This window comes from Chiloscyllium plagiosum, chromosome 21 (genome assembly GCF_004010195.1).
Source record: "Chiloscyllium plagiosum isolate BGI_BamShark_2017 chromosome 21, ASM401019v2, whole genome shotgun sequence".
NCBI classification, from domain to species: Eukaryota; Metazoa; Chordata; class Chondrichthyes; order Orectolobiformes; family Hemiscylliidae; genus Chiloscyllium; species Chiloscyllium plagiosum.
Window position 1 is genome coordinate 8,008,450 of NC_057730.1, and position 133,799 is coordinate 8,142,248.

The window sequence follows — 133,799 nt, forward strand, 5'->3', positions numbered from 1 at the left end:
TTCAGTAAGGTCACCTCTCATTCTTCTAAACAACAGATACAGGTCCAACTTTCTTCACAAGGTAACCCATTCAACCCTAACATCAGTTCAGTGAACTTTTCTTTGAACTGTTTTTCATATAATTGCACCCTTCTTGACTTGATTTGATTTGATTTATTATTGTCACATGTACCAAGATAAAGTGAAAAGTGTTGTTTTGCGTGCTCTACAGGCAGATCGTACCTTAGAAACTAATTCAGGATCTGGATATAGGTTTGCTTGCTGATCCAAGGTTCATTTTCAGACGTTCCGTCACTATACTAGGTAACATCTTCAGTGAGCCTCTGGACGAAGCACTGCCGATGATTCCTGCTTTCTATTTATATATTTGGGTATCTTTTGGTTGGCGATGTAATTTCCTATGGTGATGTCATTTCCTATGGTGATGTCATTTCCTGTTCTTTTTCTCAGGAGGTGGTAAATGGGGTTCAAGTCAATGTGTTTATTGATAGAGTTCCGGTTGGAATTTAATGCTTCTAGGAATTCTTGTGCGTGTCTCTGTTTGGCTTGTCCTAGGATGGATGTGTTGTCCAATCGAAGTGGTGTCCTTCCTTATCTGTATGTAAGGATACTGGTGAGAGAGGGTTATGTCGTTTTGTGGCTAATTCATATAGCCTGGTGGCTAGTTTTCTGCCTGTTTGTCCAGTAGTGTTTGTTACAGTTCTTGCACGACATTTTGTAAATGACATTAGTTTTGCTTGTTGTCTGTATAGGGTGTTTCAAGTGCATTAGCTGCTGTTTTAGTGTGTTGGTGGATTTGTGGGCTACCATGATGCCAAGAGACCTGAGTAGTCTGGCAATCATTTTTGAGATGTCTTTGTTGTAGGTGAGAGTGGCTAGGGTTTCTGGACACGTTTTGTCTGCTTGTTTGGGTTTGTTGCTGAGAAATTGGCAGACTGTGTTCATTGGGTACTCATTCTTTTTGAATACACTGTACAGGTAATTTTCCACTGCTCTGCGTAGTTCTTCTGTGCTGCAGTGTGTGGTGGCTTGTTGAAATGATGTTCTGATGCAGCTTCTTTTCTGAATGTTGGGGTGATTGTTTCTGTAGTTCAATATTTGGTCCATATGTGTTGCTTTCCTTTAGATACTGGTTTGAAGTTCCCCATTGGCTGTTCACTCTACTGTGACATCTAAGAATGGCAGCTTGTTTTTTGCCTCCTCTTTAGTGAATTTTATGCCAGTAAGGGTATTATTGATGGTCTTGAAGGTTTCCTCTAATTTGTTTCGTTTAGTGATGACAAAGGTGTCATCCACATAGCGGACCCAAAGTTTGGTTTGGATGGTTGGCAGAACTAACCAATTCAGGATAATAGGACAGTATGCAGAATACAATGTTACAGCCGTAGGGAAAGTGTAGAGAAAGATCAACATTAATATTTCAGAGGTCCATTCAGAAGTCTGGTAACAGCAGGGAAGAAGCCATTCCTGAACACATTAGTACGTGTATCTGTTTGTTTATTCTGCCTTACGGAAGACGGTGGAAGAGAGTATAACTGGATGGGAGGGGTCTTTGATTATGTTGGCTGCTTTCCCAAGGCAGCGGGAAGTATAAATGGAGCAATGGATGGGAGGCTGGTTTGTGTGATGGTCTGGGCTGTGTTCATGACTTTCTGCAGCTTCTTGCAGTCTCAAGCAGAACGGATGCCATATCACGCTGTGAAGCATCCAGATAGGTTGCTTTTTATGGTTTTCTTTAAGTAGGGAGACCAAAATTGCACACAGTATTCTATTGTGGTCTCATTAAGGCCCTGTAGACATTTACTAAAATTTACTTACTTTCAATTTCAATTCCCCTTGTAATAAATGGCAATATTCCATTTGTTTTCCTTATCAGTTGCTGTATCTGCGTACTGATCTTTTATGATTCAGGGTATTGAAGGAGATGGCTAGAGTGATGATGAATGTATCAGGTGTTACCTTTTGAAAACTTCATAGATTCTAGCAAAGTTCCTGCAAACTGGAAATAGTAAATGTAAGAAGAAAGAGGGAGAAAGACTTGTTGGTTTGACATTAGCAGTAGAAAATATGTTAGAATTTAATATAAAATATGGACTGGTTAGGCTAAAGGGTCTGTTTTTGTGCTGTATGATTCCATGACTATGATTCTATATAACATTTGAATAGAATAGTAAAATTGAGTAGAGTCAATATGAATTTGTAAAGAGGAAATCATGTTTAACAAACCTCTTGGAAGTTTTTGAGGGTATTACTTATAGCACAGAAAACAGAAAGCCAGTAGGTGTGGTGCACTTGGATTTTCGGAAGGCCTTTGATAAAGTGGTCAGGAAATTAGAGTGCGTGGGTTTTGGGGTTAATATACTAGTGTGGTTGATAATTGGTTAACAGACAGAAAGCAGGGAGAAGGAATAAACAGACCATTCTCAGGATGGCAGACTGTTACTAGGTGGGGTACTACAAGGATCAGAACAAGGTCGATAGCTGTTCACATTCTGTATAAGTAATTCAGATGTTGCAACCAATTGTAATATCTCTAACTCTGCTAATGACATCAACCTAGGTCAGAAAGTGAGTTGTGATGAGGATAAAAGGAGGCTTCAAGAAGTTTAGTCAGGCAAAGTGAGTGGGCTGGAATATGATAGATGGAATAGAGAATGAATACATTTAAGGTATTTCACTTTGGAAGATATAGAAAGACAGAATATTTCTTAAATAGAGAGGTAGGGAAGGTCCTGTGTCCAAAGAGACCTGGCTGTCCTTGTCGATGACGAACTTTAGGTTAGCAGGTGAGTAAACAATTCGAAAAATGCATTCATACTGGTATTTGTTTGAAGGGGATTTGAGTCCAGAAGTAAAGGTGCCTTGCTGCAGACCCGCTGGAGTGTGTGTGCAACTTTGGTCTCTTATCTAAGGAGGAACATACTTACCAGAGATAAAGTGCAATGGAGGTTCAGCAGATTAATCCCTGGGATGAAGGGATTGTCTTATGAGAAGAGATTGAGGAAACTGAAATATTCCTGAAAGTTTTGAAGAATAAGAGGTGACTTTATTGAAACTTAGAAAATTCCTCCAGAATGGACAAAGATAGGATCCTTCCCATGGCTGCTGAGTCAAAATCCAAGGGACAGATCTCAGGATAAGAGTTTGATCCATTTAAGACTGAGGTGAAGAGGAATTTATTCACTCAGCGGATAGTGAATCTTTGGAATTATTAATAGAATTAATAGAGGCCTTTAAGAAACAACATAGACAAAGGAGAAGATGTGCTGTACCTGGATTTCCTGAAACTGACCTATTTATGTCTATTCTCTGCTTCCTGTTGGCTAACCAGTCTCTAGACATCCAAATATGTTATCCCAAGACCATGAGCTTCTATTTTGTAATATAACCATTGATGCGTTACCTTATCAAGTCTTTTGGAAATCCAGGTAAAGTATATCTATAGTGTTCCCCTTTGTCAATATTGCTTTTTTACTTTCTTAAAGGTTTCTATTAAATTTGTCAAATGCACTTATCCTTTCACCAAACCACATTGACTCTGCTTGACTATATTGAGATTTGCAAAGGGCCTAACCTCCTTAATAATATCAATGCTTCTAGCATTTTCCCTATAACAGATGTCAAGCCAAAAATCTCTGCTTTCTATCTCACTATTTTCTTCAATAGAAGTCATATTTACTGTTTCTAAGCTGATGGGATCTTTCCAGAACTGAGGAAAGTTTGGAAAATTACAAACAATGTGTCCATTTTTTCAGTGATCACTTCATGTAGTTTTTGCAGTAGTCTTCCCCTGGTGATTATAATTCCTTCTGTCAGTTCACCTCTTGACTTATTAATATTTCTAGGATGCCATTTATATCTTCTACAGTGCAGACATACACAAATATCTATTCAATCCATCTACTATTTCCCTATTTTCCATTTTCATTCCATAAACTCACTTTCTGGAGGACTGATGTTCCCAAAATTGTTCTTTTTATTTTCAAATAAATATAGAAACACTTACTCTCAGTTTTTATATCGCTAGCCAGCTTTTTCTCATACTCTAATTACTCCTTTTGTTTCTTAAAGTCACTCCATGATGGTTTTAAATTCTGTTCCATGATCTGTTCTACCCATATCTTTACAGAATTCTTCCAATTTGATATTGTCCTTAACTTATTTAGTGAACTGAAAATGGTGCCTCCTTCTCCCGGAATCTTTCTTTCTAACTAGAATGAATCATTGTTGAGTGTAATGAAATATCTCCTACTGCATCTCCACTGATCTACCCTTTAGTCTAATTACACAGTTCATCTTAAGCAGATCTGTCTCAATATCTTTGTACTTGTCTTTATTTATGTTTAAAGTACTCATCTTAGATCTCCTCTTCGCTCCCTCACATTGAATGCAAAGTCAGTCATGTTAAGATCATTGGTACTTAGAGGCTCCTTCACTATAAGGTCATTTATCAATTGTCTCATTGTGTATTACCAAGTATAGGATAACCTATTTTCAAATTAGGTCTACAATGTGCTGCTGTAAGAAAGTGTCTCAAAAACACGATGAATTAATCTTCCAGGCTATCTTTACCACTCTGTTTCATCTCATTTCAATGCATGTTTAAATCATTCATGGAAGCACGGTGGCTCAGTGATTAGCACTGCTACCTTACAGCGCCAGGGACCCAGGTTCGATTCCAGTCTCGGGCTGGATCCAAACTCTGTGTGGAGTTTGCACATTTTCCCCATGTCTGCATGGATTTCCTCTGGGTGCTCCAGTTTCATGCTACAGTCCAAAGATGTGCAAGCCAGGTGGATTGGCCATGCTAAATTGCTCATAGTGTCCAGGCATGTGCAGGCTAGGTGGATTAGCCATGTGAAATGCAGGGTTATAGGGATAGAGTAACGGGTGGGTCTGGGTGAGATGCTCTTCAGAGGGTTTGTGTGGATTTGATGGGCTGAATGGCCTGCTTCAATACTGTTGGAATTCTATGATAATTCCAACACTTTTCTCACAAGTATCCATTAGCTTTTCCTATATAACCTATGCTAAAATGGAACAAATGCTAGGAAACCTCGAAACTACTTTGAAAGTGACCTCTTACTGTTTCTATTTTTATCTCTTTACGAACTAATTCTACCACCTCAACCTTTGGAATTAAGATCATTACTCACTATTGTGCTAATTACTTCCTTACCTTAAATAGAGCGACTCCATCGCCTTTCCCTGGCATGTGGTATTTCCAAAATGTCAAGAAATCTAGAACATGAGGTGCGTACCTCAGTAACCTTGCAGTCACATTTCTATCATAGCTACTTATTTATATTTATGCTAATGACTCATCCAATGCTCTTCCATTCAGAAGCAAAAGAAAGCCTTCAATTCTGCTGTTTGTCTCAGTTTGTAAACCCTGAGCAATATCTGTTGAAACACTAGCTCTCCGGAACTTGCCCAGGATGTGTCAGCACAGTGACAGCGCAAGTCGACAATAAGAACCATGTTACTACATCAAACGTCATTGAGTCATAAGATGTACAGCATGGAAAAAGACCCTTCAGTCCAACTCATCCATGCCGACCAGATATCCTAAATTAATCTAGTCCCATTTGCCAGCATTTGGCCCATAACCCTCTCAACCCTTCCTATTCATGTACCTATCCAGATGTCTTTTAAATGTTGTAATTGTACCAGCCTCCACCACATCCTCTGGCAGCTCATTCCATACATGCACCACCCTCTGCATGAAAAGGTTGCTCCTTAGGTCCCTTTTATACTTTTCCCCTCTCACCTTTAACCTATGCCCTCTAGTTGTAGACTCCCCCACCTCAGGGAAAAGATCTTGTCTATTCACCCTGTCCATAAGGTCACCCCTCAGCCTCTGACACTCCAGGGAAAACAGTATTCAGCCTATTCAACCTCTACCTAAAGCTCAAACCCTCGAATCCTAGCAACATCCTTGTTAGTCTTTTCTTCATCCTTTTCAACATCCTTCCTATAGCAGAGAAACCAGAATTGAACGGAAAAGTGGCCTCACCAATGTCCTGTACAGCATGATTGAACAATTTGCATGTTTAAGTAATATCTCCACCATTTGGCCTACTTAGGATGAACTTTGCTGTGCGAGTCTGACTGGATATCTGGCTTTGTCATCCTTTCCTGCAACTATAACAACATTGTCATCATGAAGGATCATCTCTGATCGCCACCTACACCATGAGATTTGCAGCCAACAGGAGCTGCATTATAAACCATGGCAACGAGAGTAACTGATTAAAGAGGACTTCATCAAAGCAATCCTCTTCTATCCCTAACATCCCAACAATACTGTGCTATTTTTGGGTAGAAGAAAGGAGCCATCAGTCAGTAGCTCTTATGATGGTAATACAAAACTGGAGTGGGTGGGTTGGTAATTTAATATGACTGTAAAAGTCAGCTTCTTTCTTCAAAAAGAATTTGACCACCTGGACCCCATACTTAACTTCCCCATTTGATGTGGCTATCTTGACGAACTTGTTACATGTTCACATCCAGAACTGGCTGCAAACTAGCTGGAAGACTCATGACCAAACTATGGCCCATTGTTTGACACTGCTGCATCAATGAACAGACGTGTAGCAAACATTTTTTGCAAGATCCTTACAACAGCTTCTCTGGTTGTGTTTAAAACCTTCCCCTCAACAATTGTGTGTGGCCAATCGTCAAACATAAATAGGTCTGTTTAATTTAAGAGCTACTCACACAGTAAGTACTTAGGCAATCAGCAGGAACTTGTGAAAAGAGAAACAAGGGAGAAATAGCACATGAGGCTAAAGCCTCCACTTCTGACCTGGCAAAATGTTGTGGGAGAGGCTGTATGGGTGAAAGAGAGTTTCGAGGGTAGTCCCACCTATTATGATCCCAGCTGACAATTTGACAAGTCAGATCCCAGAATGCAATCTGGCTTGATGGAATTTTTCATGTTTCGTTTTGTGTTTTTCATGTGGTTGGTGTTGGCAGGTGGGCAGAAGTAGGCAACCATTTTATATAAAGTTTTCAAAACAATGGGAAGGAAAGGGGTGCTATCTTTGGAGCAAAATTTTTGTCTATTGATGTACCTACTTCTCTCGAGAAATTGTACCCCTCTTCCATCTTACTCCACCCTATGTATGTTAAAATTCACCCTCCAATGCACTCCCCCCCCCCCCCACCTCCACAATGTGGCAAAATCCTCTGTGCACAATATTTCCATCGCACCTACATCCATTTGATGTGTCTTCAGTCCTGGCAATGCCCACTGTGGGGATCTTGCACTACCAGGACATTTGGAGTTGCCAGTCAATTAGAAGGTGGCGCCCCCTGTCACTGAGGGGTTGACTGCACCCTGCACATTCAAAACACAAACTTAAACCTCAACAGAGCAAATAAAAAACTCAAATTCAATTTTATAATAAATCTGAACTTTAAAAAAGTTAGATTTAATAATGGTAAGAATAAACTTACTGAATTGTTATAAAAACTCAGCAGGTCTGGCAGCGTCAGTTAACGTTTTGGGTCCAGTGACCCTTCTACAGAACGAACTCGAAACGTTAACTTTGATTTGTCACTTCACAATTGCCTCCAGACCTGCTGAGCTTTTCCGGAAATTTCTGTTTTTGTTTCTAATTTACACCATCCGCTGTTTTTTCAATTGTTATAAAAACTCATTTGGTTCACTAATGTCTTTTAGGGAAGGAAATCTGCCATCTTCACTCTGCTGTACCTACAGACTCTGGATGCACAACTATATGGTTGACATTTCATATTTTTATTTGTCCTTGGGATCTAAGTGTTGCTAACAAGGTCAATATCTGTTATCCATCCCTAATTACTTTTGAAAAGGTGGTGATGAGCCATCATAACTGCCCTCTGAAATGGGTGTTGTATTAAGCTGCTGAAGTAAAGTCAATAACCAATAAATAGTGAGTCCAAATGGACTCCCAAAATGCAAGGATACATCCAGCTGTGTTGACCTTTCAAATTCTAACTCATCAACATCTGTGGGCTTATGTCATGGGAAATCAGGATCGTTATCCCACAGAGCATTCAAGCAGCTTATTATAGTCATATCCACCAAATCAGACCTTACATCCAATGCTTATCTACAATCATCCCTGATTATGGATTATCTCAATGGTCAGTCAGTCAGGCTACCTTCTATGTTCTTGAATGCAAATTTCTGGTTGTAGTTTTCAATCTTATTACAAAGTTGGTAATAGACTCGTCTAACTCCTGACTGAAGCCTTGAAATGACTACTGGAATTTCCAATGACTTGAATTTGACTGGAGAGTTGATTCAAAGGGTCTGTTTCAGTCTGTATGACTCTATGTGACCTCAATCCTTTATCTACTCTTTCTTGCGGTCCTCTTCTGCAAGCTCCCTCTGCTGAATAAATTTGATTCTTCCTTTCCTACCCTCTGAGTAATTAGCTCTTGAGATAACACTGCAAAATATCTTACCTGTTTTGAAATGGAGTTTCAAGTGAAACCATTTACAACCTAACGTTTTCCACTGTTTTCTGGCATATCGGAGCCTCACAGTTAGCACATAGCCTGTTGTCATTGTCTCTGAGTCTAAACATCTGCACTATATTCCCACTGAAACAATCAAATCTAATAATCAAAGCAGCCAAGCTTCCAGTCAGGCAGACCTCAGTACAGGTCACACAATCCCCTTCTTTTTAACCTTATACTCAAGAAACAATCAGAAGAGAATGTTATAAACCTCATAGTTCTAACATGTTCAATTTCACCTGCCAAATCTATGACCTTTACCAACTCGAAGGACAAGGCAACAGATGTAGGGGAACAACATCGCCTGAATCCTATTAAAAGCTCAGCTTCACACAGAGAAACTAACAGTTATGGTGCCTGAATAACCCGAATGCCATAAATACATGAGAGAATAATCCTTGATAAAAGCAGAAATTGCTGGAGAAACTCAGCAGGTCTGGCAGCATCCTTGGAGAGAAAGCAGAGTCAGTGTTTTGTGTCCAGTGACTCTTCGGCGGAACACCACTTCTTCACTGGACCTGAAATGTTAACTCTGCTTTCTCTCCAAAGATGCTACTGGGCCTGCTGAGTTTCTCCACCAATTTCTGTTTATGTTTCAGATTTCTGTAGTTCTTTGTTTTATTTTCGAGGATGATCCTTGTTGCATAGCAGCAAAGTAGTCTTTTACATGCAGTGCCATTTGGAACACACAGAGAACTGGTTAGCTGTTTCCACATTTTCCAGGAGGGTTCTGCCAATCTCCTGTATGAGTTATATTTGTAAGTCAGAGAAACATCAATTGAACCACTGCCAAAAATGTTAGTCTTCCTGGAAACCTGATTTAAAACATTAAATTGCCATTGACAGGTTCATCTCAATATGGCATAAACATTGACGTAAAGCTGGGAAAGTTTACAGGAAAATAATATTTCAAAGTTAGGAAGAAACAGTTCATGTGGAAACAGATAGACAAATTTGCTATAAATTGCTGTTCTCTATGTAAAGTTGAAGAGAATGCTAAGATGAAACTTTAATGTGCTGAACTACTCAGTATGTATTCTGAGATAAACATAAATTGTGTTGCATTGCAATCTTCTTCAACGCAGTACTACAAAAAGAAATCTTGGCTCCTGAAGGATAGTAACATCCTGAAAGTTCAATGAAAGCAGCATGTGCCAATAATAAAATAATCTGGCTACGTGGCACTTCTATTATGGATCTACTTTCTTTACAAAAAAGGCAATAAGCATTCTTCCGTTTATGATTCACATGACTGTACTTAAGAGAGGTTTCAAGTTAAACCAAGTATGATTTATTGCATAAAAACATTTGTACATTTTACTTGAATTAGTTAACTTTATGTACAGAAGACATCCCTGACCTTTCCCTCTGCAGTCTCAATAATTTACACAGACTACTCTCCTCTTCCAAACTGTTTGTGCACGACAAGCCAGTCCCTGATAATTCCACTTCAATAAATATTTTTATTTTGACCATATTATAAGTATTAACATTCCTGCAGTAATAATCAATGGAAGAAGATATTTTGCAGCACTAAAAATTAATCCAAGTAATCTCTTAGCAGCATTACCAGCCCATGACAATACTGAAGAAGGGTTACACTCAAAACATTGACTTCTCCACCTCCTGATGTTGCCTGACTTGCTGTGTTCTTCCAGCCTCTTGCTTGTCTACCATGTGAATACTGAACCTAAATTGCCCATTGTGTCCAGGGATGTGCAGGCTAAATGGATTAGCCATGGGAAATGCAGGGTTACAGGGAGAGGGTAGGAGGGGGATCTGAGTGGGATCTTCGGAGGGTCGGTGGGCTCAATGGTCTGCAACACTGTAGGGAGTCTGTGATTCTGTGATTTGATGACTGTAATCATGTCTAGATCCTGGAATGAGATGTGAGGGAGTTGTCTCATTATCGTTCAACCAATTTGGAATCTTGTTAGCTTCCTTTAGTCTAGCTTCAGTAAAGAGTCTGTTTGATTGCTTTATATTTTGTTTAGGCTTCATCAATCTAATTTCTCATTCTTCAATGGACTAATTATGGTGGCTATTTTTGTCAATCTCAAACTAATGTTTGTTTCACTTGGAATCTGAGTTCTACTGGCTGGTGCGATTTCAAATTGTGTAAAATTGGCCAGATCACATTGTAACTGTTCTTTTGAAATCACTATCCAATTTCCCATAGCAATATAACAAGAGTTGTCTTCTTCAAATGTGGTAAATAGAGTCCATTTCTCACTGAAGTTCTGTTAGCTATGGCTTTCTTGAATACATCGCTCTTAATCTTATGAGACAAAAACAGAAACTGTTGGAAAAGCTCAGCAGGTCTGGCAGCATCAGTGGAGAGAAATCAGAGTAAATGTTTGTGTCGGGTGACCCTCAGAATTTCTGAGGAAGGGTCACTGGACACAAAACATTAACTCTGATTTCTCTCCACAGATGCTGCCAGACCTGCTGAGCTTTTCCAACAGTTTCTGTTTTGTCTGATTTACAGCATCCGAAATCCTTTCAGTTCCTTTTAGTCTTAATTATTTTAGCTTTTAATGTGAAAGGAGTGTCATGATATTTAATTGTATTTTCTTGGCATTTTTTTATGTATCAATAACTTTAGCTCATTTTGTTGTCTACCATTTCCGGGTTAATAGGTTTTAATTATACTTTTACTGTTACTGAGTGTTTAAACCTGCTTCTATTCCAAAGGCAAATGGCTCAAAGGATGAATTTACACTTCATTATTTCGGCTGTTACATCAATGACCTTCCGTTGATCAGAAGTAGAACTGTTCCCTGAAGACTGCACAATATTCAGCATCAATCATGACTCCTCAGATAATGAAGCAGTCTGCGTTCAAATGCAGCAAGACCTGGGCAATATTGAGATTTGACTGACAAGTGGCAGGTAACATTCTTGCCACACAAGTGCCAGACAATGAGAATTTAATCATTACCTCTAACTTTAATCCTATCATTACCATCACTGAATTCCCAACTCTCAAAGTCCTGGGGGTTACTATTGACCAGAAAGAACTGGCCTTGCAGCATAAATATTGTAGTTACAAGAGCTGACTCCCCAAAGTCTGTCCACCGTCAATAAGGCACTAGTGACGAGTGAGATGGAATACCCCTAACTTGCCTGGATGAGTGTGGCTTTAACAACACTCAAGAGGCTTGACGCCATCCAGGACAAAGCAGCCCGCTTGATTGGCATCACATTCATAAACACCCCCTCTCTCTATCACTGACACTCATTAGCAGAGGTGCGGACCATCTACAAGATGGACTGCAGAAATTCACCAGATACTCCTTAGGCAGCACCTTCGAAACACGCGAACACTTCCATCTAGAAGGCCTTGGTGGGTGCAGTAGCAAGATAGAGAGAGTGCGAAGTAACTCACCCTGTCCACCGAAACCTCCGCATCCCCATCTGAATGACAGTGCACTACTTTCCCGTTGCCTGCCACATCCAGTGCAAATGTCATGAACCATGCATGGGCACCTCCACAGCGCCATATCATGACAGGCTTTTAAAAATAATACCGGTGCCAGGGATCACAGAATATCCCAGCAATAGTAAATACTTCCATCTACAGCGAATGGAAGAATCAGGCTAGCATCAGATGGGTGGGACATTCATGAAAGTTTAGGACAATTTGGCAAGAAGACCCACTACACTTTGTGGACAGAAACCCTCCATGATGATAAAAAGTTCATGTATATTTATGAACACAATAACGTAATTGCATTGAAGCATCACCAATGGCAGCCACTTGTCCTCAGTTGGCCTTTTTTTCCCTTTCCTTCCCACTGTGTCTCAGTTCAATGCCACTGTCCGGAATGGCAATGCCTGTTGGCCTTAGAGTTTTGAGACCCTGGAGCACTTGTGGCTAGAGTGTCAAGGAGCTTTCATTTATCTTATATTTAACCATTTCAATGACCAAACTATCTTAGAAACCTAAACAAAAGCTTTCTAAAACAGATGAATCATGAAAGTACATGCTTGTAATAATATTCAGGGAGGCAATGGGACCTGATAATCCAATCTTCTGAGAGGTGAGGGAGTTACAGGTTTAGTGCCGCTGGGTCTGCAACAAAACCAACAAATGGAGCAGATTTTAAAGAGAGAGGGGAGACGATGAGGAAGGAGACCCTGCATGGAAGGCACTAACCATCATCGGTCTGTTATGTGGACTCCTCTTAGCTCCATCTAACCCAGGAGCAATTCCTGTGGGAGCTCAGGTTCATTAAGGAGCTGGCCACAAATTTCGTAGAATCAAAGAACACTGCTTCTCCCAAACATTTTCCCCCATGTGACCCATTCCATGGCTTGAACATTTTCACAGCAACTGGGTGAGAACTGAGAATATAGAACAAGAGCAATTAAAACTCAGTCAGAGCTCCATGGCAACGCTTGATGTTTTGAAGCTCACAATATCAAAAGGTCAGTTCGTGACCTGACTTGGAATCCTTGGGAAACTCTGTCATGAAATGATTCTAGCTCAGGAGAGGCCATTTGGCTGTCATTTTAATTTCCAGGGTGTGTATGCTTTATATTATGTTCTTTCCCATTCTTCTCTATTCTTTTTGCTTCTGACTACACATTTACAATCTTCTTTCTTTGTTCTAAACATTCTGACTGAGTGAATGGGCTTTGCACAAGTTCTGTAATTCAATCAATCTGTGGGACATTTTTGGCTGTTATGAAATTGTGTGATCATCCATTGTGACCCAAAACCATTAGGATGTGCTCAGCCTGGGCAGGAGGGAAATAAATTATTTCCCAGCTTTGGCCAGACTCTTAGTACCATGGAGGAATGGTATCTTGGAAAGGGGATGGGTGCACCGAGGATGACCTTTCTAATCTCAGTGGGTGCCATGACCCCTGCCATGTGATCCCATTGGCTGAAGCCAGAGTTCACTCCAGAAGGGCTCAGAAAGGGGGGATAAGAGGGGACACCTAATGGCCATTCCCTCAGTGAAGACTCAGCCAGCAAAGACTCTGTGTAAGACGTACTGTGGTACCAAGAAGATCCTGAAAGCACCCATTGACACAGCTCAGTGAATTGAATCCAGCAGCCCAATCGCATTCACCAGAGTGAATAGTATATGCATTTTTCGGGCAGTCAGCCTAGTTTGGTGAAAGGTTAACTGAATTTGTTGTGTAGGAATTGTTTCTTTAACTCCTGTGTTTCATAAAAGTTTGAACCACATTCCTTTGTTTGTCTCACATAATAAGAGCACCTGGGTAAACATGTTTTAAGAGTAATAACTTGGTCAAAACCTCTGTATAGACTAGTTCACAGGCTACAGATTTTCATCTATCTAATCCAGCATTAATTCTGTTGATAATATTTGAGATATATTCAAATACCTGCTGCCAAAATGTTGTGAATTGTCAGCAATGTTTAGAATAAATCACACATATGGATACAATCACTGAAGATGTCAAATTTATTTCTCAGCCCTCCCTGTATGCTGCAGAATAATACATCATCATTCAGGACTGTAGTGATGCAGAATTCTGGGTTTACATGTGCACATGAACATATCAATGTAGTTATTAAATCTATTCAGATACCACAAAACACATCATTCTATAATTTCTCCTCATGTTATCACCACTACAGTAAGGTGACTTTTCATCATTTGTCTATACTTAGGTCCTTGTAAAAGTCCTCTTTCAGTATAGACTCCACCCTCTACACTGGATCCAATTCTCTCTCCTTCCTTCCACTTGTTGAAACTTCTCTAGATTAGCCATGGGAAATGCAGGGTTAGAGGGGCTGGGGCTCTGTGAGATGCTCTTTGATGGGCCAAAGGATCTGCTCCCACACTGTGGGCACTCTATGATTCTCCAGATCTAGATGCTGGACAGTGGGCACACCTAGATCTCGGCACTTGTGCACACAGCTGGACCTAGATGTTCACATATCCAGCCCAGTACATTCAGACACTTAGAATGGAACATTCTAAGCCAGCTTTGAGGCTGAATCTAAAATCCTTGCTTTCAAAGGCAAGGTGGGTGTAGCAATATACAGAAAACTGACATCATTTAGTAATTTCAACCTTATACCTGTCTAACCAAAACATTGTACAGTCAAGGATGGGCATCTGCAAATTTTCTTTCATGTTTCTGGGTCAGTGTTATGGATATGAACTATCAATCCCTGGAGATTTGTATCAAAACAACGAAACCTAACTTTTAATTCATATAATGAGACCTTTGTTGTTTTGTACATCACATCACATAGAATGGCTTTTTGGATTTTGCAGAGGAACAAACTGAACAGGAACGGTGGCTCAATGGTTAGCACTGCTGCTTCATAACGCTAGGCACTCAGGTTCGATTCTCACCCTCAGGTGACTGTCCCTGTGGAGTTTGTACATTTTCTACGTGAGTTGCCTCTCCCAAAGATGGTGCAGGGTTAACTGGATCGACCATGGAAAATGCGGGGTTAACGAGGTAGGGGTGTGGGTCTGGCTGGGACGCTCTTCGGAGGGCCGGTGTGGATTTGATGCGCCGAACAGCTCTGCTTCCACACGGTGAGGATTAAATACCAATTTAGGGTGGCACACTAGTTCATTGGTTAGCACTGCTGCCTCGCAGTGCCAGGGACCTGAGTGTGATTCCAGCCTTGGATGACCGTCTGCATGGAGTTTGCACATTCTCCCTGCCTCTGAATGTACAGGGCTGGATATATGAACATCCAGGTCCAGCTGTGTGCATGAGTGCCAAGATCTGGGTGTACCCACTGTCCAGCATCTAGGTCTGGTGAATCATAGTGTCTGGTCCAGTTTCCTCCCACAGTCCAAAGATGTGCAATTCAGGTGAATTGGCCATGCTAAATTGCCCATAGTTGGGAGTAGGGGAATGGGTCTGGGTGGGTTACTCCTTGGAGGGTCGGTGTGGACTTGTTGAGATGATTAACCTGTTTCTGCACTGGAGGGAATCTAATCTAATCAATTTAATGAAATCTTCAACATGAGTAAAAATCCTGAATCTCTTAAAGAAATTTAATACCTTAATGAAGTAGTAGAAATTTATTGTTGATTTGTCGTTTAGATAACTTTCTGTTTTGATTCGGTCATCATTTCATAAATTTTAAACGATCCATTCATTGTTCTGCAGACAATAAACTTTCAGTTTCTAATTATAAGTGTGTGTGTGTTTTACTGAAAATGTTGGGAAAATATACAGAGACTGCGCCAGTAGTAAAGATGGCGCCCAGCATTCAAATTATCGGAAAAGCGGAGAATCAACAGTGCCAACAAGAAAGATGGCGGCCGCACCGTTTCACTCACCATGGTAACCGGTGCGGTATTTCCGGTTCTACCTTCATTTCCGTTTGGTTTCCATGATCACCGAGGTACTGGTTCCGAGCCGCTGCTTTTGCTGGAGAGCTGATGGGATTTTACAGGAAATTTATCTTTACCCTTTTTTATTCCGGACGCCGCTGATTCTGGGCTCTGTCTCATCCAAATGGCGCTGGTGCAGATAAAGGACGGGGAATACACAACGACCATCTATAGACTGGTCAGTTTAACACCAGAGTCTCACTCTGTACCCGGGGGGCAATGGTCAGTCTGTACCCAGTGGGCAGGGGGCAATGGTCAGTCTGTACCCAGGGGCAATGGTCAGTCTGTACCCAGGGGCAGGGGGCAATGGTCAGTCTGTATCCAGGGGCAGGGGACAATGGTCAGTCTGTATCCAGGGGCAATGGTCAGTCTGTACCCAGGGGCAATGGTCAGTCTGTACCCAGTGGGCAGGGGGCAATGGTCAGTCTGTACCCAGGGGCAGGGGACAATGGTCAGTCTGTATCCAGGGGCAATGGTCAGTCTGTACCCAGGGGCAATGGTCAGTCTGTACCCAGGGGCAATGGTCAGTCTGTACCCAGGGGCAATGGTCAGTCTGTACCCAGGGGCAATGGTCAGTCTGTACCCAGGGGCAATGGTCAGTCTGTACCCAGGGGCAATGGTCAGTCTGTACCCAGGGGCAATGGTCAGTCTGTACCCAGGGGCAATGGTCAGTCTGTACCCAGGGGCAATGGTCAGTCTGTACCCAGGGGCAATGGTCAGTCTGTACCCAGGGGCAATGGTCAGTCTGTACCCAGGGGCAATGGTCAGTCTGTACCCAGGGGCAATGGTCAGTCTGTACCCAGGGGCAATGGTCAGTCTGTACCCAGGGGCAATGGTCAGTCTGTACCCAGGGGCAATGGTCAGTCTGTACCCAGGGGCAATGGTCAGTCTGTACCCAGGGGCAATGGTCAGTCTGTACCCAGGGGCAATGGTCAGTCTGTACCCAGGGGCAATGGTCAGTCTGTACCCAGGGGCAATGGTCAGTCTGTACCCAGGGGCAATGGTCAGTCTGTACCCAGGGGCAATGGTCAGTCTGTACCCAGGGGCAATGGTCAGTCTGTACCCAGGGGCAATGGTCAGTCTGTACCCAGGGGCAATGGTCAGTCTGTACCCAGGGGCAATGGTCAGTCTGTACCCAGGGGCAATGGTCAGTCTGTACCCAGGGGCAATGGTCAGTCTGTACCCAGGGGCAATGGTCAGTCTGTACCCAGGGGCAATGGTCAGTCTGTACCCAGGGGCAATGGTCAGTCTGTACCCAGGGGCAATGGTCAGTCTGTACCCAGGGGCAATGGTCAGTCTGTACCCAGGGGCAATGGTCAGTCTGTACCCAGGGGCAATGGTCAGTCTGTACCCAGGGGCAATGGTCAGTCTGTACCCAGGGGCAATGGTCAGTCTGTACCCAGGGGCAATGGTCAGTCTGTACCCAGGGGCAATGGTCAGTCTGTACCCAGGGGCAATGGTCAGTCTGTACCCAGGGGCAATGGTCAGTCTGTACCCAGGGGCAATGGTCAGTCTGTACCCAGGGGCAATGGTCAGTCTGTACCCAGGGGCAATGGTCAGTCTGTACCCAGGGGCAATGGTCAGTCTGTACCCAGGGGCAATGGTCAGTCTGTACCCAGGGGCAATGGTCAGTCTGTACCCAGGGGCAATGGTCAGTCTGTACCCAGGGGCAATGGTCAGTCTGTACCCAGGGGCAATGGTCAGTCTGTACCCAGGGGCAATGGTCAGTCTGTACCCAGGGGCAATGGTCAGTCTGTACCCAGGGGCAATGGTCAGTCTGTACCCAGGGGCAATGGTCAGTCTGTACCCAGGGGCAATGGTCAGTCTGTACCCAGGGGCAATGGTCAGTCTGTACCCAGGGGCAATGGTCAGTCTGTACCCAGGGGCAATGGTCAGTCTGTACCCAGGGGCAATGGTCAGTCTGTACCCAGGGGCAATGGTCAGTCTGTACCCAGGGGCAATGGTCAGTCTGTACCCAGGGGCAATGGTCAGTCTGTACCCAGGGGCAATGGTCAGTCTGTACCCAGGGGCAATGGTCAGTCTGTACCCAGGGGCAATGGTCAGTCTGTACCCAGGGGCAATGGTCAGTCTGTACCCAGGGGCAATGGTCAGTCTGTACCCAGGGGCAATGGTCAGTCTGTACCCAGGGGCAATGGTCAGTCTGTACCCAGGGGCAATGGTCAGTCTGTACCCAGGGGCAATGGTCAGTCTGTACCCAGGGGCAATGGTCAGTCTGTACCCAGGGGCAATGGTCAGTCTGTACCCAGGGGCAATGGTCAGTCTGTACCCAGGGGCAATGGTCAGTCTGTACCCAGGGGCAATGGTCAGTCTGTACCCAGGGGCAATGGTCAGTCTGTACCCAGGGGCAATGGTCAGTCTGTACCCAGGGGCAATGGTCAGTCTGTACCCAGGGGCAATGGTCAGTCTGTACCCAGGGGCAATGGTCAGTCTGTACCCAGGGGCAATGGTCAGTCTGTACCCAGGGGCAATGGTCAGTCTGTACCCAGGGGCAATGGTCAGTCTGTACCCAGGGGCAATGGTCAGTCTGTACCCAGGGGCAATGGTCAGTCTGTACCCAGGGGCAATGGTCAGTCTGTACCCAGGGGCAATGGTCAGTCTGTACCCAGGGGCAATGGTCAGTCTGTACCCAGGGGCAATGGTCAGTCTGTACCCAGGGGCAATGGTCAGTCTGTACCCAGGGGCAATGGTCAGTCTGTACCCAGGGGCAATGGTCAGTCTGTACCCAGGGGCAATGGTCAGTCTGTACCCAGGGGCAATGGTCAGTCTGTACCCAGGGGCAATGGTCAGTCTGTACCCAGGGGCAATGGTCAGTCTGTACCCAGGGGCAATGGTCAGTCTGTACCCAGGGGCAATGGTCAGTCTGTACCCAGGGGCAATGGTCAGTCTGTACCCAGGGGCAATGGTCAGTCTGTACCCAGGGGCAATGGTCAGTCTGTACCCAGGGGCAATGGTCAGTCTGTACCCAGGGGCAATGGTCAGTCTGTACCCAGGGGCAATGGTCAGTCTGTACCCAGGGGCAATGGTCAGTCTGTACCCAGGGGCAATGGTCAGTCTGTACCCAGGGGCAATGGTCAGTCTGTACCCAGGGGCAATGGTCAGTCTGTACCCAGGGGCAATGGTCAGTCTGTACCCAGGGGCAATGGTCAGTCTGTACCCAGGGGCAATGGTCAGTCTGTACCCAGGGGCAATGGTCAGTCTGTACCCAGGGGCAATGGTCAGTCTGTACCCAGGGGCAATGGTCAGTCTGTACCCAGGGGCAATGGTCAGTCTGTACCCAGGGGCAATGGTCAGTCTGTACCCAGGGGCAATGGTCAGTCTGTACCCAGGGGCAATGGTCAGTCTGTACCCAGGGGCAATGGTCAGTCTGTACCCAGGGGCAATGGTCAGTCTGTACCCAGGGGCAATGGTCAGTCTGTACCCAGGGGCAATGGTCAGTCTGTACCCAGGGGCAATGGTCAGTCTGTACCCAGGGGCAATGGTCAGTCTGTACCCAGGGGCAATGGTCAGTCTGTACCCAGGGGCAATGGTCAGTCTGTACCCAGGGGCAATGGTCAGTCTGTACCCAGGGGCAATGGTCAGTCTGTACCCAGGGGCAATGGTCAGTCTGTACCCAGGGGCAATGGTCAGTCTGTACCCAGGGGCAATGGTCAGTCTGTACCCAGGGGCAATGGTCAGTCTGTACCCAGGGGCAATGGTCAGTCTGTACCCAGGGGCAATGGTCAGTCTGTACCCAGGGGCAATGGTCAGTCTGTACCCAGGGGCAATGGTCAGTCTGTACCCAGGGGCAATGGTCAGTCTGTACCCAGGGGCAATGGTCAGTCTGTACCCAGGGGCAATGGTCAGTCTGTACCCAGGGGCAATGGTCAGTCTGTACCCAGGGGCAATGGTCAGTCTGTACCCAGGGGCAATGGTCAGTCTGTACCCAGGGGCAATGGTCAGTCTGTACCCAGGGGCAATGGTCAGTCTGTACCCAGGGGCAATGGTCAGTCTGTACCCAGGGGCAATGGTCAGTCTGTACCCAGGGGCAATGGTCAGTCTGTACCCAGGGGCAATGGTCAGTCTGTACCCAGGGGCAATGGTCAGTCTGTACCCAGGGGCAATGGTCAGTCTGTACCCAGGGGCAATGGTCAGTCTGTACCCAGGGGCAATGGTCAGTCTGTACCCAGGGGCAATGGTCAGTCTGTACCCAGGGGCAATGGTCAGTCTGTACCCAGGGGCAATGGTCAGTCTGTACCCAGGGGCAATGGTCAGTCTGTACCCAGGGGCAATGGTCAGTCTGTACCCAGGGGCAATGGTCAGTCTGTACCCAGGGGCAATGGTCAGTCTGTACCCAGGGGCAATGGTCAGTCTGTACCCAGGGGCAATGGTCAGTCTGTACCCATCTGTACCCGGGGACACTGGTCAGTCTGTATCCAGTGGGTAGGGGGCATTGATCAGGCAGTACCAAGGGGATAGGGGGCAATGGTCAGTCTGTATCTGGGGGTATGGGGCTAATGGTTAAAGAGTCATAGAATCCCTACAGTGAGGAAGCAGGCCCTTTTGCCCAACATGGGATAGGTACATGCCACAGGGCAAGAGTTATAGATGGGGGAAGGGCAATTATAATGCGATTAGGCAAGACTTAGGATACATAGAAAGGGATAGCAAAATGCAGGGAATGGGGACAATTGAAATGTGGAGCAAGTTTATGGAACAGATATTCCTTGACAGGTATGTCCCTGTTATGCAGGGAGGATGTGATAAGGTAAGAGAACATGGTTTACTAAAGAAATTGCATCTAGTTAAGCGGAAAAAGGAGGCTTATGTGAAGTTGAGACGAGTTGGTTCAGATGAGGCGATGGAGAGTTACAGAATAGCTAGGAAGGATTTAAAGAGAGCATTAAGAGGAGCAAGAAAAGGACATGAGCAGTCTTTAGCAGGTAGAATGAAGGAGAACCCTAAAGCTTTTTATAGGTACGTGAGGAATAAAAGGATGACTAAGGTAGGAATGGGACCAGTCAAAGACAGAAGTGGGAAGTTGTGTGTGGACCCTGTGGAGATTGGAGAGGTGCTAAACGAACATTTCTCATCATTTTTCACTCAGGAAAAGAATATTGTAGAGAAGAATGCAAAATGGGATAGTAGACTTGAAAGGATCGAGGTTATTAAGGAAGAGGTGTTATCAATTCTAGAAGGAGTTAAAGTAGACAAGTCCTCTGCGTCAGATGGTATTTATCAGGGGATTCTCTGGGAAGCTAGAGAAGAGACATTGGAGCCTTTGACTTGATATTTGAGTCGTCATTGTCTACAGGTTTAGTACCAGAGGACTGGAGGATTGCAGATGTTGTGCCCTTGTTCAAGAAGGGCAGTAGAGATGACCCAGGTAATTATAGGCCAGTGAGCCTTACGTCTATTGTAGGAAAAGCTTTGGAAAGGATTAAGAGATAGGATTTATAATCATCTAGAAAGCAACAATTTGATTGCAGATGGTCAACATGATTTTGTCAAGAGTAGGTCATGTCTCACAAACTTCATTGAGTTTTTTGAGAAGGATGTGGATGAGGACTTAGTGAGCAGAGAGCGTCAATCAGTCTATTCCCAGTGGATGGGGGGCATTGGGCAATCTGTTCCCAATGGATGGGGACATTGGACACTCTGTATGCACTAGGCAGAAGATGTTGATCATCCATGCCTAAAAGGTATAGCATCAGGCTGTTTGTTTCCAGTGGACAGAAAACCTCAAGCATCTCACACCTAGTGGATACAGAGGCAATAACCTGATAAGGGCCAGTCACAGTCAGAAACAAAAATTGCTGGACAAACTCAGCAGATCTGGCAGCATCTGTGGAGAGAAAACAGTTAACATTTCACGTCCAGTTGAGCTTTCCTCAGAAAGGACAAAAGGAGGATTATAGAAGTCAAAATGTTAATTCGGTTTTCTCTGCACAGATGCTGCCAGATTGGCTGAGATTATCCAGCAATTTCTGTTTCAGGTTTCCAGCATCTGCAGTTTCTTTGTGCTCATTTAGATCTGGTGTCGGTTCAGAATCAGAGAGTGCTGTCTTGTATATAAGCAATACTATCCAAGTGTTGTCAATTTAGAGATGTTTCTGAAATGCAATACTTCAGAAGACTCAGCAGTAATTCTGTGAAACTAAGCAACTTGACTGATTAATTTCTAATTTGATGATAATGCATTCAAAGTCTAATGTAGCTAATCCTTTGCTACTCAATACCTGTTTGTTCCCTGCAGTGGTATTGCTGACCTGTTGAGTGATTTCAAAATTTCTGATTTGGTTCTTGATTTGTATGGCTGTGTAACGCACAACTTTGATTTTAAAAAAACCTAGAAGGCCGTTACCAGCAGAATTCACCAATTCCTTGCTTTTTGTGATTTGTAGTCTTGGACTCAAATATAAGGATGTGATAAAGTCTGGAGATGGTGCAATCATTGGCCATATTGCTGATGGTGACAAGGAAAGCTGCAGGATAGTAATGACGGTCTGGTCAGTTGGTCAGAAAACTGGATAATGGAATTCATTTCAGCAAAATATTGAATAAGATATTTGCAAAAAGGAAGGGAAACTGAGGATACTGCATAGTGTGGAGGAACAAAGGAATCTTAGATTGCATGTCTATAGAGCTTAACATTAGCAAATCAGACCGATAAGCCGGTCAAGTGGCATTTTACATGTTTTCTGAGGTCAAAGTCAGGAGGTGTGGTGCTGGAAAGCACAGCCGGTCAGGCAACATCCAAGAAGCAGGAGAGTCGACGTTTCGAGCATAAGCTCTTCATCAGGAAGAGCTCACCATTCCTGATGAAGAGCTTATGCTCAAAATGTCAACTCTCCTGCTCCTTGGATGCTGCCTGACCAGCTATGCTTTTCCAGCACTCTGATCTCCAGCACTCTGATCTCCAGCATCTTCAGTGCTCACTTCCTCCAGGTTTTCTGAGGTATTGACTATATGTGCAGGAAGTTATGCTTGAGCTGAATCCAATGCTAATGAGACCACATTTTGAATATTGTGTGCAGTTCTAGTCACCACTAGAATTGGATTGGATTGGATTGGAGAGGGTGCAGAGAAAATTAATGAGAATATTGCAAAGATTTTTAACCATTTGGAAAGACTGGATAAATTGAGGTTACCTCTCTTGAAACAAGAGGCTGAGGAGTATATAAAGTATACTCCTTATTGAGTATATAAAGTAATGAAGTGTCCAGATGGAGTGATAACCTGTTTATCTTGGGGGAAGATGGTGTCAAAGAGCAGGGGACATAGATTTAAAGTCATTGGTTGAAGAAATATTGGGAAGATGAGAAAATGGTTTTAATCCAGGAAGTAGTAATGACCTCGGAATCTCTGTGGTTCAGGCAGAATCTCTTCCCCACATTTGAAAAGAACTCAGAATTCCATTTAATGTGCAGGAATATCGACCTAGTGCAGGATTGGTCTGGGTACCGCTCCATCAACCAGCATGGATTATGATTGGTCAAATTGCCTTTTTTAGTTTCATGAAATTTCCTCTAATTTCAATAGTTGTGGATTTTTAAAGCCAAATTGTGCCTAAATCAATTTGAGTTCTTCACTTGAATAACGAAAGGGACTGATGGAAGTGGTGCCGTTGGTGTGGTGCTTTCAAAAGGTATTTGCTAAAGAGCCAAGAAATAGCAAAATTAAACCCTTTGCATTTAAAGGACAAAGGCAACATAACTGAAATTGGCTGAGACAAAAAAAAGTGCAAAGTATTGAAAAAAAACATACTTTTCAGATTGGAAGAGAGCATACAATGGCATTCCCCTAATTTTAAGATCACTGTTCATTTAATGTGGACTTGAGGATGTGGGTAACAAATTCAAAGTTTGCAAGGAGGCAGGGGTAATGTCATTGAGCTACTACTCCAGAATCACAGGCGAATGTTCTAATGGCATGGGTTCATATCCCAACATGGCAGATAGTGAAATCCAAATTCAATAAAAATCTAGAATAAAAAAAAACTAGCTTAACAGCAATCGCTGTCAAAGCCTATCTAGTTCATTGATGTCTTTAAGGGAAGGAAATCTGTCACCATTACCTTGTCTGGTCTGTGACTCCAGTTGAACAACAACTTGGATGACTCTTAACTACTCTCTAGTAATTAGAGACGGGCAAGAAGTACAGGTCTATCAAGCAATGCCCACATCCCTTGAATTGTTTTTTTTTTAAAAACACAGTAGCAGACTTCAGAATTGAATGGTGAAGGGAACAAACACATGGCAGGCAAGATTTCGAGTTTAAAAAAAAAGATGAATAAGACATTTTGGAAGGAAAGATGATGAGAGGCAACTTAGAGTAAATTATATAACTTAAACAGGATTCAGGCATGGAGATCCAGGTGTTACAAAGAGAAATCCTTGGAGAGCACAACAGACTCAGAAGCTGTTAAAAAGGTGTATGGTTTCAGACTTCAGGATTGAATGGTGAAGGGAACAAACACATGGCAGGCAAGATTTCGAGTTTAAAAAAAAAGCATGAATTAAGACATTTTGGAAGGAAAGATGATGAGAGGCAACTTAGAGTAAATTATATAACTTAAACAGGATTCAGGCATGGAGATCCAGGTGTTACAAAGAGAAATCCTTGGAGAGCACAACAGACTCAGAAGCTGTTAAAAAGGTGTATGGTTTTGTGCACTGAGTAGAAAAATTGCATGTACAATCTAACTTAAGATATTATGCCCAATCTACCATGTTAGAAAGAATATAGCAATGTTGTTTCCCCCTCCCCATTCAAAGCAAAACACAGTGCAGTTTTACCTCTTTCATCTTTCCTGGAGGGGAAGGAGGGGGAGAGGGAGAATGATCACCCACGTGTACAAACATATGAGTTCTCAGTCTTCTCTGGAATAACAGTTTCTTAATCAATTATATAGTCATTTTACAGGGCGTATCATCCAAATAAGGCAACATACATATTGATTGGGTGACCATTACAATCAGTGAACCTCAATAGTAAAGATTAAGCCATCTGCTGTTACACAGAAATTTTCTTAACCTTGTTAACTGGCTTCACCTGATGAATACTTTTCACATTGTTAACTGACATTACATACTGATTGCTACCTCATCTTGTTAAATGGCTCTACGTAATAAATGCTTTTCCACCTTGTTAACCCATTACCTTTGCCTTCATCACCCCATTGTTAATTCTAAATTCTAAGTTCTTATCTGATCTGAGTCATGCTCAGCTGAATCTCTTGTATCACAAAACTCAGAACTTAACTCTTTCCCTACCTGCTTGTACTCTATACACATTCTCAGCAAGACTTTGGGTTAAGTGCTGAAGCTATTTGAGATGGTACCTGGGATGAACGTTTTCAGTTATTTGGAGAAGCTGGAAAACTGAATTGTTCACCTTAGAACAGAGAAATTATGTAGATATTCAAAGTGATTATTTTGAGAGAGTAGCTGGAAATATATTTTCACCAGCAGAAAGCTCGGTAAGCAGAGAAACAAATAATATAATTAACAAAAAGACCAAGGAGGAGATGAGGAAATTTATTTCTCTGTAATGCACTGCCTGTAAGTATGCTGGGAGCAGATTGAATGGTAACTTTTAGAAAGGAATTGGATTTGTAATTAGAAAATAATATTTAAAAGGACCAGGGCAAGCGAGAAAGGAAGTTTGACCAATTGGCACTTTTGCCAATAGATAGCCCGCTGCAGAATGGGGTGAATGGTTCCTTCTATGCACTATGATTTTTTGATAATGAAATAGTATTTGTATGTGTTTTTAAATGCTTATTCCATGTTCTCTCCAGTTATACTGTGATTTTATTTTTATTTGTCTCTCTTTTTCTTTTTCTACTCTGAAATTCTACTTTGCAAACATTTTTCTGAAGTAATTTGCCTTTCTAACTTCCTTTCTTAGTGCTCATTTTACAGTTATCAGTAACATTTTATTTGAAACATGTATTCATTAGCTGGAACTAATTTTGAAATGATGCTTATGTTGTCTAGACTCAGGTCTCCTGTGGGTGAAGTATTGAGATGAAAATGCTTTTATGGAAGAAAATAGAAGTTTTGTTTTCTATTTGTTTGTTAAAAAGCACTAAATTGTTCTCCAGTTGTTGCAGAAAATCATTGCGAACAAAAAATCTTTTTTAGTTAATAATTGATATGTCATCTGAAATGCTCTTAGGCAGTGGCTTGTTCTGTATCTGCTTAAAATAACAAGTATTTCCACTGCTGATATCTCTAATAATACCTTTTAATTTTTCAGATTCGAGATGGGAGATATGGAGAAGCCATTCATATACTCAATAATGAACTTCAGAAACATTCAAAAGTAAGTTGCAGTTTGTATTTTTGTTTTAGTTCATGATGGTTATATTTATTTGCAAATAATAACAATGTGCATCTAATTTGAAGAAAATCGAACATTACAAATATTGAAAATAAATTTCTGATAATGCAATAACCTTGGTGAGACTCTTTGCTATCCACTTGCAATGATGCAGAACATCTGAGTTCAATATTGTGGCTGAAAGATCCAGAAGCTTTGTCGTTAGTTGTCAATAGTTTGTAATTTTATTAACCTGTTTGTTATGCAAATGTATATAAAGGCAAAAGTCCTAAGGAAGTTTACCAGAACTTGTAGTGGGGTGAAAAACTAAGACTGTTCTCTTCATAACAGTTAAGGTTAAGAAGTTATAGTCATGGAGATGTACAGCATGGAAACAGACCCTTCGGTCCAACCCATCCATACCGACCAGATATCCCAACCCAATCTAGTCCCACCTACCAGCACCCAGCCCATATCCCTCCAAACCCTTCCTATTCATATACCCATCCAAATGCCTAAAGTTGCCCCTTAGGTCTCTCTTATATCTTTCCCCTCTCACCCTAAACCTATGCCCTCTAGTTCTGGACTCCCCAACCCCAGGGAAAAGACTTTGCCTATTTAAACTATCCATGTCCCTCATAATCTTATAAACCTCTATAAGGTCACCCCTCAGCCTCCGACGCTCCAGGGAAAACAGCCCCAGCTTGTTCAGCCTCTCCCTATAGCTCAAATCCTCCAACCCTGGCAACATCCTTGTAAATCCTTTCTGAACCCTTTCAAGTTCCACAACATCTTTCCGATAGGAAGGAGACCAGAATTGCACGCAATATTCCAACAGTGGCCTGGTCTCTTTGTTCAGCAACACTCTCTAGGACCTTACCATTAAGTGTATAAGTCCTGCTAAGATTTGCTTTCCTAAAATGCAGCACCTCGCATTTATCTGAATTAAACTCCATCTGCCACTTCTCAGCCCATTGGCCTATCTGGTCAAGATCCTATTGTAATCTGAAGTAACCCTCTTCACTATCCAGTACACCTCCAATTTTGGTGTCATCTGCAAACTTACTAACTGTCCCTCTTATGCTCGCATCCAAATCATTTATGTAAATGACAAAAAGTAGAGGACCCAGCACCGATCCTTATGGCACTCCACTGGTCACAGGCCTCCAGTCTGAAAAACAACCTTCCACCTTCACCCTCTGTCTTCTAGCTTTGAGCCAGTTCTGTATCCAAATGGCTAGTTCTACCTGTATTCTGTGAGATCTAACCTTGCTAATCAGTCTCCCATGGGGAACCTTGTCGAGCGCCTTACTGAAGTTACCTAATAAAGTTTTTCCAGTTGTTCATATATTTTGGTAGGATAGATGGGTAAAGGAATTTTCTGTGGTGAGTAGGTCAATTGCTACTAGCATTACTTTGAAATCATTGTCAAAAGATCCAGAGGGGAGTCTAGAATTTATTGTACTCAGTTGTCGGAATCTAAAATCTTCTAAGTGAGAAGGCAGCAAAAGCTGACGTCGCAAATAATTTTGAAGTGGAGCTGGATAGCTACTGAGAGATGTCAAACTTAAGATAGTATGAATAAAAAAAACAGGGTTGTGAGATTAGGCATGATTGCTGTTTCAAATAGCCTGCAGGGACATGACAGGCCAAATGGCTTTTTTCTGGGCTGGAAGATTTTACAAAAGTCTGATATATTGCAATATTTGAATTCTGTCTGTATCAGCTGTTTTTGCAGAGAAATTACATTTTTTTTTGCATAGGTTGTTGCTTGGTCTTTAACTTGTGTAACCATGGTACAAAAACACAGCACAAGCTTGTTTTACTAAATCAGTCAATGATAGATCAGTGAATAAGAACAAAATGCTGGAAATAAAAACGGAATGTGCTGGAGAAATGCAGCAGGTCTTACAGTCCCTGTGGAGAGTGAAGTAGAATTATTGTTTCGAGTCTAATAGGACTGTTCTTCAGAATCAGTATCTTGATGCTCAGTTCATTGAGCTTATATTACAACTAATTGCTTATGTATTGGCCGTCAGTGTTTGAAAATATATTGTTCAAATAAAATAGTTTGCTTGTACAAACTTATTGTTATTATTGTTAAATATTGGTATGCTCTTTTGTTTATATTAAAAAAAATTACATATGAATTGTTTTCAGTCCCGGGCAGCACTCTCTCTACTGGGCTATTGCTACTTTCAGATGCAAGATTTTTCCAATGCTGCAGACTGCTATGAACAATTGGTACAGATTCATCCAGAAGTGGATGACTACAAACTTTATCATGCACAATCCCTTTACAAGGCATGCTTGTATACAGAGGCTATGAAAGCAACATTTCTCATAGATAATCCAGCTTATCAAACGAAGGTAAGATTAGACATACATCATGCTATATGTTTAGACCTTGCACTCTTAAGAAAGTCATTATTTTATTGGGATATTCAAATCTGTATTTTGCCTGATTCAAAGGGAAATTTGTGAAATAGTATTATCAGACCTTGTAGTTATCTGTTTTGGAGTAGTTAACTATATATTAAAAATATATCATCATCATAAGTTACGCTCCTCTGAAGAACGACTTTGTTCTATAATTCTCTATCTTATGCTTTTACCAATTGATGAGGTAAAACTTAACTATTTGATTCTCACAGTTCTGAGAGAAGAATCCTTGACAAAAAAGGCTAGAAGAATGGTCATTCTAATTGTTTGAGACGATTCCTTGATCTAATTTTTGGAGCAATAACATGGAGTTAATGTAACTCCAGTTGAATTTGATTTTGTTTTTCTTTCCAATATTGGTGTATGCATACTCCAGAATGATTCCACGCGGATTTGCAGAATATATTTACTTTTTATTTTAAGGAAGCTCTCTTGTACAGTTTAATATCCAGTGCAAACATGCTGTGGGTTCTTGAAGAAATACATTTATTTGAAGAATATTTACATGTACTTCAGTGCCTGTAATGCAGCAATAGCTCTATTGATTTTTGATTTTGATATTATTTTAACTAAGAATTTTCTATTCTTTAATATCCTGCTCACCACTACTGTTGCCTGCTTATTTAGTGTTTCTATTTTTGGTACCACAATATTGTTATGAATTATTTTTAATCACCTATTCCTAAATGTTATGAAATACCTCTGAGACAGAGAGGACTTGAATCATCTCTCCCAGAAGTAAGGACACTGCCACTGCACCACAACAGCCCCAGAATGATTGTTATATGTTTGCATATTTTAATGTAATTACTTTGTCTAAGTAGGAAATTTTTAAAGTAACTCACATTGTCATTCAGTCTTTGGGCTGAAAAAGTGATTTTTTTCAAAATAAAAAGTTAACCAAAGCAGAAGCCTGGAAATTTAATTGAAGGTTTAGAAATTGCAATGCATAAAAAAAAAAGGCTATTGCTTTTCTTTGCACCTTCATCGCCTTTTTCCTCAAATAATTTCACTACTCTCAAACTAAGCAAAAATTATCCATTAGAAGTAAGCTGCAGAATCTTTAAGATCAGTGGTGGAACGTATCCATTTTGGGTTCAATTGACAATTGAGGTGCAAAACAATTTGCAAAATATTTTGTTTTCTCTTCAGTTTCCCCTCAAACTCAATCGCATATCACCTGTCACACATTCTACCAGGAACCAATAAAATGGGGCTCTGCTACTTAAAAAAAAAAGTAGGTTATTGTGGCAGAGTAGTAGTGTCCCTACCTCTGAGCTAGGAGGCCTGGGTTCAAGTCCCATCTTATCTAGAGCTTCATAATAACATCCCTGAATAGGTTGATTTAAAATCTGAAATTAGGCAAAATTTCATGGTACGGTGGCTCAGTGAGTAGCACTGCTGCTTCACAGCGCCAGGGACCTGGATTCAATTCCAGCCTCTGGCGACTGTCTGTGTGGAGTTTGCACATTCTCCCTGTTTCTGCGTGGGTTACCTCTGTGTGCTCCAGTTTCCTCCCACAATCCAAAGATGTGCAAGTTAGGTGAATTGGACATGCTAACTTGCCCGTAGTTGCAGGGATGTGTATGTTGGGTGGGTTAGGAGTAAATGTAGAGTAATAGGGTAGGGGAATGGGTCTGGCTGAGTTACTCTTCGGAGAGTTGATGTGGACTTATTGGGCCAAAGAGCCTGTTTCCACACTATAGGGATTCTATGATCCTGAAATGTAGTTTTGCTTTAAAATATATTCCTTTGTGCATTTGATTATTATAGCTTATAAGTCATCAATCGCAAAAATAAGCTGATGCCACTCCAGCTGTTGGCAGTAACTTGGTTTTAGCTTCTTGAAAATTGCTTTTAAAATTTGCTAGGTATAGTAGTACCAGTTTCTCTAGTTAAAGAAAAATATATACTAAGCTTGCACAAAAGAACCAAATTAATTATTAGACCCTCCTCAGAAACATGCAAGAAAGTGAATGAAGAAGATGACTTGATTTGTGCCTGAAATATGCATCTTTATGCCCGGTCTTGAGATTTCAGGAGAAGTACTCGAAAAATACAGCTCAACCGAGTGTAAACTGCATGCCGAACTATTTTTAGTATCATTAATCATTAAAATTTTACAATGCAAAGCTGATTTTCTGAAGAAAAGTACGGTGATAAATAAAGTAATTCTGATTTCTTAACCAGATGTTGAAATTACAAGCTGCAATTAAATATGGAGAAGAAGATCTTTCAGGAGCAAAAGTAAGGATAGATTCATTCCACTTTACTTTCAAAATGCTCACTGTTTAAAACAAATCTAGAAATTTAACTTGATCATGTATCTAAACTGTAAATTGTAAATTTATCTTACACACTGATTGTGTTAGAAGTTTATGTATTGCCCACATTAAACCGCAAGAAATCTACAATAATCAACAAGCAATTAATCTGCATTCTCAGGTACTTCATTAGAAGACGATTACATTTTTATGTCCTAGTCAGTTTCTACAGTCTTCCTCTGTTCTGTTTTCCTTCCCAAAATATCCTTTTTCCTGATTATATCTTGCTGGGAGAGCTCCTGCTTCTGCACCTCTCTCTGTTCACCTTGAAAATCTTCTCAAAACCTTCCTCTTTGATTTAGTTATTGGTCAACCCTCCTCCCCTCTTGCTGATTCAGAATCTTATCTCATTATATCTGTTCATAACATGTCATGGGCTTTTCTTTTACATATTAAAGACACAGGGCTAGAGTTGCCATTCAAGTGCTAGTAATATAGGTGGAATCTGCCAAATCAGTGTTTACCTTATAGAATGTTTAGTTCTGCCTTGCAAGGTATAACTTATGTTGTGTTTGATTTGATGTTTCACATTGACTTAAGATTTCATTTGAATGGCTCAGGCTATATCTGCAAAGCTGGCCACTTAGCTACTAACAACTGGAATATTTGGACAAATTTTCTTAGGCACACAGGTACTGGAAGGCCTACGTTAAAAGTGCTTTCACATAAAAAGAAGACATTTGCAAAGGAGTTGACAAACATGGACTAATTAAACTATTAAATAGGTAAATCCAGCTGTTTCCAACAATGTTTATATAGTGTGACTCGTGTGATTAAATAGCCCAAAATGCTTCATAAAGGCACTTATAAAACCAGCCATGTCTGCATAAGTTGTCACTGTGACTCTTGGGGGAGCACTTCCTACACTTATTTCCCCTACTGCCTTGCTATAAAAAACACTCAAGCAAAACACAAGTGCATTATATATCCTTGTAATGAAACAAGGAATACCTTTCAGGCAGACAAATCCCTCTTGAAATTCCAGTTTTCAACTCCAGAGTTCTCACTTACACAGATGCCTGGCTGTCTCAGAATATCCAGTTTCATTAGAAGCTTTCAATGTCCCATTGTGATAGACTGACTTGATTTATAGTGACAAATAACATTCTGGTTTTTAGTTCGTACTGTTTTTGTCATTTGTTTGGGATTATGCGATTTTGTTTGGTATCATTTAGTGAATGAGGATTTCAAATGGGGTTAGCAGTTACAGAGTAAGGTGATTTGAGGTCAGATGGTGAAAAGTTTTAGAGAAGGAGAGTAAGGTCAAGAGGCATAAGGACTTGCTGTCAGAGTTAGAAAACAGGTCCATTTGAGGCTCAAACAGTACAGCTCCAGAGTTGATTGAGAGCAGATGACATTTGTGTACTGGTAGCAAAGTGGTAATTCCACTATAGGGTTCCTGTGGTGCAGTGGTAGTGTCACTACCTCTGGGCCAAGATACTTGGGTTCAAGTCCGATTTGCTTCAAATGTGTAATAACAACTATGAATGGTTCAAACAGAAAATAGGTGCATAACAAGTAGTAATGTAACTGCACGAGTAATCCAAAGCCCAGACTAATGTTAAAAAGACACTTGTAGCGCCATAGCATTGTCCTTACCTCTGAGCCAGGATACCTGGCTTGCCATCTCACTAAAGATGGGTAAAAACATCTCTGAACAAGTCGATTAACAATATCTTATAAGAGCTTAGTTCTGATGCAAAACAAGAGAGCTGAGTTCTTTACTAATTAAACAAACCAGTTACAAGCATTGCTCATCAGGGGCAGACTCTGTGATTGGTGGGAGTCTATTTAGACAAAGAATTGAGTTCTTATTCTGTAATGCTGTGGAGTCCATAGACCATGTATAGAGAGGTGTCCACTATGGGATGCATTATTTCCCCCATAAATTCCATTTTGATTTAGTCCCCTCCCCTATCCCCCAGTGGGCAGTATTTGTTATTTGATAGTTAGTTATCTGGTGATTTGGTGTTGGGTGTTTCAATGTAGGAAAATGAGCTGAGTTTTTGTAATTTGGTTAATTTAACAAAAAACTGAGTTCTTGGCTCTTACCTACAGTTATGTCCATGCCTGGAAATCCTTAAAGAAGGAACATGGGGTGTCCACCAGTACCCTCAGAAACTATGTAGGGAGGTGAGCAGCATGGGGCTGAGTGCATTTTTCTCCATTGACTCTATTTTGATTCACACATTTTGGTATTTTTGTTATTGTAGGCTGTGTTGTTTGTTGCTCGGATAGTTTGGTGGTGAGTTTCTGTATTTTAAAAAATAACAAAAAATAAACATCATTACTGTTTCTCTCACCCGAGTTTCTGACTATTTCTAACATTTTCTGTATTTGCACTTGCAGCATCTGCAATGTTTTGCTTTTGTATTCAGAATGGATTAGGTGGTTGAAGTAAGAAATCATGGAAATGGGTGAATACATTGTCCTGAATCATTTGCTCAAGTGGAGGACAAGCTCTTCATCTCCTAACTGCCCAATCAAACAGACTGTTTCTCTTTTAGTGCTTTGTAACTTTTGGTTGACGCTATATTAAAAGAGTAAAGTTCAATTCTGTTGAGGAAACAGATTATTCCTTATTTTGATGAGAAAGAAGTTGCAGTTTACACAATTATTCATAATTCCTGAATTGTCATTTCTAAAACACATTTTCCTTTATATTTGTTGAATGTGCTGTAACTAAATATATTTTTATAGAGTCTTGTGGAGCAGCAGACTACTGATGATCCAGACACTGAGATTAATCTAGGATGTCTGCTCTACAAGGAAGGACACTATGAAGACGCCTGCAAGAAATTTACCACAGCTATGCAGATTGTGGGCTACAAACCAGGTAAACTGTTCGAAGCGCAAAAGTTGATGGTTGACTGAGTATTTGTAAAGCTTTTCTTTTGTGAATTGTTTTGAAGTCCTTCCAACGCTTCTGTTTTCAGTCTCATAGAATGATACAGCACAGAAGATTGGCATTCAGTCTAAAGTAAGGTTATTCAGTTAATCCCTAACCTCTTTCCTCTTGATCTTGTGTCGTTTCCCTTTGAGTATTTACCCAATTCCTTTTCAGATATTTTGGTGAATCTCTTCCATAACTTTTCAGGCAGTACATTCTAAATGCAACAACTTACAGCTTTAAAGAATAATATTTCCTCATGTCACCTCTGCCTTTCTTCAGTCACCTTAATTCTGTGACTTATGGTGACTGACTCTTTTCTCGATTTTTCTTTTTTCTATTTCTTCCAATGTTATGAATTCTGGTAATTGAGCAGCTTTGGGTTAGATACTTTCTGTTTACTCTTTAAAGGAAATTAGTTTTGATTTACTTTATTTAAAAAAAGTACTACTTATAAAATGCAAACATTCTTATTCATATTCTCAAGTGGCTGAACTTCACAGCATGTTAGGGTATAATATTCACTCTGTTGGTTTGAATCTTTTAAGCGTTGATTTTAATACAGAATTTTTATGTGATCTTTCCTTATGAAAATAAGAAGCCGCTGGTCATACGGCTCCTTGGGCCGCCTCCATTATTCAATAAGGTCTGTTTTGTACTTTGAAGTCCACATTCCCACCTGCCCCCAGTTGCTTTTGATTCCAATTCCTAACAAAGCTGAGAGAAACTTTAGTTTTTCAATTTAGCCTAAGGAGATTGAAATCCTAAAAATGGGCCAAAGATATGTAGATTAGGTGGATTGTTCATGCTAAAGTATCCTGTAGTATCGAGGGAAATGTTCAGGCTAGGTGGGTTAGCCATTGTTGAAATAGAAAATGTGTAGGGTTATGGAGATGGGGTGTGTCTGGGTGGGATGTGCTTCAGATGGTCAGTACAGATTTGACGGACTGAATGGCCTTCTTCTGCACTGTGTGGTTTCTATACTTAAAAAATTCTGTCTCTATATAGATTTATATACGATATATAGAAAGCTTTTGAAAGAAATTGCTGTTAAAGAGAGATTTAATCCTTAAAAAAGATTAAACTTTTAAATTGCCACACTAATCAAACTCAATGGATGAAGAGCTTATGCCGAAAACGTCGACTCTCTTGCTCCTCGGATACTGCCTGACCAGCTGTGCTTTCCAGCGCCACGTTTTTTGACTCTGACTCTCCAGTATCTGGAGTCCTCACTTTCTCCTACACCAAGCAAACTCCCAAGCACTTTGCTCTGTTAATTTTGGTTGTATTGGATTTATTGATAGCTACAGTGTTTAAAGCAGGCCACAGCTTGCAACTTTGAGATGTATTCTGATTTTGTTTAAATATGTCACTGTGCTTTCTTTCAGATTTGACCTACAATATTGCCCTCTGTTATTACAGCATGAAACAGTATGCACCTGCTTTGAAATACATTGCAGAAATAATAGAGCGTGGGATTAGGGAACATCCAGGCAAGATGCTTTATCCAAATTACCTTTTGTTTGTTGTGATCACTAAAACTTATAAATTAAAATATCTGGAATCTCAGTCCAGCATATCTCTGTTCTGTCAAACCATCATGCCAGGGAATCAACCCTGGTTCAGTGAAGGAAGTGATGCTCAGTTCAAGTTGTTCGGGCCACTCAAATTCTGATCTACAGCTTTGGTTCAAGAATTGGCAAGAAGTGAGGAAGACTGTTAAACACAGGGCTCAAAATACACACAAGGTAGGGGAGGGGGTGGTAATGAAGGATAAATTTGCCCTGAAAGCCTCTCAAACAACTGGGAAGATCCAAACGTGGGGACAACCAAATTGAAAAAGGTTGTTCCCATATATAGAATGAGGACAACCTCCACTCACCAGTGGTTCACTCCCATCCTTGCTGCACAAACATGAGAAACAACCTTTGATTGGACAAGCAGCAACAAGCAATTAGAAAACACAAATGCAAGATGTTCCTGAACTGGAAGTTCCACCATCTGACTCAGTTTGGTATCAAGGTGTCCTTATAAAACTGGGGCAACAGCTTCTGTTGATTGCAGCACAAAGGAATGTGCTTGTGTTTGTTGGAGACTAATTAATTCAGCCCCTAGAGAACTGTGAGAGTTCCTTGAGCTAGCATCCCCAGATCCAACCAAATTCTGCTGCTTGGTCAGTGACCTTCCCTCCAAAATAAGGTAAGAAATGGAATGTTTATTGATGTTTGCATAATTTTCAGTACCTTTGCAACTCCAGAGATACAGAAACAGCCTTTGTCCATCTGCAACAATTCCTGGAAATGTTGAGGCTTTGCGTGAAAGTAACATTTACACCACTCAAATGCCAGGTAATAGTCATCTCCAAGAAGAGAGAACCTAACCATCTTCCCTCATCATTCAAAGGCTTAACCATAGAATTCCCCCACTACTATAATCTCAAGGGTTACCATTAACCAGAAAATGAACTGGACCAGCCATGTAAGTACTGTGGTTACAAGACCAGATCAGAGGCTGGAAATTCTAGTTTGAGTGATTCCACCCCCAACTCCCACTATCTGCAAGGTACAACTCAGGAGGTTGATGGAATACACTCCACTGGCTTGGGCAAGTGCATTTCAACAAGGATTCAGAAGGCTGAAAGCATCAAGCACTCTATCTGATCTACATGTGACTCCAGATGCACAGCAATGTGATTGACTGACTGTCCACTGGCCTCTGGACAATTGAGCATGGACAATGAATATTGATCAGGCTAGCAATGTCCACGTTCCATGAATGAATACATTAAAAAAATGCCCACTAGATGGGCACATCCTGCACCATTCTGCACATTCACTACCTCTACCACCATGGGAGCAGTGTGTTCCATCTACAAGATAAATTGCAGCAACTAACCAAGGCTCCTACTTCAGCACTCTCCAAGTGTACAACCGTTACCCCCTAGAAGGACAAAGGAAGCAGATTCAGGGAAGTGCCATCGCCTGCAATTTTCCTCCAAATCACACACTCTCTTGATTTGGAACAATATCACTGTTTCCTCATTGTCAATAGTTCAAAATCTTGTAACTCCATCTCTAACAGCACTGAACCCTCTTAAATACAGGGGTTCATAAAGCTGGCTCACCACCACCTTCTGCGGGACAATTACGGAGGGGCATAAATGATCGACTTGCCAATGATGCCCACATACTGTGAAAGAATAAAGCAATTTAATTTTCACCTGTCTGTTATAGTACCAGCTTTTAAAACAATGTTTGTTTTCCAGTCTTAATACCATGGGTTAAACTGCTTTATGATTCTTCTGTAGGTTTAGAAAGATTTGTTCAAACAATCATGCTTTTGCAATGCTGAATTTTAATTGCTTGGGTTTAGACATACATAGCATTTTCAGCACAGAAACAGGCTTTTGACCCAAAGGCTCATGTTGGTGATTGGATTCTGAGTCTCCTTGCAACCTTTTCCATTAAAATTTCCATCAACTTCTTTCTTTATGTTAATGTAGTTTCTCACTTAACGCTTCTATATTACGTGCCTTCATTGTGCTTTTGGTAGGAAGCTCTATGTTCTAAGCAGGCTGGGCCAAAAATATGTCCTTAAACTCCTATTGAATTTTTTAAAAATAACTCTCTAATATTCGTCGCCCCAGTCCTGGTTTCACTCAAGTGGAAGTAACTGTCTGAATTCAATCCAAACCTGATATATCTTAACATTAAATAAACTTAAATATTTCTTTCAAGTCATCCATTTTTTATGTTTAGCGAAGAATCCTAAACTCTGTCTTTCCTGGTAGATATAACCTTTCAGTTCCCACATCATTCTAGTAAATCTTGTTTTACACCCTCTCCAGTTGCTCTGTATTCGATTTTGAAATATAGAAACCATAAACCAGCATCCCAAGCATGACCTAAAGAAAGTTTGACATAACACTTCTAGTTTTCCATTTTATGCCTCAGAAGCGAATGCCCCTGCTTTCTTTAATTTTTTAAAAATATAACTTTATTAAACTACACCACTACTTTCATGATTTGTTATCGTGTTTCTTTTCAGAACTTAGTGTTGGTATGACAACTGAAGGGATTGATGTGAGAAGTGTTGGGAACACATTAGTGCTCCATGAAACTGCATTGATTGAAGCTTTTAATCTTAAAGCAGCCATTGAATACCAACTGAAGAACTGTGAGTGTTTAAGTCAAAAATAATTGGAACTGTTTTATAACTTGTGTCGAACTTTTAGTGAGGCCGAATGAATTTTTGAATGTTTCAAAAAGTTTGCAAAGTAAATTGGAAAAAAAACTACATTGTCCTCTAAATAATATTGAGACAGGTCAAGTTCCTTGATGCAAACAGATCATAAGGAATAGCTTAAGACCTTGAAATGAAAACCATACATGGGATGCAATTCGTGAGGAGCGAAATTTAAACGTAGATTTATTAGATAGAATCTTATTAAATCTGCTTGGAGTTTTGAATAAGGTCCTGGTCTCTCTTGGAAGTATAATAGTGATTTACAAAAATGACAATAGACAGAGGGTTATTACTCTCAAGGAAACAAAGACTTTTCTCTTTTTTTCTGTTTTATCAGTTGTTTGTTTTACATAGCTTTGTTAAAATATGCTTTCAAGAATTTGTAAGATTGTGATTTATGCTTACTTCATGTTGACTAACTTATCTTGTGTCCCTGGCCTGAAAGTTCCTCAGAATTGTTCTTGCTTCATGTGCTTCACCCTCTCAAATTGGCAGAATCTCTGTTAACAAGGTTTGTGACTCACTCCTGTCTAAATTACAGGAGGAAATGAGCACAGTTGTAAGGAAATTCTGGTTCTGATTCATTGGTTCATCCAATATTAGGGAGAAATCCTATCCATAATGTTACATATGAAGATACTTTGGCAGACCATATCAAATGCCATGCTCCATTGCAGATTCGCAGCAGACAACATGCCAATCATGTTCAATCAGCCCATATTTGCAAGTCTCAGAAAAATATATCCTCCATTAGATTCTTCTTTTGGAAATCATTTAACTAATCCAGACTGTGCTAAGAGTTACAACAGAAATCAATTTCAGATCATCAGGCTCACATTCTGATGCATTTCTGCATGCCACAAGATATATATGCAAACACACAGGACTCTGTTTTATGTAGGCGAAGTGAATTTGTACCTACATTGTACATTTTTTATGAGAGGGGTTTATGGAGACAGCCAGTCACTGCTGCGTCCACACACTGACCAATCAGAATCTACCTGCTTGAATCTAAGAATGAAGGTTGACAGTTAACTGTTCCAGGCCAATTAGTCCGACCAGTTGGCACCCTCTTCATTTGCTGCATAAATTGGTGGGGTTTCTTTCCTAAGTATGTTTCTTCTATTCTAGTTCTGATGGTTACAAGATGTAAAGCTTTGACTCCCTGTGTCTTTTTAGCAATGTTTAAGTTTTGTGCTACCAAGCAATTATTTCTGATGATCTTCTGTATTGTATATTTATTTGTAATCTGGCTTCAAAGGGTTATGGTTGTAGAATATTGCTACAGTGGCAATCCATACTTTCCATCCCTTGTCATCAAACAGATGAAGCAGCTCAAGAAGCATTGACAGACATGCCACCACGATCCGAAGAGGTAAGCTGATTTATAAAAGACTTTTTTAAAAAATCCACAGTTAAACATACCATAACTTGATGTGTTCTCAAGTAATTAGAATGCCTACATAATCCACTTGTATTCTAATATGGATGAAATTGTGGGTACAATGTTCCTTTTTGTATTGCTGAATGAACCTGCCAGCTCTTGAACCATGCAGTATTTTCTACTTGAATCTTTGTTGTAGAGGTTTGTGAATTAAAATCAAAGGATAAAATTATGCAAATGCTTTGCCTTCCAGATCTAGTTAGTAAGATCTTTCTGATTTTGCTTGAGTTACAATCATTCAGAGGTTGTAACTTGTTTGTTTAATCGCACTACCCTTTAATTTCTATTGAGATTTTTAGAACCTAGGATAAAACCAATGATTTTGAAAGCCACTGGAGTTTGCAAAGAAGGGGCCTAACGCCAGTTAGGGATAAGGAATCTCTGCAGTTTGGTGGAATTCTGCCACTATAATCTTGGAATTCCACCCATTCAATTTGCTTTCCTGCCCCAGGGAACCATCACTCCTCTAATTCTGATCTGACCTTTCCTCCCTTTCTGTGCGTGAGAGATGGAGAGGTCATGCTTCCAGAAGCTGCTGTTCCCATATCCACCCTGTAGGGGGCCTTCCTGCACTGGGCAATCTGCATGACTGAATCGGGCAACCAAAGCTGTGCCATAGGGCAGTTTGAGTCAGAGTGGATCAATGGATCAATTTCACATGGATTAATAGACCAATGTTTCAGTAACAAGGGGAATAAAAGTGATATTTCAGAGGCTGAACTATTGGAATGAATAATGGAGGTGTTGAGGCAATCAACATCTATTGAACCCTTCCAAGAAAACCACAGCATCTTTTCTTAATTCCAGGAGATGGCAGAAAATGTGAAGGCATTGTACCTGCAAAACAGCAACTGCAAACGTTAAATGTAGCAAGCAGTGTTAATGCTGCAGTCAGCTCACACAAAGCTAGTGTGGCACTGTGTCGTAAATGCAGTCTGCCGCATCCAATAGAAACTTGTCCTACATTCCAGGATCTGCTCAAGCTAAAAGGATAAAAGCATATTGGGTTGACCAGTGCAAAAATTATGGCTGCAAAGATGCAACCTGAAGTTATAACAGGTCACAAGCAAACAGAAGACAGCTGCAACCATAGGGCCACAGCAACGGAGAGTGCACAAGAGACCAGCATAAACTTAAGGCAATGTCTGAAGTTCACAGTAAGGCAGACATATATCAAGTGGAACAACCTCCAACCAGAAGCTTTCCACCTTGTGAATGTAAACACATTGTCGGGAAAAAGCCAAACCTGTGCCACAATCAACATAATTTGCTTAAGTAAAACTGTCTCTCTAAGCGTCTTAAATATCTGAATTCTCAATTAAGTGCGTACAATTGGTTGGCAATCCCTTGTATTAGTGCACTAACAAAACAATGTATACAGTTATGTAGATGTACAGCACAGAAGCAAACCCTTCGGGCAAACTCATTCATGTTGACCAGATATCCTAAATTAATCTAGTCCCGTTTGCCAGCTCTTGGCCTGTATCCCTCTAAACTTTTCCTATTCATGTATCCATCTATTTTAAATGTTTTAATTGTACCAGCCTCCACCACTTTCCCGAACAGCTCATTCCATACATTGATCACCCTTTATGTTGAAAAGTTGCCCTTAGGTCCCTTTTAAATCTTTCCCCTCTCACCCTAAACCTATGCCCTCTAGTTCTGGACTCACTCACCCCAGGGAAAAGACCTTGTCTATTTACCCCATGCATACCCCTAAGATCACCCCTCAGCCTCTGACACTCCAGGGAAAACAGCCCCAGCCTATTCAGCCTCTCCCTACAGCTCAAACCCTCTAACCCTGGTAACATCCTTGTAATTGTTTTCTGAACCCTTTCAAATGTCACAACGTCCTTCTGATAGGAGGGAGACTGGAATTGCACACAATATTCCAAAAGTGGCCTAACCGATGTCCTGCACAGCTGCAACATGATCTCTCAACTCCTGTACTCGATACTCTGACCAATAAAGGCAAGCATACCAAACACCATCTCCACTTTCAAAGAACTATGAACCTGCACTCCAAGGTCTCTTTATTCAACAACACTCCCCAGAACCTTACCATTAAGTGTATAAGTCCAGCTCTGATTTATTTTTCCAAAATGCAGCACCTCACATTTATCTAAATTAAACCCCATCTGCCACTCCTCAGCCCATTGGCCCATCTGATCAAGATCCTTTTGTACTCTGAAGTAACCGTCTTTACTATCCAATACAACTCCAATTCTGGTGTCATCTGCAAACTTACTAACTATACCTCTTATGCTCACATCCAAATCATTTATATACATGACAAAAAGCAGTGGACCGAGCACCAATCCTTGTGGCACACCACTGGGCACAGATCTCCAGTTTCAAAAGCAGCCATCCACTACCACCCTCTGTCTTCTACCTTTGAGCTAGTTCTCTATCAAAATGGCTAGTTTCCCCTGTATTCTAACTTTGATAATCTACCTTGAGGAACCTTGTCAAATGCCTTACTGAGGTTGGTATAGATCACGACTTATACAATTCGGCAAAGTTATTACAAAATATTACCTTAGAGACACAAGTGGACTAGTAATGGCAGGACTAGCAACATGTATAGCTCTCAACATCACAAATGTCTACAAGATCTTCAAGATACCCCTGGTTGCAGAAGAGACGCAGTGTACTCACATTGAATCAATCCACGGTGGCTCAGTGGTTAGCACTGCAGCCTCAGAGCACCAGGGTCCCAGGTTCGATTCCAGCCTCACGTGACTGTCTGTGTGGAGTTTGCACATTCTTCTCGTATCTGCGTGGGTTTCCTCCGGGTGCTCTGGTTTCCTCCCACAGTCCAAAGATGTGCAGGTTAGGTGAATTGGCCATGCTAAATTGTCCATAGTGTTAGGTGCATTAGTCAGATGGAAGTGGGTCTGGGCGGGTTACTCTTCGGCGGGTCGGTGTGGACTGGTTGGGCCGAAGGGCCTGTTTCCACACTGTAGGGAGTCTAAAAAAAAATCCAGCAGGTCTGGCAGTATCTGTAGAAAGAGAAACAGAGTTGGCATTTCAAGTCCTTTAGCTTATGGATAGAAATTAATTAGATGATCTTTCAAAATATTCTAACTTATTTTAAGACTGAGGCAAAATCTAATGTCTTTGGGAAAGCTTGTATTGTTCACAGTTTGTCATTTATTTGAATAAGGATAATCAAGCATGGGTTCATCCACTGTATTTTCTTTCTAGGAACTTGACCCAGTTACTCTACACAACCAAGCTCTAATGAACATGGATTCCAAGCCTACTGAGGGATTTGAAAAGCTCCAATTCTTACTTCAGCAGAACCCATTCCCACCAGAAACCTTTGGCAATTTGCTTCTGCTGTATTGCAAATATGAAGTGTGTTTACTGCTATTATTTTTTCTTGTTTGTATGTGGCATAATGTACTTACTGCTGGATTACTTATATTTATGCATACTGTTTCTTTTAAAGTTATTTCCATTTTGCATCATGTCTGGCTTTTCTTGGCGCTGTTATCACTCTGTCTTCAATTTGTCTTCAATCTGAAGCAATGTTAAAGTGAGTCATAATTAGAGACTGAATATTATTCCCCTCAGTTGAGCTAGTTATAGTTTTGTTTCAAAAAGAAAATTAAAATTAATGGTTTATGCTGACATACGTAATCTTTGTAGATTTTGATTTAATTTTTAAAAAATGTTTACATTTTTAAAAATTTCTTAAAAATTCCAAAATTGTGCCTATCTTTCTACATGTCAAAGTCAAAAGCAACCTCTTCTTTTTTGGATAAGTCTTCATCTCTGCCATGCTAACTTATATGTAGTATGCAGAATGTCAAATATGCGTTCTTAATAAACAGAAGACCAATGGACAAACAAGTTTCCTTATACATAGGCAAAGTTTTCAGCTAGCAAATTGAATTCTACAGATTTTCTGACTGCACTGCTCTAGGTTAGAAGTTCTGTTTATTTGTACTTCTGTTTTTTTTTATTAATTTAAAGAATGTGAGCACCATTGGCTAGGTCAGCATTTATTTCCCATCTTTAATTGACCTTAAGCAGTTGGTGATGAGCTGTCTGTTGAACTGTTGCCATCCTTGAAGTATCAGTGCACCCACAATGCTGTTAGGCATTCCAGGATTTTGACACAAAGAGTGAATAATCAGTGACATAGTTTCAAGAGAGTAGGTTGTAGTTTGGAGGAGAGCTTGCAGATAGTGGTGTTCACATGTACCCTTGAAGGTGAAAGAGGTCATGGATTTAGAAGGAGCCTTGGTAAGTTGCAGCAGTGTAACTCAGTGCAGCTGAACAGGTTGTTGCTGAACTTGATAGCTCTGCCATCAATTTGCTGATAACTGACAGTAAACTGATAGGGTTGTAATTGGCCAAGTTGGATTTGTGTACCTGGACACTTTTCCCCATTGCCTGATAAGTGCCAGTATTCTTGCTGTATTGGAACAGCCTGGCTAGAGGCATAGCTAGCTCTGGAGCACAGGACTTCAGTACTATTTCTGGAATGTTGCCAGTGTCCCTCACCTTTATGATAAACAGTGCTTTCAGTAATTTCTTGGTAACATGTGGAGTGAATCAAATTGGCTGAAAAATAGAATCTATGATGCTGGGGACTTCACGAGAAGAACGAGATAGATAATCGATTTGGCTCCTCTGGCTGAAGATGGACGCAAATACTTCAACCATGTTGCATTGATGTGCTGGGCTCCTTCATCATTGAGATAGGGCTATTTGTGCAGACTCTTCCTGTTAATCGTTTAATTGTACACCACCATTGATATGAACTTGGTTCCTGTCCATTGGCTTTGAGATTGATTTATATGACTTGACATGAAAGGTGAAACTGATCTGCGTTTCAATCCTTTACAAATATTTTAAAGTCTAAGTATTAATAAACAGTCTTCAATTTCATTTATGGGCATATACAGACAAATTTGCTGATTAACCTTTATTTAATAATGTGTAATTGAAAATACAGGTAGAGTAATTAAGTATCAAAATTTCATAATTTTCATATATGTGTGATATTTATTTGGGATGAAGAAGAACCAGTAAAATTCCACTTTGAATGTTTAGTGTATAGGTCACAAATTTCAAACAATAATTTAGTGGTGCAATTTAAAAAAAAACTAATTTTAAAAAATTTACTTTTTCAGTATTTTGACCTGGCTGCTGATGTCTTGGCAGAAAATGCTCATCTAACTTACAAGTTCCTCACACCGGTAAGTTAGACAGAGGCAATTGCTATTAAGGTAGCTTTATCGTGCTAAAATGTTAGAAAAATTGGTTGATAGTGGGACATAAATCAGTAGGTCATAAAAAGATAGGAATGGACTGGTCAGGTGATAGATAAATAGAAACATAAAAGATAGGTGCAGGAGTAGGCCATTCAGCCCTTTGAGTCTGCACTGTCATTCAATATGATCATGTAATCTCAGTATCCCATTCCCGTCCTCTCCCCATACCCCTTGATCCCTTTAACCACAAGGGCCATGTCCAGCTCCCTCTTGAATTTTTTTAATGAACTGGCCCCAACAGCTTCCCATGGGAGAGAATTCCACAGGTTCACAATTCTCTGAGTGAAGACATTCTTCCTCATCTCAGTCCTGAATGGCTTATGTCATATTCTTAGACTGTGACCCATAGTTCTGAACTTCCCCAACATCAGGAACATGCTTCCGCACGGTGGGCGGCACGGTGGCATAGTGGTTAGCACTGCTCCCTCACAGCGCCAGAGACCCGGGTTCAATTCCTGCCTCAGGCGAGTGACTGTGTGGAGTTTGCATGTTCTCCCCGTGTCTGCGTGGGTTTCCTCCGGGTGCTCCGGTTTCCTCCCACAATCCAAAAGATGTGCAGGTCAGGTGAATTGGCCATGCTAAATTGCCTGTAGTGTTAGGTAAGGGGTAAATGTAGGGGTATGGGTGGGTTGCGCTTCGGCGGGGCGGTGTGGACTTGTTGGGCCGAAGGGCCTGTTTCCACATTGTAAGTAATCTAATCTAATCTAATCTAATATAACTACTCTAGTCTCATCAGAGTTTTATATGCTTCTATGAGACACTCCCTCATTCTTCTAACTTCCAGTGAATACAAGCCCAGCTGATCCAGTCTTTTCTCATTGTCAGTCCTGCTATCCCGGGAATCAGTCTGGTGAACCTTCGCTGGATTCCCTCAATAGTAAGAATGTCCTTCCTCAGACTAGGAGACCAAAACTGTACACAGTGTTCAAGGTGTGGCATTACTTAAGGCCCTGTATAACAGCAGCAAGACATTCTTACTCCGATACTCCAATCCTCTCGCTATGAAGGCCAGCATGCCATTAGCTTTCCTCACCACCTGCTTCATGCCAACCTTCACAAAATGTTCCACCATGACACCCAGGTCTCATTGCACCTCGCCTTTTCCTACACTGCACGAAAGTGAGGACTGTAGATGCTGGAGATCAGAGTCAAGATTAGAGTGGTGCTGGAAAAGCACAGCAGGTCAGGCAGCATCCGAGGAGGAGGAAAGTCGACGTTTCAGGCAAAAGCCCTTCATCTTTTCCTAAACTGCCACCATTCAGACAACAATTTGCCTACCTTTGAGACCAAAGTGGATAACCTCACGTTTATCCACATTTTATTGCATTTGCCTGCTCAGCCAGTCTGTCCAAGTCACCCTGTAGCCGCCTCATAGCACTCTCTGCCACCCAGCTTAGTGTCATCTGCAAATTCAAAGATATTGCATTCAAATTCCTTTGTCCAAATCGTCAATGTATATTGTGAACAATGGTAAACAAAATTCAACCCAAGTGCAAGGGTAACATATTTGGAGGGGACAAACAAGACATTATTCGTTTATGGTATAATTAAAAGATAGGATGCTGAGAAGTCCAGAGGGACTGAAGAACTTTACGTTTTGCATCTAAGGATCCCAGGAATTAGTAGGTTAGTTCAACAAGGTGGTTAAAAAAGCATACAATGAGTTATTAGTTGAAGCACACAATGAAGGAGCAGGGAGATTATGCTAGAATAATGTAAAACTTTAATTAAACCACAGAACTGCACACCATTCTGGTCATCACATTACAGGAAGGTGCAATTGCTCTGGAAAGAGTGTTGCCAGGATTGGAGAATCAACAGAAGTGTTTTAGCACCAGCTAAACCACTCCCTTAGAATCCAATAGTTGCAATATCTGAACCTAAAAATAACCCATTTATCTCTACTGTCTGCTTCCTGTAAGCTGACAAGTCCTCTTTGCATGATAATATGTTTCCTGTACACCAATTGCTCCTAGTTTGTGTAGTAATCTTTGATGTAAACCCTTGTCAAATGCCATTTAGAAATCCAAGTGCAGATTCTCTTTTACTCACATTGTTTGTAACTTTTCCAAAGACTCTGAAAAATTAGTCGCGAGTGACTTCCCTTTTACAAAACCATGTTGACTTTGATTTTATTAAGAGTTTCCAAGTGTCCTACGTACAACCTTCTTGAGAATATCTATGTAATCATATATGGAAAACATGTATTCACTATGCGGCAGCAGCGTCGACTGCTGTAATCAATTCTAGCATTTTACCAATGATGGATTTTAAGATGATTAAGTTTCCTGCCTTCTGTCCTGCTGTTACCATAGGGACTGTAAGGGGTCTTGAGAATGGGTGTGAGTTGTCATGTATGAGAATGAAGTGATGATAGGGAGCAGGGAGCGTGATGAAGTGTGAGGAGTGACAGCTAGATGGCCTAATAGCTCAGAAAATAATGGGACAAACCTCCAGAGAATCAACATAGACCTTTTAAACCGCTCCAACTCCGTCTCATGCTTAGGGGTACTGATTCCCAAGACAGGTGTGGCAAACTGGAAAATGTCTCAGTCTGCTATGCAATTTGTGAGTGAAAAACAAGCCTAAGCCTTTTGTTGGCCTTGAGAGGTTTTCATTGTCAAAGATGTGTTAACATAGTTTTTAGAAGGCTGTACAGGCACAGCTTATCCAGTGTTGGATCTCCTCATTGGCCTGTTAACAGAAGTTAATATTTTACACAAACGTTCCCCAAATCAATTAGTTAAACTTTAGATTTATACTCTGTTTAAAAAAACGTCAACATTGTCATAACAGACATAGATTCCAAAAATAAGTTAATATTTGTTTCAATGATTCTCTCTCTGGATTTTTTTTGTGCAGTACTTATATGAGTTCTTGGATGCCATGATAACATGTCAGACAGCACCAGAAGAGGTGAGAACTCCAAGGTTTCTCCTTTCTTGTTCTGAAACTGTTATACCTCACCAAATACAATTGCATTGTCATGTATTAAAAACACTGTAAACATTGTGAATTAAAAATAAGTTCTGCATTGAACACTTTAGGGCAATATAGCTGAATGCTTAATTTGTTCAGTTCCAATATTTTAACGTTGTTACATGAGATGCTAAACATTATAAAATAATAGGGTTCAGCTTCTTTAAAAGCAATGAGAGTGTAATTGAGCAGAATATGATGGGAAAAGAAGTTTATAATAACAGCAGATTTGGCCAACAAGAACTAATGGCTGTTCTAGAAATTGTCATGTAGTTCATGTTGCTAAGATCTAGCTTGTATGTGCTTAATGAGTAATTTGATCAGAACATATTGCTTTGTTATTAAGACTTGGATGCGGAACCTCTAATAAGATAGAGCAAAAGATTTCCCCACCCAGAGGTGGGGAACCTTTTCATGTTGGAAGGCCGCATTATGTTAGTTGTAATCTAATAAGGCTGCATCCAAGAAACTTCAATTATATATTCTTCAAAATTCACTTTTTTTTTAATTGTGGCGGTCAGTCTGTAAGGATTATTTTGTTGAATTTTCTTTTACTCTCTGGTATTTTAAAAACATTCACTTTAAGATTAAAATAAAAATAATAAAGGATGAAACAATCATATTAATAAAAAATAAAAGACTTGTTCTGCAAAATTTGGATTCATTCAAAAGGCCACAGACAATGGCCTAGAAGGCCGCAGGTTCCACACCCCTGCCCTAATCCATGAGGAACGCAATGCACAATGAACATGAGAGGGAATTACAAAAGGCTTACCAATCTGAAGACCTAAAAATATACATTTGGAGGGCAAGAAGATTCCTTTCTGGAAGAATATTTGCTTTTTCGAAGAACTTCCTTGAAGGCATTTACTTCAATCACCAGAAGACTTCATTTCTTCGAAAATTCATGCACTCTGTTTTCAAAATAAGATCTTTTCCAAACCATGCTCTAGTCAATTGTTTCCATTTTGTCCCATTCAGTAAAGCCAGATCAGCCGAAAGTTATAGTTATTATGATACAAGTCGGTATAGAAGGTTGCATGAGGGCTTTTGTGATACAGTGCTAGGTCTCTGCCCATGTGCTGGAAGGCCTAGGTTCTAGTTCCATCACATCTGAACACCATTAATTAAAAATATCTACAAGGTTGGTCTTCTGAACTTTTCTCTGACCAGTATTGCCATCAGAGGGAATAGTTCTCTCACAAAGTTCATGAACTCTGTGCTGCTGCACAGTATTAAAGGTAAAGAGGTCCTGAATTAAAGATTTGTTTAGCATTTTGATAGATCAAAGTGAATTCTCAGGAAGTTGTTGATGGTCAGACAGCATGGGGTAGGATGGGGCCTTTTTCTCCTCCCTGGGTGGCACTATCACCCCACCTCTGAGCTCTACAACTTCCACCCCCATAACCGCAGTGCCCTAACTGGTACTGGTCCAGCTACAAAAGGTGGGTAAATTGGCCAGTGTCCAAAGCTACATGGCTTCATTGCCATTTAAATTTGGCAGGGTGGTCAAACATGAATGACATCATGCTTGTTCGGGAAAAGTATGCTATTGTGGCTCTTTTATCTCATGGACTTCTCATTTGTATTCCCTGCTGTCACTGCATGACCTGCCTTTGCTGGAAAATGCAGGCCTTGTTATTTCTTCTCATTTTATTTTCATTTCTTCTCTGTTGTGTGAGATGAGAATCATGAATGACTTAGAACTGTCAGAGATGTGAGAAAGTATCTTAAAGAATGTTGCCCTCAATAGTTATCCAATGAGTTGATTTGACACAAAGAATGAAATGCTCATATATAATTATAATTATGGCATTTCAGACAATGTTCTAGTAGTTTTTTCAAACATTAAAATTCATCAGTAATTTTCTACATTTTTCTAGGCATTCAGAAAGTTTGATGAAATGGCAGGTAAACTTACTGAGCAGTTACGGAAATTGACCAAACAGGTAATTAACTAATTTCAGAAACGGTAGATCATGATTTAGATTGGATTCTCAACAGCATTTGTGTCATTTGTTGTTACTCAAGGCCTATTTAGTTTATCAGTATCACTAAATTTCGGAACAATTAGAATTGTGCTTTAACATAACAATGCACTTCTGTCTCGTGACTGTCAAACTATTGCCACACCTATTACAAATCTATAATTATTTCTCTCAAGTGTCACAGGGCTTTCTATTCAAAGCCCAAGTTTTGGAAGGAGAAACATGTAATAACTATTGGCTACTTTTCACTGTTCAACAAAACAGTAGCAACAATTATAATATGCGTAACTGAAATTTTATTAATAACACTGTCCTTTTATCTGTGATGTGCCCAGTTTAACTTTAAACCTATCGGGCTGTCTTATACCAAAAACCAACCAAGTGTCAATTTCAGGGAGTTTCATGGAGAGTTTTTTCTGTCTCACTGAGCTTTGGTGAGTTATCTCACACATTGTGATGCTGCTTACCTCAAACTTGCACTATTGTGCACTCACTAATGGTGGGTGTTCTCAGGATTCATTACACAGGTTCCGTATTTAAAGCCAGCTGTGCACCAGGTCAGTCACTGCTAGTCACAAAAACCCCTTTCACAGTACACACAGTGGAGTCAAATGGAAAAGAGTAGCTTTGTTTGGCATATAGGTGGCACAGGTGACAGTTCATCGGAAACAGACGCTCATGAGAATAAATGTGTTGCTATTTATTATTATCAACTGTCTGATCAACTATAATTGTAACTGCAGCTAAAAGAATCATTCTACACAGGCTACCTGTCCTTCGTGCCGTACCACCTTAGAACAATGTCGAAGGGACAGCTGTTCACACACCCAGCATAGCATAGCAGCTTATTTTAGCATAGCATTGTGTTGTTGCTCAATGTGGGACCATCGCAAACTGGAAAGATTCAAACAGTTAAAAATGTCCAGTGGTTAGCACTGCTGCCTCAGTGCCAGAGACCCAGGTTCGATTCTAGCTTCGGGAGACTGTGTGGAGTTTGCACATTCTCCCTGGGTTTGTATGGGTTTCCTCCGGCTGCTCCAGTTTTCTCCCACAGTCCAAAAATGTGCAAGTCAGGTGAATTGGCCATGATAAATTGCCCATAAAGTGTTAGGTGCATTAGTCAGAGGGAAATCGGTCTGCATGGGTTACTCTTCGCGAGGTCGGTGTGGACTTGCTGGGCCGAAGGGCCTGTTTCCACACTGTAGGAAATCTAATTTAAATCTAATCTAAATTACTGAACAGCAGGAAAAACAAAGAAATAGCAAACAGAAAAAAAGCTGTATTTGCTCTGAAAACAGTCAGAGGCTCCCAGTATTTTGAGCAACAACAAATTTACAGTCAATGAATAATCGCTTCACCTTATTGGAATTGAGTGTTAACTAAGTCTTGTCTGGCTTGTTATGTTTGACGGTGCATTGCTGTATCATGCAGAAGGCAATGTTCCTCTTGCTCATTGTCCTCATCTTCCTCCTCAGAAGACACAGCTGCAACTGTCCGAGCTCTTCCGCGTCCCTCACATCGCCTCTTTCCTGCACCAGTTGTGCACTGTCCAAACTGTACTACAGACCAATCCAAGCAATGGAATCTCATTTTCAGTTGGCCTATCATCTAGAGGCATACAGAACAGAAACAGATTCTTCGGTCCAACTTGTCTGTGCTGACTAGGTTTCCCAAACTTAACTAGTTCCACTTGCCTGCTCATATCCCTCTAAACCTTTCTTTTTCTTGAATGTGCCTATTCAAGTGCCTTTTACATGGTGTAACTGTACCTGCATCTACCACTTCTTCTGGTAGTTCATTCCACATACAAACCATCTACTGTGTGAAAAGGTTGCCCCTCAGGTCCCTCTTAAACCTTTCTTCACTCACTTTAAACATATGCCCCCTAGTTTTGAACTCCCCCATTGTAGAGAAAAGACCTTTGCTGTTCACCTTATCAATGCCCCTCATAATTTTATAAACCTCAATAAGGTGACCCCTCAATCTCCCACGCTCCAGTGAAAAAAGTTGCAACCTATCCAGCCTATTTTCATAATTCATACCAGATGGGATATATCCCAGGATGCTGAGGGAGGCGAGAGAGGCAATAACTGGGGCCCTGACAGATATCTTTATAGCATCCTTAAACACAGGTGAGGTGCCGGAGGACTGGAGGGTTGCTCATGTTGTCCCTCTGTACAAGAAGGGTAGTAGGGATATTCTGGGTAACTACAGGCCAGTGAGCCTGACATCAGTAGTGGGAAAGTTGCTGGAGAAGGTACTGAGGGATAAAATCTATTTATATTTGGAAAAGAATCAGCTTATTAGTGATAGGCAACATGGTTTTGTGTGAGGTAGATTGTGTCTTACCAACCTAATAGAGTTCTTTAGGAAGTGACCAAGTTGATAGATGAAGGAAGGGCTGTAGGTGTCTATACATAGACTTTAGTAAGTCGTTTGATAAGGTTCCCCCAGTAAACTAATGGAGGAAGTGAAGTCACATGCTGTGCAGGGTGTTCTAGCAGGTGGATAAGGAACTGGTTGAGCAACAGGAGACAGACAGTAGTAGTTGAAGGGAGTTTCTCAAAATGGAGAAAGGTGACCAGTGGTGTTCCACGGGAATCAGTGCTGGGGTCACTGTTGTTTGTGATATACATAAATGATCTGGAAGAGGGCACTGTTGGTATGATCAGCAAGTTTGCAGATGACACGAAGATTGGTGGAGTAGCAGAAAGCATAGAGGACTGTCAAAGAATACAGGAAAATATAGATAGACTGGCGAGTTGGGCAGAGAAGTGGCAGATGGAGTTCAATCCAGTAAAATGTGAGATAATGCATTTTGGGAAGTCTAATTCTAGAGTGAATTATACAGTAAATGGAAGAGCCTTGGGAAGAGTTGATGAGCAGAGAAATCTGGGAGTTCAGGTCCATTGTACCCTGAAGGTTGCTGCACAGGTGGATAAAGTGGTCAAGAAGGCATATGGTATGCTTGCCTTCATCGGACGGCGTATTGAGTGTAAGTGCTGGCAGGTCATGTACAAGACATTGGTTCGACCACATTTAGAATACTGCGTACAATTCTGATTGCGACATTATAAAAAGAATGTGGATGCTTTGGAGAGGGTGCAGAGAAGGTTTACGAGGATGTTGCCTGGTATGGAAGGTGCTAGCTATGAAAAGAGGTTGAGTAGGTTAGGATTGTTTTCATTAGAAAAAATGAGATTGAGGGGGGACCTGTTTGAGGTCTACAAAATCATGAAGGGTATAGACAGGGTAGATAGCGATAAGCTTTTTCCCAGGGTGAAGGATTCAGTGACAAAAGGTCACGCTTTCAAGGTGAAAGGTGAAAATTTTAAGGGGGATACACTTACACAGAGGGTGGTAGGTGCCTGGAATACGTTGCCAGCAGAGGAAGTAGAGGCAGGCATGGTAGATTCATTTAAGATGCTTCTGGAAAAATGCATGAATAGGTGGGGAGCAGAGGGATACAGATGCTTAGGAATTGGGCGATAGGTTTTCTGAACCCCCTCCAACTTAATATATCCTTCCTATAACAGAGGACCAGAACTGTGTACACTACTTCAAAAATGGCCTCACCAACATCCAGTACAATCTCAACATGATGTCCAAACTCCTATACTCCAGTGGTCTGAGCAAGGCTAACGTGCTAAATTCCTTCTTAACCACCCTGTGAAGCAAGTTTCAAAGAACTATGTACCTGAACCCTAGTGTCTCTGTTTGACAATGCTACCCAGGGACCTACCATTAACTGTTTAAGTCCTGCACTCATTTCTGTTACCAAAATGCAATACCTTGCATTTATACAAATTAAGCTAGACCTGGTCAAAATATAAATTCCGGGTGTTTTTGTATTCCCAGGAGACTAAACCCATTCATTTTTTTGAGATTAAAGTTGTCTCCTAAATGTTTGTGAACTTGGTTATGTATTTTCGTCAAAGATTTTTTTTAAACACAGTTGAGTATTTAGTTGAGCAAAGTTTGGTCCTGATTAAAACTTTGGACACTAATCTTGTTGTGAGAAAGGGTTATCAATCAATATACTGATAACTTTGTAAAATCTGGCACTTGAAAATGGTAGGTGAGTCTTTGATATTCAAATCAACTTTCTAATGAGTGTCATAAATACAAAATAACAAATTTTCAATTTAGGTACAAGAAGCAAGACATAATCGAGATGATGATGCTGTGAAAAAAGCAGTAAATGAGTACGATGAGGCACTTGAGAGGTGAGTTGGATTCTGTAAAATCCTTCAATTATTTACTTCAGTAATTGCTGGGGAAAAAAACTGCAAAAAGGCTTCAGAGCAGATAATTTCCACACACTCTCTATATCCTTCAAGTTATTTGTGGTCATTCCTTTATCTGCTAAAGATGCGTGTTCTGGATTTTCTTCTGTATGCCCCTCCAACTTCCTTCACATCCAATTCTTCAGGCAAGCTTTTGATCATTCTTTCCAATAGAGTATATCTTTTTCAGATTTGGATCCTTTTTTTTGTAAAAAATATGTTTCTGCAATATATCTGTGCATCTTTCTACATTGAGAGAAGAATGCAACAATGGGCTGGATTCTCCAAAGTTTGGCAATCCTGTACAAGTTTTCCAGATATATGGACAGTTCTTTTGTAGTGCAGAACTGAGAGGGAGGCAAAGCATGCTCACTTCTCACAGCAGTCAGCTGCCATATTCTCGAATTTAAAGATTGTGACAGACCACTTTGACAGCTGCTATCAAACAAAATATATGTAAGATAAATGTAGTATTAGGGTGCTGGGAGGATAAAGTATCGGATGTGTAGGGTGCCAGATAGGGGCGGGGATAGTGTGGCAGCTGGGTAGGGGTCCCAGGGGATGTCAGGTCGGGCCTAGATGTGAGTAAGTGGGAAGGGTATTTGGGAGCTTGGAGTTAGACTCTATTAAATAATCTTAACTTTTCCTGAGTAACTTCCCACCTAATTTCATCGAAATCAGTCAAAGTCTCCTATTTCAGTGTAGACTTTCAGAGGATTCCAAGTGTAGCAGACTTGCCCAGATAATTTCTTTGGAGTCTGCTGCGATGGGGCTTGCACAGCTCCCAGCTAAACTGGAATAACAACTGTTTGGCCAACGTGACCATAGTTTGAATGTTTGAATATAAATGCCATAAGGGGACCAAAATGATATCCAATGCAGTGCACGCAATTCTGAAAATTGTATAGGATGTCACCTTTGGTGTGATCATTAGAATACATGGAGCTACTGACCTAAATGCCCTGAGCAGGCAGATCGTGACGTTAATTAAGACATAACATTGATTTGACACCAATGGTGCTATCTTGGACCTGATTGCTGATTTATTCTCTTAATCTCATCCTGCTGAACACTTCATGAGCAACAAGGAAAACTGTCTACCAGCACTATTTAAAAGGCTCATCAACTATAGCAAGTTTAAAATTTTGAACTGTTCCTTCAAGATCTAATCCACATACTTTGTGCGTTCCCATCTTGGCTATGGAAAGTCACACCTGAATGGAAGCAGCTCCAGTGAACTTGTGCCTCTGTAAATGATAAATTTACAATTTGTAACCTTCCCCATTCCCCAAGCTCACTGCCTATGAAAATGGTGGGGTTTGTATTTCTGGATTTCATCTTTTATGTCATTCTTGAAATAATTGAGAGGCTGTGCGAAAATTCAGGGAATAGAAAATAAAAGTGTATTTGATGAAATCTAAACCTCCAGCTAGGTGTAATTTCTCTTAGCAGTAAGCCCAACTTCTCCCTCCACTTTTAGCATTCTAAAGTGACCATTCCCTCTGTTACACTTTTGTCCAGACTACCATTGCAATATCTGATCCACTTCCCCTTGTATCTCCCCATGCAAGAACAGGGGATGTAATGCTGCCCTTCACCTCCTCCATTTTCTATTTACAGGACTCCCAACTCTTCTAAATGTCTACTTCCATAGCTCTGATTTACCATTTCTGTTATCTCCTAAAACAATTTGCTTGTACTTTCTTAATTTGAGTATAGCATATATAGAAGATGCAGTCTCCTTTACACTTATCATGGTTATGAATAAATCTGTAGTGTACTCCGTAGGAAGCCAAAGTATCCTGAATTGTAAGTTTTTTTAAATCATCTCTTTACTGTTTTAGAGAATCACCTGGAGACTTCAACCTCTTTTACAACAATTGCCTTCATTAATGCAACAGGTTTGATTAGCTTCTTTCACACAGGGCTAGCAACTTCATGCAGACTCTGCAATGTCCTATGATTCTGTCATCCCAAACCTTTCATAGTTGCACATTTATTTCCATTCACAGCTTACTGACAGTTTCTTTCCACCTATCAAGTTTTAGGCTTATCATGCTGCCTATCAATATCCCTTCATAGCTTCCTTTCACCTTCTGAAGATGCATCATCTGAAACATTTGACATCTCTGTCTTAGAGTTTAAATGAAAATCATTGACACCGTTGAAAGAATGGGCTACAGAATGAACCCTGTGGAAATGTCGCTGACAATTAAATTATTGATTTTAACTTGCTGTCTTACATTCCATCTGTACAACAGCTACTTGCACAGCTCTGATCAGCCACATCTGTTATCTCCTAAAATAATTCTATTTATCAAGTGCTATCAAACATGAGGAAAGGCAGGAGGGAAAGTTCCTAAAATCCAGACCTCATTCAATAAAACATGGCAACAAGGATCCCTAGCAAAACTGGAATCAGTGTGTATCAAGGGGCAAATTCTCTGCTGGTTGGAGTCATATCTAGTTCATAGGAAGGTGGCTATGGCTGTTGGAGGTCAGTCATCTCATCTCCAGGACATCTCTGCAGGGTAGTGTCCAATCACCTTCAGCAGCTTCTTCAGTGAGTTACCCTCCATTACATGGTTAGAAGTGGGGGTGTTTGCCGATGATTGCACAATGCTCAGCGCTATTTGCGATTCCTCAGATCCTGAAGCAATTCAAGTGCAAATGCAAAATGATCTGGACATTTCTAAGCTTGGACTGACTAATGACTGACCATACAAATGCTAGACAATGACCATCTCCAATAAGTGATGATCTAACCTGTGCCCCTTGATATTTAGTGAAGTTACCATCACTGAATTCCCCAATATCAGCATCCTTTGAATTACTATCGACGAGAAACTCAACTCGACACAGCATATAAACACAATGGCTACAAGAGCAGGTCAGAGGCTAGGAATAGTGTGGCGAATAACTCACCACCCGACGCCACAAAGTCTGTCCACAAGGCACAAGTCAGGAGAGTGATTGAATTCTCTTCACTTACCTGGGTCGGTGCAGCTCCAACAACACTCAAGGAGCTTGACATCATCCAGGACAAATCAACCCACTTGATTGGCAACGCATCCACAAGCATCCACTTCCACCATCATTGACGCTCAGTGACAGCATGCAGAAATTCACCAGAAATCCTTACATGGCACTTCCAAACCCCTGACCACTTCCAACTCGAAGGACAAGGGCAGCAGATGCATGGGAACACAACTATCTGCAAGTTCCCCTCCAAGCCACTCAGCCACTCACCATCCTGACTTGGAAATATATTGCCATTCCTTCACTGCCATTAGGTAAAAATCTTGAAAACCCCTCCCTAAGGGCACTGTGGGTCAACCTACAGCATGTGGACTGCAGCAGGTTAAGAAGGCAGCTCACCACCACCTTGAGTAACTAGCAATGGGCAATAAATGCTGGCCCAGTCAGCAGCAGCACACATACCACAAGTGAATAAAAGGAAGGGGAGAAATTCAGAAGGACGGTCCTTCGTGGTAACCTCAGCTTGGTGTGGGAATTGAACCTACACTGTTGGTGTTAATCTCCACTGCAAGCCTGCCATCCAGTCAATTGAGCGAACCAACTCAAGGCTGTAAAGTGCATTTGAAATTAGAGATCAGCCACAATATAACTGAATGAGAGTTCAGACTCTGCTAGCCCTGCTCATGTTCCTTACATTCTTTCATTCCTATTTTTCAGGTATATTCCAGTGCTTATGGCTCAGGCCAGAATCTACTGGAACTTGGAAAACTACCAAATGGTTGAGAAGATCTTCCGAAAGTCAGTGGAGTTCTGCAATGAGCATGATGTTTGGAAATTGAATGTTGCCCATGTTCTCTTTATGCAAGAAAACAAGTATAAAGAGGCAATAGGCTTTTATGAACCAATTGTGAAAAAGCATTATGACAATGTAAGGCACCAACATTCACATGCCGCTTCTTTTTTTAGAAACAGTAGTGAATTATCGTTTTAAAGTGATTATTGTTTTGTTCCTTTCCTTATCCCCAGTATTTTAACACCCTGTCCCTGAAGATTTTATCACTTGTTATTTATACTTTAATAGGCATCAAACTACTATAAGTGAAACAAGAACAGAAATTGCTGGAAAAGTTCAATTTGTGGAGGGAACTGAGTTCTGAGGAGGAGTCACTGACCCAAAACGTTTCTCTCCACAGGTGCTGGCCAGACTTGCTGAGCTTTTCCAGCAAAGTCTGTTTTTGTTTCTGATTTACAGCATCCACAGTTCTTTCCTTTTTTTTATAAATGAAAGTTTAATAATTTAGATAATCAGTAATATTTACATTTTCAACTGGTAGTTATAATCATAATTCATATTTGTTGGATACTGCATTGACATATCCTGAGATGCATTTTCAAATAAGTGGTCAGGCCTGTGCCCTTAACCTGAGCTCTTCTATAATTTTGCAGCCATAGTCAAAATCCTGTGGTTTACTTTGAATTTGTAAAGTATAACATAGTTCAGACAAAACTGAAACTTCAGCAGTGTCAGGCAACTGAGTGATCACTAGCTGCTCTTTTCCGTGATGTTATTAGGTTTTTGCAAGTTTTCCCTTTGTATGAAAACTAAATTTAGCACATTCCATGATGGAACAAAAAATACTTCCTTACTGAGCATAGAACTAAACTTAAATTTACAGACTAATTAGTGCTGAAGTACTTTTATTTGGTGATTTTTGTCTGTCTATTCAGTTACAACAGAACACGTACCATTTTTTGGGGGGCAGACAATATGTAATTTTTAGAGATATCAAATTGGAAAATGCCCTATCTCTAACAGTTTACCTTGGATTTATTCCAAAGACAAATAAGGCTGCCCATTTCTTTGATTAACAGATTTTTATGCTGAAAATCTGTTATTCTACAAAGTTAGAAAGAATGTTGAATTTTAGATCAATCACCAAAAGCTGTATGAGCTTCTCCAATATCCCAGAATTTCCTAGATTCAACAGAACAAAAGCACCCAATGAAGAACTTAATTTAAAACCCATTTAAGGAGATATTACACAATCTTGTTTAGCAGCTTGAATCATACAAGAAATTAGATTAGTTTTCTATGAACATAATCTACCAAAAAGCTTCACATAATATTTTTAAAGTATTTTTTACTTTATCTGTATATTTTTAAATAACAGACAAATGCTCTAAAGGGAAAGTTTTAAAAAAAATCTCAAGTTAAATTAGACCTATTGAATTCATGTTAATTAAGCTAAAATAACTAAAATTGCCAATATGTCCAAATCTATACTATGTAGCAAGGGCTAAGAATTATTGATGTGATCCACCGAAAAGGAGTTGAGTTGTGAATGTTAATCCAGCTATAAAATATTTCAGCATGCATTTTCTGGCCCCAGGTGAGCAAGCTCTCTAGCATTTACATATACGCAATAACACAAAAATAGAAGCATATTAATGTGCAAAATAATAAATTAAGATGGCAATCAAAATATGATATAAAATTATTGATTTTCAATGTTCTTGATGAACATTATGGACTAATGCGTGGAATTAATTAAAATTAATACAGAAACAGGCTGAAATTTAGAGTGGTGCCGGAAAAGCACAGTAGGTCAGGCAGCATCCGAGGAGCAGGAAAATTGATGTTTCATATTATTTGCCCACCCAATCCTTGTGAATGTCTATTCTGTGTGGTCCTGATCCCTTATGCTTGTCCTGCTGTCATGTTTCATTTATTTTCCTTTCAGCAAACCTATTCTTAAATATTAGTATGGTCCCTGCTTCAGTGCACTAACTGATAGCACTTTTCAATATCTCATTGCCTATTGTGTAAAACCATTTCTCCTGCTGTTTACTCTTTTTTATTATATCTAAATTTGTTTTTGTACCTTTACAATCTCTGCCTCTCAATCACTGGGAACAGGCTGTTTCAGCATTATCATTCCTTTTGTTAACAGTTTTGAATATCTCTGTCTAATTATTCCATAACCTCTCATGTTTTAACCAAAACAAGAGCAATTTTCCAAGTCTTTATTCACATTTGATTCTACTCAAATAAGGTAAAATCTTCACAAATCTTCATTGAACTCTTTGATTGTTCAAACATCTTTCCTGTAGTATGAAACTCAGACTAATTTCTATATTGACTGCTTCTAAATATTTCCTTTTCAACCCATTTAAGAATTTAATTTTTCAATACAGGCACCAAACCTTTCCTGACCACAGATAGAGTCATAGAGCATGGAAACGGACTCTTCCATCCAACCAGTCCATGCCGAATATAATCCCTAACCAAACTAGTCCCACCTGCCTGCACCTGGCCCTTATCCTTCCAAATCTTTCCCATTTTTGTACTTATCCAAATGTCATTTAAATGTTGTACTCACATGCACCACTTTCTCAGGAAATGCATTCCACACATGAACCACCCTCTATGTAAAGGAAAAATTGCCCCTCACGTCTTTTTTAAACCTCTCTCCACTCACCTTTAAAACTGTCACCTAGTCTTGAACCTCCCCCCCGCCCCGCCAATCCTAGGTAAAAGACAACTACCATTAATCCTATCTATACCTCTCGTTATTTTATAAATTTCTATAAGGTAGCCTCTCAATCTCCTATGCTCCAATGAAAAAAATCCCAGCTTATCAAGCCTTTCTTTATAACTCAAAGCTTCCATACCCAGCAACATCATGGTAAATCTCTTTTGAGCCCTCTCCAACTTAATAATATCCTGAGCCTGTCATTACTCAGGTTGGTTCTGTCTTTTTTTTATAGCATGAACCTGTCTTCAGTTTTCCTGTGCACAAGCACCAACTGTAGAACACTGAAATATATTTCCGAGACTTCCCCTGCCCCAACCTCCCAATTTTTCTCAACCTCCTCAATTTCTGGTAATCAAACATAGAATGGGTGTCCTTTACAGCAGAGGCAGAAGAGATCTATCAGAAAGGTACCTCGGAGGAGGGACTAAAATTAGTAAAACTGTAATAGTTGACTTGAGAACAGAGATGTTTAAGGTCCATAGAGGTATTCAAAACCATAAAGGATTTTGGCCAAGTATATTAAAATAAACTACTGCCACTCACCAAGGGATCAAGTAATCTGAGGTGATGGATAAAAGAGCCAGAGGTGAGGTGAAAATTTATTTTAAGCAGAGAGTTATAATCTGTGATGCACCACCTGAAAGGGAAGTAGATTCACTGATAACTTACCCATGATAGTAGAATAAATACCTTGAAGGGAACAAAATTGCAGGATTATAAGGATACAACAGGAAGAAGAACTCTTTCAAACAGCCCACGGAGCAACGATGGGCAATTACATAATATCTCAGTTTATAGGCAATAGAGACAGCTTTTCTCCAACATTGTTCCAGTATTGACAAATAAGAAGAAAGTAATTAGGTATTGCTGCTAATTTCCATTCATCATCAATTGACTTACTACGTTCTTGGATCCCATTTCCCATTTGAGAATCCACTCTTTGTTAATATATTTGAAAAGTACTTTATTGTTATTTTTAAATTCTCTTTATATCCTTCATTATTTTCCTATGCTTTTCTTAATCTTCCGTCATTTTCTTATTTTTTTTCAATGTTAACAGATCTATAAGCCTGATGACCTTTTCTCCTCTCCTAGTTTGTTTTAACCTCTTTTTGTGGAAGCATTATTCCAAAGCGATACTTTTAATAGTGTATATTTAGAGTCATAGAGATGTACAGCATGGATACAGGCCCTTCGGTCCAATTCAGCCACGCCGGCTAAATTAATCTAGTCCCATTTGCTAGCACTTGGTCCACACCCCCTCAACCCTTCCTATTCACATACACATCCAGATGCCTTTTAAATGTTGTAATTGTACCAGCCTCCACCACTTCCTCTGGCAGCACGTCCCATACACACCCCACCCTTTGTGTGAAAAAGCTGCCCTTTAGCTCCCTTTCAAATCTTTCCCCTCTCTCCTTACACTGTCCTTCCGATAGGAGGGAGACCAGAATTGAACACAATATTTTAAAAGTGGCCTAACCAATGTCCTCTACAGCCACAACATGACCTCCCAACTCCAATGCTCAATGCTTTGAACAGTAAAGGAAAGCATACCAACTGCCTCTTCATTATCCTATCTGCCTGCGACTCCACTTTCAAGGAACTATGAACCTACACTCCAAGGTCTCTTTGTTCAGCAACACTCCCCAGGACCTTACCATTAGATATATAAGTCCTGCCCTGATTTGCCTTTGTAAAATGCAGCACCTCACATTTATCTAAATTAAACTGTAACTGCCACTCCTTGGCCTATTGGCCCATCTGATCAAGATCCCGTTGTACTCTGAGGTAACCTTCTTCATTGTCTACTACAGCTCCAATATTGTTACTAACCATATTTCCTGTATTCACATCAAAGTTATTTCTATGAATGACTAAAAGCAGTGGACCCAGCACCGATCCTTGTGGCACACCATTGGTCACAGGCCTCCAGTCTGAAAAGCAACCCTCCTCCACCACCCCCTGTCTCCAATCTATGAGCCAGTTCTGTACCCAAATGGCTAGTTCTCCCTGGGTTTCACGTGATCTAACCTTGCTAACCGGTCTAACATGAGAAATCTTGTCAAATGCCTTACTGAAGTCCATTTAGATCACATCCACCACTCTGCCCCCATCAATCCTCTTCATTGCTTCCTCAAAACACTCAATCAAATTATTGAGACATGATTTCCCATGCACAGAGCCATGCTGACTATCCCTAATCAGTCCTTGCCTTTCCAAATACGTGTAAATCCTCTCCCTCCAACAACTTGCCCTCCACTGATGTCGGGGTCACTGATCTATAGTTCCCTGGCTTTTCCTACCACTTTTCTTAAATACTGGTTAGCCAATCTCCAGTCTTCAGCACCTCATCTGTGAATATCTTAGCAAGGGGCCCAACAATTGCTTCACACGGAGTTCTAGGGTACACCTGATCAGATCCTGGGCATAATGGGTTTTAAGACATCCAGCACCACCACCTGTGTATTATGGGCATTTTTTCAAGATGTCACCATCTATTTCCCTACATTCTATATCTTCCATGTCCTTCTCCACACTTGTTTAGTACCTTCCCCATTCCTGTGGTTCCACACCTACGTGGCCTTGCTGATCATTGAGAGGCCCTATTCTCTCCCTAGTTATCCTTTTGCCCTTAATGTATTTATAAAATCCCTTTGGATTCTCCTTTACCCTATTTGTCAAAGCTATCTCATGTCTGTCTTTTGCCCTCCTAATTTCCCTGTTAAATATACTCTTTTACTGCTTTTATATTCTTCTATGGATTCAGTCGATCTCTACTATCAATACCTGACATATGTTTCCTTTTTCTTGACTAAAATCTCAATTTCTCTAGTCATCCGGCATTCCCTACACCTACCAGCCTTGCCTTTCACACCAACAGGAACACACTGTCTCTGGACTTCCATTATACCATTTTGAAGGCTTCCCATTTTCCAGCCGTCCCTTTACTTCCGAACATCCACCCTCAATCAACTTGTGAAAGTACTTGCTTAATACCGTCAAAATTGGCCTTCCTCCAATTTAGGACTTTAACTTTTAGATCCGTCTGTCCTTTCCATCACTATTTTAAAACTAATAGAATTATGTTCGCATGCCCAAAAGTGCTCCCCCATCTCAGTCACTTGCCTTGCCTTCCCAAGAATAATCTTTGCACCTTCTTTAGTAGGTACATCCACATACTGAATCAGAAAATTTTCTTGTACGCACTTAACAAATCCCTCTCCATCTAACACTGTTTATTCTGCAACTTTGCAATTTCCTTTTTAAAAGTGTATGGTTGTCAATGTACAATTCTGAGCATCATTATTTCCTTCTACCTCTCCTGACTCATTTCCAGTTCAAACTTTTAAAAATTAATTTGTTTTCATTTTCTATTGACTATGGGCTGTCCTTGACAGAGAAATTAAATAAGAGGAGGTTTAATCCAAGCAAATAGATTATGATGGGAAGAGAACATATGTTTCCCATGATCTTATGGAACAAGGTCTATGGGATAAGAGTTTAGGAAAGAGATATGTAGGGAGTCTTTTCACACTGTGAATGATAATGGTCTAGAACCCATTACCTACAAAGATGGTGGGAGCAGAGATGATGTATGATCTTGGAATAAAATTGGACTGCACATAAATGGCATTAAATTTAAAAGATAGAGCAAGGGAATGGGACTGATTGGATTGCTCTACGGAGAGTCAACATGGACTTCATGGGCTAAATGACCTCCTTTTGTACCATGATGACTCTATGACCTGCACATCTTTCCACCAATTATCTGAACAAAAATGGCAATTTTAAAGGCCCTGTGTACTAACAACCATATGATGATGCTAGGCAAGTGAATGCATCAAAATGCTCTTGTATATGTGACCCATTACAACTTTATTCATTTTAATACCGTTCCAATGCTAGTAACTCATAGAGTAGATTCTACAACCATATTATTTATATGCTTTATTAGAAAAAGTCCATTAGGTATTATAGCAAAGGGGAAAATTGGAACTAACGCTGTGAAAAAGATTGCTTAAGAAGATAAAATTGTTGTAGTACATTGTTCCAAAACAGAAAATATAAATGTTGCTTTAAATAATGTAAAAATAATTTTTGTAAAATATCATTTCTAGTTGTTCCATTTTAAGGGCGATTGTTCTTAAAATATTGCATCTATATTTCATCAGGATTTGTACTTGAACATGGCAAAATTGCAGGTAATTTAGCGTCCATTCTAATCAGAATTTTTTCGAACTGTGCCAAAATTAAAATGTTATTAAGTGACACTAGGCAGATGATAGATGTAATTCTGTGAGTTACCATTAACACTAATAAATAAAGAGGATAATGTATCAATTGCTGCTTAATTTATGCAAGCATTTGAACATCTACCTGTGTTTACTACATTTAGGAAAATATAACATCACTTCTCACCTCTGTCAGCTGTAGTTGGGCTAGCCTGACATGAGTTTTCCCCACCTTTCACTGCCATTGGGCCAATATTAGATAATGTTTCCCTTGATATATCCACATTTGGGCCAGGGTATCATGTAAGATGTTCCTGCAGAAGAAGACTCTCAGTAAAAACAAAATCTGACTGTAGATGTTTTTTAACTGTTGAGCTGATTTAACAGAGCAGTATCTAAATGTGAGAAGTGTTGTTTAGTATTATGGTCATACGCTTTCATTGTAATGTAACAGTAAAGCTTGCAAGATCTTATCTCAAGGTTATGTCAAGACATCTGTATTGAATCGCCATATCAAATCAATTCTAATTGTAAAGCGAGTTACTACATTTCTCCAAAATTATATAATTTTAAGGAATTGTTTTAAAGCTGGCAGGAAGATCTATTTTTAGTGTCTGCTAGGGACCAATAATAATGAAAATTAATTATGGAAATGATGAATTAAATGAGCTAATTAAATAAAGTATCTTGAAAACTGATTTTGTAGTAAGTGGTAGTACCACTTGTGTTGCACAGGTAAACTTTTTTTTGCCTTTAAATTGCTGCTTTTACTTTAAATTTTGCCAAGTTTCAGAATGAGGTGACTGATTTGGTTGGTTTAGCTCAGTTGGTTGGATGGCAGATTTATGATGCAGAATGATGTCAACAGTGGGGCTTCAGTTCCTGCACCAACTGAGGTTACCGTGAAGGGTTCTCTTTCACAACCTCTCCCTTTGCCTGTGGCATGGTTACCCTCCGGTTAAACTACCACCGGAGTGGTAGTTTATGTAATGAGAGAGCAGCACTATGGTCTGGTAAGACAATAGTGACTTGACCTTTACACTGGTTCCATGACCTTAGTACAAAGTTCAGGAGCAAACGAGCAGTCCCTGAAGAAAGCCTTTAAACTTGCTATCTTGATGGCAGAATAGGAGCTAAGCCATTTATGCCCTCTGACGTTTTGCTGGTTCTCACTTAATCCCAATGAAAGAGCCAGTGTCATGCAGTGGAGATGCTTGCCATCACATAATGGGAGGCATTTTTCAGTGGTGAAACCCACTGTTAGCTGATGATATGATGATATAAGACCCTCCTGCCCAAGATGGGAGGAACCCCATCACAGCCATAGCTTTCCTATCCAACTCCAACTTGCTATGAACATAAGATTTATTGTGAACACAAGGTGGCACAGGTATTTTTCAAGTGAAAATTTCATTTGTAAATATCCTTGGCTTCATTTTATTCATCTGTATGATTGTCATTTGTTGAGACTAGTTTAGGGTGAAATGTAGTGACGCGACACGTGGTTTGCACACATGGATGGTTATGAGGGCTAGGGATAGTTCTTTATTGTGTTTTTTGCGTTCAGTTCTTTATTGAATGTGCTGTGGGACAAGGGTGAGCTTGCAAGTTCAGCGGGCCTTTTCAACGCATTGTAAAGAAAATTTTCTGTGGGGTAAATTAAAAGCCCTTTGAAGACTCTGCTTGTCAATACTCTTGCAACAAATCCACCTGTAGGCAATTCTGACACTATCCTTTGTCCTTCGAGGTGGTAGACATCACAGGTTTGGAAGGTAGTGTCGAAAGAGCCGTTGTGTTTTAACTAATAGTATAACTATCAGTTTACTGTGGCAAATTGAATAGTTTCTTGTGTAGTTCTTAAGGAACTGTATGTCCTTCATGCAACATAATGGAAGTTACTGTCAACAGTTGTAAGGCATTGAATGTTTTTTTTAATTCATCCCAATTCAGCTGCAGGAGTAAATGTTTCAGTGTGATCTTTTAGTTGGAATCCACTTATCTGTTCTACATATCTGTACTCTTTCCATTTTTTTTCTTAAAAATGGAATCCAAAAATTAACTGGTTATTGGAACTGAAATTTGTTATTTTTGTTTGATTAGACTGTTCATAATATTCTATTCACTAGTTCCAAATAGAAAAATACTCAGAGGCCATTTAACTCATTGGCATTACACCATGACTAACTCCAAAATGGGAGCTATCTAAATCTAATCCCACTTTCTTGCCTTTCCTTTACACCTTTTTGGATTCATTTCAAATACCCTGTTAAAACTATAACTTTTGCTTCAACAGTCATTCATTTAAAGAAGTGCAAATTTCAGTTTTAAAGTACAGAAGATTGGCAAACTATGTTGAAACATAATTTATAGATTATAAAATAGCTAGTGTCTGCGATAATTTCAATACTATTATTGTGTTGGAACAACTGGAATCTAGCACACATGCAGGCTATTTGGCTCAACTGATCTGTGCCAGTATTTATGCTGTACATTAGCTTTCCCCTGATTCATCTCAACTTCTCCATGTGCCTCCAAATTCCACAGTCTTCCTTTTAAAGGTGTTTCATCTAAATTGCCTATTCTATGTAATGGCGAATATTTTAGATTTCTGACCTTGACTTTGGTCTCCCCAATGGAAAACATTTCTCCATGGCTAGCAAACCTCTTCATAATTTTCAAGTTATCTCTTTGGCCTCCACTTTCTCATTTCTAGAAAAAATAGACTACACCTGTTTAAACTTCTATCCTTTCACTTCTAGTATCATCAGTCTAAACCTTTTTTTGGCCTTTGAACAATGGTGTAATAGTGTTTACACTCACACTTGCTGAAACTTTCATTACAATATCCTTTTGTAATATTGAGCCCAAAACTGCATTGTATTCCAAATGTGGCCTGACCACATTTTGGGTTTAACCCAACTTCTGTGCATTTCAGTTTTATGGCTTTAGAAATCAAACAATGTATTTTTGTGGTATTATCAAGCTCTGTCACTAATTTTAGCGATGTGCTCATTGTACCCCAATATCTCTTTGTTTCCTTACTGTATCTGCACTCCTTTAAAGCAGTTTGCCTCCTTATTCTTCTTATCCAAATGTTATAGCTTGTACTTATACTGAACTTCATTTTCCAATTACATGCATATTCTGCAAGTTTGTGAATGGCAATGCAGTTCACTGAAAATATTCCTGATGGAACCTACTTATAATGTGTGTTTGCACCACAATAATTCAACATCAGCATTTTAACATGTTGATTTTACCAGGTGAATTGAAAGTGACAATGCTAGTCCCATATTGTCACACTGTTCACCTCTCATATTTGGCATTTTTCAATCCTGATATATTGAAAATCTAATCCCAGACTCCCTTGATTCTGCCCCCTCCTCATTTAACTGAATGAGAGGGAAACTTGACAAAGGGACTGAAGTTGAAGTTGAAGCCACAATCTTATTGAATAGATGACTTGTACTCCATATGTTCTTGTATTTAATGCTGCATATCTCAACAATGTTGTTTTCTGAAGTTACTTAGTTCAGGCAATTAACCTCTGAATATCTTTTCGGAGCACAGGAAATAGGAGCTTGTGTGATTTTTAACTTGATCCACCTCTGTCCAACACTGGCACCCCCTTCTTGAATATCTGGACCTCCACAGCCCTGTGCGGAGAGAGTTCCAATGACTCACCCTGAGCGAAGGAAGTCCTCTTCATCTCAGTCTAAGTGTACAACCTCTATGGTTCTATTCCCATGTCCAGACGCCTCCCACCAACCCCCCTTCCCGGCCAGAGGAGATTGCCTCCCATTTTGCTAGACTCTAGTGTAGGCCCATTCTCATCAATCCCTTCAAGGGATAGGACAAGTCAGCCATCCGAGGAATCACTCTGATGAACCTTCATTCCATTCCTTCTGTGGCAAATATAGCCTTCCTTAGATAAGGAGGTCAAATTGTACTCAGCCATTATACAGTTGCAAGAAGTATTGTTTACTCTTGCGCTGACACTTTCTTGAAATAAAGGCCAATGCACTATTCGCTTTCCAAGTTGCTTGCTAACTTCCATGGGGCTTTCAGTAACTATGGACTCACATACCAAGGTCCTTTTGAACATGAACAGTTACTAATCCTTCCCTGTTTAAGAAATTTTCTAAAATGTCTGTCTTTGTTACCAAAGTGGATACCTTCTCATTTTTTTTCTTTTTCCACTTTCTTGCTCACTTACTTAGCCTGTCTAAATTCCCTTGAAGCCCACTCACCATGTCCTCGCAAGCAACATTCCCATCTAGCTTTGTGTCATGGTCAAAATTGGAGACATTACATTTGGTCCCCGATTCTTAGGACTGTTTAATTTACTCAGGATGGAATTTTTCCACCTTCAGACTAAATCTGAAAGAAGGGATTTTGTGGAGAAAAGCCCATAGCCTACTTATTCGGTGAGTCTAGTAGAACAAATGTTAATCAGGAGTCTTTTGGTCTTCGGTGGGATTTCTAATGAAGTAGATTAGATTAGATTCCTGACAGTGTGGGAGTAGGCCATTTGATCCAACAAGTCCACACTGATCCTCTGCAGAGTAACCCATCCAGACCCATTTCCTTCTGATGAATGCACCTAACACTATGGCAATTTAGAGTGGCCAATTCACCTAACATGCACATCTTTGGACTGTGGGAGGAAACAGGAGCACCCCGAGGAAACCCACACAGACACCGGGAGAATGTGCAAACTCCACACAGACAATCACCTGAGGCTGGAATCCAATCCGGGTCCCTGGCGCTGCGAGGTAGCAGTGCTAACCACTGAGCCACCGTGCCGCCCCCATTATGAAGCTGGAGCAGCATATCCGGCTCACTTAGTAGTCCTGGCCAACAACAGGCTGGCATCACCAAGAGCTCACCAGATTATGCAAGTGGATATAGCTGCTGGCAGAACGCCACCCTCTGGAGTCCTAGCTGGAAGATTAAAGGAAAAAAATAGCAGGAGTTGTTTGGTCAGTTGAATGTTCTTGACATTGGGGGTTGCAGGAAGGGGGGGAAGGGGTGACTCTGAGGCTACACCCTGCCCTACGTCAAGTTCTTTTGTGTTGCACAACATAATGTAGATCAAGGGGACCTCCGTGATCAAACTGACGGTCTGCCCAGATTGCTAATTAGGAAAGCGAGCTCTTTCTCTTCCTGCGTGGAGCTGAACTATCTGCAATCTGGCAGAAAGAGACCTTTGTTAATTACTCACGTAACATCGCTAATTGGCAGTGGGATGGGCAGGTTGACCATCAGTTTCACCAAACAGAATTTTATTTCTGAGCGGTCAATAGAGAAGTGGGATTTCTCCCCATCCAAACGATTATTTAGCCTGTCCCTGCTACCCTCATTGCCACTTTCAGGGAAAATCCATTTTGTTTTATGAAATGCAAAGTAGAAATTTTGCGCACAAATTCAACAATAATACTCCATGTTGTGCCATTTTGTCAATGAAGAAACGTTACTTTTCCTCTTTCGCCAAGTTAGGTTTTGATAGATTTTGAAGTTGCTGTCAAAAGTTTACACTTTCTCTTATGTGGGTAGATTGATTGGTCAATGAAATAGAATATGCTGTGTTCAAATAGACTAATGCTGCTATAAGTCACTTTGTTGACCTTGCTTATACATAACAGATTGTACTATAACAACCGTTTTGAACTTGTGGAATAAATGAATTGTAACATTATAACAATTTGTATGTATTCCAATTGTGTTTATCATACAGTGCAATGCTTACACATGTAATATTTAATTGTATTGCTTAAAGTGCTTTAACTGCTCATACCTTTAAATGTCTGATTTAATTTTATGTACATTATAGTTGTCACTTTGCTTGCATTGATTTTGAGATCTGCTTAGATGTAATTTATCCCCTTCACAATTATAATGCACTATTACTTTTCAGTTGCCAAATACTGAAACTTATTCTATTTTGTTTCCAGATCTTGAATGTGAGTGCCATTGTCCTTGCTAATCTCTGTGTTTCCTATATTATGACCAGTCAAAATGAAGAGGTGAGTGAAAGACCCCCATTTACTGACGACATATGGAAAAACAATCTTTTTTTTTATTTTTACATTAACTACATTTGTTTGAATGTATGTGTCTTAGCTTCAGTCATTAAATTTGACATCTGATCACCTCCTCATCTTAAGTCCTGGGGCAGCACACCAGTACTCAATGGAGTTTCAAAGAATAGGGGGAATGCAATCTGATTGAAACTTACAGCATCCTAAGAGGTCTAGATAGAGTGGATTTGGAAAAGTCGTTTCCAATGGTAGGAGAGGCTAGGACCCAAGGGTGTAACTTCAGAGTGAAGGGATCATCCTTTAAAACTGAGATGAGGAGGAATTTCTTCAGCCAGAGGGTTGAATCTGTGGAACGCATTGCCACAGAAGGCTGCGGAGGCAAAGTCATTGAGTTTATTTGCTCATTGAGGGTGGGTTGGTAATTGATTGGTACGGGGATCAATGGTTACAGGCAGAAGGGAGGAGAATAGGATTGAGAAGGATATCAGCCATGATCAAATGGCAGAGTAGATTTGATGGGCCGAATGACCTAATTCTGCTCCTACATCTTATAGTCTTATGGTCTTATGACCTGCTTACTGACAGTCAGTTTTGATTCCACAAGAGCCACTGGTCTAAACATGGACAAAAGAGCTGAACTCCAGAGATGAAGAGGAAATGTCAGTATTTAGTGAGATTGCTTTGTGTAACCTTGAGGCTATAAATATTTAGAATGTTGTCCTGTGTTTTGTCTTAAGCACAATCATGTGTAGAAAAAGAAAAGCCTAATAATAAACTATAAAGTAGATATTGTCAGTAATCCAGATTATTATGGTCAAGCAGCTTGTGTGTCTAGACTGCAGTATGTGGGAGTTGTGAGCTTTCCTGAGTGGGCCTCTTTCCATAGATTCTCCAACTTGAGGCTCGTTGGCTTAATGCATTGAGCTAACATGCAAGTTGGGGAAACTCCAACACAAAAGAAGGAGGGAGCAGTCTCAGAACAGTTTTCTCAAGACAACAGTCGTATTTAAGAGAGAGACACAAATTCAGATCAGGATTGGTGTGACTGATAATGTGCTGAGTGAGGAGTACCCAGGTGAGAGAGAATGAAAATCTACAGAGCCTGATCTTATTCCTGAGATACTTGCAAATTAGTGCAGATTCGGAAAGAGAACAGAAAATGCTGGAGAAACTCAGCAGGTCTGACAGCATTTGTGGAGAGAGAAACAAAGTTAACGGTTCAAGTTCAGTGACTCTGACTTTCAGTGACTTTGGAACCTGGATTGAAATGCTAATTCAGCTCCTCTCCTCACAAATGCTGCCAGATTCACTATTTCTGCAGTGGTTTCTAATTTTCATTTCCTGCATCTGCAGTATTTTGCTTTTATTGGACTGAGAGCCTGTGATGGAAGGTGTGATGGGAGAAAGAGGGTTTTCATTTCATGGGAGACTGACACCAGTGTAGCAAGAAGTTGTACCATTTGGATGGGTTTCACTTGAACTAACCTGAAGGCAGAATCCGAGCAGGAAGGATCTACATGAACCTATTGAATGGCGGAGCAGTTTCGAGGGGCCGAATTGCCTACTCCTGTTCCTATTTCTTATGGTCATATACATGGTCTTTAAAATGGTAAATGAGGACTGAGGGAAACATTTCAGGTGGTAAAAGTAATATAACTAATAGCTCAGAACAAAAAATAAAGCAACAAGTTAAGTAATAGTCAGACATTTTGCTTTAGGCATTACAGGTATAGAGTAAACTCAATGTGCAATTAAAACTGGGGAGAGAACTAAAAAATTTGAGAATATAACCAAGAAAAACAACAAGTTAGTGTTGTGGTCTAAATAAGAGATTCTTTACGTGTGAAAAACATAGTAACATTAAATAAATTGCAGGCATAAATTCAGCCTGAAGGGCGTAACATTGTCACCATTCAGGTCAGAGCTAGAAACAAATTATACCAGATTGAAGGTGTACAAAGTCAGAAGTCACACACAACAATAGGTTATAATCCAACAAGTTTATTTAAAATCACAAGCCTTCAGAGCACTGCTCTTTCAAAAAGTGAAGGGGATGGGCTCGGAAAGCTGGTGATTTTAAATAAACCTGTTGGACTATAACCTAATGTCGTGTGACTTTTGACTTTGCCCATCCCAGTCCCCCACTGACATCTCCACAAAACAGTTAGAGAATGTGGTAGAGGATGAGAAGTAGCTATAGTGTTTACAGTGAATATGTTCACATGTAGGCTACCGTTAATGATGGCCACCAGGAGCCATCTTTGCATACACTGCTCCTGTAACAACGGTCAACTGTGACAGGAACCTCTTTTGACATTATACCTCTGCGTGGGTCACATCACAAAAGTTGTGCATGTTGACGTTAGTATACATAGCAGTTCCATATCATCTGAGTTTCTCTGAAGTGTTTGTTCATAATAACAATGACTTTGGAAATTAACCAGAACACCCCATCATTCTGAGGAATTGCTGACTATTCAGAGCAGTGAACTTCCTTTTTATTTAATTAATCACTACACTCCAATATTAAATCACATGTCGCTATTCTCATCAAAGTCCATGGTAATAGCAAATAATTATTCACTATATTGATCATGAATATCTTTCATGTTCCTCATTATACAATTGGCAACTCCACATGGTAATCAGGATCAGTTGATGCAATTCTCAGCTTTATTTTTAATGCAATATTTAGATTTCGGACGCTCAGGAGTTTGATTCCATCCAATGAATATATGGATAGCACTGTCTTTTTGATAGGTTTTAGCCGCTCTGTCCGTTAGCAGTGACTTAGCACTGGAATGCTCTGTTTGTGCACATGCATGCTCATTGTTCCATCTAACAGTAAAATTGTTGATAAATTAAGAATTTTACAGATAGAATTAAGAAATATAAACAAACTTAAAACAATGGGACAGTTTCCATAGATTGCAGCTGTGAAATGATATATTGTGTAAATGCAGCAAGTTTACATTTATAGAGCAGTGGTGGTTTAATCAGGATATTTAACTTTGATATCAACTGGGGCTATCTGACATATCATAAAAGTTAGTGGAATTCTTGACTGATGCATCAAATTGTTTTAAGTTGTTCACAAGATGTGGACATCACTGGCTAGCCCAGAATTTTTTGCTAGTTGCCCATGGATAGGTGGTGGTAAGCTGTCTTAGAGCTATAGAGTCATACAGCATGGAAAGAGACCCGTCGGTCCAATCAGTCCATATCATGCCGAACATAATCTCAAACTAAACTAGTCCCACCTACCTGATCTAGGCCTAGATCCCTCCAAACCTTTCCTATTCATATATCCGTCCAAATGACTTTAAAATGTTGTAATTGTACCTACATCCACACTTCCTCAGGCAGTTCATTCCACACGCGAACCATCCTCTGTATAAAAAAAATTACCTCTGTATAAAAAAAATTTTTAAATCTCTCCTCACCTTGAAAATGTGCCTCCAGTCTTGAAATCTCCTATCTTGGGGAAAAGGTAACTATCATCAACTCTATCTATACCTTTCATCATTTTATAAACTTCTATCAGGTCACCTCTCAACCTCCTACACTCCAGTGAAAAACATTCCAGCCTGTCCAGCCTTTCTTTACAAGTCAAACCTTCCATACCAGGCAATATCCTGGTAAATCTCTTCGGAACTCTCTCCAGCTTGATAATATCCTTCCTATAACTGGCAACCAGAAACGGACACTATTCCAGATGTCCTACACATCCTCAACATAACATCCCAACTCCTATATTCAAAGGACTGAGCAATGAAGGCAAGCATACCAAATATCTTTTTAACCATCCTGTCTACATGTGACATAAACTTTAAAGAATTATGTACCTGCCCCCATAGGTCCCCCTCTTCTACAACACTACCCAAGGACCCACCATTAATTGTATGTTTGTGGTACCAAAATGCAATACATCTCATTTTAATTGAACTCCATCTTCCATTTTTTCAGCCCATTGACCCATTTCATCGAGATCCTTTTGAAAACTTAGAAAACCTTCACTGTCTACTGTGCCACCAATTTTGGTGTCATCTGCTTTCTTGAACTGTTGCAGGTCATGAAGTATGGGTACATCCACAGTGCTCTTAGGGAGGGAGGTCCAGGATTTTGACATAGCAACACTGAAGAAATATCAATATAACTCCAAAGTTAAAAATCACACAACACCAGGTTATAATCCAATAGCAACACTCTGAAAGCTAGTGCTTCCAAATAAACCTCTTGGACTATAACCTGGTATTGTGTGATTTTTAACTTTGTCCATCCCAGTTCAACACCGGCCCCTCCAGTTGGGTGGTGGTGGGGGTAATGCGTGAATTGGTCAATGTCAGCACTGGGGCTGTAAGGAGCCTTGGGAAAGAGGAGAAGGTTATGAGTTGGCATAATGGATATGAGGGGTCATTAGGTTGGAGCATGATTTGTACAAATGGCTATGAAGGGAGCACAGAGATGATCATATATCAGGTCTGAGGGATAGAGGACCTAATATCTTACAACACAACCCAAACAAAGCCTCAGCAAATTGAGGTGGACCTTTTTACCACCTCATCATAGCACTTGACAGGCCCTGTGTCCATTGTAGTAGGCCTAAGTCTATCCCTCATCCACACCCCAGTGTGAAAGTCATGCTGTCACCCAAGGCCAGTGTGCCAAATTTGGAAATTTCCTGACTCCTGCTACTCTCTTCACTTCAGGCTAATCTATGCCACTGAAAGCCAAATTGCATCATCTAAAAGGTAGGTGCATTGTGACTGGATCAGGTGCTGGAAGCTGTTGCACAACTCATTCTGTGGTAGAAAGTGGTTGAATAATGAGATAACAAAGTAGAAAGTGGGTTTCAAGATTTTGTGATGCTTCATAAGAAGCATTTCTTAAAGTGCAGAGGTTTAGAAATGCATTCTATTCACTGCAATCCAACATTCCCTCCTTTCAAATTCTCAGGAGGCAGTGGAACCAGACAGCTGTGGGAGTCAGTGCTAGGATATGAATGCAATGCTGTGAAAAGATTAATTATCTCCCATAAGTGGTCAAGGCCAGCAAATCCATCTTCAAATGCCATAACCTACTAACAGCCTTATTTGCTGTTCAATGGAACATATTCTCATCATTCACTCAATCTCCATCAAGCAGAATTCATACCTAACATACCTTACTCACCCTCCACCAACATTTATGCCTGTACCATGAAGTCAGAAGTCACTTCCTAAAGTGAAAATCGAATCTGCTTGTTCAGTGTACTGAGTTTAATTAAGCCAACCAATTTGTAATGCAAACCTGTATGTCCTATATACCCTGCCCCTTTCCTCTACCGGTGAGAATGGAATCTGTTGCAGATGGGAGCAGGCCTTACAGATGAAATTTAATGTCATTCATTCTAGCTCTGAAAAAATCTATTAGCTAGTCAATTATCTTAATGAAGTTTGTTGGATTTTTCTGTGCTTCTATTTTGTATTTTCTTATATTGCAACTGTCACTGTACCTCAAAAATATTGTGTTGTTTATAAGGGATATTATAAGGTTGTAAAAAATGCTGTATGAATTGCATGTCTGTCTTTTCTTTCTGCAGTTTTTCACATTATCCTTAGAGTGGTTGAATAATGAGATAACTGTGGTTTTTGATTAGGCCAGGAGTCTGCAGTTTCTCTCCTCTTCACTAGATTCCTCATACTCTGTTGTCAGTTGCACGTTCCTCAATGTGTATCCATACCCTTGGACTTGTTAATATATTATCAGCCAAAGAATCAGATATAATGGTTTCTACTCCAGCTCCCTGTGGAGTTACTGAAGGATTATTTCTTAATCCTCTCCTATTCCTCATAGACTGATAGAATAGGCATTCATGTATCGTACAAAGAAAAGTGAAATGTTTGGATTCCAAACTCTGTTTAAATTAATTCCAGGTTTCTTCCTTGATGACCTTTACCCCACTCAAAATCTCTTCTTTTACAATTAGGTCATTCTGCTATAACGTACATTTTGTTAATGCAAATTGGCTATAGAGCGATTGGCAAATACGGGACGCTGTTTCTAAAGTGGAAAGTTTTAAAATATGTGTTGGCTATAACGCAATTTCATTGCCACCATTTTAAGTGCTATTTTAATTGCACAAATTTTATATGGCTCAGGGTCACACAAGAACGCAATCGCCCTATAGGAGAAGAATCTGTATTAAGCTTCTACTGAGGAACTCCTTTACTCTGACTTATGTTCCCATTGGGGTCTTCCACAATGCCCCGCTAACCCATTCAGGGTCCTGCACTGTTTAAATTCACTTCTTCTTTCTCCAGCAATGCCCCCAGTCTGGTTCCCTGTGTTTAAATTTGCTCCAGACTTTTCTCATGGAGCTGCACGATTTTGAATTGAACTCACACTATCATATGTTTAACGTAACAGTATCTTCACTTCAAGCTGCTGAATTGACAATGATACAACTGTTACTAGCTAATGTTGAAAAGTATTACATGTACAATGTACACAACGCGTATAAATGCACAAAAGTTTTCAAATCATTCTGGCTGCTGAGATAATGGTCATGTGAATTAGTAATGTGTAAGGGATGTATTATGGCAAAATGTGCTTCAGTGAATTCATTTTAAGTCCTGACTATTGAATGTCTTCCCTCATTGCCTTTATTGCACTTTTACATTTAGCACCACTTACAATACTATTATTCAAATGTATGTTTGAATTTGATCAGTCAATTGGAAATAAATATGTTGGTTTTATGAATTGATTACATTAGGTTCTATATTCATTTAGATTATTTTGTCATAATGTTTGCATTGTCTCCCTTGAAAGGCAGAGGAGCTAATGAGGAAGATTGAAAAGGAAGAGGAACAACTGGCATATGATGACCCTGACAAAAAAATTTATCACCTCTGCATTGTTAATCTTGTAATAGGGTAAGTCGTATGTTATTTGACACTGGCATTTTAAGTGCAAGAGCTACGCAATCCCATGCAGTATATTAGAGGTTTTCATCTCAGAAATCAATGATAGCATGAATGGGGTTGTTGCTGCAAATAATATTCAGGAGGGTGGAATAACTTTCCAAAGTAGATGCTGACCCTAAGCAGTGATTAGGAAAGGCAGCTTGTGTCGCAGTGGATAGCAGAGCTTAGTTAATACAAGCAGCAGTTGCACTAAGAAAACTATTGAGGTTAAACATTTAAACAGCAGTTTTAAAGACATATGAATAATATGCAAAGGTAATGTATTTCAAATATTTGATAATTTAATTGGTAACAATTAAAAGAATGGATTAATAAGTGGTTTTAGAATTGTTATAAGGAAGCAGTTAGAAACAGCACATTCTGAAAACTCTTCAGTTCTGTTAATGTCAGGAAAACTGCAACAACCATCAACTGAGTATTGTAGCTTTTGTAGTGTGTTGCCAATACAAGGTGGCCACCAAAGATGGTGACCAGTCACCTTCACATGTGATGTTGGCCGTGATAATGTACAACCATGACAGAACGTTCTGGCCATTCACCTGATCCTCCCATTGGCTGCCGCTCCCACCCCCTTTGCCCCAATATTTGGATATTATAAAGAAGTTTTATTTGGAAATGGTCCAAATGTAAAGTAGAGAACGCTTGCAATAAAATTCACAGAGATGCACATTTTAATGTTGTGAAAATGTTTGCTGAGTTCTATCCAAAATCCAATCACCTCAGGTCACTTCAGAAGATCTATGATACTTCAAATGAATAAGACTGGCACATGTTAGACAATCTCACTGCCACCTGATTTAACTTGCTTCAAATAATATGGGAGAATCTTTTAACAATTTTGTTAAGTTAGAATAATTCTTGTGTTTTGGGGCAATTGTGCCAAGATAATGCACAATTTTTTCAACTTTGGAAATCCATCCAATATCGAAATCAGTACCCATTTGTTTTTACCTTCCAATAAACAAGGTGCCCTCTATAATTTGACTTTTTTCTTTAAATCATAAGTAGTTCAAATCAAGTACACATCCATAAAATAAATATGAACATATGAAGCATAGGACTATGTGGTGCAAAAGCTATATATCAGAGAATCCCTCCTGTGTGGAAGCAGGCCATTCAGCCCATCTAGTCCACATTGACTCTTCCAAAGGATACCCCACCAGACCCACCCATCCTTGTAATCCTGCATTTCCCATGGCTAATCCATTAACCTGCATATTCCTGGACTGTTGGAGGAAACCAGAGTACCTGGAGGAAATCCATGCAGACACTGGGAGTATGTGCAAACTTCACACAGACAGTCACCCCAGGGTGGAATTGAACCTGGGTCCCTGGTGCCATGAGGCAGCAGTGCTAGCCACCGTGCCAGCCCTATTGCATCTTATTGTGAATCCTTGAGATACATTTTATTTACAGTCGCAGATTTCCTAATGCTTGGATCATTTATTGCATGAATAATGTCCTTCTAATACATGTAAATGAGGCTGGTTAGCAGTCAGGCTGTAATTATTGTGGAGCGAGGAATGTTTGCAGCAGAAGGGCCTTCTAAATATGTAGCTCCAGAGCAAATAAAGATATATTTCTTACCTCTTCAAATCATGTACAGCACTTCCAGCATTCATAAATGGATAATGTTTAATATTTTATGCTATTTGGCAAGCAAGTATTTTGTGATAAAAGGAATGAATTGTTTCAATCAAATGGCATTACATTGTCAGAGACGAGGGAATAGTGTCATGCTAAAGGGTGATGAAGATAGCTGGAAGTGGAGCTCAGTGAGGTTATTTGCTGCTGCTTGTGGAAATCAAGACAGTGCAGGCTTTGATGGAAAGTTTCAGAATTTGTTTTTTTTTTTAATTATTTACATATTAGAATGGATTACAAATACATATTCATGTCAACCCTGCTTGGGTTTTGATCCAGTTGTTAAGTGTCCGATTACTGTAAGGAGGTTAATGACTTTCTTTAAAACAAGAAATAAGTGACTCTGATACAATTGCTTCATTTATAAATTGACGCTTTTAGTAATGAATTCGTATTGACCTTTACAGATATGGTGCTCTTTATATGTAGTTTTATGTTCTCAATTCTCTCAGGACCTTATACTGCGCTAAAGGAAATTATGAGTTTGGCATTTCAAGAGTAATAAAGAGCTTGGAGCCATACAATAAAAAGGTAAGATGAAACAAAAATAGCACATTACATCAAGTGAAAACTTCTAACCAAGTAGGGCTTCCAAAATATCCATTTGATATTGAGAAAAATCTGGGTAATGTTGTTAGTCTACAAAGTGAATCCCATGAACCTATTTTGTCAATCTAATTCTGGCTTTCAAATTTATCTCTTTACTCGAGACAATTAATGATTTTAATGTAATCATGATTGTTTACTTAAAAAAAAAATGAAAAAATGCCAAATAAGATGATAAGATGAAGGAACAGAAATAGCCCATTCAGTCCACTGCGTCTACTCAGCCATTGAATGAGATTATGGCTGATCTGACTACCTTGAACTCTACTTTCCTGTCTTGTTCACATTACCCTTGATGTGATTACTTGATTAAAAATTTGTCTATCGCAGCCTTAAATGCACTGAACAAGCCAGCCTCTACCACCCTCTGCAGCAAACTGTTCCACAGAGTCACTATCCCTGAGAGAAGAAATTCCTCCTCCTCTCTGTCTTAAAGGAGTTACCCCCTTACTCTGAGATTATGGCCTCTGACCCTAAACTCTCCAACAAAAGGACACAACCTCTGTACAATCTACTCTGTCAAACCTGCTAAGAATGTTTTATATTTCAGTAAGGTCTTCTCTCATTCTTCTAAACTCCAATGAGTGCAGGCCCAACCTACTCAACCTTCCTTTCTGCATACCTAAGATTAACCGAGTAATCCTTCTCTGGACTATCTCTAATACTAGTAAATCATTCTTAGATAAAAGGACCATAACTCTTCACATTAATCTAGATGTGGTCTAACTTGTGTCTTTAATAATATTAGCAAGACTTTCCTATTTTTATTCTGCATTCCCTTTGAAATATAGGCCAACATTCCACTTGCCTTTCCCATTACCTGCTGAACTTCCATACTAGATTTTTGTGAATCATTTACAAGAACCTCCAAAGCTCTCAGTGCTGAGGCTTTCTGTAGTCTTTCTCCATTTAGCAATATATTAATATTGAGCTCTTCTGGTCTACCTGCCAAAGTGTATAACCTCACGTTTTTCCACATCATATTGCATCTGCCAACTTGGCAATAGTATGTTGATTTTTTTTAAGTGTGGCCCCAGCACCAATCCCAGTGGCACTTCTCTAATTACAGGTTGCCATCCTAAAAATGGCTCCCCTTTGTCCCAACTCTGCCTTCTATCAGTTAGCTAATCATCTATCCATACTAATGTACCATCCTTACACCATACAGTCTTATTTTAGTAAATAGCCTTGTGCGCAGTACCTTTATTGAACACAATTTGGAAGTCCAAATATAGTGCTATATGTACTCATGTAAAATCAAATGTTGTAGACATTTTTTAAGGTTATATTTACAGGGTCGACTATTACATGTATACTACTTTTGAGAGGCTGAAATTCATGCTACAGTTCAAAATACCAGATCATTAACAGAAGCCCAATTGATCTCTAAATTAATTTTTAAAAACAGAGAATTATGGCAATTACCTGAAAAAGATCATTATTACCTGAAAAAGAAATCCGTAGCCTAATGTTAGTGTGAATTGTACACACTAAAGAAAACAAATAAATAAAAAATTAATTTTCTCATCGTAACATTTATGTGCAGGATAATGCCTTGACAGACAAATGGCGATCTATTATCTGTGTGAAGAACTAGGATTGACTTTTACATGAGATATGTCTGGAAACGCCCAGATTTCTTTGGTCAAAAATAGGGGTTGACCTTTACATGAGATAGACTTTTGCTCCAGTATATACGATATAGCTATTGGGTCATTCTTTATCTATTCAACTTGTTACCTTCTCAAAAAACTCTACTAAATCTGTCAGGCCTGATTTCTCCTTCATGAAGCTGTGCTGATTCTATTTGATGTGTATTATGTATTTCCAGATGCTGTGCTATTATCTTTTTTATAATAGACACAGCAACATTTTCCCAATGACAAATGTTAAGCCCATAGTTATTGTTTTTTTTGTTTCCCTTCCTTTTTGAGTGTTACATTGGCAGTATTCCAATCCTCTGGCACTTACCCAGAATCTAAGGATTCTTGTGGGAATACCATCAATGCATTCATTATCTTAGTAGCTACTATTTTGAGGAAGTCAAAAATACAGTTGTCTCCATGGTACTTGAATAATTCTAGTGGTAATCCACAGGGCTCACATTTGGAGCCCTCGCTGTTGTGGTATAGTCATTTAGATTTAAATGTAGAAGGCGTGAAAGGAAAATTTGCAAACAGCACAAAAATTGGCGAGTACTTAATACTGAAGAGAACGGCTGTCAACTGCATGATATCAGTGGATAAGTGGGCAGAAAAATGTCAAATTAAGTTCAATCTGGAGAAGAGCAATGTTATTTGACAAAGGTTATGAAAGCATTTACAGGTAAATATACAATAGACAGGAGGGTAGTCAGAGGGTTTCTTATGGTTGAATGATTAGAGGAGGTGAGAGACCTTGGAATCATGTCCACGGGTCTCTGAAGGCAACAGGTAGTTAAGGCAGTAAAGAAGATCTGTGGGATGCTTCCCTTCTTTGGGAGAGGTATTGAATACTAAAGCAGCGATGTAATGGTGAAATTTTATGGACATTGGTTGGGCCACAGCTGGAGTTCTGTGTACAGTTCTGGTTGAGGAGGAATGACAAGATGAGAAGCTTTGATACCATGTGCCTTTTTACAGCCATCCTGAATAATTGCGGAATTACAATTTCAAGGAAATTCGTACAGTCAAGTTCTGTGCTACCAAACTACTAAATGTTTAGGAAGTAGATTATGTAATTTTCTTTTTTTTAAATGTTTTGAATCATTAGATTAGAATTAGCCACAGTGGTGAGGCAGTTAAAGCAATTTTAATTTAGGAATGGATGCAAAAGAGAACCAAAAGTGATTTTGTTTTTAATTGGCATGTCATATTCCATTTGACCCAACATATTCTGTGCAATTACTTCAGGGAACATAAATATTCGGATTTATATAAATGAAACTGATCCGTTTAATTTGAAAATTAATGTTCTATGTTCCTGTATTTCAATATGCATTCTTTGGCATTAAAGCTAAAATATGGTTTCAGTGTAATCCCCAGAATGATTTTTTTCTTCGCTTACAAGCTCTGTATCTGGAGTGACTTTCCCTACTTGTTAATGTCTGAACAAGTATATAGAAAACTGTACATACATTTGTGAGTAAACATATGTGTACATGTAGATAGCAAATATCCCTCATAGCAATCAAAATCGTTTCTGTCATAAATCAATCTAATATTTTTGAAATTTCTTTTAAGTCAAATTGGCAAAAATCCTTACTTTGAATATTCAATTGAGTTGCTCCCCCCAAAATCTTTGTGAATGATTGATTAAATTTTTTGATTTACAAAATAACACATATCTTTTAAAGGCTACTGTTTCTATGAACAGAATCACGTGTACTTTGATCTTGATGTTTTAGACGATTGGAATCCCAATACATTATATTTTAGGGAAGATAAATGCAAATCTCTTTAAGAAAAGGTTTTATTACACCACAGCCTTCAACAAAGGTACGCAGCTGATTTAACATAGAACTTTGGCCAAGTTTCATGAATTAACCCTCGCTAGAAAACACTGTTTTATTTGTTTCTTTACAGCTTGGAACAGATACTTGGTATTATGCCAAACGGTGCTTCTTATCTTTACTGGAGAATATGGCAAAACACATGATTATGCTGAGGGACACTGTTATACAAGAATGTATCCAGTTCTTAGAACATTGTGAAAGTGAGTATCCAGTCAATGTCACTCAAGCTATAGAACCCCTATTAAGAAGTGATATTCCAGTGACCAGACACAAGACAAATGTACAATGCAGAAGGTCTTTTTGTTTAGATGTGTTTAAATTGTGAAGGTAACAGTTTCAACACCTTTTTTGTGGAGGTGAGTTCCAAGCTCCTACCAGCCTTACTTTGTTAAAAAGAAATCTTCTCCCAAATTCACCACTGAAGAGTCTTTAACGTTTAAACTGTACCCACTCATCCTAGGCTCCTCACCTCTCAAGAACAGTTATATTCTATCTACTTCATCTGTTCCTCTTTAAAATCTTGATAAAACTACCCTTAAACCTTCTAAATTCTGGGAATACATCCCCAGTTCCTTTTAATTTCACCTCGGGAATAATTCTGGTAATTTTATACAGCTCTCCTCCTAGGCCGGTATATCTTTTCTGAGGTGTGGTTCCCAAGCCACTCACAGTACTCCAAGTGTCTAACCTGGGTCTTGTATGGCTGTTCCACCACTCTTAGCTCCCTTATATTTTAATCCTGTAGATGTAAAGGCCAGTATTTCAAGCTGCCTTGATTATTTTCTGTGCTTCTTCATGCTGTTGTAATTGTCTAAATTGCTGGATTCCAAATCTCTTTAGGCATCCACTATTTCTAATCTTGCACCATTCAGAAATACCCTGTTCTATCTTTTCAGTGCTTCTCCCAATATTATTATTAAAGAGTTTTCATATTTAGACATGGACTGCTTCAGTATCTGATGAGTTGCCAAAGCTGGATGGAATATTGGCCTTTATTCTAAGAACTGAAGTATAGAAGTACAGAAGTCTTACTGAAACCAGTCAAGGCATTATCTTGAATCATGTGAACAGGTTGGGGCCCTTATCTAAGGAAATAGACAGTGGCAGTGGAGGCAGTGCAAAGAAGGTTTGCTTGGTTGATCCTGGGTTTTGAGGGATTTTAGCATGAGGAGAGGTTGAGTAGGATGAAGCTCTAACATTGAGAAGCAGCCTTATTAAAACATGTAAGGTGGCTTGGCATGGTAAATGCTGAGAGGTTGTTTCCCCTTGAGGGAGAATCCAGGACCAGATGACATAATCCTCTGAGTTCCAGGGATTTGTTCTTCACTACCTTTAATTTCCCAATATTATTTTTTAACAAAACTATTTTTTTACTTTCACACTCATACTGAAACCCTTTGATCTTAATTATTTCAAGGTACTTGTGTTTTCATCTGTGAAGACAAACACAAAGTATATACTTAGTTTCTCTGCCATGTCTTTCATTTCTTCTTATGATGTCTCCTGTCGCTGCCAGCATTTATTGCCCATCCCTAACTGCCCTTGAGAAAGTGGTAGTGAACTGCTATCTTGAACCTCAACAATCCTTGAGGTGTAACTACACCTACTGTCCTGTTAGGAAGTGACTTCCAGGACTTTTACCCAGAAACAGTGAAGGAACAGTGATATATTTACAAGTCAAGATGGTGGACATCTTGGAGAGAAATGCGCTGGTAGTGGTCTTCCCATGTATCTGTTGCCCCTGTCCTTCTAGATGGTTCCATGCCTCCGAATTCCTAATCTCTGATGTATTCTTATAGTGTACTGTTTCTGCAGACAAAACAGGATCTGGTAATATTTTATGTGGTTTAGCCGTACATAGCAATGGATGAATAAACTGTTGCCTGCAATATCAGAAAGTCTAAAAATGGAACAGAGGTGAGAACAGCAAAGGTCAGGGTGAGTTTCTAGGGTATCACAAGTCAGCTCCGATTAAGCAAGTTACAAAAATGTCATGGTGGACAAAGAACCAAAGGCAAGACAGTTGGAATTTTGTTAATGTAATTTGAGGTGAATTGAGTTTATTTCCCCCCCCCCCGCCAAGGAGGAAATAGAAAGAAGCAAGACTGCGAGCAGGAAGGGGGCTGTGGGTGAGAATGAGACCAGGAAGTGGTCAGAGAGGGTCTTATCTGTGACAGAGAGCATAATCGTAACGGGAAGGTCAAGAGTGCATCTGAGAATATTGATTAGGGATTTTATGTAGAAGGAGAGATTAAGGGAGGATAGGAGGACAATGAATTTAGATGGAGATTGAAATCACCAGTGATTAGAAGTCACTGAGCTCAGAGTCCGTGAGGGAGGATATAGTTTAAGGTCTCGGTGAGTATTTTTTTCTGGTGCTTGATATAGGGGTCAAGAATTTTAAATGAATCACATAGTGTTGATCTGATGTTGTGAAAAGCACTACATATGTGGATGTTCTTCCCTTTTAAAAATTTGCAGTTTTAATAATATTGTAATTTTATCTTTGATCCATTTAGTTTATGGCAAGAATGTGTTAGCAGTAATCGAGCAGCCCTTGGAAGAACAGAAACTGCACTCCGGGAAGAATACAGTTACATATCAGGCACGGCTGCTAAAGTCATTGATTTATGAGATCATTGGCTGGAATAACTAGCAAAATATTTATCTTGCTTGAAACAAGGTTGAGCTGCTCAGAATTATCTTACATTTCAACTTCTTTAAAGGGATACACAATTTTTAGAAAACATTTCACCTTTTGCAATGAAATATTGACATACTGGCTGTATAAATTCAGCCGTACTGTAATTCATTTTATATACTCCAACTTGCACAGGTATGTCCTTGATGTATCTTGTTAGAGACATCAAAAAACAACTGTTGCTTATGGGAGGGAAATAATATTCCAGATCGTACTTGTGACTTAATCATTTGTCAATCCAGGTGCAATAGAGACTGTGTTTTAATAATACACTTAAATTTTGTTAAGGTCTTTCAAAACCTGTCAGAGTTGTGTTTGTTTTTACTGTTACACGTTTTTGGAAGTAAAAGATTCTGGACTCTGATTTCATGTACCTTCGTGAGCACATTTTATTCTGAAAGACCTGTCATATAAAATTGACAAAGGCTCTGCACTTCACTTTGTATTTTATTGAATAAAGTAGACAATTTTAAAAAAAAGTACAGCAGTTTATGGTGCATCATTTAATGGAGTGCAGAGTTTCATGGTTCTACTGCAGTCAGTATGTATTTTGTAAACCTGAACAGAAACAAGGAGTGCACGAGGGCTAATGATATTGACCAGAAGGAAGTGTTGGATTTCAGTCGGGAGTGCACTGGGTCCAGCTAAGGTCCTCTTCGACGAGAGGTATACTTTATAAAACTTCTGGAGAATCAACTAGGTAGAAGACAGGAAAAACACGGAAAGGTCGTTCTGCAAGCAAAGGTGTCAGGTTAACAGCAATGTTTTGTAAATGGAACAGTGGTCAGACAGCATGGAAACTGTCCATGCCAATCGTACTCCCAAATTAAACTAATCCCAGCTGCCTGCTCTTGGCCCATATCCCTCCAAACCTTTCTCAATCATGAACTTATCCAAATGTCTTTTAAAACATTGTAGCTGTCCCCACATCCACCACTTCCTCTGGAAGGTCATTCCACATACAAACTACTCTCTCACCTTAATAATATACGTCCTCGTCTTGAAATCCCCCACCAGAGGGAAATCTGTTGTGGCAATTAAGGGAACAGTCCCTTAGTCTTGGATTATACATATGTTAGAACAATTTGGAGGGTGGAGCTTTTCCTACAAATTTGTATAGCTTTTTTACCATAAATAATCATTATATTTAACTCATCTACTGTAAAGTCTGAAGGTGATGCCCTGTGTTTTTAACTTCCATTCTGCGAGCTTATCACTTACACCACTGCATTTCTAAAGGGAAAGATAAGATGCCCTTCCTTAGGGTTAATACCATCATGAACCCAAACTGAATGCCAGTCCACATCATCCCTTGTTGCTGTTTTAGTATTCATCACTTTAGATAAGATCAGACGTTCCCCATTCATGAGCAGGGGTTGATTGTTCAAACAAATAGATAATGGTCATTCTTGCAAGTTAGCTTGATGAGTGCAAAATGACAACCTTTGCAAGAAGTCTTTTCTCACCAAATCCTGTACAACCAAATGACTATTTATAAATAGAATTAATATCTTTCTAGAATTCTAACGTGCCAGCTCCTTTCTCAATATGTTGTGTATCTAGGTAGATGATGATAAACATATTCGTACGAATAACTATACTCATTCTTAGATTGAAAAGCAGAACTAGTTATAAAGTATTATAAATGATGCAATAAAGCCTTGTTGCTAAGTTGTTGGTGTTCCTGCAAAATTCTGCTTGTTCCGTAGAAACGTAGGTAACCGCCCAGAGCTCCAACAGCAACACCGGTCATGTGATCAGAACAACCACCTGAAACAAAAACACATTTGTGAATTCTTTGATCAGAGAATTTTCCAGACAATGTCAATACCTACTGTACCCAGTTTTGTATTTCTTGACATTGTGTTCAAGAAACAAAACTGCAAACACTTAGTGAATTTACATCCATTCTGTAGTTCTGAATCTTTCATCTCATTGATGATCCATTTCTGAAGTTGCGTGCTGTCCTTATGGTCACATGATTTTCCAACATTAACGAAATATGGTAATTTCCTAGGTGTAAGTCTTAAATGTATACAATAAGTGAGCACACAGGCTCCTAACATATCAGAACTTAGAGTCACAGTCTGAAAATAAAGGGTCAGCCATTTAGAAGTGAAATGAGAAAGTGTTTTTCAACAGAGCAGATGTGAATCTTTCTAACTATCTACCCCAATGGAACTGTGATTGCTTGTCTTATACATATTTAAGACTGAGCTTCATCTCATTGAGAAATTACAACACAGATGGAGGCCATTCAGCCCATCAGAGGCACTATAGGGCTATCCAATCAGTCTCATTCAAGTGCTCTATCCTGATTTCCTGAAAGTTTAATTTGCTTGATTTTCCATTCAATTTAATTTCAAAATCATTCACTGCCTCTACTCTCACCATCTTTCTTGGTAGTGTGTTCCAGGTCATTTTCACTCCATGTGTAAAAAAAAGTTCCTCTTTACATGGATTCAGAGTCAGTCGGCAAGGAAACAGACCCTTCAATCTAATATCGAACATAATCCCAAACTAAACTAGTCCCACCTGCCTGCTCCTAACCCATATACCTCCAACAGTTTCTTATTCATGTACTTATCCAAATGTCTTTTGAATCTTGGAACTGTACTTGCATCCACCACTTCCTCCGGAAGTTCATTCCATACACACAACACTAATGGAAACCTAAAAGTTGATGCCCCTTCGTCCTTGATCCATCAATTTGTGGGAATAGCTATTCTCTACCCTAACAATAGACGTCATAATCTTGTTCACTTCAACCAAACCTCCTCCAAACTTAAATAGCTCCAATGAAAGTAGCCCATAATCAAAAGAAATGGAAACAAACAAACACACAAGGGATAAAAATTGAAATTGAGCAGATTGTAGGCGAAGGAAGGGCAGATGAGAAAGTGATCCACACGATTAACATCAACAACTGCATATTTTTCATAAGGAGAATGCAAAGTTGCAGAATAAACATAAGGAGAAAGTGAGGACTGTGGATGCTGGAGATCAGAGTTGGGAGTGGGGTGAGCTGGAAAAGCACAGCAGGTCAGGCAGCATCTGAAGAGCAGGCGAGTCGACGTTTCGGGCGTAAGCCCTTCATCCTGATGAAGGGTGTACGTTATAGAAGTGCTGCTCCATGTTGCAGAATAGTACCTCCACAAAATGATGTCAAAGCAAACTGGTTTGGAGGAGGTGACATTATAGAACTGGTAAAATACAAGATAATCAGGAAATATTAAGAAAGGTAAAGGACAGTAATGAAGCAAGTACGTTTTGCACACTAGTGGAGTTAAAGGATGTCAAGAGTGCAGGAAACATAGAATTAAGTAAAAAGGTCAGGCATGATTTTGCTAAGTGTACGTAGCATAAGTGAAGTGTTCTTGAAGGGCCAAATATATGCTCAAGTCCCTATTTCTCATGTTCTACTGGACAGAATGCTGTCCTGTCTGGAACAGCATGTATTGAGCTTGGAGAAGGGCTGAATGAATGCAGCTGCGATGAAAGGGCATTCAAATAGTGCTCTTAACTTGACAGATTTAATCACTTCTGAAACTTCTTGCAGCATTGCATCACAAGCTGGAACAAATGTTGCCAGCGAAAGATTCATTTTGATATCTTTCCATGGCCTCCACATTAGATGAAAAGCAATTCCTTATTCCTGAGAGACTTAAAGGAGGCTTGAGCTCTCCACGTGCTGTACTCAGTGCAGCATCAGTGAGCCTGAAGGTGCCACTTTTTCACAGCTTCAGTCATGTCACATCCTCGCAGTGTTCCTTACTGCCACAATTAACGTTCCCTTCTGGCAGTGCTGGCTGGTTTCACAACTGCGCATATTTGGTGGCATGGTGGCACAGTGGTTAGTGTTGCTGCCAAACAGTACTAGGGAGCTGAGTTTGATTCCACCCTCTGGCAACTGCCTGTGTCGAGTTTACACATTCTCCCTGTGTCTGCATGGATTTCCTCCTGGTGCTCTGGTTTCCTCCCACAGTCCAAAGATATGCAGGTTAGGTAGATTGGCCACGCTAAATTGCCCATAGTGTCCAGGGATGAGCAGGCTATTGATGAGCCATGGGAAATGCAGGCTAAGAGGAATAGAGTAGGGGATGATTCTGGATGGGATGTTCTTCGGAAGGATTGGTGTGGGCACGATGGGCCAAATGCCCTGCTTCTACATTGTAGGGTTTCCATGAATATCTAGTTAAAAATCACACAACACCAGGTTATAGTCCACCAGGAAGCACTAGCTTTCGGAGTGCTGCTCCTTCATCAGGTACTGACAGCTAGTGCTTCCAAGTAAACATGTTGGACTATAACCTGGTGTTGTGTGATTTTAACTTGTCCACTCCAGTCCAACACGCTCTCCTCCACATCATGAATATCTATTATTGATTTTTCATGCTTGCATGGATTTAATTTGATTTCTTTATTGTCACATGTATTTTCTTACGAAATACTATGAAAAGTGTTGCATAATATCACCACTCTCTGGCACCATCTTAAGACAGAGAAAGATAAACCGAAACATAGACTATACAAGCAGGAAAATAAAGTTCAACCTTCCAGTCCTTTGTGTTAAGGGTCTGGAATGGCCAGACACAAGTCCCCTTGCCGTGCTGCAGAACATGAGTCACCACTCTCCGACACCAGCTCGCCTGTATTCCTAACAATGATTCCCAATGATTTGGGCATTCCCCTATCCACCATCCTGCTGAATTTCTAGACCTTCCTGTCTACGTTGGGTATCGTAACCAAATCTGAAATGGTCTCCTTAACTGGAATGTGAAGTTCACAGCAGTAGTATTGGGACAGATGCTGATTGCTGTGTTTTTTATATGCTTGACAAACAGTAAAATCCTGGAACTCTCTCCCTTAAAAGCACCGTGGGTCTACCTACACCTTCTGGACTGAAACAGTTCAAGACAATAGGGTACCGCCACTTTATCATGGGCAATAGGTGAATAGCCAAGGTCTTTTCCCAAGGGAGTCCAAAACTAGAGGGCATAGGTTTAAGGTGAGAAGGGAAAGACTTAAAAGGGACCTAAGGGGCAACGTTTTCACGCAGAGAATGGTGCGTTTATGGAATGAGCTGCCAGAAGAAGTGGTGGAGGCTGGTACAATTGCAACACGTAAAAGGTACCTGGTTGGATATATGAATAGGAAGGGTTTAGCAGAATATGGGCCAAATACTGGCAAATGGGACTCGATTAATTTAGGATATCTGGTTGGCATGAACAAGTTGGACTGAGGGGTCTGTTTGCGTGCTGTATATCTCGATGACCCTATCTATCATCAAACATTAATGTTACCATTTAGTCACATTTCTGTCAGTTTTGAAATCCAATAGTTTATTAACAGCAACTACAATGAATATTTTTTCAGAATTAATATTTTACCTTTCAAATTGTTTGATCTTCTCTTCACTCGCTTGTGTTTTGGCAACGTGTATTTTTGCCCTAGTGAGAAATCAAACTGAATTAATGGCAAATGAATCACAAGGTAAAATTCCTTAAGATATTACAAAACAGTAAAATTGAGGCATGGCCCTCACGATTAATATGTAGTTGACTTATTTTTAAAAGGGATGTTAATTTTAAAATGTATGTTTTGGTACTTGAGGTGTAGCTGACAGTCCTTGAAGGAAAATCTCAGTGAAAATTAGTCCCTGTTACCCTAGAAGAAAATGATTCAACCTAGTTTATTCTTCTTCCTTAAAAGTCACTGTCCTTTGGTAGTCATCGAGTAAGTTCTCTCTTACTAAGGGACTGTTTCAATGATGAAGGGCTTATGCCCGAAATGTCAATTCTCCTGCTCCTCGGATGCTGCCTGACCTGCTGTGCTTTTCCAGCATCATGCTCTTGGCACTGTTTCAATGATGCCAATTACTGGCAAATTCCCACAGCTTCTGTATTCTTAAAGGAACAAAAGGAGGAGGTGTCCCTTTAAGGCATTGTGAGAATTGCTTTGGACCTGGAGCAACCTCAGGAGGTCACAGCGAATGTGTAACAATGCAGGGTCAGGCCTATTCACAGGCTGACGTGGTTTCGCTACGTTGGAATTGTTCCGGACCAGACGAAAGGAGATAATCCAAACTGCCAGAAATCTGAATACAAACAGAAATGGCTGCAAATAGCCAGCAGATCTGGCAGTAACCCTGGAAAAATAATACTAATGTTCTGGACGTTGAACTCTTCCTCAGGACTGGAAGAAATGACCCACTTTTGGAAAGAAATGACAGCATTTTTACAGAGGAAAGGAAACTTGTTTAGAACAGGATAGCTGTAGAGTTTGGATAGAGAATAGAAAATAAATCAAATTGCCAAAGGCAGCAAATTGATGATGTATCATCTATCCCTCAGAACAGTTGTAGCACAGAAGAAGCCATTTAGTCCCATATACCCCTTCAGAAGTATCATTTACACCTTCTCTTGGCCTTTTCCCTATTGCTTAAACCACACCCAACTCGATGCTAGTTTAATATCAAGGTCTTTTACTTCACTTCACCTTCAACACTGACCAGTTAGGTTGGTGAGGTCACCAAGCTGAATGGAGTTGAGATCTGCTGGATGGAAATTCAGGCACACCAAGTAAAGCAGAAATGCTTCTCTTCAGTCCCCTGACAACCAGCAATTTCCCACACTGTAGGGATTCTATTCCAACTTCAGTTGATTTTTAATATGGCGACTAGCGCGTTTGGCAATGCTCTGCATGTACTGTCCAGTCACTGAATTACATTGAAGAGAAGCAGCAAAAATACAAAGTGCCAGACAGGCTCAGCAGGTTCAGCACCTGTGGTGAGAAATCAGAGTTAACGTTTCAGGTCGGGTGACCCTTCCTCAGAACCGAAGGGTCATTCGACCCAAAAAGTTTACTGTGATTTCTCACCACAGACCCTGCCAGACCTGCTGAGCGTATCCAGCAATGTCTATTTTTGTCTCTGATTCACAGTATCTGCAGTTCTCTCAGGTTTTATCTCAGAGGAGAGGGTTTGTGTGGGATTTGCAAGCACGGGTTGGTTGAGCACAGTTTAGCCCATTGCAAGCATTTGATTTGCACTAACCAACCCCACCGCCCTGTGGCCAAACACTTTAACTCTCCCTCTCACCCTGCCAATAACATGTAAGTCCTGGGCTGCCTCCACTGCCAAACCCTAACCACCTGACGCCTGGAGGAAGAATGCCTCATCTTCAGCCTTGAGACCCTCCAACCACACTGGATCAATGTGGATTTCACCAGGTTCCTCATTTCCCCTCCCCACACCTTATCCCAGTTCCAACCTTCCAATTTGGCACCGCCTTCTTGAATGGTCCTGTCTGTCCATCTTCCTTCTCATCCATCTGCTCCACCCTCCTCTCTGACCTATCACCTTTACTTCCCACCTTCATCCACCTATTGCACTCTCAGCTACCTTCCTCTAGCCCCACCCCTCCCTCCCATGTATCTCTCAGACCCCTTGGGCCACCCCCTCATTACTGATGAAGGGCTCATGCCCAAAACATCGACTCTCCTGCTCCTCAGATGCTGCCTGACCAACTAGTGCTTTTCCAGCACCACATTCTTCGATTTGATTTGATCAGCCGATTCTGGCGATATATGATCTACGCTACTGGCACTGACATTGATTCGGGACACTGTTGAACTGTGTGCAAGACAGAACCTCTTCCTGGACTGACTACTGAATGCTATTAATTGGAAAATACCACCTGCATCACCTCTGCATCATAACAGCATGAAATACCTTCCGAACCGGCTGTTCAAATCTTTGAGATAGTTTGCCTTTCCAGAACAATTTGAGGTATCCCAGGATCTTTATGGATCTGAAAGGGGGAGCCTTTGGCCCAGTTATAAGTCCATGCAATACACAGTGAGCAACAATCTGATCAGGTTGGTCAATGCTTGCAAGATACCTTTCAACGTCTGCACCAAACTGCAAGATGAGCAATTTGCTCGGGCTCTATTGACAAGGTTGACAAAAAGATTAAATGCAGAATTACACAAATCCCAATCTGTAGATTGACTCATGAAGGCTGGATTCAGGTCGAGACTAGTGGAGAACCCAGTGGATTTCTTAAACTTTTAGCATTTAGACATAGAGGGCAGGATGTGTTTCGGAGTCACGTCAACATATTGCTACACAATCTTTCTAAATCAACACATAAGTTCATAAACTCATAAAATATAGGAGCAGAATTAGGCCATTTGGCCCACTGAGTCAGCTCCACCATTTGATCATGGCTGATATGCTCCCCACCCCCATTTTCCTGCCTTCCATCCATTACCAATTAGAAATCGGTCTAACTCCTTAAATTTACTCACTGTCCCAGCATCCACTGCTCTTTGGGGTAACGAATACCACAGATTCACAACCCTTTGGGAGAAGTAGTGTCTCCCCAACTCTGTTTTAAATTTGCTGCCCCTTTTCCTAAGATTATGACCTCTTGTCCCAGAATACCCCACAAGAGGAAGCATCCGCTCCACGTCTAATTTATCCACACCTTTTATTATCCTGAATACCTCAATTTGATCTCCCCTCATTCTTCTAAATTCCAGTGAGTATAGGCCGAAACTGTTCAATCTCTCTTCATACAACAATCCCTTCATCTCTGGGATCAATCTAGTGAACCTCCTCTGAACTGCCTCCAATACCATTATATCTTTCCTTAAACAAGGGACCAAAGCTGTGCACAATATTCCAGGTGCACACCAATACCTTGTACAGCTGCAGCAGTACTTCCTTACCTTTATATTCTATTTCTTTAGCTATAAAAAAACATTCCATTCGCTTTCTTTATTATCTGCTGTACCTGTGATTCATTAATGAGTGCACCTAGATCCCTCTGCACCAGACCACCCCGAAGTCTCTCCCCATTAAGATCACCTTCCCATTTTTCCGACCAAAATGCATGACCTCACACTTATTCCTCACACTTAAACGCCATCTGCCAGATTTTGGTGCACTCTCCTAACCTATCTGTACCCAGTTGTAAGTTTCTCATCGCAATTTGGTGTCCTACCTATTTGGTGTCGTCCACAAATTTGGCCGGAGAGCCTTCTATTGGTTTTTCCAGGGTTGTTAAGGTAGATTGTACATGTGAGACATGTAAGGGGTTTTAATTAATATTCCTTGTTAAAAAGGAGTCACTCACCAGATTTCCCAAAGCAACCAGCTGGCAGTTGCCACGCCAGGATGTGGTCAAGCCATTCGGCCTTGAAAAACTCTGAAAATCCAGCCTGCCCACAAAGCATCACTGCAAACGGGAGATATGTCATCAATAATTGTGCATTCAAGCAGCGAAAGTCATACCGCGGCTCAATGTATTTCCCCAGCTGCTTTCAGCTACTCTCAAGTGACAACAGTGAAAGGAGCAGGCCACGATGAGACCCGATAACCACCTCTCATACAATGCCACCAAAGTGGTCTCTCCAGTCAGCAGCAACCCTATCGCAGCTCCTCTGGATTTTCTGGATGTCCATGATCTCACTATAATTAAACTGGAAAGGGTTCAGAAGAGATTTAGCAGGATGTTGCTGGGAATGGAGGGTTCGAGTTATAAAGTAGAGGCTGGGACCTTTTTCACTGGCGCATTAAGAGGTTGAGGGGTGCCCCTATCGAGTTTTATAAATTCATGAGGGGTATAAATAAGGTGAATGGCAGGTATCTTTTCCCTAGAGTGGGGGTTTTCAAACTAGGGAGCATGTTTTTATGGTGAGAAGAGAATGATTTAAAAATAACACGAGGGCAACTTTTTTACACAGAGTGGTTCATGTGTGGAATGAACTTCCAGAGGAAGTGATGGCTGCAGTACATTTACAATGTTTAAAAAACATTTGGAAAAGCTTATAAATAAGAAAGGTTTGTGGCGATATGAACCGAGTGGAGGCAGGTGGGACTAGTTTGGTTTGGGTTTATGTTCGGCATGGACTGATTGGACCGAAGGGTCTGTTTCCGTGCTGTATGACTCTGTATGACTGGAAGAGTACTGATGACTAAGAAACAGGGAATAGTGGATCATCTTTCAACACTTCTCCATCACGAAGTTCATGCACCACCTTTCAAATACTATGGTTCCTAATCCATCAATTAGTAAAACATTGTATGAAATTAGAAAGTGGGTCTTTATTTTCTTATTCAGTACTGACATTATAATCAGAGCAGTACTGTCACTGCCCTGCTTTAGCCCTGTCTCTCCTAAGTTTCTTTTTCAAGTGCCCATCCAATTTCCTTTTGAACTTATTGATCATCTTGACTTACATCAGCTTTGTAGACCAATGAGTTTCGTTGTCGATGGGTCGTAAAGGGTTAATGGCACTGGAGAGTGCCACCCAAAGCAGAGTGAGGCCTAATTATTAGGTCAAGCTGAAAATTTCTGTCACTATGTCTATCATATCAATATAAACTGTAGCTGGAGAATAACATGCAATCAACTAGGTCTTGTTAAGTGCAAGAGCCTTTTCAAATCAGACCAGGAAATGGCTTTCCTCAACCATACTAGACTAAGGAAAGGTCACTGGACCCAAAACGTTAACAGTTTCTCTCTCCACAGGTGCTGTCAATTGCTGAGGTTCTCCAGCAATTACTGTTTTAGTTTGCTGAAGATTATGAGGGGTCTATTTAAGGTAAAGAACTGGTGTTCCCCATGTCCTGATGGATCCAGGACTATGAGGTGCAAAGTTTAGGCATGAGATGTTGAGGGTTTTTTTTTAAGCTGTAAGTGATGATGATGTAAGGTTGAGCATGGTGGCTCAGTGGTTAGCACTGCTGCCTCACAGCATCAGGGACCCAGATTCAATTCTAGCCTCGGGCAACTGTCTGCGTGGAGTTTGCACATTCTCCCCGTGTCTGTGCAGGGTTTCCTTCCACAGTCCAATGATGTGCAGGTTAGGGTGGATTGGCCATGCTAAATTGCCCATAGTGTGCAGGCTAGGTGGATTAGCCATGGGGAAATGCAGGAATAGCGTAGTTGTGTGTGTCTGGCTGGGATACTCTTCAGAGGTTCGGCGTGGACTCGATGGGCTTCCATACTGTAGGGTTCTATGATTGTATGATTGGGAACTCACTGCCCACAAAGTTGTGATGATGAATAATTTTGGAATTAAATTGAACAGACCCATAGACATTAAAATAAATATACACAATGGAGAATGATTAGGTTGCTCATCAGAGATTCTGGTGAAGGGCTTTTGCCCGAAACATCAATTTTCCTGCTCCTTGGACGCTGCCTGAACTGCTGTGCTTTTCTAGATTCTAGATTAGAGTGGTGCTGGACAAGCACAGCAGTTCAGGCAGCATCCAAGGAGCAGGAAAATCGACGTTTCGGCAAAAGCCCTTCATCGGGAATACAGTATTCCTCATGAAGGGCTTTTGCCTGAAACGTGGATTTTCCTGCTCCTTGGATGCTCTCTGAACTCCTGTGCTTTTCCAGCACCACTCTAATCCAGAATCTGGTTTCCAGCATCTGCAGTCATTGTTTTTACCTTGCTGTGCTTTTCTAGGAGAAAGTGAGGACTGCAGATGCTGGAGATCAGAGCTGAAAATGTGTTGCTGGAAAAGCGCAGCAGGTCAGGCAGCATCCAAGGAGCAGGAGAATCGACGTTTCGGGCATGAGCCCTTCTTCAGGGAGATAGAAGTTGGCACAGGAACAATAAAGGGATAGAGTGACTGGTACACAGATATAGCTTAGCATAAGCAGTGAGACTCTGAGCCACAGGACGTAAAAGCACATTCCTAAAGGAATTAAGCCAAATTCCAATAGATAATGGATATTAAAAATTATTCGGTAAAATATAAAGCTTGTTTACTGTTACCACTTTGTTTTTAAATGAAAATTACTTTACCATATTCCAGAAATAAATCTTGTTCAGACAATGGATAACCATTCTTTTCAATCTGCAGATTCATTTGCAGCATATTGGAGCAGAAAATCTTCTTATAGCCCTGAACAAAGAGGGATGCCCGAGAATCCATGTGTTGAGCTTGTACAATATTTGAGCATTTTTTCTGGAATTTTCAATGGAAAAATCAATCATTTGGGAAGGAAAGAGACTTTTATCAAAATTAATGTGCCCTCGGAGTTGGGTTTGCCTCACTTGAACCTTGACATTTTTCAACAAAATAATTAGCAATGTTTTGCACTGTCTTATATTACATTTATGTTGTCCACAATTCCTTATCTTTGAGCCATCAGCAAATTTAACAATAATATGATCAGTCCCCTAATCCAAGTCATTGACAGAGGTTGTAAACAGTTGAGGTCCCAGCACCAATCCCTATGGGACTCACTGTTCACATTTCGCCAATCTGAAAATGACCCATTCATGCCGACTTTCCAGTTTCTGTTAGCTCGTCAATTCTCTTCCATGTAAATATGTTACATCATGAGCTCTGGTTTTACATAGTCACCTTTAATGTGACACCTGCCTTTCTGAAACCCAAGTATACCACATCTACAGGTTTCCCCCAACAAAAGCAAATTGTGCAGATCCTAGAAATTTACCAAATCCCAACAGTGTGGAAACAGGCCATTCAGCCCAACAAGTCCACACCAACCCTCCAGTCCTCTACATTTACCCCAGACTAATGCACCTAACCTACACATCCCTGAACACTATGGGCAATTTAGCATGGCCAATTCACCTAAACTGCAAAGCTTTGGATTTGTGGGAAGAAATCCAGACAGACCGTCAACTGAGGCAGAAATCGAACCCGGGTTCCTGGTGCTGTGAGGCAGTAGTGCTAACCACTGAGCCACCGTGTTATGGAACATGCAACCAAAGCAGACAGAGTGGTTAAGAAGGCGTTTGGCATGTTTGCCTTCATTGCTCAGACTTTTGAATATAGGAGTTGGAACATTATGTTGAGGTTGTACAGGATGTTGGGGAGGCCTCTTCTGGAATACTGTTCCCAGTTCTGGTTACTCTGTTATAGGAAGGATATTAGGAAGCTGGAGAGAGATCAGAAAAGATTTGTCAGGATCTTGCCAGGAATAGATGGTTTGGGTTAAAAGGAGAGACTGGATAGGCTGGCACTATTTTCACTGGAGCGTAGGAGGTTGAGAAGTGACCTGATAGAGGTTTATAAAATACTGAAGGGTTTAAATAAGGTGAATGAGAGGTGTCTTTTCCCTATGGTGGGGGATTTCAAGACCAGGGAGCACATTTTTAAGGTGACAGAGAGAGATTTAAAAAGGACATGAAGGGCAACTTTTTTACACAGAGAGTGGTTCGTGTGGGGAAATGAACTTCCAGGGAAAGTCATGGATGTGGGTACAATGTTACAGTGTCTAAAAGACATTTGGATAAGTACATGAATAAGAAATGTATGGAGGGATATAGGCCAAGCACAGGTAGATGGGACTAGTTTAGTTTGGGATTGTGGTCGGGCATGGACAGGTGGAACCGAGAGATCTATTCCCACACTGTATAACTCTAAGAGCTGGAGAAACTCAGCAGGTCTGGCAGCATCCGTAGAGAGAGGAACAGAGTTAACCTTCCAAGTCCAATACAACTCTTCCTCAGTAAAGGAACATATTGACACACAAAATATTAACTCTGTTTCTCTCTCCATAGATCCCACCATACCTACTGAGTTTCTCCAACACTTTGCTTGCAAATTAATCAAAAATGATTTCCCTTTCACAAAAAACGTTGGCAACTTTTCTTGTACCCTTCAGCTGAAAACATCTTTTAGGCCAACGTTGCCAGAAATGGACACTAATATTGACAGGGCAAGGTCAACAAGGTCATAGAGTCATACAGCATGGAAACCAATCCCTTGATCCAATGAGACCATGCTGAACATAATCCCAAACTAACCAAGTCTCACCTGCTTGCTCCTCCCCCATATCCCTCCAAACCTTTCCGTAATCATGTACTTAACTATGTATCTTTTAAACATTGTACTGTGCCCACATCAATCTTTGTGAACAATCGAAGCAAGTGAGAAAGATAGGTTTGGTGCAGAAATGGAGGAGTTGAGTTACAGGTATTGAAAATGAATAAAAGGAAATAAGAGGAAGATTGGGTTAAGAACGAAAAATACAAATGAAAGGGAATTTTTAATCTGATTTGAAGGAATGAAACTCCACAGTTATCATAGCTAATTGTCCATAGTGCAAAGGCAGCAAGTAGCAGTTAATATATTGTTATAAAGGTTGCTCTGTCGAGGAATAAGCTGATTAAACAGCCCATGGTGAGTTTAATTGATCTCCACCACAGAAATCCATCAACTTAGTGGCATTTATTGTACGTTCCCCATGAACATTTGTCTGCTTTTGCAGATCTAATAGTGGGACGGTTTAGTCACCAATTTTTAGACATTTCAAGACAGTTCTGTTCCTCGTCTGAAGCTGCTGCATGTTAATAATGACGGCGAGTGCCATAAAGCACACCATTATTTTCACTGCAAGTTCTGACCTATTATTTTTCCAGCAAAATTCAGCCCCTTGTCTACAGTGAATGTAGAAGGTCTATGGGTACAGTTTGGATTTTGATGAGTGATGATCATTGTGTGGTTGGAATTGAGAATAAAATCACTGGAATTGAATTCAAGTAACAACAATGAACCACTGAGCACTGGTGGGATTTACTTGCTAAGTGAATGGTTTCCACTTCAGTCAACTCATGTGTAATATTTCTCCTTTCTGGGCATAGTAGCGATGTATGTGAAAGTCAATATGTGCAATCTTCCTCTCCCAGAGACAGAAGGGGTGGCAAGAAGGGAAATAATTGACTCACCCCACTCCCACCTTCACCAATTACGGGCTACATAAGGAATCTACATGCTACTGCAGACTGTTCCAACTTGCCAACGATTAAAGACCTTAAGTAATCAATTAATGGCTTCTTAAGAGCCTCAACTCCCTGATCGCTAGCTTTCTCAATAGACAAGAAAACTGGATGGTTTCCCAACTGGGGCCAGGTTCAGGGGAACCTTTGTTCTGCCCCAATCCAGAGGCAGAGGCAATCAGAGGGAGAGGCAAGACTCTGAAAGACAACCTGGCACCCTTGCCACTGACCTCCCCTGAATCCTCTCTCCCCAAGACACCCACCTCAGGGGATGTACAAGAGATAGACCTACCTTCTTGTCATTAGATTCATGGAGGTGTAGGCCTCAACCTTGAGAAAGCAGAAGCCTCTGGCCTTTCTGACTTGCCAGCAGATCCTAGTGATCCAGGGAACCATTGTCAAGGCCTGCAACAGGGTGGGAGGATCACCGAAGCTTTCTGATCAAGTTTTAAAGAAGTGATTGGTGGGAGATAGGGTGAGATTTTAGATGCAGAAGGCAGAGAGTTAATGGACCTCTAGGATGCCTGCTCTCAATGTGACATAGTGGCTCAGTGGTTAGCACTGCTACCTCACAGAGCCAGTGACTCAGGTTTGATTCCAGCCTCAGGCGACTGTCTGTGTGGAGTTTGCACATTCTCCCTGTGTCCGCGTGGCTTTCCTCCAGATGTTCCAGTTTCCTCCCACAATCCAAAGATGTGCTGGTTAGGTGGATAGGCCATGCTAAATTGCCCCTAGTGTTCGGGGATGTGTAGGCTAGGTGCATTAGTCAGAGGTAAATATAAGATAATAGGGATGGGGAATGGGTCTGGGTGGGTTACTCTTTGGAGGGTCGGTGTGGACTGGTTGGGCCAAAGGGCCTGTTTCCACACTGTAGGGATTCTATGACTCAAGTTGGAGAAAAGGAAAATCAAGTTATAATGTTGACTAATTTCTGGAAGTGGACCAGATTCTTACTCTTTTGGTTCAGGATCGGAAGTTGTCATTTTCTTCAAATATTTTCAGATGCACCACTGACTTGCACTGGATAGTTATAAACAATATATTCAAAGCAAAAACAAAGCAGTTTTAAATCACAGCTTTTAATGAACAAATTTCTTACGTGCTCCACAATAATGAAGTACAACAGCTGGTGTGACAGAGAGTAACCTTGACAGTTTAAAGTCGTCATCATTCTCTTACATAAGTCGGATTCCAGGCAAGAGACTCCATAGTTCTCCCTTCAGTTAAAGGAATGAGAATAAAATAACATTTGTCAAATTAATTTCAGTGTAGTTTTAAAGATATCACCAACTCACACGAAATTACACTGCAAACCACTAATCTGGAATAAACAGCTGGATTAATGATAACCATGTAACCATTGTCAATTGTCGTCAAAATCTGTCTGATTCACTGATGTTCTTTTGTGGAGAGAATAAGTCATCTTCACCTGGTCAGGCCTATATGTGACTCCAGACCCAGAGCAATGTGGTTGACTCTCAATGCCCAGCTGCCTAGCCTGCGATGTCCACATCCCGCAAAATGAATAAAACAAGCAAAAAAACAATCATTTCGCTGTTTAGATATGGGGCAGCATGGCGACTCAGGGTGGTTAGCACTGCTGTCTCACAGCGCCAGGGACCTGGGTTTGATTCCAGCCTTGGGCAACTGTCTGTGTGGAGTTTGCATGTTCTCCCCGTGTCTGCGTGGGTTTCTTTCCAAAGATGTGCAGGTTAGATGGATTGGCCAGGCTAAATTGCCAATGATGTGCAGGTTAGGTGGGTTAGCCATGGGAAATGCAAGGTTGTAGGGATAGGGTTGGATGCCCTTTTGAGGGTGGTGTGGATTCAAAGGGCCGAATAGCCTGTTCCAACACTATGGGTTCTATCCTGTTTGTTGGCCAGGACCATGTTCCACCATTTCCTCCAAGCATTCTGTGCAGAGGCAGCAGCGCGTCCTGGTTCCTGGGACACAAACACATACATTGTCCCTTCCAAGGACACCTACCTTGAAGAAGTTCTCCTCCTCTCCCTACAAGGATCTCAGTGAGTCTCTTTCTCACTGCACCCCACAGGTCAATCACCATCGCCCACCCCTCCCCCTCAATATTCATCTACCTCTGCCTGACCTGCTATGCTTTTCCAGCACAACACTCTCGATATTGTCTGGATCACTCTGGAGGGCAGTCCCTGCTGTATGAATTTTCATAGTAGATCTGCATTGACTGTCTCCTCCCTTCCAGCTTACACTGAACTGGGTCCCTGGCTCAAAATCTTGGATTGATGTTCAGCCACAGAATCCATAGCCTTGAATGATTGCTAAAGCTCGCTGCAAATTGGAGAGCTTAGGGCTGTGCAGGCAGTTGCTACAAGACAGATTACATTATTTTTCAGCTCTGTCCTTGAGAATCATGATGAAATTACACATAGTAAAGTTACAGTGAATGGGATTCTTTCCCTATTTTCTCTTTATACATAATTATAGAACATAGAACAGTACAGCACAGTACAGGCCCTTCAGCTCACATTGTTGTGCCAAGCATTTAATTTAATCTAAAATCAACCAAAATTACACACCCTTCAATTTACTGCAGTCCATATGCTTGTCCAGCAGTCGCTTAAATGTCCCTAATGTCTCTGACTCTACTATCACCGCTAGCAGTGCATTCCACCACTCACTGTGTAAAGAACCTACCTCTGACATCTCCCCTAAAGGTTCCTCCTATCACCTTAAAATTATGACCCCTCGTGACAGCCATTTCTGCCCTGGGGAAAAGTCTCTGGCTGTCTACTCTCTCTATGCCTCTCATTACCTTGTACACCTCTAACAAGTCACCTCTCTTCCTTCTTCTTTCCAGTGTGAAAAGCCTTAGCTCACTCAACTTCTCTTCATAAGACAATTCCTCCAATCCTGGCAGCATCCTGGTAAATCTCCCCTGCACCCTCTCTAAAGCATCAACCTCCTTCCTATAATGAGGCAAACCAGAAATGGACACAATATTCCAAGTGTGGTCCAGCCAGGGTTTTAGAAAGCTGCAGCAAAGCCAAAACATTATGGTGGCTCAGTGGTTAGCACGGCTGCCTCACAGCACCAGGAACCTAGGTTCAATTCCAACCTCAGGTGACTGTCTGTGTGGAGTTTGCACATTCTCCCTGTGTCTGTTTGGGTATATTCTGGGTGCTCCAGTCTCCTCCCACAGTCCAATTATGCGCAGTTTAGGTGGACTGGCCATGTTAAATTGCCCCATAGTATCCAGGGAATGTGGTAGGTTAGGATGGGAAATGTGGGGCTACAGGGATAGGTTTGGAATCTGGATGGGATGCTCTTCGGAAGGTCAGTGCAGACTCGATAGGCCAAATGGTCTCTTTCTAAACTATAGGGATTCTGTAATGTGTGCTGGATACTTTCATCAATCGTATTTGAATATTTCATTTCTTGTTCCCCTTATATTATAAATTAACATTTTTTTCATGGAATGGATCTATTTTAGAAGAGCAAAGAGATCTCAGCAACATATGTTTGTTTAATTTAGCTATCAACACAGTAATCACATCTAAAAGTATCATTCTAACACTGGTATTTTTTGTTGTATTTGTTCCTGAGTTGGTGATTTATTGCCTGTCCCTCATGGCTCTTGGGAAGCTGGTGGTAAGTCAACCTCTTGGAACACTGCAGTTCTCAGGGATGTCGAGATGTGCTCAGTGCTGTTACCATGGGAGCACTGGGGTTTTGAACCAGCTGAAGGAAAGATGGTTTGGTTTCAAGTCAGGATGTTGGAATGTTGAAAGTGGTGATGTCCCCATGCGTCTGCTATCCCTGTCCTTCTGGATGGTGGAGTTAGTGACTGTGGAAGCTGCTGTCATAAGGAACCTTACTGAGTTGTTGCAGAGATTCTTACTGTGTGTCATGGTGGAGAGAGTGAATGGGTATGACATTAATGGTTAATGGATAAAGTGTTGATCAACTGGGCTGCTTTGTCCTAGACATAACATAAAATAACCTGTACCACTCCTAAACATTTCCCCTTTATAGCTTATGACCATTTCCTTCTGAATTAGGCCCTTTTGGAATACTGCACTCATTTCTGGTCTCCCTACTGTGGGAGAGATTCATGAAACTTGAAAGGGTTCAGAGAAGATTTACAAGGACTTTGCCACGGTTGGAGGGTTTGAGCTATAGGGAGAGATTGAATAGGCTGGGGTTATTTTCCCTGGAGCGTCGGAGGCTGAGGGGTGACTTTATAGAAGTTTGTAAAATAAGGTGCATGGATAGGGTGAATAGCCAAGGTCTTTTCCCCAGGGTAGGATAGTCCAAAACTAGAGGGGTTTAAGGTGAGAGGGGAAAGATTTAAAAGGCAGCTAAGGGGCAACTTTTTCACACAGAAGGTGGTGCGTGTATGGAATGAGCTGCCAGAAAAAAGTGGTGGAAGCTGGTATAATTGCAACATTTAAAAGGCAGCTGGATGGGTATATGAATAGGAAGAGTTTAGAGAGATATGGGCCAAATGGTTAATGCGCCTAACGGTCTGGGCAATTTAACGTGGGCAATTCACCTGACCTGCACACCTTTGCACTGTGGGAGGAAACCGGAGCACCTGGAGGAAACCCACACAGACATGGAGAGAATGTGCAAACTCCACACAGTCGCCTGAGGCAGGAATTGAACCCGGGTCCCTGGCGCTGTGAGGCAGCAATGGTTACTCTTCGGAGGGTCGGTGTAGGGAATCTAATCTAATCTAATGTTAGTAAATGGGATAGATTAATTAAGGATATCTGGTCGGCACAGACAAGTTGGAACAAAGGGTTAAAAACTTCTGCACACAAAGCAAGAACAGCTAAGGACATATTTGGAATGTTTAGTCTTCTTAAAAAAGTCAGTATGGATTGATAATAAAGCATACACAAAGTGGTTGTAAATATGGGAAAAAGAAATGAGGCTGATACCAATCAATAGCTAAAGGACTAACAGAATGGGCAGGAAAGCGGCATATACAAAAACAGAAAGCGATGGAGAAACTCAGCAGGTCTGACAGCATCTGTGAAGAGAAAGCAAGAGTCAATGTTTTATGCCCTTCAGCAGAGGCAGATTCAATCAGTTAGAGAGGTCGGAAGCCACGCACTTTGATAGGAGTAATACGGTGGTAACATTGTCTGAATGACACCATTCTAAAGAGGGTTCAGGAGCAGAGGGACCTGGGAGGTCACGCGCATCAATCTTTTAAGATAACAGGACATCCAGAGAGAGCAGTTAGTAAAACGTGAGAGACCTTGGGTTTTATAAATAGAGAAACTGAGTATAAAAGCTAGGAAGCTATACTGAACCTTTACAAAGCTCTTTTCGAGCCACAACTGGATGGTATGGTGGCTCAGTGGTTAGCACTGCTATCTCACAGCACCAGGGGCCCAGGTTCGATTCCAACGTGGACAACTGCTTGAAGTTTGCAAATCCTCCTCACGTCTACCTGGGTTTCCTCCCAACGTCCAAAGATGTGCAGGTTAGGTGAATTGCCCAGGCTAAATTGCCCATAGTGTCCACGGAGGTAAAGGCTGGGTGGATTAGCCATGGGGAAATGCAGGGATAGGGGAGAGGGGTGGGTCTGGGTAGCACGCTCTTCGGCGCGTTGGTACGGACTTGATGGACTGAATGACCTGCTTCCACATTGTAGGGATTCTATAACCAGAGAATTGTTTCCAGTTCTGGTCACCACGCTTTAGGAAGGAAACAAGGGCCCTTTACCGCATGGAGGGGAGATTTACCAGAATTAGAACATAGAACATAGAACAGTACAGCACAGAACAGGCCCTTCAGCCCATGATGTTGTGCCGACCATTGATCCTCATGTATGCACCTTCAAATTTCTGTGACCATATGCATGTCCAGCAGTCTCTTAAATATCCCCAATGACCTTGCTTCCACAACTGCTGCTGGCAACGCATTCCATTCTCTCACAACTCTCTGTATAAAGAACCCACCTCTGACATCCCCTCGAAACTTTCCTCCAACCAGCTTAAAACTATGACCCCTCGTGTTAGCCATTTCTGCCCTGGGAAATAGAGTCGATAGCCAGAGACTATCTATGTGTCTCATTATCTTGTATACCTCAATTAGGTCCCCTCTCCTCCTCCTTTACTCCAATGAAAAAGGTCCGAGCTGAGTCAACCTCTCTTCATAAGATAAGCCCTCCAGTCCAGGCAGCTTCCTGGTAAGCTTCCTCTGAACCCTCTCCAAAGCATCCACATCTTTCCTATAATAGGGCGACCAGAACTGGAGGCAGCATTCCAAGTGCAGTCTAACCAAAGTTTTATAGAGCTGCAACAAGTTCTCACGACTCTTAAACTCAATCCCCCTGTTAATGAAAGCCAAAACACCATATGCTTTCTTAACAACCCTGTCTACTTGGGTGGCCATTTTAAGGAATCTATGTACTTGCACACCAAGATTCCTCTGTTCCTTCACACTGCCAAGAATCCTATCCTTAATCCTGTACTCAGCTTTCAAATTCGACCTTCTAAAATGCATCACCTCGCATTTACCCAGGTTGATCTCCATCTGCCACCTCTCAGCCCATCTCTGCATCCTGTCAATGTCCCGCTGCAGCCTACAACAGCCCTCTATACTGTCAACCACACCTCCAACCTTTGTGTCGTCTGCAAACTTGCTGACCCATCCTTCAATCCCCTCATCCAAGTCATTAATAAAAATTACAAACAGTAGAGGCCAAGGAAAGAGCCCTGTGGAACACCACTCACCACAGACTTCCAGGCAGAATATTTTCCTTCTACTACCACTCACTGTCTTCTGTTGGCCAGCCAATTCTGTATCCAGACAGCTAAGTTCCCCTGTATCCCATTCCTCCTGACCTTCTGAATGAGCCTACCATGGGGAACCTTATCAAATGCCTTGCCGAAGTCCATATACACCACATCCACAGCTTGACCCTCATCAACTTTTCTAGTCACATCCTCAAAGAACTCGATAAGGTTTGTGAGGCATGACCTGCCCCTCACAAAGCCGTGTTGACTGCATTTAATCAAGCCATGCTTTTCCAGATGATCATAAATTCTATCCCTCAGAATCCTTTCTAACACCTTGCAGACGACAGACGTGAGACTTACTGGTCTGTAATTGCCGCGGATTTCCCTATTTCCTTTCTTGAAGAGAGGAATTACATTTGCCTCCCTCCAGTCCTCAGGTACAACTCCAGTGGAGAGCAAGGATGCAAAGATCTTCGCAAGTGGCGAAGCAATTGCATTTCTTATTTCCCAAAGCAGCTGAGGACATATCTGGTCCAGGCCTGGCGACTTGTCAATCTTAATCTTAATTGTTCCAGGAATGGACATGTTGCCTACAAGGTTCGGTTAGCGAAGCTGCTTGGAACAAATGAAATTATGGGAAGGAGTGATATATCTTTGCATAAGGTTTTGCTGAGGTAGACAAAGCTGTTCCCATTAACTAATGGATCAATTAAATTAAACCTGCCTTATAAAAACATTTCAACAATCACAATAAACATTTTAATTCATTACACTTCCTTCAAAAATTAATTGATGAAGTCAGCATAATTGTTAAGGAGTGTAATCATTGCTCTAGGTGATTGGAAGTGTAGATAAATGCCTAAGTGGACAATGGGATTAAGTAAAAATGGAATGGGAATGCAGAATAATAACATGCCGACACAGATTGTAAAGGCTAGTGCAAATGAATCAAGGCTAATATAAACTCTTTATTTCACACAGTGGGTAGTTAGGGTGTAGAATGCACTGCCTGGAAATGTGGTGGGGGCAGGTTCAATTGAGACTTCAAGAGGGACAATGGATGTGGGCAAAAGGCATGAGATTGGCACTAGTGAATAGAATCAGTGCAGTCCTAATGGGCTGAATGGCCTCTTCCTTCACTGTAAACAGTTCTGGGATCCCGTGAAGGGTCTAAGTTTGCAATAATTCTGCATTTCGCACAGCTTTGTTCATCAGTATGCAATAATCCAAAAACAGTCAAGCATCAATGGATGGGAACGATAAGTGTAAAATCATAAGACAATGTACAAGTGAAAATATGGGGTGCACACATTAAACGTCATTGTGGCTGAGGTAAGAAAGCTAGAAATATATCTTTTCAAAAGATGATTAAAAGCAGTGCACACAGGTAGTTGTGCTAAGAATTAGAGCCGGGTATGAGATCTCTGTTAAAAAGTGGCATATTTTGAATGTTTTGCTAAGTTTGATGAGACAATGTTTAACCACAGTGTTTTGTTGGGTCTCAGATTTCGATGCGCAACGTGGCAAGATCACTGGCCCCAGCTAGACCTTCAATCCCGAGATGAAGTGCCCAAGCAGTGGCTCAATTGAGTTGTAGTCAAAACATGTGGTGCTGGAAAAGCACAGCCGGTCAGGCAGCATCCGAGGAGCAGCAGAGTTGATGTTTCGAGCATAAGCTCTTCATCAGGAATGCTTGAAACGTCGACTCTCCTGTTCCTCGGATGCTGTGTGACCGGCTGCTTTTTCAGCTCCACACCTTTTGACTCTGATCTCCAGAATCTGCAGTCCTCACTTTCTCTCAACGGAACTGTCCAAACTTTTCTGGAGAATTTGTATCCAGGAAATTTTTGTTTGGTGAAAAAGCTGAAAGTTCAGGAACTTAATGGGATGTTTGGAAAATGCGTGAGGTGAATAAACCTTCTGCACAAAACGTTACAAAGTTGTTTTTTTTCATTATTTCCACCTATTTAGTGTGCAACTGTTAGGAGTCAGTGCATTATTTTGATGCCTTGTGCCTTGTGTCCTATTCCCACTGATCAAATAACTTCTCCTTCCAACTTGCTTGCTCAGTGACTTTGTAAATGGTTCAGTCCCCTAAGGTATCACCTACATCCCTTACATCACTATCATTAGTTATTCCCTCCTTAAAAATATTCTTCCTGTGCTCTCCAAGACCCTTAAATATGTCATATAATGGTCTCATAATAAATCACTTGTCAGGGATTGATTAACCTCTTAGGTTCGTTTTAAAACAAAGTAAACCACAGTATAAGTTAGAAAGGGAATATTACCGCAAACCAACTGATTTCTGTGTGTGCAGTTTTCAAACCCATTAGTGGACTAACTGGCAGCAGAGTCACCATGCTGTACACACACAGCACAAACTCTCTTAAAGGCAAGTAACAAATCTTCCAAATTCATGTTCTGCTTCCCAACAACCATGACTCAGTGGGGGACCTGGGGTTCGATTCCACCCTCGCACGACCGTCTGTGTGGAGTTTGCACATTCTCCCTGTATCTCCAGGTCCTCTGGTTTCTTCCCATGGTCCAAAGATGTGCAGGTTGAGTGGATTGGCCATGATAAACTACCCATAGGGTCCAGGGATGTAGAGGTTAGGTGGATTAGCCATGCGAAATGCAGAATTATGGGGATAGGGCAGAAGGCAGGATGCTCTTTAACAAGTCAGTAATTATCTGATGGGCTGAATGGCCTGCTTCCACACTCTAGGGATTCAATGCTGGCATGTTTCCAGCCTTAAAACAGGGCCAAAATCTGCTTTTTGCCCTGTGTCCAGCTTATATTTTCAGATTAATATATATAATGATATATTAGTGATATCATTCACCAGAATAGCAGGTTATTCAAAGTTTGTGAGAAGATTTGTAGCTCGGGTGCTTGTTGTTGTGGTTCTGTTCGCCGAGCTGGGAGTTTATGTTGCAGACGTTTCGTCCCCTGTCACTGGAGTTGTTCGTATGTGGCGCTTAGGCGGTTGGCACAGGATTCCCATTTCCTGGCTTGTCTTAGCGTCTCTCGCCCATAGGTGTTCAAAGTTTGTGAGAAGATTTGTAGCTCGGGTGCTCGTTGTTGTGGTTCTGTTCGCCGAGCTGGGACGAGACGTCTGCAACACAAATTCCCAGCTCGGCGAACAGAACCACAACAATACCAGGTTATGTACACGAATGACACACGATCTTTGCTGTCCACAACCCTGCTACTACTGTGTGTTCAACATGTTTTGCTCACTGATATCTGTTGACACAACATCTTTAGTCAAACAATGGAAATTGGAGACTATTTTCCTTCGTCTTCACCACTGTCATCTTTAGCTCAGTGATAGCACTAGCATCACAAAGTCAACGATTGGTGGGTTTGGATCTCATTCTGAAGACAAATCGAATCTGGTAATTAGGAGCAGCGCTGAGGGAGCACTGAACTATCAGGGGTACCACCTTTTAACTGAGACATTGAATATCTTCTTAGCTGGTAGTCAAACATCTCAGAGCGCTATTTCAACACAGGTTTGCTCACCAGTGCGCAGCAAAATAGGTTAACTGGCCATTATTGCATTGCCATTCGGGGAAACTTGCTGTGCACAAGTTAGTTGCTGGTGACATCTCATTGGAAGATCATGAAGGCTGCCACAGAAATGTAAGTTTAGCTTCTCTCTTCCACTCATATCCAATCCCTTCATGGTATGATGAAATATAATGGACTGGTAGATACGATAGTGATGAAGGCATTTGGTATGCTCTCCTTTATTGGTCAGAGAGTGAGTATAGGAATTGGGAGGTCATGTTGCAGCTGTACAGGACATTGGTTCGGCCACTTTTGGAATATTGTGTGCAATTCTGGTCTCCCTCCTTTCAGAAGGATATTTTGAAACTTGAAAGGGTTCAGAACAGATTTACAAGGATGTTCCCAAGGTTGGAGGGTTTGAGCTATAGGGAGAGGCTGAATAGGGTGGGGCTGTTTTCCCTGGAGTGTTGGAGGCTAAGAGGGTGACCTCACAGAGGTTTATAAAATCATGAGGGGCATGGACAGGGTAAATAGACAAGATATTTTCCCTGGGTGGTGTAGTCCAAAACTGGAGGGCATAGGTTTATAAGGTGAGAGGGGAAAGATATAAAAGGGATCTAAGGGGCAACTTTTTCATGCAGTGGGTGGTGCATGTATGGAATGAGCTACCAGACAAAGTGGTGGGGGCTAGTACAATTACAACATTCAAAAGGCATCTGGATGGGTATATGAATAGGAAGGGTTAGAGGGATATGGGCCAAATGCTGGCAAATGGGACCAGATTAATCTGGGATATTTGGTCGGCATGGACGAGTTGGACCAAAGGGTCTGTTTCTGTGCTGTACATCTCTATGATTCTATAAACGGCTTCCAGGTGACTTCTGATGTCTAGTGTTTCAGAGTGAACAAGTTGCTTGGCAATCTTAGCATCTGATTTAACCCTGAACTGAGCTGCTGGCTTCATATTCTCAGCATTACATTGATCACCAATCTCCACCTCTGCAACATCCCATTCCTTAGACCTCATCGCATCAGTTAATGAAACATTAAATATTGACTTTATTAACTCTGGGGCAATTACTCATGCTTTCATCACTGACCCCTGTTCAATCCCCATTACCATTCTGAATCAACTTTGATTCATTAACAAAGTCTGTTCATCCATCCACTCCATGTTTATCAAAATATACTAATTCCTGGTCATACCAAACTCAAATTTATCCTCTTGATCCTTTTGCCCCTTCTTATCTCTGTTATCTCCTTCAGCCTTGCAAGAGTTGTGGCTTCAGCAACCAATTACCTGGGTTCCAGAAGCCCCTTCCAAACCATTAATTCTATCCTTCCCTGTTTTCAAGACCCTCCTAATGGCTCTCCTTTAACTCAATGTCTATTTATTTTAGATTGTACCTCTGTGAAATATATTTTCCATGTAATAGGAATTAATAAACTGAAGGTGTTATTATCACATGAAAAGAAATATATTTCTACAACATTTGCGCTGAACATTTGTACATTATAGAAATCAGAAAATGGAAAGGGAGACAATTCTACCTACTTCCCAAAATGTAAGTCTGCTTAAAGTGTGGTGATGGACTAAACCCTAAGCCATCCCCCAATAAAGTGTACAAAAGATGACAAGAGCAATTCACAAACAGTTATTGCTCCTAACCTGAGCACACAGAAACAGGCAAAGAGTGGTCATTGCTACATTCTGTGACAGAGAAAGTGAGGGCTGCAGATGCTGGAGATTAGAGCTGAAAATGTGTTGCTGGAAAAGCGCAGCAGGTCAGGCAGCATCCAAGGAACAGGAGAATCGACGTTTCGGGCATAAGCCCTTCGATTCTCCTGTTCCTTGGATGCTGCCTGACCTGCTGCGCTTTTCCAGCAACACATTTTCAGCTATATTCTGTGACAGGGAAAGATTTGGTCCAACCCCATTCTGAAAAGATTCCTCTGAAATTTGTGTAGATCTTGTCCAAATCCTATGTTGTTCTGAAATTTTAGTGGGTGTTGTATTGCTCAAGTGTACCATGACAGAAGGTGAAAATACAAATGATTGGTTCTGCTTTTCTCCAATTCTCAGTCAGTCAATCTCAACCCAGAAAAGCTATCACACAAAATAAGAACATTAAGAACAGAAAAGGCTAAGTTAAGGAATTGTGCTGTATATTTCTTCAACAAGCAAGATAAATATTAATATTCCAACGTTTGCACGATAGTTGAGGGTTAGGAAGAAGGAAATACAAAACTCCTGTAAATGTCCAGTTACAAAACCATGCATTGAAAACAATGCTTTACTTATCACATTTATAACATTAGGCTGCAGTGATTAAATTGCATGATTTTTTTATCTGGGGACACCTAGGCATTTAATGTTGTTACTGCATTTGTGATCCAGAGACCAGAGTGATGGGTTCAATTCCTGCCATGGCAGCTGGCGGAACTGAGCTCTAATGAATAAATCTGAAACAGAGATGGTGACCACGGCAACTATCATCAGTTGTATTAAAAATTCATCTGGTTCACTCATGTTCTTTAGAGAAGGAAATACGAATGTAAGAAACAGGAGCAGGGAGTAGGCCATCTGGCCCATTGAGCCTGCTCTGCTATTCAAAAAGATCATGACTGATCTTTCCATGCACTCAGCTCCACTTGCCCAAACCACTCACCCTAACCCTTAATTCCTTTACTGTTCTTTGCCTTAAAAAATATTCAACAAGGTGGCCTCAACTGCTTCGCTGGTCAGGGAATTCCATCGATTCACAACCCTTTGGGAGAAGCAGTTCCTCCTCAACTCAGCCCTAAATCTGCTCCCCCTTATTTTGAGGCTATGCCCCTTAGTTCTAGTTTCACCCACCAGTGGAAACAACCTCCCTGCTTCTATCTTATCTATTTCCTTCATAACTTTACACATTTCTAAAAGGTATCCCCTCATTCATCTAAATTCCGAGTATAGTCCCAGTCTTCTCAATCTCTCCTCATAAGCTCGCCCTCAACTCCGGTGTCAATCTAGTGAACCTCTTCTGCATCCATTTTTCTCAAGTAAGGAGAGCAGAACTTTGATAGGCTACACTTCATCCCCAACTTCAAGTTATCTATGTAAATGGTAAACAATTGCAGTCTCCACACTGATCCCTGAGGCACGCATTTAGCCCCTGATTCCTAACCAGAAAAACACCCATTTATCCCCACTCTTTGCTTTCCGTGAGTTAACCTATCTTCTGTCCACGCCCATAATGTCGTTCACCCCATATCTAATGCAGCAGCCTTTTGTGCAACACCTTATCAGATGTCTTCTCAAAATCCAGATACACCACATCCATTGCTTCCCCATTGTCCACTGCGCTTGTAATGTCCTCAAAGAATTCCAGTTCATTAGTGAAGTATGACTTGCTTATCATGAACCCATGCTGCGTCTGCACAATGGGACAATCTCGATCTAGATGTCTCACCATTTCTTCCTTGATTATAGATTCAAGCATTTTCATCCCTACCTGGTCTGACCTACATGTGACTCCAGACACACAGTTGGCTCTTAACTCGCTTTGAAATGGCCTACAGACCCAATCAGTTCAAGGGCAATTTGGCTTGGGCAACAAATGTTGGCTTTATCAGTAACATAAAAGAAGTTTTAAAAATTATAAACCCCACACTGTAAGTAATCTAATCTAATCTAATCTAATCTAATCTAATCTAATCTAATCTAACCCTATTGACCAAATTCACCATGGAACTAAGTTCCGCATATTGTAGCCTATAGTAAACTAAAACAAATGCATTAAAAATATTTACCTTTTGTAGAAGTGTAACAGCTTAACATAGTTTTAATTGTATATAAGTATTTTAATGTTTTAGGTTCATTTGCTATTTTAAACATCGAACATTTGTAGAATTCAAAGACGTGACATACCAAGTACCCAGGAGCTGAGTCATGCATCGGTCACTGATATTCTCTCCAAAACACTCTGTAACCCTTACTTCAGGATAAACTAGTTTGGTATCTGTTTTAATCCACTGAGGATCAAGAGTCCAAAAGTCAATGTGCAGTGTTGTTTGAAAAGCTGTGAAAAGAGAAAGCATAGCTTGAGATTAAAGCAGGACATGTTAATATAACACCTTGAAAAGGAGCAGAAGTCAAACATTTAAGCCTTTGAACCAGTGCCATCATGTAATATGATCATAGCTAAACCAAATAACTTAATAAGAAATGGGAGCAGGAACACGGGCTCTTGTGGTGCAGCGGTAGTGTCCCTAGCTCTGAGACAGGAGGCCTGGGTGTACATCCAACCTGCTGCAGAATAACTCTGTACAGGTTGAGCAAGGAAGTAACTCTCGAATAAATACATTCAAACAAGTAAGAAAATCTCAAAAGGGTACTCAAAAGATAAATGCATTATTTGCACATTTGTGGTGTAGTGTTAGTGTCCCTATCTCTGACATAGGAGGTCAAGTTGCACCTACTCCAGAGATGTGAAACAACAATACTGAACAGACTGATTAGGAAAATATCTGTAGAACACACAGAATAGATATATTCCAACAAGTGAGAAATCTCAAGAGGAACGCTCAGAAAAAAAGTACATTATTTTGAGCCCCTGGAACTATATTTGTGTCATTGAGTCAAAATCTCACAAATTCCTACCTAAAAACCTGTGAGTAGGTACACATCCATGGACTGCAGTGGTTCAAGAAGGCAGCTCACTACCCTCTCAAGGGGTAATTAGGGATGGGCAATAAATGGGCGATGTCCTTACCCCATGACTGAACTATTTAAAAAAAGGCAGGACAAGGTGATGCAATTTTCATGGAAACCTTTGCATTGACAATAGCTACAACTCTGCTAGGAACCCAGTCAGTGACTGAATGGAATCAGCGACATCGGGTGATGCATGGTAAGGTCAGGGAGAACTGGGTCAAAGGTTGACAATGCTACACAGGGGCCACTCAGATTTCCATAGTCCCACCCTGTGACAGCTTGGCCTAGGAAACCTCATCCCATCATTCTCTCCAGTGATACTGCATAAGCTGCTGAGGGTACAAACTGGAGGCATTAGCTTCTATTAGTCTCTCATTGATACTCTGAGTCACATAAAACCTATCTGCAAATTATTTGCAACATCCTTGAGACGTGACAGTGCTTTCATTTTGCTCTTGATTTCTTTTCATCGGAATTAAGTTTGGAAATGTCATGAAAATGACTGTCAAGCTATAGCACATATAAGGTAATTACCATTAAAATACGCAGGGTCGGTCACTTTAACTGTTTCAATAGCTTTTGCTGCTGTGAAGTCCAGTCTTCTTACTAGATCGCCAACCTTTTTGAACTGTGATACAGCTTCATGTCCCGACAGTGACCATCGCTTTAGTGTGTCTTCAAGCTCAGCTGTGGGAGTAAAACAGAACCACATGTATTCAACTTCAGCACCACTCTCAGGTGATAAAGTCTGATGGACAAAACCATCAACAGGGTCCGCAGTTTCAAACAACAACTTATACCATTGACGCTTCCAGGGGAGAGCTAATGGCCTTAGAATCATAGAATCCCTACAACGTGGAAACAGGCGCTACGGCCCAACAAGTCCACACAGTCCCTCTGAAGAGTAACCCACCCAGACCCATTCCCCTACACTATTATTCTACATTTCCCCTACACATCCCTGAACACTACGGGCAATTTAGCATGGTCAATCCACCTAACCTGCACGTCTTTGGACTGTGGGAGGAAGCCAGAGCACCCAGAGGAAACCCACGCAGACATGGGGAAAATATGCAAACTCCACACACAGTCTTAAAATGTTAATGCTGTTTCTCTCTCTATAGATGCTGCCAGGCCTTCTGAAGTTCTCCAGTACTTTGTATTTTATTTCTGACCTCCAGAATCTGTAGCATATCACTTTTAATGCTGTTGTTGTTTGTTTATTGTAGTAAACTTCAATGTACTTTTGACGGTTTGGGGCACATTTTAATTTTTGTCGCTGGGCCGAAAGTTGATGATTGTTCATTCCCACTCAACTTCTCTCGTCATTGTGGAAAAGAAAACATGTTCCCTGTCCTCACCCTCTCCAATCTATATACCCCTCTGGTCTGAAACCGAGCGGGTTAATTCATTAAAGGTAAAGTTCTGCAGATGCTGGAGATCTGAAATCCAAGCCGAAACGCTACAGGTCTGGCAGCATGGACAGAACAAAAAGCAGAGTGAATGTTCTGAGGCCAATAATGAGAACATGTCAGAAGTGAAGCAGGCTGGAAATCTGATGGATTTATGTTGTCCAAAAAGTGGGGAGGAGGAGCAAGTAGAGCAGATGGGAAAGGTACCTCGGAGCAAAAGGGATCAGAAATGCTGATGGTAGAAAGGAGATAGAGATAATGAATGGGTGGCATGGTGGCTCAGTGGTTAGCACTGCTGCCTTACAGCACCAGGGACCTGGGTTCAATTCCAGCCTCGGGTGACTGTGTGGGTTTACACATTCTCCCATTGTCTGCGTGGGTTTTCTCCAGTTTCCTCCCACAGTTCAAAGATGCATAGGTTAGATGAATTGGCCAGGCTAAATTGCCCGTAGTGTTCAAGGATGTGTAGGTTAGATGCATTAGTAAGGGGTAAATGTCGAGTAATAAGGTAGAAGAATGGATCTGGGTGGATGACTCTTTGGAGGGTTGGTGTGGACTTGTTTGGCCAAATGGCCTGTTTCCACACTGGAGGGATTATATTTTATGAATATTTGTTAATGGTAGCTGTTAATAACAGAAAATAGGTTAGATACACTGTGAACTAACCATGACAAGTAGTGGAGGGGGTGTAAGTGCAGGAAGGAATTCTAATCAAATTGGAGAGCAGTGTTCATAGTTTCAAGATGTTAAACACACTGTTGATGCCTGAGGCTGCAAAGTACCTAAGCAGTGGTAAATGAGGTGCTGTTCTTCCAGCTTATTTTGGCTTTTCTGTAACACTGCCCCCTTTCCTGTCTCTTTCTCTCCCTCTGTTTCTCCCCACCCTACCCCAATAGTATTCAGTGTCTTGTTTTTTTGTGGCTTTGCTCTCAGTAGAACTGGTTTATCTTCTGCTATTAACACCTAATATTAACACCTACTCTTCATTCATTCATCCTCTCTACTACCATTCCACATTGTAGAAGGGAAAGTGATAGAGGTTGCATACGTGAGTATAGTAGTCAAAGGATAAGGCAGATGAATGTGCAGCTGAAAGGATGATGCAGGAGGGCGGGCTGTAGTCGTGAGGCCCAGCTCTGGGAATTATGAGACCTCAGCATGTGTTTCTCTTGAACAGAGCAGAGACTGAGTTCCATGTAAAGCCGGGGTGGCTTTAAATGAACTCAGGGCGACGTGGTGGCTCAGTGGTTAGCACTGCTGTCTCACAGCACCCTCTGTCTGTGTGCAGTTTGCACATTCTCGCTGTGTCCGTATGGATTTCTTCTGGGTGCTCCGATTTCCTCCCACAATCCAAATATATGCACATCAGGTGGATAGGCCATGCTAAATTGCCCATAGTGTCCAGGGTTGTGCAGGCTAGGTGGGATAGAAATGGAAAATGCAGGGTTACAGGGATGAGGTGGGATGGTCTTCAGAGGATTGATGCAGACCGATGGACCAAATGGCCTCTTTCCACACTGTTGGGATTCTATGTGCATGGGAGCTGGGAGAGAATATCAGGAAGACCAAAAAGTATGAAACACTAGGATAAATAGACAGCACCAGAATAGGAAATAGCAAATTAATGCATGGGATCCTAGTACAGGTGAGCATTATAGTGTCTCCCTCAGGATTAATGTGCATGTATGCGAATTCACAGAGTGCGGTAAATAATTTTGGTGAGTTGTTTATTTCAGGAAAATGATGTTGTGATTAAAACGAAGCCTTGACTCAAAGAAGGGAAGGAGTAAGTATTATATATTCCCGTTCTAATTGACTATTTCCATTTATGACATGAAATATTAAATAATCCGCATTTATATTTTCAAAATCAATTTAGTACACATTGTGGTTCACCCAATGTTTACTAGTTTCCTTTTATTCATATTTTATTGAAAATAGTCGGCATTATATCTTTCTTGGTGGAGAAAGTGAGGACTGCAGATGCTGGAAATCAGAGTCTAGATCAGAGTGGTGCTGGGAAAGCACAGCAGGTCAGGCAGCATCCGAGGAGCAGGAAAATCAACGTTTCGGGCAAAAGCCCTTCATCAGGATTGAGGCTTATGCCTGACCTGCTGTGCTTTTCAGGCAACGCACTCTCGGCGTTATGTCTTAGTCGATTACAAATGGATATTGAGAGTGCACTATGCCCGATCAGTGAAAACGAGAAGATCCCTGAGCAGAAGCAGAATTTGCCTGCAGTTCCAACGTTTTTTTATGATTAACAACACAGCAGAGTGAGTGTTGAATCCTACAGCCCGGATTCACTGTTCAAAATTATCACCCTGTCTTGTTTTATTTCACACCAACTTCCCACAGGTTCGCACGTCCTGTCAGAACAGCGATCTCTTAATAACTTTGGCCAGGTCAACCCCCCCCCCCCCCAACCACACACACACACACAGACAACAGCATGAATGTCACTGTACAGTGCAGTGACACTCCACAGCCCATTGGGTTATTTCCCTGTCAGTTACAGATGGAGATGAGACTGTGTCATTTACTCACTGGGTAGTTCACGGGGTGGAGAGGCAGCGCACGCACACTCCCTGACGATATTCTGATTGGCTTCCCACCCAGTCGCCCAACTCCCTCAGGACCAGGACCTGCTGCAGTTAATCTCCTGTTTACCTTGTAACATCCGAAATCCCACCACTCCGTCCAAAGTGAAGCGCTCATACTCATTCTCGAAGAAAAGAATTGCTTTCTCCAGGCCGGAAATCACACCGTTCAGCCTTGACTCCTTTGCTGAAACGAAACTAAGAATGGTAAATGCAATCAGAGCCGAATTCATCCTCCACTTCATTGTAGACAGCCTCTCGAAACCTGGTGGTTCTGAGCTGTGTGGGGAGAGCACGTGACTCTGTGCATCCTCTCAATAATCCTAGCTTTTTAAACTTTGTGTTTACTAGATTTTAGTTCCCCCGCCCCCCTTCATCAAAGCCCGAGAGCAAAATCGGCTTTAGGCATGCCTGAAGTCTTCTTCAAACCCCCCCCCCCCCCCCCCACATCACAAAGAGCTTTGATTGCAAATTGAAGTTACAGCACCAGTTTTAACTGGTTATACTTAATATCATTTCTGCCGGCATCCCCAATCCATTATGGAGTGATATGAGGATTGAGTCTTTAAATGGGATTGTTCAGGGATTTGAGCTTTTTGGTCATAAAACTCACTAAACTGCTGTTAACATTGAACTATCCAGACAAATGATTTATTGCTCATTTATTGTAGTTTTGTGTTGTTGCATTAAAATTCTATCAAACAGTAACTCCTGTTTCTCCCTCAGGGTCACCAGTTTTAAGATGGTGTATAGAAGTCCCAAGGCTATCTTCACCCACTCTTGACTTAAAATAAAGTCAGATTTTCTCTGATTAGAACAAAACTTTTTTAATAGCATGGGCTTCGCTGAAACAAAGCCACTCCTTTGTTTTAAAATGAATTTGTTGTATTTATCATCAACACACTTGCCTTCATCAGAGTATTGAGTAAAGGAGTTGGAAGGTCATGTTGCAGCTGTACACGATATCGGTAAGGCCATTTTTGAAATACTGTGTACAATTCCAGTTGCCCTGCTGTAGGAAGGATGTTAAACTAGTAAGAGTACAGATAACATTTACAAGGATGTTACCGGGACTAGAGGGTCTGAGTTATAGGGAGAGGATGGATAGAGTCATAGAGTGCCACAGCACAGAAACAGGCCATTTGGCCCAAACTGGTCCATGCTGTCCAAAATGTCCATTCATGCTAACTCCATTTCCCTGCACGTGGCCCATATCCTTCTTAACATTTCCTATTCATGTATTTGTCCAAATGACTTTTAAATGTTGTTGATGTACTCACCTCAACCACTTCCCCTGGCAGCTCATTCCATATGAGTACCACACACTGTGTAAAAATGTTGCCCCTCAGGTTCCCTTTAATTCTTTCCCCTCTAACCTTAAACTGATGCCTCCGAGTTCTTGATTCCCCAACCCTGGGGAAAAGACTGAGTGCATTTCATCTATCCATGCCTCTCATGATCTTATACACCTCCACAGGATCCCCACCTCAGTCTCCTACGCTCTAAAGGAAAAGTTCTAGCTTGTCCATCTTCTCCCTTTAACTCAGACCATTCAGTCCAGGCAACCTCCTTGTAAATGTCTTCTGCATTCTTTCTAGTTTAACAACATCCATCCTATAACAAGGTGACCGAAACTGAACACAATATTCCAAGTGTGGTCTCACTAATGTCCTGTATAACTGAAACATAACTTCCCAATTTCTATATTAATTTCCCTGACTGACGAAGGCCAGTGTGCCAAAAGCCTTCTTCACTATCCTGCCTACCTGTGACTCCACTTTCAGAGAACTGTGAACCAGAACTCCAAGATCTATCTATTCCACTACACTACTTAAGGCCCCACCATTCTCCATGAAACTCCTGAGATAGGGTGGGGCTTTTTTCCCTGGAGCGTCGGAGGCTGAGGGGTGATCTTATAGAGGTTTATAATATCATGAAGGGCATGGATAAGGGTAGGGGAGTCTTAAACTAGAGGGCATAGTTTAAGGTGAGGAGGAGAAAGATTTAAAAGGGACCTAAGGGATATCTTTTTCATACAGAGAGTGGTGTGTGTATGGAATGAGCTGCTGGATGAAGCAGCAGAGGTGGGTATAATTATAAAATTTAAAAGACATTTGGACAGCTACATGGATAAGAAAGGTTTAGAGGGATATAGACCAAACACATGCAGGTGGGAGTAATTCAGTTTAGGATATCTGGTTGGCATGGACAAGTTGAACTGAATAGTCTCTTTCCATGCAATATGAGCCTATGACTCTAAGACACATGGCTGGAATGAATGATATCAATCTAGAATGGAGAGACAACTCCCACAATTATAAATGAAAACCCCACTACTTGAATAAGTCACCCCTCCACCTGGGTGTTGTCCTTTGTTCCTTTTTAATGCTGCTATAGCCTTAGGGGACCACTCTCCCATTAGAAAGAGAGAGATGATTGGCAGTCGTTTAACCTGAGTGTCACCGTGCCTCAGGCAAGGGACGGGATTGAAAAGAAGAGTCCTTCATGGTGACCTCAGCCAGTGCGGGAATTGAATGAATACTGGTGGCATTATTCTGTGTTGCAAACCAGCCATCCAGCCTACTGCTCTACTTGACCCACAAAATCAGCAGCCACCCTCCCTACAGGTCAAACTAACCATAACGTCATATGCAGCATTGATTAAAAATTGAAATCCTCTAACTATGTCACATTTTTCAAGAAGATATTCAGGACTTGCTGATATCGTTATACTATTTCCTTGCAACATTCGAAATCCTACCACTCCATCCAAAGTGAAAAGGTCAAACTCATTTTCGAAGAAAACATTTGCTTTCTTCAGTTACTCCGAATATTTAACAACAAAAAGATGAATGCCAAACAGAGGTTATCTGAGAAAAACCATCTCCAACTTGGGCTCTGGGTCTCTTTTTTAAATCCCAGCTTTCAGCTTATCATTTCAGTTTTAGTTTGATCCTCAGGCTGCGTTCCTGCCTGCAAACTTTGCAAGACCCCAGATGAGGAAAGGGTACCAGGATCTGTCACTGATTGATTGCCCTGTGTTCCAGATGTAAAGTTGCCTTGGACAGTCCCTGTGATGGTTCTAAGCTGGCTCCATATATCTAACAGTAAGATTTAACGCACGCAGTATTTGTTGTCAAGAAAAATTGAGAGATGCTGATCCATGGCTCGGCTATGATTCCAATCCTTTGTGCTCCCTGCAATTTATCCTCAGTCACCCAAACTGCCTTTCAGTTCAATATACTGCACTGAGAGAGCCAAACCCTCATACTCACACCCACCCTTTGAAAGAAAAGCACCAAAATTCATCCACAAGTGTCTCATGCGTTTCTCTGAATGTGAATAAATGTAGGTGACCAGGCGAAAACATTATGTGAAAAGGGAGAATGTACAAGGAGACAGCAGGGAAATGGTACTAGTGAATTACTCCTTTAGGGCGGATTGACCTCGATCTGTGTCAAAACGTGTGGTGCTCAAAAAACACAGCCGATCAGACAGCATCCGAGGAGCAGGAGAGTCTCCATTTCGAGCATAAGCTCTTCATCACATTCCTGATAAAGAGCTTACGCTCGAAATGTCGACTCTCCTGCTCCTCGGATGCTGTCTGACTGGCTGTGTTTTTTGAGCACCACACTTTTTGACTCTGGCTTCCAGCATCTGCAGTCCTCACTTTCTCCTGATTTCTATCCGTGCTGTGTTGATTCACTGGAATCAAACTTTTTTGGCTACAAGATTAGGTTCAGGGAGCTGAATTAAGAAAAATACAGTGGGTGAATCATGAGCAGATCATGAAATTGGTGTCTAACACTGATTTGACAGTGAAGTTTCCGTCTTTGACCTCATCATCCCTGTTTAATGCCCTCAGAATCATCGACAGTTGGTCATCTGTCAATTACACAAGGTCCTTTTAGCAACACTATTTAAAGGGTTTGACATTCAGCTTAGGTGTTTCTGATTATCTGTTTGCTGCTGGAGATTTAATAGAAGTACTGCATGTTATTACAAACAGTCCTCTTAACATTCATTAGATTAGTAACAAATTCAATCAGTTTATCCTTTAACTTCCACATAAAGAGAAAATTTTCAGGTGGAGTGTTCCAAACAGGTCAGACACCCTTGAATCTCTATTAAATAAAGGAAAATGACAAATATACAAACGTTATCAAACTGGAAATGGCATTGCTTTATATGATAATCCTTTGCTTAACCCTGAGTAGGTTCAGTACGTTCACCCAATATTTTTTGCAATTTATGTACAAAGTATCATGTAACATTGTCAGCAAATCAGGTAGGACTCCGTGTCCTTGTTTGTTTTGGCTAGTTCATTGGCAAAAACGTACATTCTCGATAGCTGACTCTGAGCATAGTTCCAAGACTGATCTGTTACATTAAGTCTTTTGCTGTCTATCTGACTGATTATTGCAAGACAACAGTAACAATTATGATATAATAATATTTCTTCTTTGTCTTTTTATCGGTCAGCTCCATTTTAGCAGTGCTTTATCTCTCTATCTATGGATTCATAATTCTGACTTGCTCTCAATCACCTTGTTATCTTTTTCTTGCCCTAAATTTTCTCTGTTCTGACTCCATCATACAAAAAGTCAGAAATGTTATACTATCACTTCTACCAACACCAATCCCATACATAATAAGCTGACTCATGAAAGTATTTCCACACTTAGTGAAAAGTGGAGTTTCCACAATGTCTGTTGAGATGTAACTTTTAAAGAGGTTCGAACTCCCAAATGATAGCTGAAAGAATTCACATTCTAAAACCTTTATTGTAACGAAAGTCTGAAACACTATTGACGAGACTTTTAGTTTTGTAGGCAATTTATGGAGTGCAGAAAATGGTGATTCCCAATTACAGTTATACACATCACACTCTCTGTGGAATTATTTGCTATTTGTAGCTCCGTTCATTCCTGTTGTACTTTGGTTATTGCTATCTGCACTATTGTCTTGTTTTTACACCATAACTTGCCAAATCTCCCCTCAGGTTAACCATTTCACCTCCATTATTTATTCTCCACTTGCCTAGATGAGTGTCGCTCTAATAATGTTCAAGAAGCTTGACATAATCCAGAACAACTTAATTGATACACATCCGCAAACATACATGCCCTTCATTACGGACACTTAGGAGCAGCAGTGTGTTTCATTCACAAAACACACTGCAAGAATGTATTCCTCAGACAGCAACTTCCAGATCACTCCCATCTAGAAGGACAAAGGCAGCAGATACATGAGAACACCACCATCTGCAAGCTCCCCTCGAAGCCTCTCACCATCCAGACTTGGAAATATATCACTGCTCCTGTATCAAGATCCTGGCACTATCTCCCTAAAGGCATTGTAGGCCTACCTTCACAAAATAGATTGCAGCTGATCAAGAAGGCAGTCTACCAGCAACTCCTCAAGGGCCTCGAAGGATGGGCAGTAAATACTGGCTCAGCTGGTAACACCCATATCCCATAATGTATAAATAAAGAAAGCCCTAGTTATACACTTTACCTGGTTTAGGTGAAGGCTGTCTCAATGGCACAGTTTCCCCTTTCTCTTACACAAGTATCAATCCACATGAGTTGATATCAATTTCTCCCACACTAATCAATGAGGCCCCCATCCAACTCTCTAATCTTTATTACCTTATGCCAATTTGTTTGTTGATCATGTAATATATCAGAGATTGTTAGTCTTGTGGGGTTGCTTTTCAATTTAGGCCCGGGTTCCTCATACATTTTCAGCAAAACCTCTTTCTTGTTCTACCTATGCTCTTGGTACCCACATAAATCATGACAATTGGAATGTTTTCCCATCCCACTTGAAGCTCCCCTCCAGAGGAAAAGGATGCCCTTAACCCTGGCATTGGGCAGGCAATCCAGACTTCATGCTCTAGGCTACATGGATCAGTATCTCCACCCTCCTACTACTACAAAATAAGATTTCATCTTATTCCGCCATTTGCATGGTCCCCTGTGCCATGGTCATTTTGCTCGTCCTCCTTGCTCTAGTCCATAGAAGCCGCAAGAATATTGAACTTGATGGTCAATGACCAGGGCTGAGGCTCCCCTACTGCTACTGTGTGTATCCCTATAGCTGCCCCTTCTACCATGACACCCCTGCCCACAGACAGAATCAGAAGGAGACACTCTGAGGGCTGTGACCGTCTGGAAAAAAAATGCCCGGAGAATTTTACTTTGATCCAGCATCTCTAATTCCAGCTGATCAACTCTGAGCCAAGTCTCCACCAGCTGCAGCTACTTACTCCAGAGATGGTTGTTGTAGACAGCAAGCAAACCCCTTACACATACTGCAGCTGGCTCCATTGCCTGTCCTGGCATCTTTATTGCATTTGGTTTAACTTGCTAGGTTTAGAAATATCACTCAACAGATTATCTGTGATTTCTGAAGCACATTCATTCTGGAAACTTTAAAAATGAATATTGCCCTTCAGTCTCGCCGATACCAGTTTGTAGTACTGCCTCTAATTAGAGAGAAAGATAAACTTAAAACTCAATAACCAACTGCTCACCTGTTTGTGTAAGCCATGACTGTAGGTTTTATCTCCAGGGTCTTGCTGTCACTCATTCCCTCTCTCAGACTACTCGCTTTTTTTGCAAAAGTCGAGAACACTCCACCCTCACTGCACTGAACTCTGTTCATTGCTCTGTCTTCAATTTCCGGCTGGAAGATCAGCTATCCTAACCTAATCTAGTCCCATTTTCCAGCACTTGGCCCATATCCCTCTAAATCCTTCCTATTCATATACCCATCCCTAACTGTTGTAATTGTACCAGCCTCCACCACTTCCTCTGGCAGCTCATTCCATACACACACCACCCTCTGCATGAAAACATTGCCCCTTAGTTCCCTTTTAAATCTTTCCCCTCTCATCTGAAACCTATGCCCTCTAGTTTTGGACTTCCCTAACTGGAGAAAAGGTCTTAACTATTCACCCTATCCGTGTCCCTCATGATTTTATAAACCACTATAAGGTCATCCTTCAGCCTTCGACAATCCAGGGAAAACAGCCCCAGCCTATTCGGCCTCTACTTATAGCTCAAGCCCTCCAACCCTGGCAACATTCTTGTATAGATTAGAGTGATGCTGGAGGGCTCATTCCTGATGAAGAGCCTTTGCCCGAAACATCAATTTTCCTGCTCCTCGGATGCTGTCTGACCTGCTGTGCTTTTCCAGCAGCACTCTAATCTTGACTCTGCTCTCCAACATTGCAGTCCTCAATTTCACCTAACATCCTTGTATATCTTTTCTGAACCCTTTCAAGTTTCACAACATGTTTGACATACTTAAATTGAAGCATACCCACACAGAGAGTGCCAGACAGTCAGTCACCTTCCTGAGTTGGAAGCTTCTGTGGATAACCTGCTGGTCTGCGGATGGGAGGGTGGGTTACAATGGAAGAAGCCATCACAGATCATAATGAGAATTTACAGCAAACAACTAGAGTGACTCACCAGACAACCCAAAGGTGAAAAGAGAAAGATGCAATCAAAGATGGTTGAAGTTCACAACGTAGGTCACGTGTTGACAACGAAAGGATCTTACCTGGATCCTGACAAGGTGACAGTTGTGACAGAGGTGCAGTGACCCACTGATGTGAGAACAGTGCAATGATCTGTTGGATTCATGAATTATTTAGCTAAGTGCTTGCTTAATTTGTCATCACAGTGTGATACTGGGACACAGAGCAAGAAGCAGCTTTCACTAGAATCAAACAACCAGTGACAATAGCACCAGTACTGAAGTATTACAGTGTAAATTAAGACTTCACCTTGTGTGATGCCAATGAGATTAGCCAGTGGAAGTTATTTTGCAGCAAGGACAACCAGGTATATTTGGATGCGGGGCAACTGTACCATAGAAAATGCAATTAATGCCAACTGTACCATAGAAAATGCAATTCAAAGAAAGTGCCTAGCTTTTGGCTTTGAGTATTTTAATCAATCCCTTGTTTGGGAGATACAAAGTGACAGTGGAGTCTGATCACATGCCAATTCAGAGTACCTTTCTCAAGAATGCTATTTTCTTTACAAAGATATCTTCTGCACATGACATACAAGCAAGGGAAAGATGTATACATTGCCAGAACAGTAGTCCCTTCAAAGAAAGTTGAGGATATTAAGACACAGTGTCCAATCTTCTAGGTTCACTGAGAGGCAACAGCTTGATATGTTTAGGAAGTTATGAACTCAGCAGAGATACTAAATCTAAAAATAATTACAAGAGTCTTGTTTCAATCAAGCAAAGTCTGCACAAGATACCACTGAAGAAAGTAGTGATGGACAGATGGCTTGAAATCATTGAGGATAAACCTGTTGCTATCAGGAGGTATTAGAAATTATTACAGCTGAATTCATTGCCCAAGCTAGCATGTTGTATTAAGGGCATAGAGTCACTACCCTTGAGGAGATGAGAGGAGATGAGAGGAAAGGAACTGAGTCTAGTCAGAGGAAGGCAAGAAAAGTGCCAAACATGAGCAGTGAGATTAAGACCCATGTCAGGCAGTGTTGTACCTACAATGAGTACCAGGCTAAGGAAGTTAAACAGATGTTTCTGACACATGACATCCCAGATGAACCACAAAGGAAGCTGGGAGTAGTCCTCTTCACTATCACAGGAATGGATGATCTTGTCACTGACAATCACTATTCTGACTACTTGGAGTGGACCAGCTGAAGTCAATGACAACCAGGAAGAATATAGAATGCCTGAAGGTACATTTCAGTTGCTACGATGTTCCAGACATAGTCACAAGTGATCATAGCCCTCAGTTCACGAGGGCAGAATTCAACTGCTTCATTAAGCATTGGGAAATTCAACACTGTGTGTGATCTCCATTTTATCTTCCATCAAATGGAAAGGCGGAAGTGGCACGATAATCATCACAGGGAATATGAAGAAGTTGACCAAGTCCTGTACAGACTTGTACAAGACAATTCTCGAGTGAAGAAATACACCAATCAGAGGTGTGGAAAGCAGGGCAGCTTAAAGACTAATGCCACACCACACCCACATCAATTTTCAAACAGCAAAATATAAAACAACTAATGTCAGAAGTAGTAACTGCAGCAACATGAAGATGAAATGGCAGGAAGCTCAATTTCTCTTTAATAAAATTGCACACATGTGCCGTGTTCACGAACGGCCAGCTACACCATCATAACACAGGCAGCAGCAACATTGAATCCCTCAGGTGTAACAGTAGCACCACCCTGGTCTGCAGGTTTGATAACAGTGCCAGGATTGGAATGGAATGCAGCAAGTTTATAAGGAGACAGGGTACAGTGAGAGAGGGGAGCACAGACGTTGAGACAATGTTAAGCTTGCCGTTTTCCATGAAAAGGTCAAGAATGGTTAAAACAAAACCCAAGGGTGGGCTTCGGACTGGGGGACAACATTGATAATAAGTGAAAGGGTCCTTGAGCAAGTGGTGGGGTGGTCTCCTTAGACTCTAAGTCTTTGCTTTGCTTCTTGCCCTCCTGCCCACCCATTTTCTAAGGCCATGGAGGACTCACATTTGTCTTTAAACCTGTCCTGTCTTCCTTTGTACTCACCTCACCCACTCATTGCTTAAAACTTCTTTTACATCTCTAACCTTTCCCAATACTGACAAATGATCATAGGCCTGAACTGTTAACTCTGTTTTTCTCTCTCTATATACAGATACAGTCTGAAGTCACATGACACCGGGTTCTAGGCCAACAGCTTTATTTAAAATCACAAGCTTTCGGAGTGCTGCCCCATCGTCAGGTGAAGTCTATACAGATGCTGCTAAACAACTGTGTGCTCCCATCATTTTCTGCTCTTCCATCTGCAATATCCATAGCTTTCCCATGAGCCTTTGATTCTATCCCTCGGTCTGATTCTTTTCTGCACAATCTCCTACTTCTTTGAGGCTACAGTAATGTAATTTCTACAGGATTCAACCCCACCTTCCTCATTTCAAGTTGTTCAATAGATTAGCAAGTGACCAGGGTAGTATTCCTGAAACCAGTACCTGTGATCTTCCATGTTATTCACTTAATTCCAAGTTCCTGATGTTCTTGGACGAGAACTCACTTCCTCTTTATTCTCCGCTGTGTAGTTGGTTCTGATATGGCTAACGGCAAATCGATTTCTCCCCTCCCTTTACCGGTTCCTCTCTCCTTATTTTGAGATATCCTTTACCTGGCTGCAGATGGGTAAGGCACCTTCCTGAACTCTGCTTCTGAATCCTCTACATCTTTCTCTCCAATCGCCCTACATGCCATGTTTAGTATTCCCAATGGCCTTGTAGCATCTCGGAGTTACATCGCCATCTGCTGGTACCTCACCTTTATTCATGCGGCTCTTTTTAGCAGAAGATTTAACTATGCAAGTTAGGAATAAAAGGGGACACAGATGTAATCCAAATTCAGAAAATCATAATTAAAATGAAAAAGGAAGTGGTATATTGCCGGTTAGCAGGAGTATAAGCAAGGCTGTTGTTTTTCTATAGAGCAAAGAATGAATTGAAACCAATATTAAGATGTATCCTTTTCATGATTATTGCATAGTTTACTTTCGGTGCAATTAAAGTAATATTTAGATATAGAGGGGCAGACGATGGCCTAACAATATCAGCGCTAGGTTATTAATCCAGAAATCCAGCTATTGTTCTGGGGACCCAGGTTTGAATCCTACTATACCAGATGCGAAATTTGAATTCAATAAAAGTTGTCTAAAATTAAGAACCTACTGAAGATCATGAAACCATTGTTGATTGTCTAAAAAAACCTATCTGGCTCACTAAAGTCCTTCAGGGAAGGAAATCTGCTGACCTCACCTGGTCTGGCCTACATGTAACTCCAGATCCACAGCAATGTGGTGACTCTAAACTGTCCTCTGAAATGGCCTAGCAAGCCCCTCAAGTTAAAAAACATATAATCCCTACAGCATGGAAGAAGGCCATTCAACCTGTCATGCGCTCCAAAGAGCATCCCATCCAGACACAGACCCACTCTACCCCCCATAACTCTGTATTTCCCTTGGTCAATCCACCTAACCTGCTCAGCTTTAGACTGTTGAGGAACTGGAGCAAACCCGCACAGACACGGGGAGAATGTGCAAACTCCACACAGACAGTCAGCCAAGGGTGGAATCAAACCCAGGTCCCTGGTGCTGAGAGGTAGCAGTTCTAACCACTGAGCTACCACACCACTTCAATCACTACAAAGTCTCAAGAAAGACCAGTTGGCACCAGAATAAATGACAGTAGAATTAGCCCTGTTGACCCTCCAATATCCTCTTCACCAACATCGGAGGCCTAGTGCCAAAATTGGGAGAGCTGTCTCATAGATGAGTCAAACGACAACCTGATTTAGTCATAGACTCATGGAATCATACCTTGCAGACAATGTCCCAGATACCACCATCACCATCCCTGAGTATGTCCTGTCCCACAGTGATATACAGTGGGGAGGGAATTGCCCTGGGAGTCCCAGACCCCCGTGAAAGCTTATGGCTTCAGGTTAAACATGAGCAAGGAAATTTCTTGCTGATTACTATGTACCATCCTCCCATAGCTGATGAATCAGTGCTCCTCCATTTTGAACAACACTTGGAGGAAGCACTGAGGGTGGCAGGGGCATAAACTGTAACTCTGACTGGGGAATTTCAATGTCCACCACCAAGAATGGCTCAGCAGTAGCAGTTCTGATCAAGCTGGCTGGGTCCTAAAGGATGTAGGTGCTAGACTGGGTCTGCGGCAGCATGTGGCTGTTCAAGAACTCAGCTTACCACCATTTCTCAAGGGGGCAACCAGGAATGCACAGTAAATGCTGGCCCAGCCAGCAATGCCCACATCCCATGAATGAATAAAAGTATACAAATGTAATTCCAACAGTTCAAGTTGTCGTGTAGCTTTTTTGAATGCGCCAAGTAAATCACTGTAGCCAGATGTGCAGATGCTAATTGGCCAGAATTTGTCTCAGGGAACATCTCAAGCATGCCTGAGCTAGAATTTTGCATCACTCAATTATGTTGGCTGCAAATTGATCATGGTGAAGTCAGTGGGGACATCTGAGGCCTTGATAAAGACAGGTCTAACATTCTATTTCCTTGACTTCTGAAATTAAAGAATATTGGAAAAGAATTAGAGGAAGAATGGAAAAAAGAGAGTGAATTATGATCAAAGTGGGTGCAGGAGAAGACAGAAAGGAAGATTGGACCAATTGAGAGAAGACAAGGGAAAGAAAAAGTAAGAAAAGAAAATTCAAGTAAATAAAATACAAGTTGAGTTATATTTGAACATTCCAAGAATGGTTGAGACAGAGAGAAATTCAGAACAAGCAGAATCAGTGATTCAAATATACACTTCCCTTATAATTTTAATGGACATCATTACAGATATATTGGAGTGTTCTGGGATTGCAAAAGATTCAACAGATAGAGAGGGGAGAGGCCCTGGAGGGATTGAAAGATGACAGTTTTAAAAATGAAGTGTTGCTGGACCAATGTAGGTTAATGAACTCAGGGGTGGTAGATGAATAGGATTGCAAGGTTTGTGAAGGTTTGTAGCTCAGGTTGAGGTTTAGGGTGTAGGTTTGCTCACTGAGCTGTAGGTTTGGTATCCAGACATTTCATTACCTGGCTCGGTAACATCATCAGTGGCGACCTCCAAGTGAAGCGAAGCTGTTGTCTCCTGCTTTCTATTTATATCTTTCTCCTGGATGGGGTTCCTGGGGTTTGTGGTGATGTCATTTCCTGTTCGTTTTCTGAGGGGTTGATAGATGGCATCTAGATCTATGTGTTTGTTTATGGTGTTGTGGTTGGAGTGCCAGGCCTCTAGGAATTCTCTGGCATGTCTTTGCTTAGCCTGTCCCAGGATAGATGTGTTGTGCCAGTCAAAATGGTGGGTTTTTTCATCCTTGTGTAGGGCTACGAGGGAGAGAGGGTCGTGTCTAGGAAATAAAATTACATATCTCCTAAGAAAATTACACAATTCCCGACGATTAAACAGGACAGAATTCCAGAAAATGAAACCAGACGGGACCAACACCCCACAATTCTATGGACTACCAAAAATCCATAAACTAGGAGTCCCCCTCAGACCCATAGTCTCACAACCCGGAACACCAACTTACAGACTGGCCATAGAATTACACGCAAGACTGAAATACATAGTAGAAGAGTCGCAGCACTCTATCCACTCCACCCAGGAATTCCTAAAAATCATCAAAAACACCAAAATAGAGGAAGACGAAGCAATGATCTCATTCGACGTAACAGCACTGTTCACCTCCATCAACATCGACCTGGCAAAGGAAACACTTACCACACTTTTAGAAGAGACCATCACACACACTCCAACCATCATCAATCACATTACCAATGAAAACATCATGAAGCTAGTGGACCTGTGCCTCACCACCCACTTCACTTTCGACAACATAATCTACAAACAAACCAACGGCACACCCATGGGATCTCCGCTATCAGGATTCATAGCAGAAGCGGTAATGCAAAGGCTAGAACAAACAGCCCAACCAATCATCAAACCAAAAATCTGGGTCCGCTACGTAGATGACACCTTTGTCATCACAAAATGAAACAAGATAGAAGAGGCATTTAACATCATCAACAACACACTCACAGGCATAAAGTTCACCAAAGGAGGAAGAACCCGACAACAAACTCGCATTCCTGGATGTCACAGTCGAAAGAAAAGACAACGGAGAACTACAAACCTGCGTATACAGAAAACCCCCGACAAACACTGACCAAATACTTAACTACACCAGCAACCA

The 133,799-nt window shown here is 41.0% G+C and overlaps 2 protein-coding genes across 3 annotated transcripts; one reads left to right on the forward strand and one right to left on the reverse strand.

The window, feature by feature from the left end:
- Positions 1 to 15,838: 15,838 nt before the first annotated feature.
- Positions 15,839 to 86,748, forward strand: flr (fleer). Its single transcript, XM_043711170.1, has 19 exons — positions 15,839 to 16,035; positions 26,118 to 26,183; positions 28,341 to 28,550; positions 30,813 to 30,869; positions 33,647 to 33,782; positions 35,225 to 35,329; positions 37,884 to 38,012; positions 39,407 to 39,456; positions 42,733 to 42,885; positions 44,673 to 44,738; positions 47,676 to 47,729; positions 49,676 to 49,741; positions 53,930 to 54,006; positions 57,763 to 57,973; positions 70,771 to 70,842; positions 77,671 to 77,774; positions 79,922 to 80,000; positions 83,639 to 83,768; positions 86,088 to 86,748. The coding sequence occupies exons 1-19, from the start codon at positions 15,982 to 15,984 to the stop codon at positions 86,222 to 86,224; spliced, it is 1,956 nt and encodes a 651-aa protein (XP_043567105.1). The 5' UTR covers positions 15,839 to 15,981; the 3' UTR covers positions 86,225 to 86,748.
- Positions 86,749 to 87,210: 462 nt separating this feature from the next.
- Positions 87,211 to 120,357, reverse strand: c21h16orf89 (chromosome 21 C16orf89 homolog). Of its 2 annotated transcripts, XM_043711171.1 has the most exons (8): positions 120,077 to 120,356; positions 116,529 to 116,681; positions 115,209 to 115,359; positions 102,147 to 102,264; positions 98,099 to 98,261; positions 95,410 to 95,511; positions 91,660 to 91,719; positions 87,211 to 88,039 (listed from the first exon to the last, which is right to left on the reverse strand). In XM_043711171.1, exons 1-8 carry the CDS (start codon positions 120,249 to 120,251, stop codon positions 87,909 to 87,911), a joined length of 1,053 nt encoding a protein of 350 aa, XP_043567106.1. In that variant the 5' UTR covers positions 120,252 to 120,356; the 3' UTR covers positions 87,211 to 87,908. The 2 variants fall into 2 exon arrangements, with proteins under 2 accessions (XP_043567106.1, XP_043567107.1); XM_043711172.1 differs by lacking the exon at positions 91,660 to 91,719 and having other exon boundaries at positions 120,077 to 120,357.
- Between the last annotated feature and the right edge of the window lie 13,442 nt (positions 120,358 to 133,799).

Excerpts from the sequence above, each read along its gene's own strand:
- flr (XM_043711170.1), top strand. The coding sequence starts at position 15,982 with ATGGCGCTGGTGCAGATAAAGGACGGGGAATACACAACGACCATCTAT. Across the intron at positions 16,036-26,117 it reads CAACGACCATCTATAGACTG|ATTCGAGATGGGAGATATGG; the intron begins GTCAGTTTAACA and ends TTAATTTTTCAG. Across the intron at positions 28,551-30,812 it reads ATCCAGCTTATCAAACGAAG|ATGTTGAAATTACAAGCTGC; the intron begins GTAAGATTAGAC and ends TTTCTTAACCAG.
- c21h16orf89 (XM_043711171.1), bottom strand. The coding sequence starts at position 120,251 with ATGAAGTGGAGGATGAATTCGGCTCTGATTGCATTTACCATTCTTAGT. Across the intron at positions 116,682-120,076 it reads GGGATTTCGGATGTTACAAG|CTGAGCTTGAAGACACACTA; the intron begins GTAAACAGGAGA and ends TTACTCCCACAG. Across the intron at positions 98,262-102,146 it reads ACTTCATTATTGTGGAGCAC|AAAAAATGCTCAAATATTGT; the intron begins GTAAGAAATTTG and ends TGAAAATTCCAG.